Source organism: Mustela putorius, unplaced genomic scaffold, assembly GCF_011764305.1.
Source record: "Mustela putorius furo isolate JIRA1106 unplaced genomic scaffold, ASM1176430v1.1 tig00000281_pilon_pilon_pilon, whole genome shotgun sequence".
NCBI classification, from domain to species: Eukaryota; Metazoa; Chordata; class Mammalia; order Carnivora; family Mustelidae; genus Mustela; species Mustela putorius.
The window spans coordinates 4543515-4681043 of record NW_025421343.1 but is presented as its reverse complement, the minus strand read 5'-3'; the positions used below and the strand labels follow the sequence as shown (position 1 = coordinate 4681043).

At 47.4% G+C, this 137529-nt stretch overlaps 2 protein-coding genes and 1 long non-coding RNA gene across 5 annotated transcripts; all 3 read right to left on the bottom strand.

The window, feature by feature from the left end:
• Nucleotides 1–800: 800 nt before the first annotated feature.
• Nucleotides 801–11446, bottom strand: POLE4 (DNA polymerase epsilon 4, accessory subunit). Of its 2 annotated transcripts, none has more exons than XM_004742276.3 (4): nt 11171–11440; nt 10551–10635; nt 9846–9887; nt 801–1123 (listed from the first exon to the last, which is right to left on the bottom strand). In XM_004742276.3, exons 1-4 carry the CDS (start codon nt 11372–11374, stop codon nt 1110–1112), a joined length of 345 nt encoding a protein of 114 aa, XP_004742333.1. In that variant the 5' UTR covers nt 11375–11440; the 3' UTR covers nt 801–1109. The 2 variants fall into 2 exon arrangements, with proteins under 2 accessions (XP_004742333.1, XP_012906647.1); XM_013051193.2 differs by lacking the exon at nt 801–1123 and adding an exon at nt 6797–6849 and having other exon boundaries at nt 11171–11446.
• A 23033-nt stretch (nt 11447–34479) lies between these two features.
• On the bottom strand, nt 34480–39154 carry LOC123391749. Its single transcript, XR_006606448.1, has 4 exons — nt 38106–39154; nt 37328–37392; nt 37010–37133; nt 34480–35130 (listed from the first exon to the last, which is right to left on the bottom strand). It is a non-coding gene; the product is annotated as an uncharacterized LOC123391749 (long non-coding RNA).
• A 4087-nt stretch (nt 39155–43241) lies between these two features.
• Nucleotides 43242–103955, bottom strand: HK2 (hexokinase 2). 2 transcript variants are annotated; one of them, XM_004742274.3, is made up of 18 exons: nt 103402–103955; nt 85131–85293; nt 69045–69193; nt 63972–64091; nt 63043–63138; nt 62082–62181; nt 61582–61765; nt 59072–59227; nt 57510–57743; nt 56034–56338; nt 54282–54430; nt 53900–54019; nt 50319–50414; nt 49771–49870; nt 49504–49687; nt 49044–49199; nt 47614–47847; nt 43242–45487 (listed from the first exon to the last, which is right to left on the bottom strand). In XM_004742274.3, exons 1-18 carry the CDS (start codon nt 103462–103464, stop codon nt 45343–45345), a joined length of 2754 nt encoding a protein of 917 aa, XP_004742331.1. In that variant the 5' UTR covers nt 103465–103955; the 3' UTR covers nt 43242–45342. The 2 variants fall into 2 exon arrangements, with proteins under 2 accessions (XP_004742331.1, XP_012906646.1); XM_013051192.2 differs by lacking the exons at nt 59072–59227; nt 61582–61765; nt 62082–62181; ... (3 more) ...; nt 85131–85293; nt 103402–103955 and adding an exon at nt 58323–58602.
• Nucleotides 103956–137529: the final 33574 nt, after the last annotated feature.

The following is a 137529-nucleotide window of genomic DNA, read 5'->3' as shown; positions in this document are numbered from 1 at the left end:
AATCTGAAAAATGGTCAAGTGTTTCAGTCGGTTTCCTGGTGCTCTCCTTAACCACTACTTTGCAAGTACTTTGCCTCCCTCTTGCTAGATCACCCAGACCTTCCCTTAAAAACCAAAATTTAGCCAGGATCTAAGTGGGGGAGGCTGGGAGTTATTGTTTAATGGCTACAGTTGCAGTTTCAGAAGATGAAAAATGTTCTGGAGATGGATGATAGTGATGATTGCACAATAATGTGAATGTACTTGATGCCATAGAACTGTACACTTAAAAATAATTTAAAAAGCAAATGTTAGGTTATGTATGTTTTACCATAATTTAAAAGATAAAAGGAATGGGTACTTCTACATGCTATAACATAAACAACCCCTGAAAACATTACCTAAGTGAAAGACACCAGATACATAATACGACAGATCTTATGATTCCATTAATATGGAGATATTTTCAAATGAACTGTGGTAGTAGTTGCACATATCTGTGAATACACTAAAATACACTAAAAACTATTGAAATGTATACTTTAAATGGGTGAACTGTATAGTATGTGCATTATATCTCAATAAAGCTATTAAAATTTAACTGATTTTAATCTAGGATCACATTTATTTGAACTTCTGAAAACCTTAAGTGACATCCCATAAATTCTGAAATCACATTCTGGTGACATATTGGGAAAAAGCATATAAATCAAAGGACTGGGGTTTAGAACAGCTGGCAAGAAAGATCAGATGGTCTGTGGGCATGGTGGCTCTCCAGTCATCATGGCAAGGACAAAGGCAAGATTATAAAACACACTAGGTTGAAACTGATCAGAGACCTTTATTATGGTCCTCATCATTCATTAGGCAACCTACACAAATCATTTTCTTTTCCTCTGCCTCAAAAGAGGCTGCATCCAAGCCTGAAATGGAAGACATAGTAGTGGAAGACCTTGTAAAGAAAAGCTAACAGGTGAGACCTCTGTTTATCCCAGTTTAGATGATGGTAGAACAGGAAAAGCATGTAAGTACAATATTCCAAACAGTCTGTTCTTCAAGGCAGAGGCCTGCAGGAGAGGGGCTGGCCAGAGGATGCAGGTGAAAGCTCACAAAACTGCCGAGCTCAGCCATCAATCCAAAGTTCCTAAAAAAAAAAACAAAAACAAAAACAAAAACAAAGAAAACAAAGAGCAACAAATAAAGCAAGGTACCTCAAGAACTGGATAAGTTTAACAGACTGGGCAAAGTTCAAGGGGAAACTGCATTGGTACTGGCAGTTCTCTAAGACCAAAATACTCATTTTGAGGAAGAGCCATTCAAAAGATCTCAGAGGATAAACATGTCACTATGGAAATTGGGCAGCTGGGAATTAAGCATACTGGTCCAGAGTTAGAATTAGAGGTGGGGAAAGGGCAAAGAAGTTGCCATGTTAGTTAATGAGCACTTGAGAATTTCATACAAAGCATGATACAAAATAAAAATGAGATTAAGTTTTCTAAGCCAAAAGTTTATAATCTTCTGAGAAAGTTCCAGATCAAGATGGGAGACTGAGCCCACAAGTTTGTATGTCCTCCCATCCAAGATTCCATTCAAAAGAAAATAAGGTTTTAAAAAGTATAAATAATAATGGGGTCTATCAGCAATTAAGAGATTTCATCAAAAAGCTGAATAACAGAAATCTGATTGAAGTATGTTTATAAATAGAGCAGGGAAAAAACATAAGCCTAGAATGAATAGAAGGAGCAGCAGAGGTGGGAGCCCATCTGCCCAAGAGACTCATGGACAGTCTCCAGGCAGACACAGACACCAGGAACGACAGAAAGCAGCACAGGCTAGAAAGGATTAATGACTTGAGGGTCGACATGAGAAATAGTTGGCCCCACTTCCCTACATCCCTTCCAGCCTGTAGCATTACCAAAAGGACAAACATTTAAAGCTAAATGGAAAAAAAATCAGATGGCTTTCTTCCAATAAACTAAATAAATTATCTGCAGAACTGTCGAAGCCTCTGAAATGCTACTGTCCCATAGTAAGGCATTCAGGGCCCCAGCATAACATCTGGTCCCACCTCTGCCCACACTCAAGTCCCAGTGCCAAGCAAAAAAAAAAAAAAACCACCTTCCCATGTATATACAGCTTCCAAACAGCCTTCTTACTCCCTCAATCCTAAACCGTATGAAAATTACTGGGCAAACTGCAAAATGAAAGGAAAAACTAAAATTCATTAAAAAAAAAAAACCTAGAATAAAACAGATAATGCAGAGAAAAGAACATATAAGAAAACAAAGCAAAAATACCTCTAAGTTAAAAAAAAAAAAAAGAAACAGCTTCTTCTTGTGATAAAGGCCAAGTTCCCGCTAAAATCGAATGATAAAGCTGACTGAAATAAGAAAATCCTTCAAGCACTGAAAGCATCAATGAAAGTAAAATCCAAGATCTAGAGAAAGCAAGAACACAAAGTAAACCCAGCCTCCAAATCTGCTTTTACCCTGAGGTCATTTGCCAGTCCAAAAGACAGAGCTGAGAAATGTTAGCTGAGTCAAATCTAAGATTCTGCCCAAGTGGGAAGGTCAGATTTTTTAAAAAGTGCAGTCCCAAAAGGTTATACCCCCAGAGTAAAGCTAGATTAGAATTAAATCAGCCCCCTCACAGACTTACAGTCAGGGTTCACATGTATTTATTAACACAGTGAACCAAGAATCCTCAAGTCTTGGATTAGGATTAAAGAGATCCTGAATTTGGATTAAGGAGATCCTGAATTTACACACTCCCCTAGGTGCCTTGCAGCAGCAACTGAAAATCTTTGGAGAAACATTTCATCATACAGGCCTCAAACTAGCCAACAAATAATTTTTTCAATTACAATGACCAACACACCAAGATAACTAAGTATAAAGAGGAAAAAAGACCATGAAGCAATATCAAAAGGAACAAGTCAGGAAAAAAAAATAAGCAGCCTCAAGAGACTGTGGATATTAGACTGGACAGAGACTATAAAACAATTGCATTTACTTTGCTTAAAGAAAAAAAAGACAAGCTTCAAAACATCTGGAGCAAATACAGTAACAAGAGACAAAATAGATTTGAAAAAAAAGCAAATGGAATTCACAGAACTGAAGATACAAAAACAAAAGCAAACTAAGAAATCAATAGGAAAATTTAAAGGAGACAAGACCATGAGAGAAAGAATTAAGCTAGATCAGAAAAAAAAACTACACAGAATGCAGCATGGAGAGGCAAAATTATGACTGTGCTTTAATATACATTCAATGGGAATCCTAATGAGAAAGAAGAAAGAACAAAGCAGAGCCATTATCTGAAAAGATACTAGCTGACACTTCTCCAAAACAGATAAAAGATATTAACCTATAGATTTAAGAAGCCTAAGCAGACCAGAAAGGGTAATATGCACATAGCTACATCCAAGAGAAACTACAGAGAAATCAAAGACAAATACAAAATCTTCAAAGTAACCAAAAAATGGGGCGCCTGGGTGGCTCAGTTGGTTAAGCATCTGCCTTTGGCTCAGGTCATGATCCTGGAGACCCAGGATTGAGAAGTCTGCTTCTCCCTCTGACCTTCTCCCCTCTCCTCTCATGCTCTCTCTGTCTCTCTCACACACACTCTCTCTCTCAAATAAATAAATAAAATCTTTAAAAGTTACAAAAAAGGACAAATTAGCTTCAAAAGATTAACAGATTAACAGTGATTTCTCAACAGAAACAATGGAAGCCAAAAGACAGAATGAGAGCTTCAACATGATAAATAACTTTCCACCTAAAATTCTATATTCAGCAAGACACCTTTTTTAAAGACTTTATTTAATTAATTTATTTATTTGACAGAGAGATCACAAGTAGGCAGAGAGGCAGGCAGAGGGAGAGGGGGAAGCAGGCTCCCCACCTGACCAACTGAGCCACTCAGGCACCCCAGCAAGATGCCTTTAACAATGAAAAAAAAAAAAAAAGGCTTTTTTATACCAACCCCCCACAAAAACACAGACTCATACTAAAGGAGTTCTAAAGGATTTACTTCAGAAAGAAAGAAAACTATCACAAAGGGAGAAACAGAAATATAAAAGGGGCAAAGATAGTATAAATATGTGGATAAATTCATATATCCTTGCCTGTATAATACAGCAGTAACAGTGCCTTATGTGGATTGACAAAAACAAAACAAAAATGCATGACAATAATAGCAAGTATGGGGAAGAAGGCCTTGTATAGAGTTAATAGTTCTAAGATCCTGTTTTCTTGAGGACAAGTATAAAGGTACTACCTTTGGGCTCTGATAAAATAAGAATGCATACAGTAACTGATAAAGTAACAATTAAAATAAAGTATATAATTTCCTGAGGGAGGAAAAAAATGAAATAATAAACTACACTTAAAAAGGGCAAAAATTTGGAAGAAAAAATGAAACATATACGAGGACAAATAGGAAGACAAAATAATATGGTAGATTTAAACCCATATATATTAAAAAAAAACATATATATTGCTAATTACATTAAACATAAATGAACAAAGTGCTCCTGTTAAAGAAAAAAAGACTGTAAGCCTAAATTCTAAAAAATAACCCCATTATCTTCTGTTTACAAACATGGACAGGTAAAAATACAAAGATTAAAAAAAATACATACTATGCAAATACTAACAAAGAAAGCTGGTAAGTTTTAAAAGTATTAGACAAGGTGCCTCAGTGGAGTAGGTAGCGTGTCAGTCTCATAAAAGTATTAGAAAAAGTACTCTTTAAGGCAAAAAGCACCATCAGAAATAACAATGGTTAACTTACAAAAAGTCTCAAACACTTAACTACTAATAGCCTACTGTTGACCAGAAGTCTTACCAATAACATAGCCAATTACACATATCTTATACATTATATGTACTACATACTGTACTATTACAATAAAGTAACCTAGAAAAAAGAATATTAAGAAAATATGGGGAAAAATACATTTACAGTGCTATACTGTAAAAAAATCCCCACATATCCACACAGTTCAAACCTGTGCTCTTTGGGACACCTGGTTGGCTCAGTCAGTAGGGTATATGACTTTCTTCCTTCCTTTTTTTAAAGCATTTTATTTAGAGAAAGAGTGGGCAAGTGAGTGGGGGCGTGGGGGGAGTGGGATCTCAAGCCCCATGCAGGGCTCAGATCTTACAGCCCTGAGATCATGACCTAAATTGAAATCAAGAGTTGGGCACTTAATAGACTGAGCCACCCAGGTGCCCCAAACATGCGACTTAGCCCAACACTGGGCAAGGAGCCTACTTGAAAGAAAAAAAAAAAAAAAAACAGTCCACTTGGGGTGCCTGGCTAGCTCAATCAAAAGAGCATGCACTTCTGAACTTGAGCTCATGAGTCTGAGTCCCATAGTGGGTATAGAGATTACTATAAAAAATAATAAAATTTAAAAAACAAAAAACCTATGCTGTTCAAGGGTCAGCTATATTATGAAGAACTTTATGCCAACAAATTTGAAAATTTAGATAAATGTAAAATTCCTAGAAAAACCATAACTCAAGTGGGGGGAAACAGGACAGGACTGCCTCAAAAAATAAAATAAAATAAAATCAGAAAGATCCCAGTATCATCCAAAAAAATTTAATCAATCATAAATCTTCCCACAAGGAAAATTCTACCCCAGATGACTTCACTGGTGAATTCTACCATTCAAATAAGAAATAATGGGGTGCCTGAGTAGCTCAGCCAGTTAAGCATCTGCCTTCAGCTTAGGTCATGATCCCTGAGTCCTGGAAGCTAGCAGGCATCAGGCTCAGCAGGGAGTCTGATACACAGAAAACTCAACTGTAGTTTTACGAAAGACAAGAAAACTAAAAAAATTTTAGCATATAGGAGAATGACTTCATGATCTTGGGGCAGGGAAAAAAGTCTTAAACAGGAAACAAACAGCATTACCTATAAAGAAAAAATTAATACATTTGACTATGTTTAACTGAGAACTGATTTATCAACAGATACCCTAAAGGGTGAAAAGACAAGTCATAAACCTGGAAAAGATATTTGCTTCCCATATGATGAAAAAGATTCACATTCAGAAAAAATAAAAAACAAAAAGCATACACACATACACACACACATATAATCACAGATACAGTTATAAATCAGTAAGGAAAAAGACAAAATATCCAAGATAAAAATAAGACACCACCCTACCTCAGAAAAAGGACATCCATATGAAAAGATGTCACCAGTAATCAGGGCAATGGGAAATAAAAGTACTATGCAATTATCATTAACATCCCTACCAGACCGAAAAAACTAAATACCAAGTGTTGGTGAGAATGAGGAGTAATGCGAATTATCATATACTCTAGGTAGAAATGTGAATCAGGTATGCAGGAAGTTCAGCAATATCTACAAAAGAGGGAGATATACATATACTATGTCCCAGCAATTTTATCCACACACACATGCACACACCCCTAAAGAAATATGTGTAAGAATGTTCATAGTCATGAGGGAGGAGAAGGCAAGCTGAGGACAAAGCATCAATAGTGCATTGTTAGTAACAGAAAAAAAAAGTTATCCAAATATCCACATTAAAGTGGTTCAACTGTAATACTGTCACACAATAGTATGTCACACAGCACAGAAAACAAGAGATATGTGCAACCACACAGATGATCTCATAAATGCATTAACCTAAAGAAAACAGCCCCAGGACAGAAGATGATCAATGAATACATACAGTGGTCTGGTTACATTTTTAGGAAGTTCAAAAAAATATTAAACCAAATCAACTGTTTAAGGATGCATGCATATGTGGTGAAACTATAAAGAAAATCAAGTAATTACCAAAAAGTCAGGATACTGTTATGTCAGGAAAGGGGATGGAAAGATCTGCCATGAAAAAAGAATATATATGGAGTTTCTGGGGGCTGACACTATTCTATCTCTTGACCTAGCTAGCGGTTGCAATGGTGTTCGTTTTGTTATTTATTGACTTTACATTTGTCATCTGTGTTCATAAGGAAAGGCTTAGGAAAAAATATACACATAGGGGCGCCTGGGTGGCTCAGTGGGTTAGGCCGCTGCCTTCGGCTTGGGTTGTGATCTCAGGGTCCTGGGATCGAGTCCCGTGTCAGGCTCTCTGCTCAGCGGGGAGCCTGCTTCCTCCTCTCTCTCTCTGCCTGCCTCTCTGCCTACTTGTGATCTCTCTCTGTCAAATAAATAAATAAAATCTTTTTAAAAAAAAAGAAAAAAAATATACACACATAAACTCATCTGCATAAAATATCTGGAAACTTACACAAGAGACTAATAACAGTTGCCTGCAGGGAAGGCACCTCTATGAGAGATGAAAGGATAGAAGAGGTAAAGGAAGTTTCCCATGTTCGGAGAACTGTTCACAGTACTGGTTTTCAACTACCACACTCAACTGATATGTAAAGCATGGGAGATTTAGCTAGGATAACACGGTACATTTCAGTCTTCACGATGTCAAAGTATAGTATAGATGACACCAAGTAAAAGCTACAAGTTGGCTAAAAAATGTGAAAGGAAAGGATGGGTCCACTAATAGTCATACCTTCCAAAGTGGGGAGTTAACAAAAAAAAAAAAAAAAGATATTTTAGTATGTTATGTAAACTGTAAAAGTAATAAAGGAACTAAAAATAATGATATAACTTCCAAAAATCAGAAAGGAAGGATTTATGGAGCAGTATAGGTTACCTAAATCTTCATTTATCACAGCAAGAAGTTAATATATAACATCTGGAGTTGAAAAATCAAGGATGAATCGTATTATTTAGAAATTTAAGTCACCACCTGAAAGCTAAAAACAAAACAACAAGAGTGTGGAGCAGCAGCTGTCTTTCATTATAAGCCATTAGATAACTGATTTTCAAGCATGGATATATACTGCCTTGATAAAAAAAGAAAAAAATAATTTTCTACTTAGAGCATATACATCTAAGGACATGAGAACATTTACTTTACCAAGTACAAAATATAATACTGACTGAATCTGCAATGGCTAAAATGGCCAAAATTCAGATCTACTAATGTAGGCAGAGCAGATGAATGTAATTACTGAGATTATTGGATCAAAAGATGAATGAATACATCCACCACTCAATAAGTAACCATTTATTAAAAATCCAAGCTAAGTACTATGCCATGGTAGAGACCAGAGTAGAAAACTACTTGAGATCTCTCCACTTCTATGCCTGGCACCTTCCAATTCATTATCCAGAGGTCTGCAGTGTTAAGTCTTTAAAATGCAAATCTGATTGTATATCCTTTGAAAAGCTGGTAATTAAAAATGAGGAGGTACAGTAGACTCCGAACAAGTTTGGAGAACTGATGGGAAGTCAGTCACAAGAAGCTGCCTTCCTCAGGGAGGCAATTAACAAGTTCTTTTTAAGAAAAATGAGTAAGTAGGGACGCCCAGGTGGCTCAGTTGGTTAAGCAGCTGCCTTCGGCTCAGGTCAGGATCCCAGTGTCCTGGGATCGAGTCCCACATTGGGCTCCTTGCTCAGCAGGGAGCCTGCTTCTCCCTCTGCCTCTGCCTGTGCTCATTCTCTCTGACAAATAAATAAATAAAATCTTAAAAAAAAAAAGAAAGAAAGAAAAATGAGTAAGCAGAAAAGTGTTAAGAAAAATCTACAAATTGGGGCGCCTGGGTGGCTCAGTGGGTTAAGCCGCTGCCTTCCGCTCAGGTCATGATCTCAGAGTCCTGGGATCGAGTCCCGCATCGGGCTCTCTGCTCAGCAGGGAGCCTGCTTCCCTCTCTCTCTCTGCCTGCCTCTCCATCTACTTGTGATTTCTCTCTGTCAAATAAATAAATAAAATCTTAAAAAAAAAAAGAAAGATCTACAAATTAAGGGCGCCTGGGTGGCTCAGTAGGTTAAGCCTCTACCTTCAGCTCAGGTCATGATCTCAGGGTTCCGGGATCAAGTCCCGCTTCCTCCTCTCTCTCTCTGCCTACTTGTGATCTCTCTGTCAAATAAATAAAATTTGTTTAAAAAAAAAATCTACAAATTGAAAGAATACTCAATAATCTAGACTTAAAGCTAGCCATGGGAATGTATCTTCAAACACATTTAAAAGAAATGTAACAAAAGAGTGAGAGGCCCAGGCTGATATACAAAACAAACGAGGAGAAATAGTGAAATAAATATATCCAGAAAGGATTCCTGAAGGTAATGAGGCTTTAAGGAGATAATGAGAATGCCCCAGTATTGTAAAGGTGAGAACGAACTGAAAGTGCATGGCTCTCTCATATTCAATCAGAAAATGTGCCAGGAAAAATAAGCTGATCAGATTTAGGAATTATCAGAGAAACAGATATCCATCTGAGAAAAGATAGCTAAAACAAAGTATCTCAAATATTTTTTACTTCAATGACAAGACGTAGTACATGAGTTAACCCAAAGTTCTTTAGACAGAAGGCAATTACAATCTCCAGTGGCAAAATAATGACTTTATACAGATCGCTGAAGAAGAAAAAAGAGCAAGAAGCAACCCTTTAAATGTTGGCAATTGTTTCTGATCTCTAGCATTATGGTGAAGGGAAGAATATATATAGCATTATATGAGGGGAATGGTGATCAAAGTAAGAATCTTCTTAATCCACCTAACCCCACCAGGATCTTTATATACCCTCTCATTTTTTATAATTAGCAATTTTCAGGGAAAAGTTCTAGCTACCCATGAGAATCAGAATTGCTAAGTCTCACTAGATTCAACATTAGTTTTTCCCAACTTATTAGAAAATAGACAGAAAAAATTATCCCTAAGAAGAACCAGGTAGCAGTTTTATAAGGTTTTGAACTCAGATCACGGGGCATGGAAGAGACAGGTGGAAATGGTTACCAACTGACAAAGAACTCACCTTCCAGAAAAGCAAATTCATCCACAGCCTCTATTGCATTATCTGAAACACACAGTAAAAGGACACTTGACTAATTCTGGTCATTTGGACATCAACCCCTTTAAAAAGCCACAACCCACATAAAAAAAGGGCATGATGCTTTATGCAAATAAGGGCATTTATAAACTTTGTCCCTTGCTGCCATGAGGTCCATTTCTACTCCACCACCAAATCTTACATATCAGCTGTCTCTCTATAAAAGTAGGAAAACTCTAGGTAAACCCTGTTGCGTGGGGGGAACCTTTTTGCTCTGAAAGCCATCAAAGAAGAATCTAGCAAAAGAGAAGGGAAAGCAGGATTAAGGTATACGAAAGCTTACACAGGCACAGGGGTTACCAACTAAAGAGACAGAAATCAAACGCCCGGCTTCTAGGGGAAAAAGAAGTGCCCAGCCTGGTACAACATGGCAAAAGGTACAAAGCGGTCTAGTTTAGCTTTAGCAACACTTAGACTCCCTTCATTACCTACCCCACCACCTCTCCTGCCACTCAAAAGCATAGGGACTCTAAAAGCTAGGTCTTTCTCTCACTGTGGCAGTCCAACAGAAGACATCATAGGGAGAGACCTCTGACCTTACAGTGATGGCTTCTCCAGCAGTGAGAGGGAAACCTGCCCCAGCCCTCCCTTCTTTGCCCCCAGATACTGAATACTGCAGTGACACTCTACCCAAATCTCTCCTCTGGAGGGTTTTCCTTTTTCCTTGTTGAGCACAGCAGTAGGCATCTTTTGCAATGGTCTCCACAAACAGTTCCTATGAGGGGAACAAGGAGAATTGAATCAATGGGTTCTAGCACAATTCTGGTGAGCACTTCTATTTGAGTGGTGGGAAGGGAGTAAGGGCGGCTCTGGAGAGGTTTTCTGTCCCGGACTTCATGAGCGTCTATTATTCCCTTTCCCCCTAACGTGGTAGCCCAAGACACGTCCCCCCCTCGCCTATAGATCCCCACTCCTTCACTTGACACTCTTACAAGTTAAGTCAGACCCTCAAAATGCAACTTGAAGTCGTTGTGCAAACCCCTTATGACGAGGCAGGTCTGTTACGTCTTTCTCCTAGTCTTCCCTCCGACGCTTCGTCTCGGCACCTTCCTCACTTCCTCACCTCCTGACCCGGCACCTTCCTCACCTCCTCACCCCCAGTCCAGACCCTCTCCTCCTTCCTCGCTTCCCCGCCTCCCCAAGTCGCTCCAGTCGCCGCTACGCCCCGCCCCCCGAAAGCTACTCGAGGCCCCGCCCCTGGCCTCCACTCCGCTCGGCAACCCCGTGTGGCCCCGACGCTCCCGCCGCACCGCGGCTCGTGCCAGAATGAAGATGGCTTCCTGTCCCGCGAGGGTTACGTCGGGATCGGCCTTCACCAAAGCCTTCACTCGCGCTAAAGGCAGCCTCGAGAGACGAGCCCCGGGCGCGCTCGTCGGAGCTTGGGGCTGCGGAGCAGCCGCCTCCCCGCTGGGCCCCTCCTCCTCCAGGGGCGTCCCGCTCCCAGCCGCCGCCATCCGGGCCCCGAGCGTGCTGCGCGCGGCCGCCGACTGTGCGCGCGCAAGCGACGCCAGCCCCTTTCCCGCGCGCGCTGGGGGCCACGCCCCCAATGGGCGCGTGGCTCCGCCCTTTACGTGGCTGGACGCTCCCGGGACTCCCGGAGGGCGGAGACCGGCTCAAGGCGTGGTGGCTCTGAGTGTACTGTGCCTTTAGGCTCGCGTGTACACTTCTTCTCGGTCCTGGTGAGCGCGGTCAGGCCTAGTTGACCCCGGGCACCGTCCTTTAGTGATTGAATGTGATTGAGCCGAGCTAGTGCCTGGAGGAGCTCGTCGGTCTGGAGAAACCCAAGACCCGACCTTCAAGAGAGTCTCAGTCAAGTGATAAGCGAGTGACAGAGAGGACTGAGAAGGTCAGGGGCGCGTGCGAGGCCCGGGTGTCCCCGGGAGGTCCAGCGGGCGGAAAACAGGGTACCGAGAGGGGCGTGAAATCTGGACCAGTGCTGAAGAGAACAAGATGCCCTCGAAGGAGGTAGGACCTTGGCAAGCAGAGATCGAAGAATTTCAGTCCTGACAGGAAACCACAAATAAAAATCGTCAAGGTCACAAGCCGTCCACGCTTGTTCAGTCACGAGTTGCACCAGAGCGTTGGCTCTCAAACTTTGGGTTCGCAGGCTCCCTTTACGGTCTTAGAAATTACTGAGGACCCCGAAGAGCTTTGGTTTCTGTGGTTTAATTCTGAAATTAAAAGTTTCAGAATTCAATTTACGATAACTAATATACGTTAACATAAATAACGTTTTAAAACAGGCTTCCCCCCACCCCCAGAAAAAGTCTTTTATAGAAGACCACTGGTTTCTCCAGCTGCTTCTGTATGTTAACGTTAGCACTTATCCCATAGATCTGGAAATTCCTCTGCCTGTTCTTGAGAAATGAGAATGAAAAGGGCAAATAACCTCTTAGAATTGTTAGGAAAATAGGTGTGACTTCACAGACACCTGAAAAGGGCCTTTAGAATACACTCCACCCCTGATTAGTCCCCACACCAAAGTCTGAACCGGACATAGAGGAACATTCATATTTGCAGTAACAGTTTTAATCTAAGTCAGTTCTAGTAGCTCACATTTTTTAGCATTTTCTGTGTGCATGATTCATTCTTTTTCATGTGCTCCTACATTTATGTATTTATGTACTGAGTAACATTCTCTTAATACCCTTTTTGGAGTAGGTAATTTTTTTTTTTAATATTTTACTTATTTATTTGACAGAGAGAGTGACAGAGAGACAGAGCACAAGCAGGGGGAGTGGGAAAGGGAGAAGCAGGCTCCCCACTGAGCAGTGAGCCCCATGTGGGGCTTGATTCCAGAGCTCTGGGATTGTGACCCGAGCTGAAAGCAGACACTTAACTGACCTAGCCATTCAGGTGCCCCTGGAGTGGGTAATATTTTAACTTTGCAGTTGAGGAAGTTAAAAGACACACGAGGTGGTTAATTTACGCACAACAGAATGCAGTCAAGCCAAAACGAGGTTGGATTAGATCATCTCTATCTCCACTCATCAATAATGTAGTAAACTCTACATGACTAGATTAGCAGAGGCTCCCCTAGAACAGAACAAGAGGCTTGGCCAAGATTAAAATATTCAGAAATGAGGTTGTGTCACTGAAAATTGCACCACAACCTCCTTTAGGACCTCAGTCCTGAGTCCCCCTTCAGATGACATTTGTGGACACTCCTGCACAGGGAAAGCTCCACACAAAATTCCTAAAGGCACCACAGACAGATTCTTGTGTCCCCTTGCAGTGGAACACTAAATGGAGCAAAAGTCTAACAGTGTCAAAGTAGTTAAGTACTAATGGCTGTCTAAATTCCGAATTAACACAAAACACGAACACTGTGGGGACAGGAATTTGTTCAGAAGGATTGAGTCAAACTGGCTTTCTGGGAGGATTCTCTTTAACCTCTTTTTCTTCCCAGTTTTCCCTGTTATCCATTTATTCCCTACCTTTCTTCCACTGCTCCTCTTCCTCTCATTTCTCTCCCCCAGTTCCTACTTTTTTTTCCTCAGTAGTTGTGTATTTTACCACTTGGCCCAGCTCCATCTTCCTTTCCCTGGTTTTACTATGACTAATAAACAGAGGTTTATTTAGACCACACAGGAGTTTTTGACTATGAGCCGTGAAAGGGACTAAGTCATGTTAAAAGGGGGAATCATGGGGCGCCTGGGTGGCCCAGTTGGGTAAGTGTCTGCCTTGGGCTCAGATCATGATCCCAGGATCACTTCCCTTTAGGAGATGGCAGTGATCTATCAGGCATATTACTTAACTAATTGATCAGGCAATTCCTGACTGACTAGTTTAAGATTCCATTTCAGGGAGAGCCAGAAGTGTCTTGGTCTGATGATGTAGGGCTTAGCAATAGTGACTCCATTTGGGGCCTGTTGTCTTGTTTTAAAAACAAGTGTGTTAAAGACCAAGATTCAGCTGAGTAAATATAAAGGTCTTACTGGCTTTATTCAACAGTTCATGAATTGGGTAGCATCCAACCCAGCAGATAGACAGAAAGCTCTGAAGAGCTGTACAAGTCAAGAGATTTTTATAGACCAAAGTGAGCAGGAATAAGGAAGTTTTACTGGACATCTGCTAATTGGTTAAAGCGGGGTTAGTTTCCCTATATGGAGCAAAGGGAAGTTTTAGAGCCTGGTTAGATAACTTATACTGATCAGGCAAGCATTGACTGGTTGACCTAAGTCTTCCTTTTCCAGAAGAACCAAGCATGGAAACTAAGTTTTGATTTGCTGACATGGGGTTTATCATGAGGAACTCCATCTTGGGCCTAATCTGGTTGCTTTAACAAATGTACATATACATATCTATATATATTTATGTGTGTCTGTGTACGCATTACACACACACACACACACACATATTTATAGGGTCAAATGTTAAATAAGCCATAGGGAAAACATAGGGAATGCTAAGGTAAATTTAAAAACAAAAAAACCATCGGACTGTTTAAAAGGGGAAAAAAGTGTCATGAACTGGGCCGTAGACACCTCAGGATGCAGGAATTGCTTAAGTACTTAAAAGTCAGAAAGAGAAAAGCATTCATTCTCTTTCTCAGAAACAGAAAGCATATGGAGAAATAAAAGGAAAAGTTTTTTTTAGTCTTAAAAAAATACAAAGAAAATTTTACCCTTAATTTGGTATTTAAAGAAATTGTTTCGGCAGTGGTTCTCAATCTTTCCCCTCCAACTTTGACTGAAATGATAAAAACCCATGCAGTCTATAAAACACTCCATAAGTGGGCTCCTTTTAACCTCTCCAGGCCCATTTCATACCACATCCCCTCCTGTTGTGTACCCAAGCCACAGATTTTGTTTCCAGCTCTACAGCACTTCTGCCATGAAAGCTTTATCTTACCTTCCTTCAGATTGCAAAAGCCTTCCATCACTAACTCACCCTCCCAGAGAAGAGGCTAAGTTGCTCAGACCACTGAGCACCTGTCTTTCATAGTATTGATCACAGGTTGCAATCCTGCATTTACCTTTATAATTATTTGATCAGTGTTTGGCTCTTCTCTTCCCCCCACACTCCTTAGACTGTAAGCTCATTAGGGGAGTGCCTCTGTCTACTTTTGTTCATTGACTTTATGGTACAGTGCCTGGCACTTAGTAGGTACTCAACAGGTATTTCATGAATGAATGAATCATTAACTGTAGCTCATCTGGAATTGCTATCCCCTAATGAAGCATGTCAGAACCTGGAGAGAGAATTGTTATTTGAAAGTATCTACCAAGAGTTTCTAGAACAGTTGACCCTTGAACAATGTGGGGCTTAGACGCACCAACACCCCTGCACAATTGAAAATCTACGCAAACAGCACCTGTACACAACAGTGCTAAACTTGCCACCTACATCTATATGTTTGCCTCAGCTAGACTAGAGATTGTGAACCCATGTGCCTTCCTGGGCCAAGCTGATAATACAAATCAGAGCCCAGCAAGCTATAGACTGGAGGCCACTTTTTTAAGCCTGCTACTTTTTTTTTTTTTTTTTAAGTAAATAAAGGTGCTTGGAAATAGACCATAACCGTATGTATTTTCTGTATAACCTAAAGGTGACTGTAGCAGGGATTTAGCATTATGGAAAGAAAGGCACTCTGTCTCAGGATTGCCCTTACTGCCATTTATACTATTTTTATGTAATCTTGTGACCAAGAAGAATCAATCAATGAGCCAATTAATAACATGTGGCAATAAGATGAAAATTACAAATGAAGAAAGTAAGTAATTTAGCATAGTACAAAGATGGGATAAAGGGTCCCTGATAAGTTGCCCTCAAATACATATTTTGAACAAAGTAGGGTAAAACTACAAGAATAGAAGATAACGTGTGTGGCTATTGAGAAACTTGGTGGGACCTCAAGTATGTGTAAACTAAAGAAATAAAGTTATGCTCTTTGAGAGTTAAGTTCTACAGCTACATAGAACAGAACAGGTATAAAGTCATCTTAAGGAGAAAGAATAAGTCTGAAAATGTAAGCAAAGAAAAAGATAAAAAGGGCCATCAAAGCAAGGCTGGCTGGCCATGAAAGCATAGAAAAAGGAGCATCACAGTGGTGGACCTCAGCAGAGCCTTTTAAGAAATGCCCACTAGAGATGGGCCCTCAACTAATGTCTGTGAATATTCTGGTGTCATTGGTATGGCCATTCTTATAGTCAAAAGTGGCAGTGTCAAGCTTTCCCAGCTTAATGCCATTATAAATTTGAATCATCTAACCTGCTCCCCTTGTTCAGATTCCATGCTCACTCACTAAGCAGCTTTCTGATAATTTGCCTTTCTCAGAGGTCTGTCTTCAGTGAAAGAATGTGCTAGCCAGGGCGCCTGGGTGGCTCTGCCTTTGGCTCAGGTCATGATCTCAGGGTCCTGGGATCGAGGCCCGAGTTGGGCTCTCTGCTCAGTGGGGAGCCTGCTTCCCCCCTCTCTCTCTGCTGCCTTTCTGCCTACTTGTGATCTCTCTCTCTCTCTCTCTCTCTCTGTCAGATAAATAAATAAAATCTGGGAAAAAAAAAAGAATGTGCTAGCCATGTGGCAAGACAAGTAATCCAGACACACAAGTGGTTCTGATCCTCTTGTGAATTGGTAAGTAGACATTCTGGCTTCATGCATCTGCTCTCTGAGCTTATTTAAGAAGAAAGCAATGAGATGGATCCCCATTCATGGTATGCTGACAGATCCAGTTTCTAAACATACAGGATGGAGACCAGACTCTTGGCAGAGGGAATGCCACCATGTGAAGTACGGGGAGACGCCAAATCCTCATCCTTTTTTTTTTTTAAGGCACCTAGGAATGTGCATTTTTAAAAGATTTTATTCATTTATGTGACAGAGAGAGAGATCACAAGTAGCCAGAGAGGCAGGCAGAGAGAGAGAGAAGCAGGCTCCGCTGAGCAGAGAGTCCGATTCGGGGCTAGATCCCAGGACCCTGGAGATCATGACCTGAGCCAAAGGCAGAGGCTCAACCCACTGAGCCACCTAGGCGCCCCCAAATCCTCAACCTCTGATATCCCTTGACTGCCTTTCCAGTGAAATTCCACTAAGTTTTCTATCTGTCTGCTAACTCTGAGAGCATTGATTTATAGGGAAAGAACTAAATGCAGATTGGCAAATCTCTGATCCAGGTTAGAGAAAGGATGATAGGTGAATTCAAAGCATATATGACCGTTTTCAATAACCAGCTACACTAACTCCTAATACAGTTGGCACCGGAAGATGTTTTTTATCTTGGCCCATTTTTAGTTAATTTTGGTTAGTAAAATGCCATTTGTGTCTCTGGGTTGTGATTACTAAATATCTTTTCATATCTTTTAATTTTCTCCACCATATAATGACGACACTAACACTTCTCATCTCATTGGTTTACTAATCATTCATTCAACAAATATTTATTGAGTGCCCACCATGTGAGAGGCACCATGCCAGGCACTGGTAATATTGGGGAAATAGAGGTGATGTTGGGGAAATCAATTTCTAATGGGGAAGACATAATTTAAATCAGTTGGGTTGGTCTGCTTGGGCTGCTATAACCAAATATTGTAGATTGGTGGCTTTAACAACAGAAATTTACTTCTGGAGGCTGAGAAATTCAAAATCAAGGTGTCAGTTGATTTGATTCCTAGGGAAAACTCTCTGCCTGGCTTGTAGACAACCACCTTTTTCACTGTGTGTGATCTCTTCTTTGTGCATGCACACAGAGGGAGAGCTCTTTGGTATTTTGTCTTACCTATCAGATCAGGGCCCCACTCTTATGACTACAGTTTGTCCTTAATTATTTCTGTTAAAGACCCTATCTCCAAATATAGTCACCTCTCTAAAGACTCTCCTTCCAAAGAAGGTCACATTTTGAGGTACTAGGCTTTAGGGCTTCAGCATATAAGTTTGAGGAGGACACACATCATTAATGGCAACTGAATCAACCATGGCAACACCTTGAATTTTGATTTCAGATGTCTAGCCTTCAGACCCAGTTTATGGTACTTTGTTATGGCACAAAACTAATACACTAGTGTTCTAGAGTCCAACCGCAGTATCAATATCCTCTCTACCAATTTTACTCAAGTAAACAGAACTCCCAAAGGCCTGCTGATACACCAGCACTCTCAAAGTCCTCATGTGGATCAGCCTTCCTCTCCACCATGGCTGTTACTTCTTTGTTAATGCATTCCCCTTAATATCTATATGATAAACATCTCCTTGGGAACTAGGGATTAAATAAGACCCAAAGTTTTGAAAATTTAATGAAATCTTGGAGTATTTTTTTTTGTTCTTTATTTCTGAAGCTAAGATGGTACCAAGGAAAAAAGTAGAAATGAAAGCTTAATATAAAAAATTACTGATTATAATGGGCATTGACTATTAAGGAGTAAAGACAACTAAAGAAGAGAAGAATTACAAGTATAGGGAGCAGCCACTACCCCCCAGGGCTGGGGCAGAAAACCCAATGATGGAATGAACATAGGAGAGCACCCTTACCACCAGAGCTGAAAATCAAAACCTTGGTGAAGAGGGTATAGCACTCGCTGAGCAGTGAAGTCACCGAAGTGCCTGCTGGCAGGACTTACTGGCAAGTCACTGTCCGGGTGCTCTGAGAAGATGCTTTTGAAGAGGTGTTGCACACTGCCTGCCACTATGCCCTACAAAAGCCTGCTCTGGAAAAAGCACACTGGAACCAGGAAATGCCACCTTTTCCCTCCAGTGCCCTCTACTGATGAAGCACAGCATCATGTCATCTGTCCACAGAGAAATATCCCAACATCACCAGCAAGCAATGAAGTTGGATTTCATTACCAAGAGGCAATGGACTGATAACAGCATGTTAACCCCGGTGAAATCGAATCCTATGCCTGTTCTACACTGACAGCCACCCACGCAGCTATGCGTGACAAGAGAAAACCCCACCACCAACAAAAACCAAACTGACAGGTCTCACTAGTCTTGTCAGTCTCAAGTGGGTATCAGGGCAGCCAGCAATCCTACCACATTTCCCTGGCCTGCTCACCCACGCAGTGCTTCCTGTCTCCCACCTCTTCAAACACACATCACCTCACTGTCCACGTGCTCTCTCTGCTGATGATCTCACTTCCTATTTTATGGAGAAAATAGAAACACTGAGAAGAGAGCTTCTGCCCACTCACCACCACACACCTACACACCTGGCCACCCCTGCACCCACATACTTTGCCTTCCTACCCACTACTATGCTAAGATGCCCAAGTCCCTCTTCACGGCCAACCCCATGACCTCTCTCCATAGGTTGCCATCCCTTCTTGCCCACTCAAGGAAACTGCTCTTGCTCCTACAGCATCGACTTTTCCTCCTTCTGCTGAACCATGCCCATCAGCATACACCTAAAAAAAAAAGGCATATTCCTCACCCCATGCACCCCTCTAACTTCTGCCTCATTTATTTGCCTCTTATTTACAGCAAAAGTCTTCTTAAAACTTAGTCTATATTCATTGTCTCCAATTTTTCTCTTCTCAGTCCCTCTTGCACTTACTGCAATGAGATACTTAACACCACCAGTCCACTGAGACCATTTTCAAGATCACCAATGACCCAGGACACCCCTGGTGGGCAGAACCCTGGAAAGATATTTTTTTCAGGGTTCTTGTCCACCTTAACAATTTGATTTTAAAATGCATTTCCAAAAAAAATGTGTTTCAGAATTTGTGGGCCCATGTGAGATGTTGACATTTATCAATGAAGATTTAGAATCATCAGTAGCAAAGAGGGGCTTACGTGTTTATTGTTCTATCACTCCACATGAAGATTCTTTATAGAGTCCAGGCACCAAGTACTTCTATTCAGATGCAGGAAGCATCTCTTCTTGCTCTTTGGGCTAACATTCTATCTCTTGCAGCAAGACCTATTCACAAGGTCATGCTTTGAAACCTATTTGTATTGAAACAAGATGGTTTGGGGGTTGGGTTTTTTGGTTTGGGGTGGGGTTTTTTTGGTGTGTGTGTGTGTGTGTGTGTGTGTGTGTTTGGTGCCTCTGCAGTTCTCTAGTACTATTAATTTAGTGCTGATCGCATCATTAGTTATGACATTGCGCCATCCATCACAGCAACCATGCATGCTGGCCTCCAAAAACTCTATTGAAGGTTGTCTCTGTGCTTCACTGATGATGACCAAGAATGTAAGTCTTACCCAGAATGTGCAGAAAAATATGAATGATAATCCATTTTCTGATTATGTTAAATTTTCTGGTTGGAGTGTTATAGTGTTAGGAAAAAAACATGTCTTCAAACATGTATTCTCTAATTCTAGGCAATAATCATATTACATGTTCAGAATATTATTACTTCTAGTCGTTGCCTGTATCCCTGCTTTCACACACCACTACCAACAGGGAGGAAAGGCAAGAAGACATGGAACGAGCAAGAAAAACAAGTCTCACTCAAGTAAGGAATGTCCATTCCTTATTCAGCATAGCCTCAAGACAGACTTGGGAAAGCACAGCATGACCATATCAGTTGAAGACAAGAGAGGACATCATTTGGAAGAACCTATAGGTGTGGCAAAGCAACAGTCAGTATCCCTCAGAGGAGCTAATGCATAGCCACCCCTGAAGGCCTTCCTCAAAGGTGGTGTGAAGCCTGTAGGGGGTGACAACCTCAAGAGGCAAGGGAGTACACAGAGTAAAGGAAGCCTGCTGCTATCCCACACCTTTGGGTGACATAAATCAGAGATAGCACTTAAACACAGACTTGTGTAAGCTGAGGCATGGGCCCACACACACGGCTCAAGTGCACATGTTGGACTTGAATTCGCTCTGTGTCTTATGTGAGAGTCACCCTCAATCGGTGTGTCGGTGCCATTCTGGTGACCCACTCTCACACAATCCCACACCAGCGAGCAGAAGGAATCCTAGTGCCAGACTATCCTCCCAGACCAGGGTCTAGCTGAGAACCCTCTGATGACTCCACTGACACAAACCTGGAGTGCCTTGCCTAACAAGTTAACCCTGCACATAGAGTGCAGATTCAGAGAGTGCTCCAAAGGGGAGAAAACAAGGGTTGGGGTCCACACAGGTCCCTATATAAAGACAAGGGCTGCCATTTGTCTCTAGTCACCTGTGGGGTCTGCTATGACTAAATCATCTCTCCTGGAATCAGATATCAGAAAACCCCACGTTATTTTTCCACTGCCATTTATGCCCTAGCTTCCTTCCAGGCATCTCCATTTTTGTTCTGGGCTTGACTGCACCCACGATTGCTTTAAGGCCCAGATACAGAATTTCTTATTGTCAAGAATTATTTTTTTATGGTCTTTGGAGAGACATAAAAATTCACCAGGAAGTTTGTTTTTTCAAAGATGCAATACAGTCACAGAATTTCTTAGCTTTAGGGGATTTGAGACATTCATGAAATCATAGACATTCAGACCTGGAGGAGCCTTAGACCAAGTCTTTCTTTCTGAATTCACTCTTTCCAAGCCTCCTCTCATTGTTTCTGTAACATCCAGTGCTCTGATTTCCCTCTTATCTCTTTGACCACTCTTCACTCTTTTTCAGGCTACTCTTTCTAGGACTAAATCCTTATACCCTTGCTCACTCTAGATCCCCAAGTGATCTCATCCAGACCCATGGCTGTAAATACCATCTATACGCTGCTGCTGATTCCCAAATTTGTATTTCCAACCCCATACTCTCCACTGAGTTTCAAGCTCACATACCCAGCTGTCTGTTCATTGTTACTGGTATATTTCACAAACATCTCAAACTTTAGTACTTAAAATTAGACTCGAAATTTTACCCATCACCCATATCAACAAGTCCCCCTGTCACTGCCCTGCAGTCTTCCAATCAAAGTCTCCATTACACACACAGATGCTCATGCCTGAAACCTGAGAGTCCTTCTTGCCTACTCTCCTTTCCCTCACTCTCACATCCAGTCTATTAAAAACATTCTTTCCACCTTTCCCACCTTTTCTCAAGTGCATCTACTTATCTTCATCTCTAGTGCCAGTGTTCTTAGTCCAAGCCATCATCCCCTGTTGGACCTCTCTAGCAATGTCCTAACTGGTTTTCCATATTCCTGTATCACTTCAATCCATTCTCCATGTAACAACTGGAGGATCCTTCCTTTCAGGATGTGAATTTAAATATTAAATCTTTCTGTTGCTCCCACTGCACTTAGAATAAAACCTAAACTCCTACAGCTGGTTAATGTGGTTCTTTCCCTCTAACCTCATCCCATACATCATTCCCCCTTGCTCACTTGCTGGCCTTTCATTGCCTTGAACTCAACAAGCTTTTTTCTACACTAGGACCTCCTTCAATGCTCTTCTTCTAATTTCTTCTTTTAGTCATAGCTTGCCATAGTTTTAAACATATCCACAAATTCTTAGACTTTAACCTGTCAGAAGGTAGAGTCCAATTCTCCTCCCCCTTGAATATGGACTGGCCTTAGCCACGTGCTTCTATGAATAAAATGCTGTAGAATTGACTCTGTGTAAGCGCTAACACTAGGTCAAAAAAGATGATACAGCTTCCAACCTAGTTCTCCCTTGGGAGGCTCCCTCTGGGAACTTGCCACCGTACTATGAAAAAGACAAGCAACCACATGGAGAGGTCACCTGCAGGTGTCTCAGTTGACAGCCCCAGCTGAGATCCCTGCCAACAGCCAGCATCAACTACTAGACATGTAAATGAGGATGCCTTCAGATGAGTCCCGTCCCTAGCTTCCAAGCTGCCCCAGCTGATACTGGGTTGAACAGAGACACATTGTCCCGACCAACCCCTGGCTAAATTGTAGATTCATGAGAAATAATTGCAGTCATTGTTTGAGCCACTAAGTTTTGTGGCGGACACCTGAAACATACCTAAGAATGTCCCTTCCTCCGAACTGTCCTCTGACCATCCTAAGTGCCCTTTGGCTCCATCCATGACTAAAAAGTGATTATTAACCTCACTGCCTAGCCTGGGGCCAGACACACAGGAGGAGCTCAGTAAATATTTATGGTATGATTGGATGAGTGAGTAAATCCTCTTGTCACATTTGAAGTTATCTGTCATTGATAAGATAGAGGTTTGTTTAGTCTTTTGCAGGGTGGTGACAACAAATTTCAATTCAACTAGAGGAGAGGATCACCATGCATCATCATGCTGTTCCAGAACTGCTGTCCAGGACTGGGGGGCAGGTTCATGACCAGCACTCAGGGGCCTTAGATGACCACAAGTCATCTGGGTCTGGGGAGGTAGGTAGGGGTGTCCCAACGGTGCTAGTCTTGATGTCAGTGCTGCAGACAGGATGCCTTATCTTTGTTGAGGATACAAGGGACTATTCTTGTTTTCTGTCATGCCTGCCAGCACTTGTCTTTCTCAGAAGTGGGCCTATTATCAATTTGGGAGACAGAAGATGGGGGGAATGGAGGCAGAGAAGTTTCAGAGAATCATTCTTGCAGGAGAGGCTGCACTTCGGCAGAGCTGAAAATGACAACATGTCAGATGACTGAGTCTCATACTGGCTCCAGGGGAGCCCATTCATGGCTTTCTGCTCTGACGTGTGGTTTCCTTGGTGACAGGACGGCTGTCGGGCGATCGGCAGCTTCAGGGCCACCTGACTAGCTCTGATGCTAACAGGCTCTGACAGCTTTGATTGGGTTGAAAGGATTTAGGGTCCCTACTGGCTTTCTTAAATTAAACCCTCCCTCCTGGAGTGAGTTTGTTTATAAATGTTGCGTTGGATTAGGAGAATTTTCCTGCGAGCACAGAGCTCCTTTCCCATAGGGGTTGTCTTGTTGGGGCTGCTGGCAGTTCCTGAGGTCAGGCCCCTCAAAGCAGCCCAGCCAGGCAGGGATCTGCCCTGGTCAGCTTCCAGACCAGTGCCTCCAAGGGTGTGTACCAGGCACTCTTGGTTGGAGCCCAGGACCCACTCCAATCATTTTAACAGAGGGAATTTAATCTAGGCAATAGGTGAGGCTGGTATTGGAGGCTGAAAAGGCAAAAAGAGACTATCAAGGTAGAGAAGGGCTTCTCAAAGGTAAGAGATGGGGGTTCCGGTCACTTAGAGGCTTGGAACAGGAGCCTGCAGAGCTGAGACCCTCACCCCCGATGAGGGGCGACTGCCTGGTATCTCTGACACTGGTGCTGGACTTGTGGAAACAGCTAGAAATGGGGACACATTGCCGTGAGAAGAAACGGTCCCAGCAAGGTGGAGGCTCATTGCTGGAGCGTTGCTCAGAGGACCAGAAAGCAGCAGGGAAGGAGCAGGCCCACTCACAGCCCCTCATGGACAGAGCCGCTTGCCACAGAGAACTGGTTTGCAGAGTCCCAGCCCTGGTGCCACAGAGTAGGGGATGGAAGGGTGAGTCTGAGCTGAGTGACGTCAGCTTCATCACCAGCATGGAGTGGCTGAAGAAGAGTCATGGTGGGGAGCCAGATGGAACACCTGGCCAGGAACATCCACGCCTCCCCATTCACTGTGAAAACCATCTAACGTTTACCTAGCTCCTTGCACAGTACAGGCAGCTTTTTACATTATCTTTTCAAAGCTAATGGCAACTGCCGGTGTCTTCTGGCCCCGAGGAGAATTGAGACTGTCCCGTGGCCAGCATAGGTCCCTTTCCTCTCAGCCTTGACCCAGAGCTCTGACTCCCAGGCCTGGAACAGCTTGATGCCCCCTGACCTGCGCTCCCCTCATCTAGTGCACTCCCCAGATCTAGAAGTTTCCACCTTGTTCCTCTGGAGCAGGTGGACGTCCCCAGCCAGGACTGTCACCTACCCCCTAGCCCTGTTTCAGCTGGACTAGCTCCACAGCATTTGCTCCTCACATTGGCTTTCCAAGCCAGCTGACATTTGAAGAGGAGATTTGGCAGGAAACAGCTTGGGAACCCTTACCCTAGAGGAGAATCCTTCAACTCACCAGCAAGACATACTTCCCATAATCTCCTCTTCTGAGATGTTCTCTATCCCTACCAGCTTCAGGCATATGTCAGTTCCCATCTGTCCTCTATAGAGGCCAATTGTCCCCCCAAATCCCTTAAGAGTATTCTTTCAAAGGCATGTTGGTGGGTGGTCTGCTGAGTGCTCCATCTGAGCCCATGGGTTGTGCAGTTTGTGTGAAGTATAGTCTGAAGTACTGTTTTTTTGCTCATTTGTCGATTGGTGTGTTTTTCCTGAAGAAGCCTTTTAATCCACCCTAAAGGAAGAAAAGTGTAGGGAAGGGAGTTACTCAGTAAGAAGGAAGGAATAGTAATTTTCCTTTCCCTGACAGACCCCAGACCCACACCTGCCCCTAAAATTTGCAAAGCAATCTGCCTGCATTCCCATATTTTCCTCCTACCCCCAGCTCCACCCACATGCCTAAATTCTATCCAAAGCCTTGCTAAAACCAGCTGGCCTTGGTGGTCCCTGAGGCCCAGGTGAGCTCCCCACAGGCAGGACTGATGGGGAAGAGGCCCCTACAGTTCTGGAAGAGGCTGGGGCATTTGAGCAGAGAATTTTGGGTCCCAGGTACCCAAGAGATAGGACACTCAGAAAGGACTGACCCTGTTGGCATTGACTTGGCCCTTGGACTTTTCCTGTGGGGAGGGATTGGCCCCTGCCAGAGCCAAAACAGGGCTCCTGAAACAAAGGTCCAGGACTGCAGCCTGAGAAAACAAAAGAGGCTTCCCTGGACACAGTGGAGCCCAGGGGAGGGGTTGTCTGCTGTCAGCCTCCTTCCGAAGTCCCCACCCAAGCAAGCACTCCTCAGCCAGTGGGAGAAGCAATGGTCAAGGTATGGTCCAGAGCTCAGTCGCTCGGCAGAGGGGCAAGAGTAGCTGCAGCCATTTGCTGAGAAGCCTGGGGAAGCTCCCCTCGGGCCTGCACAGGCCCCCAGCATCCCAGGAACACATGTGAAGAAGGCGGGCTTACAGAGATGTTCACTGGGCCCTGCCCTGTCTTGGCTGATAATAGGGGCAGTGCGGGGCTAGAGGGTGGCAGAGAGGAAGGGAAAGAGATACCTGGTTGCATATTAATTCTAGAAAAGCCCAAATATGATATTTCTTCATTTCGGTACACTTGCCAATTTTAGGCATCTTCCCCACTCTGCCCAACATCCCCACTCACCTACACTCAAGAGTTCTTGGGTCTACTGCTCTTTATTTTAATGCCCTTTATTTTAATACATTTCTTTAAATCTTTTCCTATAGAGAAATTCAGACAAAGGCAGAAGCAGATGAAGAATACAGTGAACCCCAATGGGCCCTTCACCAAGGCTCAGCCACCAGCAGCTCGGAGTCAGTCTTGTTCGGTCCAAATTCCCACCTATGTTTCCCCTCCTGTATTATTATTTTTTAATATTCTTTTTTTTAAAGATTTTATTTGATGTGAGAGAGAGCACAAGCAGACAGAGTGGTAGGCAGTGGAAGGCAGAGGTAGGCTCCCTAGCTGAGCAGAGAGGCCGATGTGGGGCTCAATCCCAGGACCCTGGGATCATGACTTGAGCTGAAGGCAGCCGTTAAGATAACCGACTGAGCCACCCAGGTGCCCCCTCCTGTATTTTCAGGCCAGCCCAAGTATCCTTGATTTCATCAATTAATGCTTCAGTGTATGTCTCCTAAAACCAATTCTTTAAAAAAAAAAAAAAATAGAACCTCAATGCCTTTAGCACACCTAGACAAAGAAAAAACCACCTTAACATCATCCACTATGCAGTCAGTGGTCTCATTTCCGTGTTTCCTATATACCGCTCATGGAGCTATGGGAAGGGCATGGCAGAGGACAATCCGTAATAGGACAGCAGTGGCCCCAGCTGTGGCCCAGACCAAGCAGGTGGCAAAGCCTCAAGTGGGGGAGGAGACGGTGAGAGATGTCCAGGGAGCGTGGGGACTATAAGCTACTGCGGAACAGAAGTGGACAGAGTCCTGCCCCGTTCCTTCCCAGCCCGATGGAAAGGAGAGGCTGGAAGAAGAGGGACGGGTCAAGAAGCCCTTGTGAGAGGTGAATTCTCCCTGACTGCTGGGGAGCGGTCATCATCAGTAAATGGAAGTGTACACCTATCACCTCAGCAGGCTCTGGGGAGGAAATCGAATTTCCTCAGGAGGTAATCACTGCGCTGCGGTGGAGGGAGGGGCAGGAAGAAGAGCTGGATTCAGTGTGTGTGTAAGTGTCAGACCTAATGCTGCCCCTTTGTAGAGGGACACAGAAAGCGAAAAAGCATGCAGACTTTGTCCTCCTACCAACCGAGGCTTAACGCCTGCAGCTGCCAGTTACTAGCTGTGTGACATGAAGCAAGATCTCAACCTTTCTGAGCCTATTCCCTCCTCTCTAAAGTGATAAAAAGGGGAACATAAAGGGCCCCTAAAGGGATAGATCCAGGAAGACATGTGAAATGCCTCATCAACACTTAGCCAAAGAGAGCCCAGCTGCTTGGTTCTTTCTCAGCTTCTTTCTTCCCTTGACGTCTGGATTCAGTCACACGGGCAGCCGAGGAGACCAGGCTCTGAGAGGGCTCACTGTGACAGAGATTCTCAGTCTTTGTCTCCCATGCCATGCGGTCCAAATGGCTCTCACCCTGGTGGGAACTCCAGCCTTTCTCCTCCACTCAAGAAAGCCTTCCAGAATGCAAGTGAGGCGGGAGAGAGATTGTCTGGGACTGAAACATTATGGGATAGCTGAGGACGGCAGCAGTAGCCGGCCGATGGAGAGGGCAGGACAGATAGCAGCTCTGAGACACCGGGGGGGACCAGTCAGCCCTGCAAGCTCCGTGAAGGGGGAATCATGTTTATGACCTAGCATCAGGGCTCCAAGACTGTGTGACTTGTGCAGTCTCACAGAGTCCCATGCTTGGAAGGGCTGGTACTTCATTTAATGCCTTGGTGTCACCATCTTGAACTTGTTAGAATTTTTTTTTTTTAAGATTTTATTAATTTGACAGAGATCACAAGTAGGCAAAGGCAGGCAGAGAGAGAGGGGAAAGCAGGCTCCCCACTGAGCAGAGAGCCCGATGTGGGTCTCAATCCCAGGACCCCAAGACCATGACCCGAGCCGAAGGCAGAGGCTTTAACCCACTGAGCCACCCAGGCACCCCTGTTAGAATTTTTAACAAAGATTTAACAAACATTTTGCAGTGGGTCCCACAAATCATGCAGCCAGCCGTACCAGGCACCAACCTGCCAACTGTGTGGATTCCTGCAGCTCCCCAGTGAGGCAGAGAAAGCCGATCCCAGCTGAAGCAGCCTGGTGGACTTCGAGAGCAGGTGTTTACATGGAGACAGAAAAGTTGAGGGACCATCACAGGGTTCCAGTGACCACCTGTGGTGTGTCTAGGATGGGCAAGCAGCGGACTGATGCATTCAAAGAAAAGGAGAGACTAGAGTCCGCAGGTCTCACAGGCAACACTAGCTGGGGTAGAAGTAGAAGTGTGATTGAGCCACAACAAGTGATTTTATTATTTACTGATAATAAAAACTATCCAGCTCTCAAGCTGGGGCATGAGGACTTCACAGGTGGAGCTCATGGTGTGGCTGGGCTGGGGCCTTGGAAACTGAGCTCAGCGGAGGCTGGGCAAGCCGCAGCTGTAGGTGATGGAGTCAGGATGGCAATGGGAAAATGTGAGGACAATGGAGGCAGTGGAGGTCCTTTGCAAGTTTTCCAGGATGAAACTGGAGAGGGGGCTGCCTGAGCCCCAACAGGTTTCTAGTACCAAGACTGGTGGAAAAAAAAAAAAAAAAGAGGAAGACCAATATAGGAATGGGACACCAGAAAAAAAAAAGCAGTTGGGCTGCCTGGGAAGACAGTGAGAAGGCTGGCATCTCCATTCCCGCCACTGTCCTGGGCATCTAGTTGGCACACACACACCCCAACACTTTGGTCTCCCTTGACAGCCTGAGGCTCCTGAAAGGCAGATGCTTTCTCTCTTTCACCTGCTTATCCCCAAGGCAAGGGCAGGTACTTGGCATACGGGCAGGTGCTAAATGAATGTAGCCTTGTTGGCTGGGCGCTAGATGGTTGGGCAGTTGGCTACACAGCTCAGAAGCCAGAGGGAAGCCATGTTGCAGAGTGGAAAGCCTGCACACATCCTGGCACCAGACGGCCTGGGGTCTATCCCTATCTCTGCTACTGGTTAAATGAGCAATCTTGGCTGAGTTCTTTAACCTCAGCACCTGAGTTTCCTCGCTATAAAATGTCAATTTTATTTTTTCTAATCTTATAATGTGCCTTTGAATTAATATATGTAAAGCACTTAGAACAGTGCTTGACACCTAGTAAGTGTGCTGGACAAGTCATGCACTTGCTTTTATCACCATTATGACCGATAAATAACATTTTGTGTGTATGCGTGTGGCAGCTGGCAGCCAGCCGCCAGCAGAGATGGGACTCCTTCCCCTGCCAGCACCAGAGACTTAAACATCACTCAAGAGGCACCGGAAGGCGGCAGCCCTCCTCAACCCTCCCTAGTTAACAGTTTCTAAAATATTTGCCAGGTCCAACTGCGTAGGCAGACAACGCACCTCTGACTCAGAAAAAGAAGTGGTGCGTCCACGCGGCCAAGGGCACCTGGCCCTGCGCCGCCGCGATACCCCGCCCCCCAACCCCACCCCAAGCGTCACCACCTCTGAGCGGCGGGCGCCACCTGGAGGCCACCTCATGATCTGCGGGGAACCCGCGGGCACTTGAGAATGTGCGGAATCCTTTCATTCTATTTTATCCTTTATTGAGCCACTCCTGTGTGTTATTCTGTGGTGACACGGGTAGAAATAAAGCTAACGTCTGGTCTTCCATGACATTTATGGATTGATGGAGACGACAGATCCTTGATAAATAATCCAGTGTGGAAAGTTAGGGCTGGGAAAGAAATGGATACAAAGGAGGGAATAACCAGAGCGCCTGGGTGGCTCAGTCCGTGAAGCCGAACTCTTGATTTCCACTCAGGTTTGATTTCAGGGTCCTGGGATCAAGTACCAAGGTAGGGCTCCACACTGGAGGTGGAGTCTGCTTAAGATTTTCTCTCTGACCCCCCTTTCCCTGCTCACGGTCTGTCGATGTCACTCTCAAAAAAAAAAAAAAAAAAAAAAAAAAAAAAGGAGTAACCAACCACCCAAGATATTTATTGGTGCCAGGTGCCTTTAAAGGCACTAAAAATAAAGAAAGAAACAAAACAGCTCCTACTCTTGAGGAGTTCATCACAGGTAGGACAGCCAGACAAACTTAGAGGGAGGGGACAGAATTAAGAATGAGCCAGCCTGGGATCAGAGGTGTCCAGAAGGAGGTCAGGGACATCCTCTAGGAAAACCCATTACTTAAGTTGAATTTTAAAGAACGGGCAGGATTTCTCCAGGTTGGTAGGTGGGGGCGGGGTATCTTTTGTGAAATAATGGAAGAAAAAAAAAAAAAGACATAGGTTGGAGAGTGGCAAGTTCTGTGTCTGAAATACAAGGAACATGGAAGCTGGGACACCGGGCTGGAGAAGGAGTTGGAGTCAAATGGTGAAGGACTCCATTTGACGAGTGAAGAAATCTAGACCAGATCTGGAGGACAGCAGGGAGTCTCCCAGCATCCACAACAGAGACCTGTGCTTGCCCCAAGATGCAGAAGTGAGGGCAGATGAGAATACTAGCAGCTCAAACTTTTAGGTGTCGGAGACAAGCTGAGTTCTTGGCACCCTCTACATGAGCCTGTGGGCTCAGTACTAACATTCCAATTTAACCAATGGAAAAAACGGGCAGCCCTTGAGCGCCAGCTACAGTGAAGCTGGGTTTAAACTCCTGGGCCAGCTGCAGACCTGGGCAACTCCGTGGACAGCAGGGCCAGCCACACCAGTGGGGCGAGGGCCAGAGCCAAGACCTGCTTCATGGGGGCCATCAGCAGTACAAAATGATTTGCAAGATGGAAAATAGGAAAGCGCTGTGAACCAGATTGTTAGGAAAAGTTTAGTTTTGAGATGATCAATTGTCAGACCTGAAAAAAACCTTATGGCTCATCCAGAACAACCCTATTCTGCCTCCAGTTTGGGCCCAGATTCAAGCCCCACGAAGTCCATACCAGATCTCTACCTCCTACCCCCAAGTCGCGCCCCTCAGAAAGCACAAGCCCTGCAGGTTCCCAAGTGCAGGCCTCTGCCGGATCTCAGCCTTGTGTCTACTTCATCCAATGGCCCCTCTCAACTACATGAACACTTTTTTTTTTTTTTTTTTTTTGAGAGAGAGTGAGCATCTGCATGTGAGGGGGCACTCAGTGTGGAGCCAGTTGGGGGCTCAGTCCCACCACCTTGAGGTCATGCCCGGAGCCAAAATCAAGAATTGGTTGCTTAACTGACTGAGCTACCCAGGTGCCCCCCAAAATTATTTTTTTTAATCTTTCTACTGAAGGAAACATGCATGTGTTCCCAAAACATGCAGAGGTACTGTAATGTCTTCCATCTAAAATGTTCTTTTAATTTTAAAGATCCCATTGACCCCAGATCTCTCCCACGGCCACCATTCTATAACATCAATCCTCTTCAAAGGAGTTAATTATTCTCCGACTGCACTTTCTCTCAAGCCTTTCTTGAACCCACTTCAATCAGTTTCATTCCTGTAATGTCCCCAAAATTGCTCTCGCAGAGGTCACTAATCTCTCCCCGGCGCACTCTCAAGTCAGTGGAGAGTTCTCATCTTAGCGAACTGTCAGCAGCATTCAACACTGCTCTATGTCTTTACTCGGTGCCTTCAAGCTGTCTACGCTTTTCTCCACCTGCACCCACTTCCTAGGGATCTGACCTGGCCTCCTGCTTACAACCCCCAAGTGTGTATTTCCAGCCTGACTTCATGGAAATCAGACCCACGTTTCCAGCTGCTGATTTAACATCTGCACTTGGATGCCTGATGCCTGATACGATCTCAAACTGAGTGTGTCCAAAAACAAGCTCAGAATCCTTCCCCCCAAATCCATTCCTCCCGCACTCCCTCCCATCTCAAGAAATGAAAGGCCTAATATTCCAGTTGCTCAGAACAAACCCTTCCCTCCTGTGATCTGAATCAGGATAAATTAGGTTGTGCTGCAGTGGCACAGAAGCCCCAGATCTCAGAGGCATCACATACAGATCTTTATTTTGTTGTTCGTGTCCAGCCTGAGCTGGTAGGAGCTCTACCCATCATGATCACTTAGGGACCTGACCAAATAGCTCCATGTGATCTGAGGCAGGAGAAGGCATGTTGCAAGGTCTTGTTCTCACACACGCCACACACATTCCTCTGCTCATATTCTGTTGTCCAAAGCAAGTATGGCCACCCCTAACTTAAAGGAGGGTGGAAATGCAAACCTACTATGTGCCCCCCCAAAAAGAAAGAAAACAACTGAAATCTCATGCACAGCTCCCACCATCCTCGACCTCTCTGTTTCCCCACCCCATCTTTCACTTGGGTCATTGCAATAGCTTCTTTACTGGACTTTCTGCTTCTGCCCTTGGCCCCCTTGGCTGATTCTCCACATAGCATCTTAGTGATTCTTTTAACTGTGTCACCCCTCTTCTCAGACCCTCCCAATGTTTCCCATCTGAGGGAGGGTAACAGAGTCCTTACCATGAGTCATGAGGCTATATGTAAGCTGCCTGCCCTGTTCCCACTTCTCAAACCTAACCTCCCACAGCCTCCTCCTTTGATCGCTCTTTGGCCCCGTTGGGCCTGGGGGCTTCTGGGATACCGACCAAGCTCATCCTTAAGACCTTCACACCTGCTTGCTCCTTGCACGTAAAATGCGCTCACCAGGTAACCGTGTGTCTTTCTCCTTCAGATCTCTGCTCAAATGTCGCCTATTCATAGAGGCCTTCCCTGATCACCCTTAAAATCACAACCACACACACACAAACACCAGCAACACTCCCCATGCCCCACCCCAACGCTGCTTTATTTCTCTTCAAAGAACTTGTCACTGCCTGGCATGCTATGTATTTGGTTTAATCTGCTTAACATCTGTCTCCCCAAAGAGAATATATGTTTTATACAAGCAACAATTCTGTTTGATCACCGCTGCATCTCCAGTGCCTGCAACATAAAACGTGTTGAGCTTGAGGACATGAGGCCCAAAGATGACCACCGCAGAGCTTGAAATAAACTGTCCCTCTCCAGACCTTCTACCCACAGCTCTTCCCAGTATATCACGAAGTCTCTTGAAAAGCCATAGTTGGGCCCAAATTCCCTGGGAAAATGAAGAGCTGCTCGTTTACCTGAATCAGAAGCCAGACCAGGACATGGGAAATCTCACTGTGCATGGAGAGCCCCTCCCCATGGGAAGTGTGTGTGAGCAGAGGCTGGTGGAGGCCACTCTGCTCCACCACATGTGGTGAGCCTTTTGTTTAGGGAGCCACGTGCGGACACCCAGAAGGCAGACTCAACCAGCGGTGATAGAACATTCATGATTGGCCCCTAAGGGTCTACCAGACCTATTATTATTCACATAATGGAAATAAAAGGAGACTTAATACAAGAACCCATAAGGGCCAGAGTTCCTCCAGTGTCCTCATCCCCAGCACCTGCCCTGGTCCCAGCTCCAACCCCAGCCTTCCCCCTGGCCGCCTCTTTAGCCCCAGAAGCAGCATGTGGACCTCCTGCACCCGCACAGCCCCGCTCTCCTGGCTCCTTCTGTAACACGGGGCCTGGCCAGGTCTCATCCTGGTGTCCTCCACCGCAGACAACAAGGAGCCTCACTGTAGGGGCACAGCCAGATTCATCTGGCTGCTGCTGGGAAACCGTGCACACACGCTTGTGTCGGACTCAGAAGAAAGTGCTTTGCAGTGCCACCCAGTTCATGCAAGGAGAGGACTTGGCTAAGAATGCGTACACATTACCCAAGAACATATCCCCAGATGCACCCAACCTGGGCGGATGCAGCACCTCACAGAATGCTCTGTGCTGATCCGTGAGCCCTACGCTCAGTGGGGGTGTTGGGGGGGTGGGCAGGGCAGGGAGCTGCATCCTCATGTCCTCACTGTGGATTCAACTCCAGAATGGCCGGGGGAGCATCAAGGCTACATCAGCACTTTTGCGGAGCCCCTGGGAAGGCCACAGACTGATACTCAGGCTTCAGCCCGTGGAAGGTGTGTGTCCTAACACCCAATGCATCCGAGTCAGCCTGCTCAGGGGTGACCCCGAGCATCCTCCTGGTAATCGCCCTTCTCCCCCCATCATTACTGATTCCCTCTGCATGATTCTCTGCTGCATGATTCCCATCAGAACAGAAACATGCCGAAATTCCTCCTGCCTTGAAAACTCAACTGCCCACTGTTCCCTTGCAAAACTCTTCTAAAGAGTCAAGCATGTTCACTGCCTCTGGTGCCCTCTGCCTTCTGGAATCCTCCCCATCCTCCCCACCCTCCCCTCAGCTGCTCTGGTCCAGGTCAGGGATGGCCTCCTTAGGCCAAATGACATGATCAGCAGCCACACCTGCTTTTCTGCCTCAGCATCCAGACCGCTCAGTTTTGGAAATCCTCAAGATTTAGTCGGTAACATCTTTTTTTTTTTTTTTTAAGATTTTATTTATTTATTTGACAGACAGAGATCACAAGTAGGCAGAGAGGCAGGCAGAGAGAGAGGAGGAAGTAGGCTCCCTGCCAAGAAGAAAGCCCGATGAAGGGCTCCATCCCAGGACCCTGAGATTATGACCTGGGCCGAAGGCAGAGGCTTTAACCGACTGAGCCACCCAGGCGCCCCTGTAACATCTCTTTTCCCTTATTTATATTCACTTTTAAAGTGATCTTACCTAGTTTTGTGATTTTAATACACATATAAATTTAGGACTCCTTGATTTTTGTTTCCAACCTTAACACTCTGCTGAACTTCAGGCTCCCATACGCAATGCTTCCGCATGCCTTCCTACCTCCCCCCTCACACTCACCCCTCGCGCACCCCACGGGTCACACTGGCCCCTCTGTGGCTCCTCCGTAGCCCTTCCCCCACAGAGGCACGTGGCTCCCCTCTATTTGAAGCACTTTTTTCCCTTCCCTATGTAGAATAGCCACACTGCCCCCACACCATCATTCCGTCTCCCCTAACCCTACTGTATTTTTCTTCACAGCACTAACCACATGTGACATCCTAGATGTTAGGTGCTCGCTCTCTCGCTACAAGGATGGAAGGTAGGAGTCAGTTTATTTTGTCCACCGTTGTCTCCTCAGCATCAAAACAACAGTCCTCATGATCATTCAACCAGTATTGGATGAATGAGTGAATTAAGGCAAGGGAGAGGAGGAAACATCCATGGGGGCAAGGTTGAGCCTCTGAGGTAACTGGCTGGTTGCGGAGTTCCAGGGCTCTAGGAGAAGGGTTGAGAGGTGGAAGGAGTGAAAGGTTAGACCAGAGAAAGAACCCGCAAACCTGATGGAGCTGCTGGAGAGGGAAAGCCTCCAAGGAGAGAACACTAGCTACAGCCATGACAGATGAAATCTGGGACGTCCCATGATGGATACTTTCCCACTGACCCTAAGCAGAGAAGATGCTGGAGCTAATAGGTAGAAAATCTGGGCGGTCTGCAGTGGTCTCTGCCCAGCCGCAGTGAGCTTGTTCAGGGAAGGGCCTGGGGACCTCTCTTTTAAGCCTTTGGTGGCAGGGGTGTCATCCCTGATCTCACTCTGCCTGGTGAGGTGTTGCTAGTGAAAAAGAACACACAGCTCTCAACTGTCCCAGACTCTCTAATTAAAACATCCCTTCCTGGTCTTCCACAAAAATATCCCTCATTTGACCTCGAGACAAATCACGATTCAGCCCCGAGCCCTAAGCAAGAAAAGTTATCCCAGAGAACTGGAAGAAACAGTATTAGAAAGACAAAAGAAACAGTGTGAGCCAGAGAAAAATAAGCACTCCCCTGTTCCCATAAACACAAGAGAGCAAGAAAACCCAGAAAACTCTGTGTTAGCGACAGGTCAAACAGAGCTGGCTTGGCCCTTGGAAGCAACCCAGCGAGAGGCCCAGGGCCACGCGGATGCGAATTTCTCCGAGTGCGTTTCTCCACAGCCAGCCTGCTCACTGCTCCCACCACAGCCTTCAGGTGGGAAATTTAAAGTATTGACTTACAAGAAACTTAACTGACTTTTGATTTATTAAATTGATGATTTACTGTAAAGAACTGACTCTCAGACTGTCCAGGGTTGACCACTTGCCTTGGGAAGTCTGACTGTCTCTTTAAGATGACCATCTCTCTTCTGAGGCTACCTCTGCAGGGTGAGGACCTGCGGGATGGGGACCCAGAGGTACCGGGGTAATGGTGGAGCAAGGTGGAGATGGACAGAGCCCTGAATGCTCACACCAGACAAAGCCCTCTGCCAATCCTCCCTACAGCTCACTACCCTCATCCCTGCCTTCCTGACCATTCTCTGGAATGTTCAAGCCTTCTTAGCCATCTCTCCCTCCTTTTCTCTTTTCCTTCCCCTCCTCCTTTGAAATATTATCCATAAGGAAACAAAGAAAGCACGCACTATTTTAAAATAATCTGCTTATCTGGGGGGGGTGGGTGGGAACTACATGAAAAATACCCATCCAGTGTGTGAGGCTGGAGCAGCCTCCAGTCTTTAAGGTGAATTGCAGACCCAGAGCGGGGTTTGGGGACCAGGAGGACCAGGACCCAAACGCTGGGGCGGGCCCTTGGGCCCTTTGGGGGTGAAGGGTGTCGCCGTTCCCATACGTGACCACACGAGGGCGCTTCTGAGTCGGAGCTGCTGACAGCGCAGGGCTGGGCATTTGCCCAATGGGATGTAGGTGCCGCTTCCAGGGGCGCCAAAGCAGGGTCTGGACCAGCGTCTGCTGCTGAGTTTGAGATGGGTACTTGCTCAGGGGCCCCGGCAGGCTGGCAGGCACCAGTGCTTCTCCAACGGGTCACCTGGGCTTGGAAAGATGGGGGTCCCCTGGGTGCCCAGAACTGAAGGCCCTTTCTCAGGTGCTTGCGGGACTGTGTTGTCTGGGTAGGGGAAGGGCACCCCAATAATACCGGATATTGGCCATTTCATCCTCTCGGTGAGGGAGAGTTCAGAGCTAACTTCAAGTGCTGTACCATTTCTTGCATTCGAGCAATGGGAAGCAAATTCATACTTGCTTCATGAATAATGTACATAAACTGGATAATACACAGGCGCACACACATCTCCCCACCCCCACACCTCCACTCTCTGGACCATGGGAAAATGGACTGGGGGCAGCACCTGGGGCTTTGAGATGTGTAGAAACTGGCCGAAGAGAGGGTCACTTGATTTTACCAAAAGAAGGAGAAGCTGGTCGCGTGGGACCAAGATGAGGCATCCCAAGGTGAAGGCATTCCGGGCATGGCTGAGTAGAACAAGAAAATAGAAGCTCAGATGCCTACCAGTACACCCTCCCCAGTCCCCAGCGTCGGCAGACGGCCGCGGACCGTTCTGGCATGCCCCACTGTTTATTAAAAAGGAAAACATTTAATAAAACAGAGAGCACGCGTTTGTCCCTCAGCAGGCCTGAAGCCCTGGGCCTGCCAAGGGTATGGATACCTGTTTATTTCCGCATTCCAAGCAGCGTCCTTCATGTCTGCTCTCCCTGGAAATGGGCTTGCAGCCTGGAAAACAGAGAACATGACGCAGAAAGCAATATGTTTATCACTAAGTAGAAGAAGGGGAAAGGCCACATCATCCCCTGATGTTGCGGTAAGGAAGGCCTCATCCCCCATGTGTGGGTGGGAACATGCTTGCCCTGGAGGGCCCGGGTTTGTGAGGCTTCCAGCCACGCTGGCATCGGAGCCTAGCCCGTGGTGCCAGGATTGTCAGCTAACCAGGCCAACAGCAGATGGAGCTTACAAATAACAGCACATAAACGTTTGAGCTGGGCAGGAGCTTAAATCCCCTCATTTCACAGAGCAAGATGGCTGGCCAGGAAGGAGGAGTGAGTCATCCACCTGGTCTGCAGTGGCAAATGTCACCTGCTGGCCAGAGCAGTGCCCTTATCCACCAGGGAAGGGAGGGGTGCGTGTTAAACCTCTGACACCAATTTCAAGAACATTTGGAAATACAAACAAAAGCAACTGTTGTTGGGGCACCTGGGTGGCTCAGTGGGTTAAGCCTCTGCCTTCAGCTCAGGTCATGGTCTCAGGGTCCTGGGATCGAGTCCCATATTGGGCTCTCTGCTCAGCAGGGAGCCTGCTTCCCCCCTTCTCTCTCTCTGCCTCTCTGCCTACTTGTGATCTCTCTCTCTGTTAAATGAATAAATAAAATCTTAAAAAAAAAAAAAAAAAAAAAAGCAACTGTTGTCCAAGAAGAAGCAAATAAAGGTCACCTGGGCTTCCACTGTCAACAGCTCAGAAAATCTGTAGAATATGTCCACTCTGGCTCAGTGTTTATCTTCCCATCTCTCTCTGTCCAGTTCTGTGTCCAACACCAGAGAAGACGGACTTTTCAGACACACATAGAAGGGTTACAGCACTGTCCACGTAGTATGTCACAAAGGACGACTTAATAATTCTGAAGATTCATTATCAAACAGACCATATTCTCAGACCATCATCCCCCCCAAATCAGAAATGAGTAACAGAGTGACGGTGTCAAAAACATACTACTGGAAACTAATATTGAATTTTTAAAAGGGAATAAAAAGAAAACTTTTGCCAAATTGCTAATTACTTAGAATTCCAGTGCTTCAAAATATGCGGGTCTTAACATAGTAGATAGAGGGAAACGTAATTTCAAAGACAAGCCAAACAACTCACTGAAAAAGTTGGAACAGGAGCAGCAAAGCAAGATCAAGAAACAAGAAAGGAAGAAACATACAAGGGCAAACACTAATGAAGAGGAGAAGAAAAAAGAACAAAAGTTAACCGAACTCATAAGCTAATTCTTTAATGAAATAAAATTCTGACAAGACTGATCAAGAAAAGGGATGAGAAAGAGAAATGATACATTGAAATATACAAATATACAACGAAGGGGAGGACCAAGCACAGACACAACACAATATGTAAATAATGGAAGGACCCCTTTGAAGTAGTCCTGCTAAAATAGCAAATGTGCAAGGCGCCTGGGAGTCTCAGTCAGTTAAGATCCTGACTTTTGATTTTGGCTCAGGTCATGATCCCAGGGTCATGAAATAGAGCCCCTCACTGGGTTCTGCATTCAGCAAGGAATCTACTTGAGAATCTCTTTCTCTCTCTCCCTCTACCCTTTGCCCCACTCAAGCTGTCTCTCTAATTAAATAAAATCTTTTTAAAAAATATCAAATGTATATCTGATCAGAGTGGAGACTACACAGAGGTACCTGGATAGCTCAGTCGGTTAAGTGCCTGCCTTCGGCTCAGGTCATGATCCCCAGGGTCCTGGGGTCGAACTCCGTCCACATGGGGCTCCCTGCTCGGTGGGGAATCTGTTCCTCCCTCTCCCTTTGGTGGCCACTCTGCCTAATTGTGCTTTCTCTCTCAAATAAGTAAATAAAAATCTTAAAAGAAAAAAAAAAAACAAACAGAATAAAGCCTACCATAATTAATAATGTTTCTCTGCACCAATGGTTCTCAACTAGGACCGACTATACCTCCCTGGTAAGGTTGATAAATTTAACAAAATTTAAAAGGACCATCCATTAAATCTGAATTTCAGATAAGCAATAAATAGTATGTGGTCAAACATGTCCCACAGAATATTGGGGATAAAATACTAGGTCAGTATTTTATATTAGGCCAGTATTTTATGGGACAACCCCACTCCCAGAGGACATTTGGCAATGTCTGAAGCCATTTTGTCACAACTGGGGAAGGGGATGCTACTGGAGTCTGATGGGTATAGGCCAGGGATGCTGCAAACATCCCACAGGGCACAGGACAGCCCTCACAACGAAGGATCGCCAGCCCTAAATGTCAGTAGCATTGAGGCTGAAACACTCTGGGAAAACCAACCAGAAAATATAATAAAAATCAAGGACACTGCACAGCAAGTATAAACTGTCTGGGGATTAATTTAACAAAAGAATTCACAGAATCTCTATAGAGAAAACTCTTAAACTCTGAGAAAAGGCAGAAAAGATTACAGGAATACACAGAGACGTTCTATGCCCTTGTGAACATGCAGAATGTCATTCTACTCCGAAAATCGCTACAGTCATTGTAACTCTAATCAAACGAAGCTGATTTTTCTTCAGAGATTTGGTAGACTTTTTCTAAAATTTACACGGAGTAATAATGGACCATGACTCACTAGAGTCTGAAAAAGAAGAGACTTGCTTTGTTAGACACTAAGGCACCCTAGAAAGTCATGGTGTTAGAAAGTCAGTTACTGGCTCAAGAACAAACAAGGGAGATCAGGGCAGAAAAAAGCAGAGCCAGACCCTGGCAAACTTCCTATGTTTCTGAAACGCTGCTACAAAACAATGGGGAAGGACAGACTAACTCACCCGACCACATAAAAAAACCAAACCCATCCTCTCTCTCTGCCTGCCTCTCTGCCTAGTTGTGATTTCTGTCAAATAAAATATTAAAAAAAAAAAAAAAAAAAAAAAAAAAAAAAAAAAAAAAAGGAAAGAAAGAGAGAGAAGGAAAAAAAAAAAAAAAAAAAAAAAGGGGCACCTGGGTGGCTCAGTGGGTTAGGGCCTCTGCCTTTGGCTCAGGTCATGATCCCAGGATCCTGGGATCGGGCCCCGCATCCGGCTCTCTGCTCCTCGGGGAGCCTGCTTCCTCCTCTCTCTCTGCCTGCCTCTCTGCCTAGTTATGATTTCTGTCAAATAAATATTAAAAAAACAAACAAACAAAACTGGACCTTACCCATTATATGGAAGGTGCATGCGCACAGAGTTTACATTATCCCTTTTAAGTGAAAAGTTAACACTATAAAAAAAAGTAACACTATACCTAACAGTAACAAGACAATGTCAGTGGGCTAAGGATGAGAAAGGTCAAGCCATGTGAGTGGATTTGCTTACACCAAAAGAAAGGACTCCTAGTCAAGAAAGGATGCCCGTGGCCCGAATAACAGACTAGGAGAAGCTAGTCATACCTAAGGCAACAACAGATTGAGTCCTACATCCAACAAGTGACTCTGGTCAATCAGCAAGGAAAAAGAACCCTGCTTACAAAGTCAGCAAAGAATGTCCACGGGCAGTGAACTGAAGACCTTAAAAGCTAAGAAACATCCAAAGAGATGCTCAAGCGTCTTATAGAGAAATGTAAATTGGACCAACCATGCAATCTCACTTTACGCTCAGCACTTTAATAAAAATTAGGAAGCTGGATAATGCCCAGGGGTGCCAGAGATTCCCTGTTGGCGCCTGGGGGCAGCCTTTCAGGAGAGTCTGAAATGGGTCAGATGAAGGAAATGAAGGATCTGTGATCCCGCTCTCCCGTTCCGCATACATGCCATGAGAGATCATCCAAAGATGATTAAGGGGACGTGTGCAAAGACACTTGCCGCACGGATATTCGTTCAGCCAGAGCGGGCCGAGCCACAACGTCCGTGCATCGCTGGGAGTGCGGGTGGGAACACGGCGCATGCGCACATGGGAGGTTGCGCTGTAGTGGGAAGGAATGGGTTAGAGGACCGCACAGCCGCAGCTGTGGGTCTTTAAATAAAATATTTATTTAAAAAAAAAAAAAAGCGTGATGCTTAGCTTGAGGGAAAAAAAGACTTTCAGCCAGTAACATCTGTAAATTAAAAAGCATGCCCACAAAGCAATATACGCTTCAGACACACAAATAAGTTGCACATCACATCGATGCAGTAACAGGATTGCTGATCTTGAGTGGAGAAGGGGATAGAGAAAGGAGGGTGAAGGAGAATAAGATAAAAAAGCAAGAAGGATCCTTGCAAAGATTAAAAAATAAATGCGCTGAACTGAGGAGCGTGAGTAATTCAGCTCTTGCACCTGGGGCCTAAGGAAAACAAAGTAACAGAAAAAAAGGCGCAATGGGCTTGACGGAAGCTGGAAAAGCTATTTCCCAGCTCCAAGGAACTTGGGTACAGACCATCCAATTGCGTGAAGGAAATGGTCTTCCTAGTGGTGAGGGGCTCCCCCCCAACCCCCCCATCAGGAGGCGGCTTCGGGAGCTGAGCAGAGCCCAAGGAAGGGGAACCGGCGAGCGCAGGTGTGCAATGCAGAGGGTCTCCCATGGCGATGCCCGAATCCCAGAGGGGTGGGGGTCCGCTGTGGGGGTGCTGCGGCCATTACCACAGATAGAGGCCTCATTCTAGCCCGCTGTCCAGCCAGGCAGAGGGGACATTCAGGGAAACATGATAATCCTCACAGGCCATATAATCTCTTTAACAAAACCAGGATGATAATGTGTTGTATAACATACTTTCAGCATGAAACAGCATGCTGTCAACACTCCCAAATTAAATGTTCTTCTAGAACATTGTCATGGTTTTAAGGGGTCCGTGCAAGTTACTTACTGCTCGCAGCCAGGGCTCACCTCCTCTGCTCTGCTCGGTCTCCCTTTTCCAGCTGGTTCCCTGCCAGGTTTGGCCAAGAGAGACGCTGCAGAAAACTACAGGGGAGGGTTGTTTCTAACCACCCTTTTCCCCTGCTCTGTGGTTCCACCCTCTCCCCAGCTTTTGGCCTCTGGCCCAGCCACTGGGATAGAAAGACTGATTCTTTGGTGTTGTTACTCTCTGGCTTCTCAGCTCTTTCATCACCTGTATAACCAAGCCCCTGTAGCAAAATCTGAAATAACAGGCATGGATTGTCTTCCTGTCTGGACTCTAACACAGGATGGGCAGACCCACTGGATGGGGTGCTCCTTTTTTGTTATAAAGCACGTAACAGTCAATACCCTCAAAGCTGATTCTTCATCTCCATCTGTTTCCTCTGTACAAATTTCTAGAAAACTACACAAAACATGCCTTTGATGCCTGTTGCCTCTTTTCCCCCCATCTAAATGGTTGTACCAGCTTGCACCCCACCAGTGCAGGAGATACTTCCATAATCTCATTGTCCCATGGGGCCATGACCGTGGGGGTCAGTAGGGTCTCATGTGGAAGGGATTGCCCAGGTTTGTATTATGTTTATTGGAGAGAGGGGAAAGGCAAGGAGAGGACAGAGGTACGTGCTCTTCAGATGTTCTAAGCAGTGGCTTTCCATCCTGAATTTGAGTCACGTACCTACAGAGACCAGCCAGAGCCCCGGAGGCCTCTGCTAACTTAGCTCAGCCAGACTCCTTCAATGATAGTCTCCTGTGCCTGCCACACTTCTTCCTGATGCTTGAAAGCTAGGGGCTCAAAAATGGCCTAGGAAAGGTCATCTATCCTCCAGTTCCACTGGAACTGAGTTCCTGGGAAGAGAAGTATCTGGGGTCAGGACAAGTCTTTGCCACATGCCTATCAAGCAAGCTTATTACCATTATCGAGACAGTCATCCATCGTTCAGACCAGGCAGGGAGTACTAATGGGCCCACACTCTTAAAAAAAAAAAAAAAATCCTCATGAACCACACGCTGGGTATTTTGAAAAATGTTAAAATTTATTAATAGTTAACATCACATAGTTAATTCAACTAGCTCTTTACTATACATGACAACACGTTTATTAGACTGAGTGCTCAAAGATTTGAGATTCAACACATCCCAACTAAAGACTGAGACTGTGTTTACACCAGGCAAAGCAGCATCAGCAAGGAACGGTCACCTAACTGTGGGAACACAGACGTTCAAAATGCATTTTCCATTTTGGAAACCAACAACATATTTTGAATAGCCACACGCACACACACACAGCTCTACCTTTAAAAAAAAAAAAAGGTGCAATTTCACAGACAGAGCCTAATTTTCAAGTTTAAAAGTTAAAATTCATCTCTACTTCTTGGGCGTTCTTTAGTGATACTCGGATCTAAACATTCTTAGTACAAGTATGATAAATGTGCAAAGTCGGGTGCTACTCAGCCCTGTTTTTGCTTCCTTGTTGTGATCCTTGACTCCTACTCAATAGTGTTCTAGGGCTATTCCCTCTTTACCGTGTAGTTGCAGTGTGAGGGTGTGCGTATTTTAGGGAGGAAGTGGCCTTTGGGTTCAGAATTAACTGTACCCCTGAAAGGTAGAGCATGGAAGATCTCAGGCCACCCCACTCCCCTCACCCCCATCAACAGTTGGAAATAAATACTGTGTACAAAAACAGCTCAGCCTCCAGAAGTCCTTGGACAACGCTTCTTAGAAAAACATTTACAAAACACATCAGTTTTGCCGGGAGGGCACAAATCCGCCTTTAAAGGTGTTGTCCCTGAGGTTTTCTGCATTTGATTGTTTCATTGTTTGGTTTTGGTTTGCTATTAACAGGGAGACAGAATTTTTTAAGAAATGCTCTTGGTGGCTTCCTTTATCTTCTCAGAGAGCTTAAAAATACTGACTGCCCTAAGAATAAACAATTCTTAAGCGAGCCTGTCTGAAAGGATTCCTGTCTGCTTTGGTTAAGAGCCCGTGTTCTGGTGCCCCAGGAAGGTCTACAGAGAGCAGCCAGTTGCTGCAGTTTCTTCCATCCATAGACCCAGCTTCCCTCACTGTGCCCTGCCATCCATGGTTTCCGGTCTGCAGGTTAAAAAGGAGCTGGGAAGGAGCTACTTGGCCATTCACTCACCCTGAAGGGGCTTCCCTTCTCTTCTCGCAGGCGAATGAGGTATTTCTAGTAACCTGTCAGTATCTTCACCTTCCATCCTCTAGTGACGCTCGTCTACTCCAGAGGCCAAGTCTGGAAAGACTCTGTGTTTATGTACATCACACACTGACATATAAATACATTACATATAACGAATCATTACATACAGTGTCAAGGTAAAGGAACGGATGTACTTCATGAACTAAATAAATTTCAAACATAAATTAAAATGAAAGTAAGAGTTGTTTCCATTTCTGCAGGAAATATTTTTAAAAACAGACAAAAAGTCTCCCTGCCCCCAAAGGTCCATTGCTCATGGATGACTCAGGAACCCACGTGTGGCCTTGGTGTTGCTTTCTCGGATTCAGGATGCTGTAATTCCAGAGATGAGCCTCTCCTGGAACTCACCAGGCACGTAAAGGAGGTTAAAGAGGGGGTGCCACGTGGCTATCCATGGATCCCCCATTGCTGGTCTTCTCTTACCCCTGCCCCTTCTGCCTGTGGGAGAATCAGGCTCAAGTGAGTGGCGGTCCCTCCAGATCTCAGAGGAGAAACATTATCAGCCTCTGAGCGGGGACTGCTCTTCACCTAGAAATACTGTGCTCAGAGTCCATGGGGAGGCCACCGTATCTTCTCATTAGTGTCCCCATCCTGCAGGATTAAGCAGGGACGTGGAATTTGGCCAGGGGGAGGACTAAAGGTTAAAATCTGTCTTGAGTTTTCAAAGAACCAGTAGGAACAGTTGTGACAAGTATAAACAAGTCCTTATTTCAAAACATACGGATCTTGGGAGGGCCAAGACTTGGGCACTAAACTCAACAGTGAGTATCTAGAGAGACCACACCCAGTCCCCTCTCTGCCAAGGAGATGCCCAGGGGCCCATCTATGACACACGGGGTGACATTTTATAATTTAAAGCAGGGAAGACGGGGAACCAGAGTAAGTCCCTTCCGCCTCTACCGCTGGCCAGCATCGCGGATGCGGCAGGCCACAGCAGTGATGAGCGCTGCCCCCTTCCCGCTGCCGTCCTCTGACTCCAGGAAGGACACGTCACATTTCGGAGCCAGGTCCTTTACCGTCTCGTGCATCACTTGGGCAAAGCTGCAAACATGGGGAGGAAGACACAGGGGGAGAAAAGAACACCTCAGTCGTGATTGATGTATGTCCCCCAAGTTGAGATCCTAGGAAGTGATCCTGGAATTACTGAGGTGAGCAAAAGGATAGCTATCACGTATTAAACGCTATTATTGTGTGTATCAGAAAACCACGGCTTCGAGCGGCTGGCAACATGCCCCAAGTCTATGTCATAGTGGGCCAAGTGGGAGCAGAGAGCCGCTGGGAGGCAACTGTCTGAGATTCTGGGGTTGTGTTCTTAAAATTCACCAGTGGAAGACAGGGTCAAGGGTCATGGGCACCACAGGTGTGCCCTGTGGAAGTACATAGCCTATTCACGAACTCTGGAAGACCAAGCCTCATGCATGTAATACTTGATTTTCCAGGAGTATGGACTCACGCAGACCCACATCTAATCCAAAATGCCATTAAAGATGAAAGGAGCAGGCTCAGGAGCTTGCTGTTGGCACATTATGGTGATCATCGAGCTTTCAGTATGGGATCAGAGAAAGAGACAGTCACCATGTCCCCAACACAGCAGGATACCATACTGTTTGGTTTTCTTTCGATATGAACCTGTCGCAAGGAGAATTCCTGCCCTCTCTCCTTTCGGGACTGGCTTCTCCCCACAGCATATAAGTTTTGAGATGCATCCACATGCAAGTATGGGATTGCAGTTTGTGAATTTTCCAGGCTGTGGAGCGTATCTTTGAATGAGTATGCTGCAGTTTTATTGTAAAGCTAATGGGTATTGGTTACGGCGATGCCCTCGTCATCTATGGAACACACCTAGCATCAGGAGCTTGACTTCTGTCCCCCTCCCCAACTCTCATCTGGGACGAAGATTCCCACTTACGAGGCACCGATCAACAAGAGAATGGGCTTGGAAAGGCAAGCTTCTCTCTGAGGCAACATTTCCATCAAGGAGTCTCTCTGTCCTCACTCCTTTCCACCTATTGCCCAGACCAGGGTAACAGCTCTCTCTTTTTTTTTTTTTTTTTAAAGATTTTATTTATTTGACAGAGAGAGATCACAAGCAGGCAGAGAGGCAGGCAGAGAGAGAGAGGAGGAAGCAGGCTCCCTGCTGAGCAGAGAGCCCAATGCGGGACTCGATCCCAGGATCCTGAGATCACGACCTGAGCTGAAGGCAGCAGCTTAACCCACTGAGCCATCCAGGCGCCCACAGCTCTATTCTTTTAACTTTGAGCAGGGAAGCTTGGGGGGGGGGGGGATTGGGGCAATTCTTGAATTCAGGATGATTTACTCAAAACATATGCAAATGAGTGAAAAAGGGAGATGGAAAGACAGGGGTAAGTGTAGAAAGAAAAGGGAATTTGGTGCTTCCACACTGGGGCTGGGAGGTTCAAGGAACACACTTTCTATCAAGAGCCAGACAGTAGATACTTTCCGCCTTGTGGGTGACTACTCTGTCACCGTGGCGTGAAAGCAGCCAGAGACAACACGAACGTGAGTAGGCAGGGCCGAATTCCAATAAAACTTTATTTACAAAAAGTGTCATGGCTCTAGTCAGCCAGCCCCCATGCAAGACTGCAGAAAATACCCCACTCTGGAACTCCAGCATACCTTCCCAGAATGTTCTCAGGAGCACTGTTTTTAACGGACACAATCTAGAAATAACCCAATATCCATTAGCAGTAGTATACTCGTTCAAAGGTATGCTCCACAGCCTGGAAAATTCACAAACTACGATCCCACCCCTCCAGGTGGATGCATCTCAAAACTATACATTCTGTGTCGGAGAAGCCAGTCCCGAAAGGAGAGATGCCCAGGGGGATTCCCCTCACAACTGGTTCAAATTTAAGGAAAACCAAACAGTACGGTGCAAACAGACATACAGGGAAAGGCAGCTAGGGACCGAGTCACCAGAGTACCTTCCCCCAGCAGGGGTCAGGGGTGTGATACTGAGTTCTACAGGCTGGGTGGTCAAACACAGGCCTACTTCTGGTTATTCACCTTTAAACTCAAGCGTCTATGCTACGAACACTCACTTGAACATTAGACGGTTTGCTGTAAAATGGCGGGGGGGGGGTGGGTAAGGAAAGAGCTGGACAGAGCGAGAGATGGGAGAGCGTGGCGTGAGGTCAGGTACTCACTGGGGATGCAGCTTGTACAGGGTCCCATCCACGCCTACGGTCACTTTGAGGGTGTCCAGCCCCCGGTTTTCTCGTATCTTGTCTACCACAGCGGCCATGCCTGCGCCACAGAGCTGGGCTGCCCGCCGCGCCACCACGATGCACACCTCCTTGACAATGATGCTGTCGTCACAGGTGCTCTCGAGCCCCAGGTGATGCAGGATGGCACGGACCTGCAGCAGCGCCAGGCAGTCACTGCGGAGTAGGTGGGGGGGAGTACAGCGAGCGGTCAGTCACATACATGAGTGGCTGGCAGCCCACACGCCAGGGGTCTGGCCTGGCAGCGGCCCCCACCAGGTGCCTCCTGTTCTTGAAGTTGGTCCAGAAACCAACGCTCATCCCACTGGATCCCCTGGGTGTGACAGCAATGCCAAGACGCAGCTCCTATTTCCACCTGGCCCACGTGAGGCACGGCACTGCTCTCCACAGCTGGTACTCAAGAGAACAGTCTAGGGAAAGTCACCGTCTAGTGTTCCCACTTGTTCGGCAAGAATAAAGGTAGTGCGGATGCCGGCAGTTGGTATTTTCAGCTGCAAAGCTCTTTCCTACCCATCTCCTCCACGTTGTTCCCGGGTCAAGAGGACAGGCAGCCCCCTACCTCCCAGCACAGATCCTCACTCCAGCTCTACTCCCCCTCCCAGGGGGGGTCTGATGGCAACTCGCACACACTCTTCATGAAACAAGACATGAATCAAATTGTAAGAATATACTTGTTATTCTATCAAGGGAACTGTCTTGGGAATCGGCCCCCTGCACGCAAACGGACACACAGACGTGAACATATGCCTTCTCTTCACTGGTGCAGAAGCACTATGGCCCCCAACCCGGCCGCCCGCCTGCCTCCTGCTTTCCCACGCACCAGAGAGTGATGCACAGCAGTCATATGTGAAGGGCTCCGAGAGGCCCTGTTCTAATTTGCAGTGGACCTGCTGCCATTACTGGCCGCGAGGAGGGAGCCTATGTTCTAAAAAGCCACCGCACAGCCTGATTTCTGACCGCCAGGCACGCCAGCCCTCACTCGGCCCTGCTTCTCCCATCACCGAGTCCGTGGTCAGAAGCACCCTCCTGCCAGGCACGAACAGGCCACATCCTCTGTGCGTTCCCAATTTATTGCCAGTGCACAGGTTATCTTCCCACCTTTGAGAGTTGGCCTAAAACCCAACAATACTACTTTGCAAGGACTCCTGGCAACTCAGCAGGATTTCTCATGCTTAAAATGCCAACTATCCATGCGTTACTCAATAAACAGTACAGTATGGCTGTCTGCAACCAAACTGACCTGTAATAGAAGCCATATCCCTGGTCTTACTTGGGGTCTGGAAACCCTTCGGCTTGCTGTCCCAGGAAAGGGAGGACAGAGGTCCCACCCAACCCTGAGCCCTAATTCTCACCTCTCAATCTGAGACAGGAACTTGGTCTCAAAGATCCCTCTTGTCTTGAGTCGTTCTGAGATGCGGCCACGGAAGAGGAGCCCGCGCTTGGTGAAGTCGATGAGGATGTTTCGGACAATCTCACCCAGGTACATTCCGCTGATCATTTTCTCGAACCTGCAATGCCAGTAACATTCACGGAGGTTACGGAGGGGAGAGGGAGGCGCCCTGGGCATTAGCAAGGAGAAGGCATGCTGGATCCCTTGGGCGGGAAAGGACGTGCTGCTTGATTGGCTTGGGCAGGACAGCTGCTGTCTGCACACACTGACCCGTGGCCTTTGGCAACACTGGCCACAGCGCCTACCTGAGGCCCGTGGGGTTCCCTGGGATCGTTCCCATCTTCTGGGCTCACTACCTTCCAGTGCTTACTCCCAGCCCCTCACAGACATGTACCAGGACCCACACGCCCTGGGGCACCCACCTCTGTCTGCCGGGGTTGAGGGAGAGCTCATCCACGGCCACATCAAATTCCGTGCGGAAGTCGTCGAGGCATCCGTTGTCCCCGAAGGCCCCCCACTCCATGTTGACACACATGCGGCCCTCTTCCCCCTCCACCAGCTCCACGTTCCGCATCTCCTCCATGTAGCAGGCGTTGCTGCCCGTGCCTGCCGATCACAAACGCGTCAGCCCCTCAGCCGGCACCGTCCTCCTTCCATGCGAGCCTGTGGGTCCCGAGCCAGGTCCTTACCTACGATGAGGCCGACTTCGCAGTGAGGGTCCTCATAGCCACAGGTCATCATCGTCCCAACCGTGTCATTCACCACAGCAACCACGTCCAGGTCAAACTCCTGAGGGGGCAAACGAACCCCAACATTTTCCTTCAGACGCTCGCAAGGGAAATTTGTGTGTATATGAAGTGTACTTTATACAGCATGGCTCGTTCTCTCTTTTCATTCGTGCCCCCTAGGGGCTCAAGTGTCACCTCCTCAGGGAGGTTCCCCGGTTGTGCTATTAAGAGTGCCCTTCTCCAGACCACTCACCCTGTCCTCACCCGACTTCCTTTCTTGTCCCGGTGCGACAGCACCTGACATTAGCTCATGGGTTTGTTTATAGCTCAAGAGTTTGTTGTGGTCATTCCTGAGTCCCCAGTGCCAAGAGCAAGGCCTGACACACAGGGGACACTCAATCATCACTGAAGGATCACGTTCACTCTCCCCCTAACCCACACGCCTGCTCCCAGCATCTCCCCACTTTCTGAACAAGGTCATTCTGGGCCTCGTCCTGTGCCTGTCCCACCTCTCGCCGGTGGATGGCCTCCTTCAGCAGCGTGACCACGTCCTCACCCTCGCAGCCCGATGCCTTGAAGCCTTTAGTCCACTTGAGGAGGATGCTCTAAAAAAAAAAAAAAGAAAGAAAATCACACAGGACCATAGAGGAGGCTATCAGAGGACATGTGAGCCTTCCCCGCAGCCTGGCTGTGTCCCCGGTTCCCAACCTCACCACCAAGTAGTACGGTCCCCCCTTCAGTGACCAACGGTCTCCCCCACACGCAACGGCGCACCTGCCAGGCACGCATTCCATCATTTACTCCTCACAGCAAAGTGGTGAAATGTCATCATGAGGCCCCTTTTCTAGGCAACTACAGCTCTGGGGTAAGCTGCCCAAGGCCCAAAGCCAAGGGTAAGGCCCAGGTACCCCAATTCCATGAGCCCTAAGCACCACACCACTGCCCCAGCCATGGAGCCAAGCTCTATACCTGTTTCTTTCACTGGAAAAGCAGTTTGCTCTGTCATTGTCCTATACTTACATCAGAAGTCAGAGTATGTTTCTTAATTGTCAAACTCCCCGGGCATGAATGAGTGCCCTGACCCTAGCTGAGTGACAGCCAGGCTTCACACCACCCCAGGGAGGGACGTGCTCTCCTCTCCTCACAGACCACGGTAAGCCACTCATCTCTAATGTGGCCGTCCGCTGTGTCGCAGGGCCCTCTGGGGAACAGATGGATACGTGGTGGTTTTACATGTGGGAGAACTGACTTGTGTATTGTCCCCTGGTCCCTCTCTACCGCTGCAGCCCATCAGGAAAGAGGCACTCAGGGTTCCTGGGGCCCTTCCTGCAAGGCCAGAATCCATAGCATGGCTGGAGGCTCACTATCCACCCACATCTGGGTTTCTCCAAGCCTTGCCTGGCCTCACCACGACCTTGGCATTTTACAGCCCAGGCGAGTTTGGAACCACAAGTCAGCCTGGCTGTGTCACACTGTGCTCCAATCCCAGGACTTTTGGAAAACAAGCTAACGTCCATCGCAGCCATGTCCGGCTTTGCATACCTACACCCTAGTGACTGTGTGCTCATCTCCACCTGACTGTCTTGCCCACAGGTTAGCTCCGTGTCCCTAATGAAATTCTGTATTTGGCACTTTCAAGTTTACAGAATGATCAAATGACATTATGTCAGGTGGTCCTTTATAGTAACACACGCAGAGGCCTCTGCTGCGGGGAGACACGCCCCAGGCCACCAGGTGGTTAAGGCAGCTTGAGGTCTCTGGGCCGTGGCACCTGCTGATTTCCCACTCAACAGGGTATCTTAGCAAAGCAGAACCCAGCTTACAGACAGATGGAATGACAGAGAGAACCCAGCTCCCACTTTATCTGCTCTTAATTTTTATAATGTTAAAATATATACATGCTCCCTACAGAAACTTAGAACATATGGAATGAAACCTGATACAATGACCCAGAATCTTATCATTCGGGTAAAACAGTGAAGGTGTTCTTGGGTCACCTGATAAATACTTCAAAATACATACATGTTAGCATGAAAAGGAAGGCATGTTTATTTAAAAATATTTCAGTAGGAAAAGTTTTATGAATTGCAGTTTTTGTGGGTTTTTATATTGTAGAGACCAACTTATTCTTAAAAAATTTGGGTTTTACCATCAATTTTTTTCCCCCATCATTGAAATTTTTTTTTTTTTTTTTAAGATTTTATTTATTTATTTGGCAGAGAGAGATCACAAGTAGGCAGAGAGGCAGGCAGAGAGAGAGGAGGAAGCAGGCTCCCTGCTGGGCAGAGAGCCCAATGCGGGACTCGATCCCAAGACCCTGAGATCATGACCTGAGCCCAAGGCAGAGGCTTAACCCACTGAACCACCCAGGCGCCCCCATCATTGAAATTTCTTAAAACAACAACAACAACAACAAAAAACTAGTTATTGATACGAGACAGTGGATGGCTCGGAATTTGTTAACTATTTCCCAAGTGTCGAACAACTGGGTTTGTTCCTAATGTTTTCATTATAATAAGCAATGTTTCACTAAGTATCACGTAAGTATGTATCTCTATGTTCCCTTTGGTAAATTGAGGCAAACAGAAACATTCCTATACAATATATTTGAAAACTGTGAAAGAGAAGATCCTTAAAGTTCTTATAAGAAAAAAAAAAGGCCCACTTTTTAATTCTTTTTTTTTTTTTTTGTTTTGTCTCTATAGGGGATGGCAGATGCTAACTAAACTTTTTGTGGTGCCGGACTCCTTAAACCTCTATGGCTTGCATGTTACCAGCTCAATAAAACCAGTCAAGAACAAGAAAGTGAAAACCAACACTGCCTTAGGGACAGCAGACACACGATGACACAGGTGTTGGGAAATACTACATTAGGCAAGATTTTTCATTGTCGGACACCCCCAAAGCCTTCAGCAGATGGGGCACACGATGAATTCAGCTGAGGGGAAGAGGAGGAAGCACTTACAAAACTCAGCTGAGCAACATGGAGGCCCTATTCTAAAACCCTACACCAAATGCTGGCCTTTCTTCTCCACCGGACCAAGCTCCCTGTACCTGGGACCTTTCCCACCTCTGTCCTCTCCTGCACATGGCCAGGCCTACCTGCCCTTCTTCCCCATCCACTCCTTTGGACTTGGAAGACGATCCAAGTCTCCATGCTCACCGGGTATGTGCTCACGTTAACATCACAATGCGTATCCTCGGAGCTCTGGCCCCCTGTCGCTGCCCCGTTCCCACCAGCAGCTCACGCCTTCCCACCCTTGCTTACTTGCCGTCAGCACAGTTCGTGCCTCAGCCCCTAAAGCAGGGACCAGGCCTTGTGGACCCTGGCCACTCTGTGCATGTGTAAACATGTGTGCACGCTCCTGTTCTACAGGACCAATCGAGAAGGGAAACAACTGCTTAGACAACAGTCTCCTAACATCTCGTACGCCGACTGTCCGCCCAGAACAAGCCCAAGCACAGTACTCAGCTCCCCTCTGTTCTCAACACCCCGTGACCAGAACAGCAGAGCGCACAGCTCTCAGCCTGCCTGCTTCACTCACGCAAGGCTGGCGGAAAAGGCATGAAAAGCAAAGCTACGACAAGAGAAACACCGGGGCACCTGAACGCCAGGAGGTGAATGAAAATATCTTGCAGGAGCTGGTGAGCTTCCCTGAGAACACAGACTCGGGGATCAGGCACCAGAACTGAAATCCTGGCTTGGCCACTCCCAAGCCTTCTGATCTGGGGCAAGACACCTGGCATCTCTGTAGACTGTTTTCCTTCCTGCAAGATGGGCATGCAAACACCTACCTTATATGGTTGCCGTGAGCGTTAAATGAGGTGACACACATAGGGAGCCTAGCACCATGCCTGGCGTCAAATGCTGTAAAAACGTTTGTCCTCTGTATTTTGGTAAGCACCATCTTCATTTCCCCGAAGACTGTGCCCTAAGTAATCTCCAAGCCCACCATGAGGCCGGCTACCATGACTGCTGGCTCATGCCCGTCTTTGCCTCCTCTCAACTCAACCTTCTCCCCAGTTCCAAACCCAGGCTGGGCTAGAGTCAATAAAGCCCAGAGGCCGGCGCCCCGGGAGACTCGGTTACCTCATCCAGGCTGTTCTGCTGGCAGGGGAAGGAGAAGGTGAAACCCAGAGGCAAGGACACGCCCTTCATGCCCATGTATTCCAGGAAGTCGGCGATGCACTGGACAATGTGGTCGAAGAGCTGCGGGGACAAGTGAGGCAGTGAGGGAGGGGCCCCAGCCAGGGTAGGCTGGCCCCCCCCACAGCGCCTGGCCGTGAGCCCGGGGCTCCAATGGGGACAAACTCACGCTCAGGCACAAACCTAGGGGCGGGGGAGACCAGGCCAGAGCCCCAGGCCCCCTGCCCTTCCCTGGGACCATGGCTGAGAGGAAGCACCGTCCTCCCGGGCGAGAATGGGTATCCACTGGGGTCCCCTCCCCGAGGGGACACACGCCTAGTCTCACCTCGTCCCCTGTGCCGTGCATGACCTCCTGCGGGATAGAGTAGATCTTGTTGTGCATCTCCACGCCGCGCCGCTTTCCATTCCTCACACGCACCAGCAGGACCCGGAAATTGGTGCCCCCGAGGTCCAAAGCCAGGAAGTCACCTTTCTCTGAAAAATAAACAAACCCAGGAGGGTGACGGGCTGGAGCGTCAGTATGTCAACACCACAGAAAGGGATGGTCTAAGGCCCTTTTCCCTAACACAGACCTCTCCTGTCAGCCCCAACCCACTCAGGGGAGATGGACTGTGTGTTCCACCGAACAGGAAAGAAAATAAGATCCCTGGGATGAGATCCTGCTGCCTCCGTAGTGATCCTCAGATGAGGTCAGGTGGCCCCAGAAGTCACAGTGAGCTAGCTCCACAGGACACTGGAGATTGTGATCTGTGATACAGTATACTCAAAAAAATATCTAGGGGCACCTGGGTGGCTCAGTTGATTAAGTGTCTGCCTTCGGCTCGGGTCATGATCCCAGGGTCCTGAGATCAAGCCCCGCATCAAGCTCCCTGCTCAGCGGAGTCTGCTTCTCCCTCTCTCTCAGCCCCTCCTCCCTGTTTGTGTTCTCTCTCATGCACATGCTCTCTCTCTCTCTCTCTAATAACCTTGGGGAAAAAAATCTAAATGTGTCATTCATGCTAAATCAAAAGCCACCTTCTCTTAGCTTCTAGAATAGAGAAGAAACAGCAGAAGCCAACTCTTCAAAGGAAACAGAAGGGAATTCTTTTCACACAAGAAAACCCTCCTCTGTTGGGCAATCATAGGTAACGAGCTGCGTGCCTCACGCACACTCCTCCAGCAACCCTGAGGCAGCCCTGAGGAGGAGACACTGCCTTTTCCTCAAACGGAGGAGGGAGACCTGGCTGAGCTAGGCTGAGTCACTCCCTCAAGCCCACGGGGTCAAGAGAGGGTAGAGCAGGCACCGTGGCCTGGTCTCTGCCTGTCACCTGCACCAGCTGTGTGATGCTGGCCTGCCCAATGTTAGCTCTCGTTGCACTGGGAAAAGACCACCATTTCTTAATGTGCAGACCCAGACCATGGGTGAGCAGTATTTTCCTGTGAAGTGTTTGGGCTGTAAACCTTTTAGGTATTGTGAGGCACAGTCCCTGCTGTAACCACATGTTGTCACAGTAGCGCAGAGTGGTCATAACAGTATGTGAACAAACCAGCACAGCTGTATATTGGTCAAACTTTATTTAAAAACAAAACAAACAAACAAACAAACAAACAAACAAACAAAAAAAAAACTGGCAGTGGACCCAATTGAGCTCATGGGCCAACTGGCCCTGGAACCAAAATTCCTGGGTTCAAATCCCAGCTCTGCTGTTTTCCAGCCGTGGGAAACTATCAGGTTTCTTCATTTCTCTGTACCTCAGTTTTATGACAAATGTTATTAGTTTGTTAACAAAAATTAATTACGAGTCTGCTAACAGTTAAAGATGAAATAAATTACTTATGTGTGTAAAATGCTCACAGAAGCGTTTGACCCACTGTAGGCATTTAGTAAGTGTTTATCATTATTAAGTATTTTTCAGTTTGTAGCAGAGGAACGCCTGGGCTGAAATTCTTGAACACTGGAATTTTCTAGTACTGCAGCTAAAGAAACATATTCTGGTCCCAATACCCAGTGCTACGGCGAAGGGAGCCCTCCCGGGGAATCAACACCAACCAGGACGAAGGCCACCGCAATGGGCTGGGTGGCAGCCCCGTAACCTACCTGTGCCGTCAGGCGTGGCACACACGTATGTGGGCAGCATCTTGACGGGAGCAAGGGCATGCGTCTCCTTGCTCAGACCGCGCTGCATTTCCACGTTCATCCTCCTCTTGACCTCCAGCAGCTGCTCACGGCTCAGCTTCAGAGCCTCCAGCGTTTTCTGGCGGGCTCGGTGCTGGTCAGCCAGCCGGTAGGCCACCGCCGTCACCATGGCTGCCCCCTTGCCGCTACCATCCTCCGAACGCAGGAAGCGGACATCGCAGTCTGGCACCAGGCGCCGCACTGCCTTGTGAAGACGCTTGGCGAAGCTGAGGGGAAGAGATGGGGGTGGAGGGAGGTCCGCCGTGAGGGTCAAGGGTACATACAAAGGGCTCACCACCTCAGCCCCAAGGCCGGGAGGCACCCGCAGAAGCAGAGGTGGCCCTGAATATCCTCTCCCCACTTGCCCAAGTTCGCACTCAACACCGCTCAAGCTCAGATAGCCATATAGGGCCACTGTGGCTGAGGGAAGGGGAACAGCCCAGTGCACACAGTCACACAAGGACCTCCCATCCCACACACCACGGCCCCTCCACCCAACACATCAGCCTCTGAAATCAGGGGATTCTGAGACCAGCTACAATTCATGCTCTAGTGCTCCTTTCATTAGATGCTGCCTGGGAGAACCCCAGAACAGAAAAAGGAGAAAAGAAACTTTGGTCTCTTCGGGCAGTTTCTGCCGACAATCCCCAAGGTGTCTGAACAGCTCAAGACAACAAGTGTGTCCAGCAAGAAATTCTCAGGTCGTGGCTGTGCTGAGCCACGGTCTCTGGGGCTTCACATTCCCAGGGTGGTCTGTGGGCAGCAGCACCCCCTACAGGCCCAGATACAGGGTCCCAGGCTGGACACTCCTGAATCAGAATCTGCCTCTTGACAAGAGCCCCAGGTGATTCACATGCACATTCAAGTCTCTGAAGCCCTGGACTAGAAGACCATGTGAGACCTTTGGCATCAACCGATTCAGATAATGCAGGCACATGAACTGGTGCTCATATCCGGTGAAAAAGAGATAGTAAGTGGGCGCAAAAGAGAGATCAAATCAATACCCAGGTCAGCCAGAAAGGCTTAGCCAAAGTGCCCTCTAGCAAAGAACACAGCACCTGAACTGCCCACCCAGAAACTGAGGAGTCAAACAAGTAAGGAAACAAGTAAGAGAAACCTGAACTCCTCAGCAAGAGGGTGGCAGACAGAGCCCCATGGCCAGGAGAGCCCTGGTTAGAGCACCAGTCATCGGGAGCCCTCAGAAATCACCCCTGCCCAGGAAACTACCCTCGCAACCCCACACACCCAGCTGGGAGCTTATTCTGCAAAGCCCCTCAGTGCCATGGCCCATCTCCTCGGCCCCAAAAGGCCAAATGGAGCTGGCCACGGCGTCCCTGGGGTCTCTCGCAGGCCTGTTGGGGTCCCGGTGTGCTCTGGGGCCAGGGCACGCTGACTCACTGCGGGTGCTTCTTGTAGACGGAGCCATCCACCCCAATGGTGGAGCGCAGCCGCTCCTCGCCCTTGTTCTCCTTGATGCGCCGCAGCACGGCCGCCAGGGTCGCGGCACACAGGCTGGCCGAGCGCGTGGACACGATCTGGCAGATCCGGTGAGTGGCCACACAGTCCTCCTGTGTCGGGTCTAGGCCCAGCCGCACCAGCACCTCACGGGCCTTCCGGGTGCCATCCTTCTCCCTGGGAAAGAAAAGGACAGTGCATGGGCTCAAGTCCGACCCACTGGGGCCAGCGGGAGGGGGTCTGTGAGCCGACAAGAAAACTGCTCAGCTCCAGCAAACACCACCGCCCAGAGAGGACAGACATCCCGTTCGTGGCTCCGCCCACTGATGGGGAGGCAGAACAAGGGGAAAACACAACAGAACCAACAGGAGGCTCTTCTCCCAGACACACAGACACATACACACACAGTGCTCAGGAGCTTCTTTTTCCCAATGGGAAAAGCAGTATTTTTTATGTATATACTATGTAAGGACAATGTAAGGACAAGGCGCTGTTCTTATGGCTTCACACACCAAGCTGTGTGTGTGTGTGTGTGTGTGTGTGTGTGTGTGTGTGTGTGTGTTGAGAGAGAGAGAGAAAGAGAGAGGAAGAAAGAGAGAGAGAGACATGAAGAACGAGCTATATTTGTTCGTCTAGGGATAGAGCAAACACTGTCCCTGCTACCAGCCACGCCACTGGGGATCCCACCCCGTTCTCTCACTATGAAGCAGTCAGCTCACTGCCTCTCCCCACAGAGCAGGCACTGCTTTAACCTACTCTATAGACTGTGCTAGTGTCTGCTGCCGTGAACTCTGCAATCTTCTCAGGGGAGCTAAATGCCTCACAAGTATGCACTGTTCCATTCCATCGGGGTTTAATAAGCAGGCACAATTCCCTTAAGAGTTTCCACTTGAGGTCACTGGAACAGTTTCACTGCTCTCTTTAGCACCAAAGTCCCCTCCTCTCCACCATCTGGTCCCTGAAACAAGGAGGCCTCCTCAAGCGACGAGTGGAATTCTCAAGAACAGGAAACCAGGCCCAACTCTTTGGATACTGTTAACTGAGAAACAGGGTTCAAAGCTATCCTTACTCCCACCCGTGCCACTCTGTGAAATGCAGGCCTCTGCTCTACCTACTGGAACTAAATGGGTAGATCTCAGGGCCATCCGAAGACCTATTCTTCTGTTAGAGAAGGAGGGGTCAGGACAGAGCCTTTTTGGAGAATCACCAACAGAGAAAGAAATGTCAGAGCTTCAGAAGAAAGTAGATGTGTCATCAAGGGACCCGCTGGGAGCCTCTGGCATCAAGCCAAGCCCCACCCATGCAGCACCAGGAGCCACTTGGGTAGCAGAGAAGGGTAGAGACTATCTGAAAAGTTTAAGTCAAGCCAGAGGCCTGCCATGACCCATGTTGCACAAGACCCTCTTGCTACCCAAATCTGAAGGGTCAAGGGCCAGTTCTTGTTCCTCATTCCCCAACGGCCCATCCGCCCTTCCAGAGACCCAGTGAACAGAGAGGGAGCTTACCCTTCAATATCTGAAACGTCTTTGGTCTCAAACTGGCCAGTGGCAAGAAGCCCTGGGCTGAGCTTCCCCCCGAAAAGCAGCTCTTCCTTGGCCATCTTTACCAGGATAAGCCTCACCAGTTCCCCCATGTACATCCCACTGATCATCTTCTCAAATCTGCAAGGATACAGACCAAACAATAAGGAATAGTCCTTGCTGTCAGTGAACTCCCAACTTCCCCATGAAGGCAACAGGCACACAAGGGAAACTGGGGCACAGTGCAGTGCTAACTTGGGTGGCATTGCGGGGAGCCTCAACATTTATATCCAAGAGAAAAGGGCCAATATGGCCCAATTAGCAGCATGGGCCCAGCAACATCTCACACTGGCCTCCCTTTGCAAGGTCATTTGTGGATTTTTAGAAAAGCAGGTGCAAATGACCCAGGGATGGGGTGATGGGCAAGATTAGAAGGGCAGCCTGGGACAGACGAGAAGAAGTTCTGAACATCAGATGGTCCTGGGAATCTGAGAGTGGGACACGTTGGCAGTTTCTGAGCAGGCAGGTGACAAGAGAAAGGCATTAGTTCTAGAAAGGCTGTCCCCAGGCTGAGAGCTATCTGTATCAGTTAATTTATTTTTTCAACACTAGGTGATGCTGTTTTCTTTAGAAGCTAGTCTTTTTGGCTCAAAGGGTATGATCCGAGAACCGAATCTTCACCATTCTTTGTGGCCAAGAGGGCCCTTTCTTGGTACCTAAGGATATGGGGCCTAGAAAGGAGGCTCCCCCAGGGCCAGTGGACACTACCTAGGCTGGGCTTCAGCAAAGAAACCCAGGGGGATGGGGTGAAGGGATTACGATGTCGGCTGGTACACTCTACGAGAGAGGAAGCCAGGCCCTCCAGAAGAGACTCGTTCAAGACCTAAGGCCAGGTATGTCAGGACTGGAGCTCAGGGTAGAGCTGGCCAACTTGCTTGAGCAGAGGGTGCATGTAAAATGTCCAAGCACCAGCACAGGCAGGTGGTGCGGGGGGGTCACCGGGCTTTACCCAGTAAGCAACTCGTGTGTCTGCCTCTCCTCTCCACCTTCTCCCAAACAGCCAGGGGACGGGTCCCGTGGGGCTTGGAAGTGCGGGTGGTTACAAAAGCTTCTATTCCCCAGTTTCTTAACCAAAACTTCGTTTCAGTCACCATTTAGGAAAATATTTATCTAGAAATACATCCAGAGGGGGGTTAAGGTTTCTCCTGGAGCCCAACAGTGACTCCAGGGCTACCATGGCTGACATGTCACAGTCTATGTCCTCTCAGCCCTTGATCTGCCTCAGGCTGAGCCAGCGGTGTGTTGCCAAGGCTGGGCTGGCAATTCTGTCTGCAGACACTTCGAAGGGCGTACAGCTCCTCTGAATGGCTTGGGGGTGCCTCCTTCTTGGAGGCAGACATTGAGTGAATGACTTTTCAGCCCATAAATTTTCACCAGCCATGGCGGACACAGCCAGTGTGTTCTCTGAAAGTTACAAGTAAGGGGACTTGTGCTTCGGCATGTGGGAGAAGCTATTGACTTAAATAAACCATGCCTAGAAGAAGCAAGGACTCTCTCCCTGTAAAGAAAAAGACAGCCCATTGCTGAGCTGGCTTACAGAGTTGGGTTTTCCTCTCTGAGCAGAGATCAATGCCAGAAGCTTTCCTGCAATAGTCATAGCAACGAGAAGACCAGAGGGGCCTGAATTGCTCAAAACATTTTGTAATTCGGAGCTTACAGCAATCCCTGTTTCAAGATCTTTGATAGGGACATTGGGCCAACGTTGATGTGTAATAATGACAGCGAAATAATGTTTTGTAACCATCAAAAGTACCTAAAGTCAAGTCTGGCCAGGCTGGAGAGTATAACATTCAGGGTGCAAAACACTGGAGGCCCTCCTGGTCCAGTCTGTCCAGGAACCCTGGCTGGGCCACAGGTCCAGGGAAGCAGCCGAGGAGGCTCCTAAACCAGCTTTTCCAGAGGCCTTGAGTCTGCCTACAGCTGGGTCCAGCTCAGCTCACAGGCGGCTCTTCTAGAGTCAGAGCCTCAGCCCGTGTGGAGGAGGCCAAGTGTCACAGCCTAGTCCCTAGCCGGGGGAGGGGCAGCAGCTAGGGAGACAGCTTTCCGGGACCCTAAGCTGGGCCATCCCAAGATGACTTCTCTTCTGTCTCTCACAAACTATTTCTAGAGACACATTGAGGGTGGAGGAGAGAGCAGGGCCAACACTCAGGAAATGACCTTCTAAAATGATGGCTCTGAAGGACAGAACCAAATTATTACCTATAATCTGGTTTGCCCACTTGTTTACTGGATTATAGAGCCCTCTCAGCAATTTATAGTGAGGACACATGTGAGGAACGCCACTCAAGGCACCAGGGGGTGCCTTGGCAACCTTTTGGGGACATAAAACTATAAAGCAATAGTGATAGCCACACCCACCCCCGCCCTGGTCAGCCCCCTGCTCGGTTCCTGAGCCCACCCCCAGAAGCCCACCGCACACAGGGGTTGCTGCTCACAGTTGCTTCCCGGGGTTCAGGGAGCCCATGTCGATCTCCTGATCAAACTCAGTGCGGAAGTCATCAAGTGCGCCGTCGTCCCCAAAGGCCCCCCATTCCATGTTGATACACATCCGCCCCTCGTCGCCCTCCACCATGTCAATGTGGCGCATCTCTTCCATGTAGCAGGCATTGCTGCCCGTGCCTGGCCGAGACAAGGGACTGCTAAGCACCCACCTGCACTGGCCTCTCCCCAGCCCCCATCTCCCTCTTATTCCAGCACCCTGAGCCTGCCTCGAGAGGCTGGGATTCCTCAGTGCAGGCTCCTGAGGCACCCCAACATGATCCCATCCACAAGTACCCCCACCCACAGGTTCTGGCTCACCTCCACAGTGACTGTACCATCATCTTCTAACACGAAGTACAAAGAATCATGCAGTCTATGGAGCCCTCCTCCCTCTCCAGCCCACATCCCCATCCGTCAGGCAGCACCAGCCCCCACACCCAGTGTGCTCACTCACCTACAATGAGACCTATCTCGCAATTCTGGTCATCGTAACCACAGGTCATCATGGTCCCAACTGTATCGTTCACCACGGCCACGATGTCAATATCAAAGTCCTGCAGGGATGCAAGAGGGGCTCTGGTCTCTACCATCACAGAAAGGTCCCAGTTGTGAAGATGCAGAGAAAGAGCAGCAAGACACACAGCTCAGGGCTACCCCTTCCTAACCCTACTTGGCGCCAAAGAAGGTTAGAGCTGGGAATCGGGTCCAGATCCCAGTCTGACAGCAGTGACTCACTCCCTACCCTGCCTGTCCTCTCCACGGAGGCCACCGGCCCTGCGGTCAAGTCTATTGACATCACTGCGTGCACAAGAGCCCCTCTTGCCCCTGCTGTCCCCTTCTCCCTCTTTCTCTTCTTCTTCTTCTTTTCTTTCTCTCCCTCCTTCCCTGTGTCCAGGCCATGATCCTGCCTCATTCCATCCTAATGCCAACATTATGCCAACATTCTTACTTGAAAATGATAATCAGGTCTTCTTCAGGTTTAAACCTGAAGGTTTTTTGCTTGAGCCAAGGCTGAGATTATTTATCCACCATGCTAATCTGAAGACCCCAAAGGCAAAAGGCAACTGGTTATTATCCATCATGATAATCTGAAGACCCCAGAGGCATCTCCTTACATATTAAGATCAGCAGTGTGTGTGGCAATCATTTCACAGTGTATGGATGCCAAGTCATTATGAGGCATGCCTTAAATTTTGCCATATGTCAACTGTATCTCAGTAAAGCTGGGAAAAAGTTATTATTATTGGGTAAACCTAGCAGGGAAGGAAAAGAAAATCTCTCCTTAACGACTACAAAAAAGTTTTTATGTTCATTTGAGGACAGACTGGGAAAGATTTCAGAGTAGACCCAAAAGAATATAAAGAGCCTCCAGACTCCATGCTCCTGTCTCCCCATCCCTGCCCTCCCCTACTCACCCCTCTCCTCTGGATGGCCTTCCGGATCAGAGTAACCACGTCTTTGCCTTCCACACCACTGGACTTGAACCCCTTGGTCCAGGAGACCAGGAAACTCTGAAAAAAGGACCCAGGAATGAATACTGATTCCTCACCAAACTCTGACCATACAACTCAAACAACCGTTAGTAAGTGGAGACCTCAATCACGGAGCTCAGCTAACCTACAACCATGCTTAAAAATATTTATACTGCAGGACACCTGGATGGCTCAGTTGGTTAAGCTGCTGCCTTCAGCTCAGGTCATGATCCCAGGGTGCTGGGATCGAGTCCCACATTGGGCTCCTTGCTCAGCGGGGAGCCTGCTTCCCCCTCTCTCTGCTTCTGCCTGCCACCCTGCCTGCTTGTCTCTGACAAATAAATAAATAAAATCTTTAAAAAAAAAATTTTTTTTTAAATTCATATTGCCTCCTGACTAGCCTAGGAAAGAGAAATTGGGGCCCCATTGAAGCCCCAGAAAGATTAAATGAATGACTCCTTCATGATCTACTGCCTCCAAGAAGTGAGGAAAAGAACAGTCTTTAGAAACGCCACAATAAGAGACTCTCATCATGAACTCCCCAGTCATCGCTCTTCCAAGGAGCTGTATCATGATATTCTCCAACAAAGGAGTTCCTACTTTCCTATTCACTGTCCCCTACAAGGGATATGGATAGCATACATACTGTCCTTTGAGGACGGGTGATAAAGACCCTCCCCAATACTTCTTCACCACACCCCCCACACCTGCACACACTCACCCACAAGACACAACTCTCAATACTCAGACCTTGTCCATGCAACTATCAGAGTTGCCTCTAAAAACCACAGAAGCAGCTGGCACAAAGTACATCCCAGACCTCCCAGCCCAGACAATGAAGCAACAGAAGCGTCTGAAGAACTCAATCTTACCTCATCTAGTTTCGTTTGGACGCAGGGGAATGAGAAAGTAAAACCCAAGGGGAGCTTCTTGTCTTTGATTTGTAGCTTATCCATGAAGTTAGCCAGGCATTCCGCAATGTGGTCAAACAGCTAAGAGCACACGACACAGCAAGGTGAGTGAGAAGGGAGAACAGCATGGAGATTAAGAGCATACCTAGACTTTAAGCTCAGAAAGGAATTAGTTGAATGTGTATAAGATATTTACCCCTCAGAAGTCTTAATTTGCTCATCTGTAAAATGGGGGTAGATAACTGCACCTGCCCTCAGAGTTACCAAAGGATTAAATGAGTCAATGCATAGAAGGGCTTAACACTAGTTAGTGCTTATTAAATACTGTCTTCCACTCAAACCGTTTATCCAAACCACTGTCAAAGTAACTCTGAGAGAGGCAGGGGAAATCATAGGTAAAGCTGATCAGAAGTCATCACATACTCTGGAACAGAACAGAACCCCCATTGACATGAGTACACTGCTGACTGGGGGCAGCCCATCTCACTGCCAAGGATTCCAGCAGCCCTGTTAGCGTTCTATGAATGAACTTGTAAGTAACTCTTATATTTTTCCTCCATGCTGGAAAAGTAATTTCCCATGAACACTTCAAAGAAGTTATCTTTTGTTTTCTAACTTCAAAATGAAACATCAAGTGAGTCCCTGAAGAGCACTAAGAATAAACAGCATTTTGTGGATGGGCAGCCTTACAACTGTGACCATGCCAAGCAGGACCCACAGCTCCTAAGAAAAAGCTGTATTTACAATTATCCCAGCCTTTCAATCAGCCCCAAGGCCTCCAGTCCCATGGCTTCCTTCTTGCCTACTCAGCATTCTCAAAGAGAGGCAATGACCGCCCCCCCCCCCCCCCAGATGCTTACAGGGTGAGGCAAAGGGCATTCTGGTACAAAAAGTAAGCAGAGGCCAAAGAGACCAAGTAGATGCCAAGAGCCAGGTTGACCAGTTGGCAAAAATTAAAAGCCAAGGAAGGGGTGGAAGGTGGATGAGAACATACCTTTTCTTCTCCAGACAGAAGCAAGAAGATTTCACTAAACCATGGGTTCCCAGGGGACAACAAACATCACCACCATCATGTTACAAATGTAAATTCTAGGGCCAAACCCAAACCCACCGAATCAGAAGCTGTAGGGGTGGGGCCCTCCCGGTGATCCTGAAGCAGTGCTTTGAGAGCCACTGCACTATGAAAGTATTTGCATTTACAAAGGAACTGAGAGGTTGGGATGGTAGAGTAGACTGAGAGGCCCATTGGCTCCCCAAATGTCTGAGATATGCTTCCTGGGAGCAATCCAGGAAGACAAGGCCACCTCCACCTAGAAGGGGGCCAGCTCTAACAATTTCCTGCACTGATCATATCCCTGTCTGGTCACGTGCAAAATTAACCTCAGAAGATGCTGAAACTCTCCATCTCTGAACCAAAACATTCTCAAGAGCGAAGACTGGGGCAACCCAAAGGCTCTTCTCGCCATAAGGGCCAACTACCCTGAGCAGAAGCCACGTATTTTAATATGTACATAAGGTTTCGAGACAGATACTCAGGAAGTTCTGTCCTTGGAAAGCAGACCAGAGACAAAATTTACAATACAACCCAATTCCCAGCACTTCCTTCTTGGTAGTCATGTCAAAATGATCTTTAGTAAAAATAGTGTAAAATAGTAAAAATAGGAAGAAATAGTAAAAACAGGAAGTTGCAGAAGCTCTGCAAAGAGAGGAGGCCAGTCATCAGAGATGAAGGGAGGAAGAGCTTAAGAAGGGGGAAAGGCAAAATGGTTTCCCTCCTCCAGCCCCGATGCACTGCTCCCTTTCCAGCTGTGCTGCCAACAAGGAGAGGCAGTGAAGTACCACCAACTTACACAGTAGCCACCAGCCACCTGTGGGGATCTTAATCACTCAGAATCTTAAAAATGTAAGAGTCACTTCCTCAGTCACACCAGCCATATTTCAAGGGCTCAACGCCACCACTATCTAGCTAGTGGCTAACATATTTGCAAGGGGAAGATACACTGTAAGAAGTTCTCCGGGACAGTGCTCAATTAGAAGAACCTACAGCTCTTTAAAAGCAGGGAAGAGGTGACCATCTGCTCCCTTAACTGGAAGATTATCTTCTCCTGTACTAGCTGATGATCTGAGGATAAGATACCAGGACAAAGAGCTAACACCTTCCTGTCATAAAAAGGCTCAAAGGGCACCATTTCATGAGGTTAGAAAAGGTTTCCTTTTCCTTATTGGTCTGAGAATGCTCACTCCCTTTCCCACAAGATACACTTTAAACATCCAAAGTGGCTGCTATTATGATTTGAAATTCACTGCTCTCAAGCGGAAGTTCGTTTGCTAGAAGACAGATTTTATCCTGGGACCCACACTGCCCAAGTTCACAGATCTTCAGAACTCTCTGCAAGTTTAGGGCTTGGTGATTTGGTCTTGGTCTTAACTAAATGTTATGTTTAAAATCCATTTGTTTTCCACCAATTAAAAGATTGATACCTATGATCCAAAAGAAAAGGAAAATATGGGGGGGAAAGCACCAGTAACTCCACCATTAAAACCACCACCATAGGGGCGCCTGAGAGGCTGTCAGTAGATCATCTGCCTTCGGCTCAGGTCATGATCTCCGGGTCCTGGGACCGAGCCCCGCATCAGGCATCCTGCTCAACACAGAGTCTGCTTCTCCCTCTCCCTCTGCCCCTACAACCCGCTCATGATCTCTCTAATAAATAAAATCTTTAAAAAAATAAAATAAAATAAAACGGCCACTATGAATTTCTTCCAGTTTTTTGACCGTTTTCTGCTTTTAAGCAGAGTATGCTTTCAATTCTTTCGAGTGAAATAAACACCTATATTTTCTTCTAGTTTTTTTTTAATATTATTTATTTATTTGAAAAAGAGAGAGAATGAGAGCGAGCACAAGTAGGTAGAAGAGCAAAGGGAGAGGGAGAAGCAGACTCCCTGCTGAGCAGAGAGCCCAAAGTGGGGCTTGATCCCAGGAACCTGGGATCATGACCTGAGCCGAAGGCAGACGCTTAACCGATTGAGCCACCTAAGCATCCCTTTTCTTCTAGTTTCATGTTTCATTTTTATATAGCATTTTTCCATTTATTCAAAGTCTTTGAACCATCACAATAGCTTTAGTTTCCTCCAAGTGGGTCTTTTTTTTTTAATTTGTACTAAAGCATTGTTTGTGGATACTGGAGCTAAGTTACCAACCCCATAGAGCTAAAATTTGTCCAGCCCCAGCATGAAAACAAGGAAAGCAGGTTTCCCCTCAGACCTGTCCCCTGGGACAAATAAAGAGTCTAACAGCAGTTTCTCCCTCAACAAATTCTCTTCATTGTCTGAAATTCCCTTCTGTGGGCACCTGGGTGGCTCAGTGGGTTAAAGCCTCTGCCTTCAGCTCAGGTCATGATCTCAGGGTCCACGGATCGAGCCCTGCATCGGGCTCTCTGCTCAGCAGAGGGTCTGCTTCCTCCTCTCTCTCTCTCACTCTCTGCCTGCCTCTCTGCCTACATGTGATCTCTGTCTGTCAAATAAATAAATAGAATCTTAAAAAAAAAAAAGATTTATGAAATTCCCTTCTGAAGTGGGGATCTAGTAGAGTGGGAAGAACAGTAGACCGGGAATAAGAAGGCTCTGCTCCTTCTACACCCGAAGGCCTAAAAGATAACCACCCTGGGAAGGCATCTTACTGGATTTCATGTTCTCTATTCACTCTTCCATTGAGTATATGCTGGAAAGAAAATCAGCAGGGGGGGATCCAGGACTCCCATACTGCCTAATTCCAGGAAGTACCACTCTCGTGGACCACATACATCACACAGCCTACCAACAGGACGGAGCCCCGGAGAATTGGGACAACACCTCAGTGTGGCTTTGTGTTGTGACTCTGCCCTTCCCACCCCTATGATCTAAGGCCAAGTCATTCACTCAGGGTTTCAAAACCTAATTCGACATCTGTAAAGTACGTTAACAGAGGCACTCAGCTTCATAGGGCCAGGGGGGGTGGTGCAGGTAAGAAGAAGAAATGCACACATAGCTTTTGCTCAGCCTGTCACACAACAGGGCATCACGGTCAGCTCCTGACGGTCCCTCATCCACTCCAATGCGTGAATTACTTTCTGCGCAGGGTGGGCTGTGTCCCCTGTGGTCCAACTGCGCTGTAAGCCCAGGAGGGGAAAGGCCGGGGGACTCTGATTCCCAGTAAGGGTCACTGCCCCACGCACAGGAAGAGCTCAATACATGTTTGGAGATTATCACAGTCCAATTCCATCCTTTCTCCTTTTTCTCCTCGCTATTACTGAGAGGATTCTCAGTATGTGGATTTCACATTTCTTCTCTTATCCACTCCTTTCACTGTTTAGATGCTCCAGAAGCCACAGGACACGAGGATGACGAAATACGATTCAGAGCAATGTGGAAGCATGCGGTGCCCACTCCAGTACCAGCTGGGGCAGATACCCCAAAGCCAGATTTTGATGTTTTCTCAAGAGGCTTCCATCCCTGTGCGCAAAACCTCTTTTGTCGTAGACAGGCAAGAAGAGAGCGCAAATAACCATAAAGATAAAGGGCCAAGTTCTATCGCCCTGTGATGCGATGGTAACAAGTGTGAGACCAAGAGGGCTACAGAATGACCACAGGGGCAGACCTGACTCTGTGTGTTCTGCCTCGCTACTCAATGGCACCAATAACAACCACAAGTGTCCAGTAGGGTGCGTCGGGCCTCCCAACAGCAGGCTTTCATCAATTACCAGCCCGTGCAAGCAGACCTCCAAAGTCATGGCAATCAAAACACCACCCACCGCGGCCCATCCAGACTCCGGGGTCTCACACGCATGCTCTCCGCGCTTTAGTCTGTGTGCACCTCTCCTGATGCAGGTGCCTCACTCCACCTCCAGGCACAGAAAGGGATCACCAGGCAGAGAGAGGACAGGACAGAGAATCTGGGCCTCAGACAGGGTCTCCTCCTTCCAGACCAGAGAAAGAGCAGCGTCTGCGCCTGTGGGGCCCAGAGCCCAAGCAGCCACTCTGGGGGTAGGGTCCTACCTGGGTGCCACTGCCTCGCATGAGGTCCTCGGGGATGGCATAGATCTGGTTCTCCATCTCGACCTTCTGGAGCCCATTGTCTGTTACTCTTACCCGAAGCACACGGAAGTTTGTCCCTCCGAGGTCCAGAGCCAGGAACTCTCCGTGTTCTGCAGAGAGACGAGGGACCACTGTGAGTTCAGGAAAGAGAAGATCCTCACAGAGCCCAAGACTAAAAACCCACGAGCCCCTCCATAAACACTGGTCATCTCCCAGTGATAGGTAGCCAGTGGGTCTTACTTTTTATCACAGACATTTAGGTATGGTCTGATCCTTTTTCTTCATGCTGAGCACTTTTATATTACTTTTAGAATTCACACAATCATGACACAGTCTTACACCCAAGTATGGGGTACCCAGCCTCTCACAAAACTACTATTTCAGGGGCTTTCAGCCAAGTCCCCATCAAGCTCAAGAGGCCTACCAGGCCCTATCCCAGGAGGTCACACCTCAGCTTTGTTCTTCATGCTCCCAGGACACCCAGCACACTGTTATAGGCCTGTGGGCCTCTGGGCTTTCAGCCAAATCGGGGTCCCCATATAAAATATACTTTTTTTTTCTTCTGAAGATTTTATTTATTTGTTTGACAGAGAAAGACACAGCGAGACAGAGAACACAAGCAAAGAGAGTGGGAGAGGGAGAACCAGGCTTCCTGCAGAGTGGGGAGCCTGATGCGGAGCTCGATCCAGGATCCCAGGATCACGACCTGAGCCAAAGGCAGAAGTTTAACAACTAAGCCACCCAGGTACCCCCAAAATTTACTTTTAATGTCTGCATACAGTGATCGCAATGTCCTATGGCAGGATAAGAGGGTCACGTGATAAAGTGAATGAATATAAAGAGCTGTAACTTAGGAGGCCTAGCAAATCGGCCAACCAGGTGCCCCCCCAAAAGATCCCAGGCTTATTAGAATGTGAGAGAATGCTGACCCAAAAGTATGCAAGAGTCAGGCCACTCAGCTGTTCCACTCAGGCCCCAGAGCTGGGATACAGGGGGTACAGGGAGACTCCACAAACACAAGTGGGTCAGGATCTTCAGGTGTCCACCAGGAAGGCACAGTCCCTTCTCCCCAGGAAACAAGCAGCGTAGACAGAAAACGTCCAGATCCTATACAATAATATAGCTGGCTGCAGGGACGTGCTCCACTGTATGGCACAGAATAGAAATGCTGAAGAGATGCAGGGGCCGGCGACAGCTCGGGGAGGTGGGCGCACCATCTCGGCAGCCTCCCTCTGCCAGCAGGGGCTCCACCCTCTTCAACGGCCCTGATGCACACGTTCTTGAAAAATACAGTGTTACTTTCTGGGGAATTCACGTACAGGCATGTTTGCCAACCCTCAGCCCATTTCCCACCGGGTGACCAGCCACTGAAGTGAGGCAGCATGGGCTAGTGGGGCAGCGGTGCGCTCTGACCGGAATGAGCCAACAGGGGTCCCTTCTGCGCCCAGGCCCTGAGAGGAGCAGGAACTGCTCGGCCCTGAGAAAAAAATACTCCTACCCAGCTCCCTGAGGGCACTACCCACAGCCTCTACAGTCCGAAGGGGCAGCCTGGGGGAGAGGGATGTCATTCAACCAAGATTCCATGGGACTTGCCTCCACACATGTGCCCATCTGGCAGGAGCCAACACGCACAGCCTGGGTCTGGAGCCCACGTTACCTTGTCAGCTATCCGGCCACGTTCTGGCCGTGGCAAGTTCCTGAGGCTCGGCCACCTCACCTCTGAAGTGGGGGCATCATGACTCAAGTGGTTGTGGGGAGGCAAAAAGCTACAGAATGTGCCCCAACTACCCAACACAGTCCCGAGAACTTAGTTTGGGGCATACTCTGTAGGTTCAGGAAACGTTCCATCCAGGCATCCACACATGGCCCAGTGCCACACTGGAGTCCTCTGGGCTCTCTGTTAGGGCTGCCTCTCGGGCTGAAAAGCAACATCACCCTCACCAGCGGGGACTGAAGAGACCTAAGAAAAGCCATTGGCATCTGCCCCCCCACCCCCACCCCGTGAGTGCAGCATTTCCCCCTCAGGGGCACTAATTTCCTGTCCCCTCCCTGGCGTCTGGAAAGTCTCCCAACCCCACTGTGCTCGACAGCCAGGACACCCTCAACCCCTCCGGGGGTGATTCTGCCCTTCTCGTGGCCATGGGCGACTTTTCCAGGCACTCCAGTTCCGAGCCTCCCCTGGTGGTGGGAACCCAGCCAGACTGCAGGAAAAGCTATGTGGTGGTTGTCATGGGGGATGAAAAGGAAAATCAAAGACGAACTGCCTGCATCAGCACTCTGGGGCCTAGGACGCAAGCGATGCGCTGAATCGGCGGCCACGGGGGTCATGACTCAAGGCCAGCCCAGCCTCCGTTCCCAGGAAGGAATGTCATCCCTTGCTTTCTTTTCAGACTCTGCCAGAACAGACATTCCTCTTGGCGTGCCTCCTCCCCGGCACCCCCCCCCCCATTCTGCAATCACACACGATCACAATTACCACAGCCTAGGGCTGGATTCCTTCCAGGTCTAGTATCTCTGAGGCAGACCCAGCACCATGACTTCTAGAGCAAATATGAAGGTGACCTCCCCTTTTCCCCCACCCCGGACACTGGACAGATCCTTCTAGTGCCCAGCCCCACACCGTGCACGAGAGGCCCCTGCAGAGCCGGGGTGAAGAGCTGGGCCTTCAGCAACAGGCAGACAGGCTTTGATCTGAATTCCAGCTCAGCTGCTTCACTACTTATGCGGCCTTGGAGCACGTCACCTCCCCTGTAGAACAGGGCCCATAGTACGGACTTCTCCTAGGGGTCATGAAGCTGGCACAAAATACAGAACATGCTATGTGTGAATATGAAGGCTCACAGTAAGCCATCAGTAAACGGCTGCTGTCATCACTCTTCCTATGCCCCTTTGGTTGATCGTGTAGTTCTCCTCAGCCCCTCCAATCCCCACTTACACCTACTCATGGCACAAGTCCCACATCTACTATGAACTTTCCAGAACATTCCAGAAGCCCAGGGCAGACAGCATGGGTGTGTGTGATGGGACGTGAAGGAACATCACATTTATGGGCCTGGGACTACCAAACTGGACAGGTGGGAGCAAGGCTCTGGGGCAGAAAAAAGTGCTTATGGTAGGTTTCTTAAGAAAGTGCACAGGCCATGTGACATGGCCATGAGGACCCAGGAAGATCCAGAGAGATCATTCTGCTGAATGATGGCTGCTATCTGAGGCAACACATTAAGAAAACATCTATTGCATTTGCTCACTGATGGTTCATTTGTTAAGCAAAATGTCTGAGTACCAACTGATTAATAACATGAGACCATCAGGCCAGAGGCAAGGTCTCCTTCTCTGCTGAGCATGTCTGGAAAGCAATTAAACTTTCTAAAAGTAGCCTCTGGCTACAAACCACCTGCTACAAACATCTGATTTCTTAAGAAGCTCAAACAATACAAAAGTGGGGAAAATTAAAAGCAAATATCCCTTTTCTCCATACCCCAAAAGTAATCATTATTAATGCTTCTCAGGTGTGCTTAGGTACATTTATTTTATAAAGACACAGAGGCTGTTAACAGATACCCTCAGAGAAAAGGGATTGGAATTGCTGGTTCTTAGGATGTATGCTTTTAATTTGAAGACACTGCCTAAAAGTTCATGCCTAAAAGTGCTCAACGATTTCCACACAAACCAACGTCTGGGTTTTGTTCTCACCAAGGTCTCTTGTTATGTGGCAATTAATCTTGGCCAACCTCCTTGGTCAACGTGGTATCTCATTTTTTAAACTGGGTTTCCTTCTACTGTGTAAGGTTATATATTTTGAATTATCTGTTGTTGACTGGCCTTTTTGAATTCCTTGTTCTGTGAAATTTCCTATTCACATCTTTTGCCTTTTTAAAAAATACGTTCAGGGACACCTGGGTGGCTCAGTTGGTTAAGCGTCTGCCTTAGGCTTGGTGGGGAGCCTACTTCTTCGCTTGTGCTCTCTCACTCTGGCAAATAAATAAAATCCTTAAAAAATATATATATTCATTATTTTCTTAATAACCTAAAAGAACTCTTTGCATATTAAAGAAACTAGTTTTATTGGTGGTATAATTACAATTATTTTTTCCAATCCAATGTCTGTCTTTTCACTTTATTTGTGGTATTTTTGCCATGCAGAGAAACACTTAATTTTTATGTTGTCAAAATATTTATGGTTTCTGGGTTTTATGTTAAATCTGTACAAATTCTAAGGATTACATGAGCTTGCCACCTTTCCTAACTCTCCCCAGTTCCTCCTGAATGTAGCTACCACCACTGCTAAAGTGAAGGAAGCAAAGTTTGAAAGTGTACTGGAAAGACCAAATTCATCTTCTATTTTCTTTTTTGTTGTTTAAGCCCCCACTCCCGCCCTGCCTCTCCCTTGGGGAAGGTACCCCACCAGGGACACCCAGCTGCTCACTGCACAGCTGCCATTTTGGGCAAATTGACCCAGATAGGCGGCCAGCTCCTCCCTTCATAAAATTCAGCTGCAGAGGATGCAGGCATCCGTCCGGCTACCTCTCACATGCCAAGCAAGTACTCTACCAGCTCCCATTTTCTACTTTTTAATGGGACTTCTTTGGAAAACAAAGCCCAGCACCCTGTTTTCATCTCTCTCATCCCTGGGACAGAACTCAGACTTCATCACTGGCATCTGGATTACTGTGGTGATAAAACAATGGAAAGACAGAGGCAGGTGTGAGGGAGGTTTAGTTTTTGAGGGCCCGACATGTAGGGGATTTTAACGGAAGAAAAACATTTGTTAAGTGATGGTCACTTTGTTTATAAGCTTTATCTCATCAATCTTCAGGAGCCCTATGGGGCATCATAATAGCCATTTTCCAGACGAGAAAACCGAGACTCAGGTCAAGTAACTGAACCCAAGATCCAAGTTCAGGTCTGGTTCTCCAGCAAAGTCTTCTCCTTGACGAGCAAGGAGGCTCCTCATGGGAAAGTTGTAAATCCTCAAATAAGGAATTCTTCATGAATAACTCCAAGAGCATAAAGCCCAGAGGTCACCAGCAGCCCCCAAGCTGGCCTGGGTGGCAGAGGAAGTGACACTGTGGTTTAAAGTTCAGTCATTTGGTTTAAGGTCACAAAGGGGTAAGTGACTGCTGGGTTTCATGAATACACGTCCATCTGACCCCAAAGCCCGCGCCTGTCCCACCGCACCACACCCATCTCTCTTGTTCCTGGAAGCTGAGGAGGGCCTGGCACAGAATGAGGCACATAAGCAATAAAGTGGTGAAAAGGAAAGCCAAGACGCCCTAATCTTTATCAGTAACTGCAGTCCGTCCCTCCCTCCCCCAGGTCTACCGGAGGGTGAAGGGCTCTCCAACGTGAGTGGGTGGTAGCAGACACACACCCGCTGCATGGAGGTGACATTCCCCCCCGTCCCCCCGGAGCCCAGGACCCTCTAAAGCTTGTTGATACAGTCTTTACTGATGGCCACAAATCGCTGCCATCTCTCAATCACATGGGACCTCTGTTCCCACCAAGCCCTCTCTGGCAAAGGTCCTCCTCATTAAAAGCATCCCCACCAAAACCAGGTAAGAGAAGGGGTACCGACGCTCTTCCACAAGAAAGCAAGGACTCGAGCCAGCACTGCCAGCCCACGGTGATGAGAACTGGCAACGGGAGCATCTGGTCGTGCCGCCCTCCATCCAATTGCCCAACAGTCAAGATCCAAGTTGCTCATCTGGCGGAGTGTGTGCGCTGACTCATTTCCCACCCTGAACTACCATTCTGCCCACTTTCAGTGAGGCTCTTATCAAACACTTAAGGTCAGCAAGATAAAAGGGTTTCAGTTTCCCCTGGGAACTCACCTGTCTGGGTGGGGGGTGGGGGGGGAGGCTGTGGAGGACTAGTAATGCATCAGACCGGCTGCCTGAACAGGACAGTCACCATCATGTTCTTGGATGAGACCTCAGGAATGGGTCCCGAGCAGGCCATAACTTCAGCATTGTTAGTAACACAGAGGTGGCCTGCACCTGGCAAGGTCTGCACAATTTTTGAGGAAGGAGAGGCGAGGGCCAGCTGGATTTTCCAACAGGATCTATTTTACATCATTAGGTACTTGTCACTAATTAAAATAGCTCACCACCTGTTCCTCCCATCAGGCCCTTGGAGCACTGTGTCTACGAGGGCTGGACTTACAAACAGGTTGCGTCTGGTTTTGTATTTTTAAGCAGCAGTGCCCTTTGTCAAAGGCAACTATGTTCAGAAGGGGCAGCACACTGCCCGTCCAGGGTTGGAGCCAGAGCTTTTTCAGAACATATTCTAGAAGCCCCTCTTTGAACAAGAGGCTTTTAGGCAGTGTTCCCAGGGTTCTCGGGACCAGTGCAGGTGGCAAGGTCTGATCTTTGTGGGTTAAGGAAGGCCAGTTAAGGCACAACCTCACCTCCCACCTCCACACTTCGAAGTTTGTATCTTTCCCTTACTGTTATTGTCTTAGATATGGGGTTCCATATAAGATTTCATTTTGTTTACAGTTGGGAATGGGGTGAAAAAAAAAAAAGTTTTAAAAGTCACTATTTTAAGAGTCAGACCCAGAATCTATTCTAGGACCTGCCAACAAAATACTTCCCATTCTGCAATCAGCTATTTCAACAGTGAGCAGCACTGAACACGGTACTAAAAGCTTCTCCACTATCGGGTGCTATACGCAAACCCAGTCCCTGACCAGAAGGTGAGAAAGGGGGCAGTGAGATGCACTGTGGCAAGCCCGTGACAGAAGGAATGACTTGCTCTGCTGGGACAAGCAAAAGTTCTAGCCAGGTCCGAATGATGGTATGAAGTTGCCAGACAGGGAAAGGGGGACACAGGTAAGGGTGTGGAAATTCACAGAGTGTTCATCAGAGTGGCTACAGTGTAAGGCTCCTACCACATGTAGCAAATACCAATGCCGAGGACTCTGGATTTTAAGCACAGGATCAGCTTTGTTTTCTAGAGGGCTTTGATAGCCCTGCGGACCACGGGTCTAGCACTAGGGACACCAGTGAGGAGGATGCTGCAAGATAGTGGGGCCAAGCAGGGTTCTGGGGCCATGTACAAGTGGTCAGTCACCCAAGTCTGCCCAAGACTGACATGCGGCTTCCAGTGCTAAAACTGAGAGAATCCCAGGCATACCAGGATGGCTGGTCACCCCAGGACCTTGCTAGATCCAGCCATAAAGGACATCACCTCTTATCACCTCAAGCCAGAGGCATGCAGCCTTGAACTTTGAGGTAGGTCAAAGACCCAAGTCCCATACTGTCACATCCATTTCCTAAGTGGTCCTTTAATAATTCAATGCCCCCAAAGGGACTAGCTCCTGCCTGCTGTACCACAGCAGGAACATTTCCAGGGGCCCCAGATGACTCCACTGAACATTCCAATCCTCCCGCCGTAGCTCTAGGTTGGAAAGCTTGTTTATGCTCTGCTTTTCAAGTGCCTGCCAGGCTAGCACGCAGCCAAGAGAATGCTTGCTCTAAGACTTTATGGCACAGACTCCAATTAAGAGGACTCAAAAGTGGGGCGCCTGGGTGGCTCAGTGGGTTAGGCCGCTGCCTTCGGCTCAGGTCATGATCTCAGGGTCCTGGGATCGAGTCCCGTATCGGGCTCTCTGCTCAGCGGGGAGCCTGCTTCCCTCTCTCTCTCTCTCTCTCTCTGCCTGCCTCTCTGTCTACTTGTAATCTCTCTCTGTCAAATAAATAAATAAAATCTAAAAAAAAATTAAAAAAAAAAAAAAAAGAGGACTCAAAAGAGCAATTTGCAGGTCCTGGACAGGTAAGCCAGCAAAACTACCTTTGGCAGGCCCAGGTTTTGAGGTCCATATTTCCCATATACCTGGAACCACCACTGTGACTCTGGGCAAGTTGCCTCATCAAACAAATCACAGTGAATGTGGGTGTCTAGTACAGTCAAAGAACAGGGTAATCAGCTCTTCTACGATCTTCTACGACGTTGGTCTCCTAATCATCTTAAGCGATAGGATACCAAATGCCAAAATGGAAAACTAGAGAAAAACAGAGGCTGCTCCAATCGAAGGAGGGAGCTGGAACACAACCAACACATTACGTACCCCCAAAGCTCCCAACACACACACCATCGGAAAGCATCATGCTGGGGTTCTGATACTGAAGAAGTGTTTAAGCTCAAAAACGCTCCAGTCACAGAAGTGTTACATTTCCCCCACAGATGCGAAACCACTCTTCAAAGGATTAAAACATGTTTTAATCCGCTGGGTGTGTTCAGATTTTCAGGCAGGCCCACCAGGAGTTCAAGTCCTGTTTCAGGATGTATTAGCCGTACAATGTCAGGTAAATTACTAGAAATGTCAGGTTTCATCATCTGTTTAGAGGAGATAGTAATGACCTCTCTAGCCAGTACCTCCCCTCCACTGCCCACCAAATAGGGACACAAACATGCGTGTGTGTGTTTGGCCAAGAGTCAATGCAATGAATATGTAAGGTGTTTGGCACAATGCCTGCTACGTGTAAATGTTTAATAAACTACAGCTATTGCTCTATGGAAACCACTTATCGATACAATCTTTGGTTTATACTGTGGGCGCCATATAAATCCACTAACTTGTTTGTGTGCTGGTTACTGATCAGTCCTCACTGCACACCCGTTGATATAATGCTGAGCAACCAAGATAAGGGTTCCTTTCGGGTATACTCGCCTCCGTGCAACTTCCCGGCAGCCTCGTCTCTATCACATTGTGTGCTTACATTATATGACTGGGTACCATTCTGTCATCATTGGAACTGTGGAAGCCTTATCTCCCCAAGGACAATTTTCACTCTTTGAAGGTAGGGTACAAGGCAGTTTCAGCATACTGCTGCCTCAAAGGACCAGCCTTGGTGGGGACTCTACGGAACCAAACCCAAGAAACAAGCCTGAGTTACTGGCCGAAGAATGCATGCATTGTGCTAGCTGGCGGCAGGGGGCGAGGGGAGGGGGCAGGAGGCAGAGAAGAATAAATCACTTGGCTAGTGGTGGGCATTGACACTCGGTGGGCGGGCTTAAAATCAAACACTTCCATTAGCTCACCATGTGACTCTGGGCAAGTTGCCTCATCAAACAAATCTAGTTTTTCTATAAAATGGGTTTCCTAGTACCTACCACTGGGTCACGATCCAAATTAATGAGATTGCTCAAAGTCAGCGCTCAGCATGGGAGCTGGCCATTTGGTAAGCCTACAGCCTGTCATTGTCACCACCATCTCATCGCCCCCTGCTCTCTCGGCAGTTCAGTCTTGCTGGACGATATACTGACCTGGGAAAATAACTCCCAATTCAGAGAAGTGGGAAAGGATCAAATGATTGATACAGCAAAGCCTTCAACTCACTGGGCCTTACAAGGCATCTTTAGAGCTAAACAATCTTGGTGCAACAAGAGGATAACAAAGACCGCACAAAGACACTTTACTTTTGGAACTTGCATCTGGGATATGAGCAGATTCTCAGCTGGGTTGTACTTGAGCTTCTTATTTTAATGGTACCAAGCCAACCCCTATCTGGGATGCATTTGAAAAGATGATAACCCAGGGGCGCCTGGGTGGCTCAGTGGGTTAAAGCCTATGCCTTCGGCTCAGGTCATGATCTCAGGGTCCTGGGATCGAGTCCCGCATGGGACTCTCTGCTCAGCAGGGAGCCTGCTTCCTCCTCTCTCTCTCTGCCTGCCTCTCTGCCTACTTGTGATCTTTCTCCGTCGAATAAGTAAATAAAATCTTTAAAAAAAGATGATAACCCAATCTGCTCTGGAAACTTTTTCAGCAATAGGAGTGGATGTAAATTATGAATCCTATGGCCACAGAGTCAGGACGCCCCCTGCTTAAGGCCTAACCTCTTCACCTCTCCACCTCTGCCATTCACTGGCCATGTGTGACCTTGGCAGTCACCCACTGCCTTTGGCCTTGGTTGTCTTATTTTTAAATTGGAAGTCTCTCTTGGAGAGTTTGCATGGGGACTAAACAGATTATGTAAATCGCCTAGTAGACACTGTGGGTGCTCATTAAATGGTATCAATTATTCCCAAGTTTTTACTCTGCAGATAGAACAGTTCCATTCTCCGAAAGCCGGATGGGTCCCTGGGATGCATGTGGTAAGCCTGCTGACAGGACTGGGGCTAGCACCATGATCACACACCCAGCTATGACTTAGGGCAGGGCTGCCTATGGAGAGCCCAGAGATGGCGGGGTTCCTGGCAGATACAAACACATGCTTTCTTTATTCAACTCAGCACTGAAAACAAACAAACAAACAAACAAAAAAGCAAAACAAAAAAAACGAGAGAAGGTTGAGGAAGGGTACAGACAACAAATACTGGTGAGGATGAGGGGCAGGTGTCAGTCTCACACTGTTGGTAGGAGCATAAAATATAAAACAGAATGGTTTGATCACCTTGGGAAAAAAGCCTGGCAGTTTCTTGTAATAAAATACCCACCAAACTTTATGAGCCAGAAAGTCGACTCCTACTTGGTTTACCCCAGAAAACGAAGGCATGAGTCCACAAAGAGGCTTGTGCAAAAATGGCTATGGCAGCTTTAGTCCTAATGGGCAAAAACTGGAAAGAGCCCAGGTGTCCCTCAATATGCACCCCACATAGGCTTCCAAACATACCATGAAATCAGCAACCAAAGGGAATGAACTACTGATAAACACAACCTAGATAAAGTCCATGGTATCATAGGTAGATGAAGACTTGCATAAAGAGTAAATACCAGATGACTAGATTTATGGAAAGCTGTTCAACAGGCAAGACTCATGCACATGGAAAAATTTAAAAGTGATTGCTTCTGGCAGTCAGGGTCAGGATTGCCTGGGGAAGGGGCACAAGGGAACTTTCTAGGCTGGTGGTAATGTCCTCTCTCTTGATGGGGGTTGTATTAAATATATACACTGTTATTAAAACTGTACGTATCTGTCAGCTCATTGGATAATACTTACAATTTGTCATCTCACTGTATGTAAATTTTATATTAAAAAGAAAACAAATATTGACATCTAGTGAGTAAAGTGCACACTGAAATTGTGGGGCTGAAATAAACTGATTTCTGTAATTTACTCTGCAGATGCACCAAATAAAACAAGACTGATGGGTAGAAGCGTGGATGAGAAAGGTAAAGTAAATTTGGTAAAATATCAATGTAAGAGAATCTAGACAGTCTGTATATAGATGTCCGTTATACAATTCTTTCAACTTTTTAAAACTGGGGGGTGGGGGAGGCAGAGGAAGGGGGAGGATTTTTTTATATACCCTGACGGCCATCTGAGTAAGATATTCTTGGCCCATCTACATGTATTTTATTTTTCTCTGGGCCAATGACATTTCTGTACAAAGATGGTCCACACAATCTATGAAGTGTGGCTATTTTAGAATCAGCTCCTCTGGGCTTGGTGTCCACTTTCGTTCCTTTCCTTCTCCCACAGACCTCAAACCACTACATGGAGGTTCATTTCCCTTCAGTAGAATGGAGACCTGCATCATCAATGGCCAGCCTAAAGCTTCCTGAAGTCTCTCCCACACTTTCCACCAGGACTTTCATTACCATTGGCCAGCTGGGGCCCACAGAAATAAGAGTTAGAACCTGGTCCTCGCTCCCAAATGCAGGGGTTCTGGTGATAGGGATGAATCCTCCAAAAGGAAGGACCCAGAAGCCTTACCCACCCTGCCTCAGTGAACTTGGTGCTGGCCATGGCTCTTGCAAAGGTGAGTGATGGCTGCACAGGTCTTCATTTATAGAACACGTGGGAAGGTCACATATTTGCTTTTCCCTTAATTCTAGGTCCTCCAGTCCCCTAACGGTACAAATGAGGAAACTGAGGATCCAGGCATACATGAACTGCTTGAAGGCCCACAGCTTGACTTCAACCCCATTTAAAATAGAATTCAGATCCTCACCCCACTCAACACTGCCCTGGAAACACCTCCCCGCCCCTCACCCCCAGAGGAAGACAATTTTACAAACACCCACCTAGGACAAAAATGGGGGACAAGCTTTTAAGGCAGCATCGCTCACACTGCATGCTGGAAAAAAAAACCTCAGGGGCTCCTGACCAGCAGCTTTTTTAAAGGAATAGACAGCAATATCCGACTGCACCACATATAAGAATAGACATTGGTCCCTGCAACTTGTTTCAGCTCTGTATAAATATTTATACATGGGTGCTGCTTGGTGTAAGCACGCAGTCCAGAAAAGCTAGGAAGCCACTGATTTAAAGATTAGGCCCCTCTAGATCAGAGATTTAGATCAGAATTTTAATTTCGCAGTTTCAAAAAGCGAACGCTGGAAAGGAATTCGCTGAGGAAGGCCATCATGGAAAAGGCATCACTTGAACGAAGACCCCCTTCCCCCCTCCTTCAATGGGAGAGACACATCACCACCAGTAGCAGCAACAGAACCCAGGCTGTGGCCTGGGCAGGGAAGCCGGTGATGCACCACAGACTGTCTGGGAAGAGGCAGAGATCCCTATACATGACTGACCCACGGTCTCTCTTCCAGGCAATCTACTGCAGTGTCAATATCAAAGCCGAATTTTCATTTCAGATCGGCTTTATCTACTGAGGGGTGGATCCTTATCGCCACAGTCCGTAACTCAGAGCTACAACTCACAAAATATAGAACTGAAAGCCTTGACGTTGTCCATTCGAAATTACATCCCCTCATGTTCCCCTCCCCACGTTCAGTCTCCTTTCTTGATTTTCCAATGGCAATTCCTATCATTCATGTTGGATATATATTCCAGTTGAGATCCCAATAATTTTACGATGTGTGTGCAATGCCCAGCATCGTTTGAGGGATCTGAAGTTACATCCAGCTACTAGGAGGTACCAGTCCTTCCTCCCCGGTGTATCCTTATTAATACCCACACATTTATGTAACACTGCTGCATTGTATCCCTTCACAGGGATAGTCCATAAACAGTTTCCAATATGCTGTCATTATAAGCAACAATGTTATAAGGCATGGAAAAGGCATCATTTGAGCAAAGACCACCCCCACCCCAGGCCAGACTGTTCCTTCTGAACATTCTTAAACATGCCTCGTAGGTTCATAAGGAATCTGTTCAAGTTACGATACAGCTGGAGATAGCATTCCTGAGTTAACATATATGCACACCTTCCACTTTACTAGTTACTGCCAACCTCACAGACCAGGAAAACTGCAACTAATAGTTCAGTGTGTGTCCCTGAGACTTTGTATTCCTTTATGCACATATAAATACATGAGTTTATACCGTATGAATATGCATAAATCGATCTCATGCTTTATAATGGGTTGCAGAGGACCATTTTCTGCACAAACTGACCAGTGCCAAGCTGATGGACATTAAGGGTTTTGCCCTCATCACAAAACGTCAAAGAATTTTTTTGGTGCATAAGTGAACAGCATGCTGGTTCCAGTACCCACGTACAGCAGACTGAGACTGTCAGATCCACCTCTTCATTGTACAGAGGAATAAATGCTGAGTCCCAGAGAGCCAGGGTGAGGAGCTGGCCCCAGGACCCCACCCAGCAGGAGAGAAACGACAGGGCTGAGCGCTGGAGTTCCTACACTTGGGGCACTTGCTCCACTTAAGGGAATAAAGCATTCCAGTACACATTCCTTTTACACACCATCCCCATTTACCCTGTCGAATTTGACATTAGCAAGAGCTACTCTGTGCATCACCAAAGTCAGGTAAAATCTCCTTGTGAAGGTCCAGCAGAAAGTCTTGCCCAGACCCTTCTGCCCGAGAATGCTGCAAGGGAGGGTCAGCCTCTGGCTCCCACCTCAGTCCCAGTGGCTCATGGGCACACAGGCTAAATGCCACTTTCATCTGCACCTTGGGACACAAGACAGGTTCCCAAGACTCCAGTCTGAGGTCACGGAAGAAGACCCCATGACATGGCACAGTAATCAGTGCAAACTCTTATAAGGCTCAGGCCAGTAAGTGTCCAGGTCTCCAATCTCAGGAAAGCAGTGAGAAGGTTCAAAGCTGGTCCCATACCTTTGTATTTGTATTTGTATTCACAAATGTATTCACCTGCTGAAGCCGGACATCTGGCCCCACATTTCAAACACTTTCAGCTGCGCTCGGGCCGTGTGACTGGCGCTGAGGCGCACAGCCTCACGCGTGCACGCACACACATAATGGACCGGCGGCAGTCCTGATGCCCGACCTTTGGCATATATGAGTCTGAATCCTGACTCAGCTTCTCATTAGCTGTGTGACCTTAGGCAAGTATCAGACCATCCAAGCTTCAAATTCCTCCTCTTAAAAAAATACAGATAAAATGTGTCCCTCTCTTACACGGTTTTACAAAAAGGAAATGAGTGACCATACATGGGTGCTCAGCAAAGTTCTTAGACAGTCAAAATGTAGTAGACACTTGAGGTACTTGCCTAGTGGTGGTGCCTGAAATAAAACAATGTCCCTGGCCCTAAAGAGCCAGTAAATTTATCAGAATGTCAAATAAAAACAATAGAAGCGGGTGTGGCCGCCAGTCAGAGGGAGCGGCTGGTACAGACAACAGTGCCGATCTGGAGGGCATATGAGGGATACCCAGGGATCGGGGCTGGCCGCTCACCTCAGGGAATTCAGTGCTGGGCTGACACACACACACACTCGGAGGAACCCCAAACCCGGCCACCCCTGCAGCGCTGGGTTCAGGCTGAGTCCCAAGGCAAACATATAATATTTTCCAAATTGTTGGAAGAACCAAAGTCTCATTAGACAAACCAGGTCCCTGGAGGCTCTCAGGCAGGTTAGCCTCAAGGAGCCTGGGCTTGCTGGCTCTCCCCTTGGGCTCTTTCCCTACAGTCCCCATGCGGGTGGCTATCCCACACTGCTCCCCCGTCGGGCTCCAGGTACCTCAAATGTACCGATGAACAGGCACTGACACGGCCCCATTCTGTCCCTTGTTGGAGGATGCGGTCGCCTCCGGACAGCAGGACTCAGCATCCTAGCACCCACTCGAGCACATCCCTCGGGCCTCGCCCTGTCTCTACCAGCAGCCCCATCACTCCGTCGCACATGGCAGATGCTGCCGCTGATGTTACCCAGACAGTTCTGCCCACACCCCTACACTGTTACTCCCCTGTGCTGACTGAAGAAAGACCCACTGTTCTAGGTGTGCGTGCAAGGCTCTCTGGCCCACTTCCAGCTCCACCACTCCCTTTACTCTGGTTTGATTAAACTACCTGCTGGGAGGCACTCCACAAAATACAGGGTCTGCATCCAGCCAAAGAAGGGGATGAAACCAAGCGTGACAGATTCTCGTGCACACCCTCAGAGCCCTTAATACCCAGAGAGGCACTGTGGCTCTTCATATTCTCCCAAGCGTATATGGGCTTCAAGTACTTTTTTTTTTTTCCACAGAGTTCCAGAAACACATTAAGGACAATCTGTACCATACTGTTTTTCCAGCAAGGCTGTGGAATGTGCCACGTAGAATGAATGCCCTGGCCTCTGGCTGTGACCACCTCAGACATGCCTGATCTTCCTCACCATGACTGTGCAATCTCAGTGGGACTGCGAGCTCCCAAACTGAGCCGATCAGCCTGTCTCAGCATAGGGACAGGAGAAAAATGGGTGGCAGCAATGTCTTGGCAGGGCTGACAAAAACTTACTTCTACCCTGACTGCCACAGCTGCCTGCTTTCCAGTCTTCCTGATTACCTCTCCCCATCAACTTCATTAAATTTCCTGTATGCTTCAGGGGCACCTGGGTGGCTCAGTGGGTTAAGCCTCTGCCTTCAGCTCAGGTCATGATCTCAGTGTCCTGGGATTGAGCCCCGCATGGGGCTCTCTGCTTGGCGGTGAGCCTGCTTCCTCCTCTCTCTGCCTGCCTCTCTGCCTACTTGTGATCTCTCTCTCTGTCAAATAAATAAATAAAATCTTAAAAAAAAAAAAAAAAATTTCCTGTATGCTTCAACCAGCCAGGGCTGGTTTCTGAGGTATGAAACCAAAGAACCTTTGCTGATACATTTTTCTTTCAGTCCCAAAAGAAAAGCCACCCAAATCTCCCCTAGGCGATGGAGTGCCCAAAGCCATCCCCCCAGGGGCAGCACCTGTCCCATCTGGAGTAGACCTCACAAAGGTGGGCAGCATTTTCACCGAAGCCGTGGGGTGGGTGGTGGCTCCAAGCCCTTTCTCCATCTCCTTGCGGAACCGCTTAGAGATCTCCAGAAGGTTCTCATCGGAAAGACGCATGTGGTAGAGATACTGGTCGACCTGCAAAGAGCGGGAGGGAGGAGGGGAACAAGAGTTAGAGATTGGGAGGTTCACTCAGTGTGGTGTGCATCTACGTCATGGAACATCCCTCAGCCCTTCAAAAGAATAAAACCTGTTATGCACAGAAGGTTATTATTCAAGACCACTTAATTGGAATCTATTTGACAAGGTATCTTTAAAAATAAGAAAGAACTAAACTGAAAGATAAAAATGAGAAAAATAGGTTTAACTTTACTTCTGAAGAGTGGTAAAGATGAGGGGAAAGGCACATGAGGGAAGAGGGAGAGTTCTTTCCAGAAAAGCTGAGTTTAAGGGTCTCTGACAATGTTCTAGGAACTGGCATTTATCTGACCCTCCTTGTTCTGCACACACCTCGAGGCCAGTCATGGCAATCCTATTATCCCCACCTTGGGCCCAACAGCCAGCTCCTCTTGCCTCACTTACACAATCCTCAAGTCTGCCGTTCCCTCTCCCAACCATTTTCCACCCCCAGCCAGACTCCAACCATTCCCCTGCTTTAAAAAAACCTTTCAGAGGCTTCCCATTAGAACCAAACCTGAAACCCTTCCAAGGCCCCACATGATCTCCGCAGCACCCCCACCCTCCTGGGGCTCACTGTATGTATTTCTTAGTGTCTAAATCATAAGCACAGAGGGTTAGAAGAACTGTGCGTTATCTGTTCACCCCTGCATCCCCAGAAGGTGAGGACCCAGACTAGAACTTCTACATAAATAACAACTCAAGCTCTCCTCTCCTCAGAGGCAGAGCCAACTCCCATAAATTTACATGAACTTTCCCCAGATTTACTACCACCAATCAAAGAAGCGCTAGAAGTCCCTCTCACACCATTTCCTTCTTGGAAGCTCCCATCTGCCTTGGCTGTGGACATTCCCAGTCTTTTCCTATCAGGAAGAAGTCTGACAGAATCCCTACCATGAGGCACGTAAGTTTCCACAACACCCGTTCTCGGCAGCGCTGTCAGGGACAGGTGATGCTGCTGGCCACAGCAGGGTAGGGGTCGACAATCAGGAACCTCGGCCCAGGCCCCAACTATCCCCTCAAGGCTAAGGGTCACAGTCCTCCCAGCTTCATCAGCAAACTGTGTGACTCCAAGCAACCCTGCTCTCCCCAGCCCTGAAACGGGGGTCCCCAGTGGCCAAGCTGGCTGAGGATCACTGCCTGGTATTGCTGTAGGAAACAAGGAAATTTCCTGCCTGCTCCCTGCCCCTGCTCAATTTTGACAAAAATGCACACATTTTTTATAATTAAGAGTTCCCAGACAAATGTGGTTGTTAGCAGTACAGCCTATTCTATTTTCTAGCCTTTTTGGTCAGAACTTCTTAAATTTCTTTCTTTTTTTTAAAACCAAACCTGCAGCCTAACATTTCCAGAGGAAGGGCACAAGGTGCTTAATCCTTTACGAAAAGAACCAACCCAGGGTGCCTGGGTGGCTCAGTGGGCTAAGCCTCTGCCTTCGGCTCAGGTCATGATCCCAGGGTCCTGGGATTGAGCCCCACATGGGCTTTCTGCTCAGCGGGGAGCCTACTTCCTCCTCTCTCTCTGCCTCTCTGACTACTTGTGATCTCTGTCTGTCAAATAAATAAAGAAAATCTTTAAAAAAAAAAAAAAAAGAAAAAAGAAAGGAAAGAAAAAGAACCAACCAGTTTGGTCAACAGAGACAGTCCCCTTACACCTTCCTCTGTTCCAGGCTGTATCCTAACTCCCTAGGCAATTGAGGGTACATCCTTCTCTTGGGGCCTCTTTCTTCCCATGTGGAATAAGGAGATCAGCCCCTCTTGGGTCATTTCAAATATCCCGCTCAGGACTCATCTTTGATCACTCTTCTAAAATCCAAAAGCTCAAAGATCAGAGTCTGGAGTAAAATGCTGAAAAGAGTAAAATGCAAGCGAGTCGAACGACAGTCCCTGGTGTGTCAGCCCAGCCTGCTCTACAATTACCACGTGGTTAAAATACCACACTGAGACGCGACCCTCGCATGCACACGGTGAAACAGAACAGGGCAGGCGTGGAGAATGGTATAGGTCTTCAGCCACTTCTCCTGTCCACCCCTCATCCCAGCCAACAGAAGGACCAGGTTTGTCATGCGGGGTTTCAAGTTTGCAGAAATGAGGAATTCCCAGAGCTCGTCTGTGGCCAGCATTTACTGCAAACCAGAGTGCCTAAGTCCATCAGTCTAAATCAGGAAGAACCCAATCATCCTTTCTGTTTCCTGACCTCACACCTCGCGCAGCTCATTTGCCTTGAGTGCACCACCGTCTGCTGCAACCTCTCAGGGCTGTGTTGACACCAGCCATGGTGGGCAACAGTAGTAACAGTAAACCCTTATGTGGCACGGACACTGCTCTCAAGGCCTCACAGCCATTAATTCATCACATCCTCACAACAACCCTGGGAGAGGCAAGTAGTGTTATCTCCATTCTACTGAGAGTGGGGAGGCGACATGCCCAGTCAGAGCTGCAAAGGGGCAAGCTGGGAGTGGACTGGGCAGCCCGGCTTGTCCACTCTGCTAGTTGAATGCCCCCTTCCACTGGCCAACAGCGGGGTCTCCATAGGCCAAAGGGCACCGTGGTGCATTCAGGCTGGCCATCCCCAGGGAAAAGCCAGGTTCTATTCCAGTCATCCCCCGGGGTCAAAAGGAAGGGCCAACGGCAGAGCACAGTGTTCAGTGACAGAGGAAAGGAATAATGATGATTGTTACAGTAGCTAAACATGTACCGAGTATTTCTTACCTGCCAGACACCATCCTGTGACTTTACTCCATTGTCCTTTTGTAAAACTTCTATATCCCTGCTTACAAGCTACTCGATGTGAAGGGACAGAGCTAGGATGCAGACTGGGTGCTTGGGACCATCATCTTCCCTTCACCTGTCTCATGGGCCCTCCTGGTGTGGGTGTGTGGTGCCTTGTGATTTCTTAAGGGACCCCAGGGCCTTGATTTCCTCTCTAACACAGGAGACTAAGAGAAATAATATGGGACAGCTTTGAAAAATGCAACCAGAGCACCTTGGCCCAAATTTCCCTTCTTTCACAGCATGATGATGTGGCCACCCTGAGTTTATTAGGGAAGGGCTGCTTAATCGTGGAATGTCACAGCTTCCTTAAACACACCGTGGGGCCCACCCAGCCTTGGCAGGCACTGCGGTGTTGCACGAAGGATGGCCAAAGGAAGCAGAAGCCGGAAACAAGCAGTAGTCTCCATACAAAGACAATTTTCCTAGACTGACTGGGAAGGAAATGAATATACTTTGCAGAACCCTGCCAACTTTCACCCACGGTGTAGCCAGAGGGAGGGAGCACCAGGCCCAAAGTCATGGGACAAAGTCATTCAAGAGATATCAAATACAGGCAAGGGTAGTACAACCACCACTAATAAATACTCACCTTTAAAAATGCCCTCGTCATGTTCAAAGAGTCCCACCGCAGAGAGCATTCGAGTATGTGTAGTTTGCCTCTCTCACCCCAAGGGACCATCAGGCCTTGGTCTAAACACTTCTAAGCATGACACACTCAGTATTCATGAGTTGGTTAGCTACTACTATTGGTCAGCTCTAGTTGTTAGAAAATTTGTCCTCTAAGATGAGTCTGCTTTCTGGTAACTTCTGTCTAGTCTCCATTCTGCCATTTGGGTAAGAGTTCCTAAACCTGCCTGCACGCCAGCATTACTGACATGAGGACCTTTTTAGAAATATAAAGAAGCCCAAAGATCCCTTCTAGACTGACTAACTGAGCAACCTTTGGCCCTGCACACTCAAACACCTTCGCCTCTCCTGCAGCCCGTAGCCCCCAGGCCAGCCTCTCCTGCAGCTCGTAGCCCCCAGGCCAATCACGTGATAACGGTGGGCTGGGCTCTGGACAAGCATGGCCTAAGGTCATTTTTACCACTTTTCTACCCAGAGTCTTTGAAAGTCAGCAGTGAAGACAGGAGGCTAAGTGTGAAATAAACCTGTGTTGATCCTGGGGGGCTGGGAATTGGAAAGAGTAAACCCTGTTCTTGTTGGAAACACTTAGGTCACTGGAAACTATCAAAGCAGAATCAGTCAGGTCAGCCCTCATTTCACAGCTAGCATTCGTCAAGTGCAGGCTGGGCCATCAGGAAAACCAGTGTCCGAGTCCTGGCTGTGGCATCTGGACAGCTGTGTTAACACTGCACCAGTCACTCTGATGGAGATCCAGTCTCCTCCCTATAAAAGGGGATGACCGGCCCCACACAGCTGTCACTGGCATAAATGGGGAACACAGAGATCTATCTACTCCTTCTCTTTTTCTCCTACAGTCCCCCGCCTGGCAAGTGGCACCCTTAAACGGCCAATGACATTTCTTAACCCCATTCTAGTCACATCCAGGGTTAACAAAACCCTGTTTCCCCAAATTGTTCCTTCTCTTTCTGTGTTGAGTGTGCAGCCGACCACACTGAGCTGTTTCTCTTTAAATTCCCAACAGGGTGGGGCGCCTGGGTGGCTCAGTGGGTTAAGCCGCTGCCTTTGGCTCAGGTCATGATCTCAGGGTCCTGGGATGGAGTCCCGCATCGGGCTCTCTGCTCAGCAGGGAGCCTGCTTCCTCCTCTCTATCTCTGCCTGCCTCTCTGCCTACTTGTAATCTCTCTCTGTCAAATAAATAAATAAAATCTTTAAAAAAAAAAAAACACTCTATTAAATTCCTAACAGGGAAAGACAAAAAAACAAAAAAAACAATCCTATCAGGGAGAGGGAGGGAATGGGAGGGGCTTTCCAAGCTGGGGAAACAGAGGCATTCTGGAAGCAACGCCCAGTTGAGGTATAGAAGGCCACATGCCTGCCTAAAGGAAAGCATGTGTGTGAAAGAGAAAGAGATAGTAGTTTTAAATGACAGCTCTTTAGCAATCTTGAGATTAGAACTTCCTCATTGGGCAATTTTGGTCTTTCTTCCCATATAACACGCCAGCCCAACACGCCCGTTTCCTCTAGAGAACTTGAGTAGAGATGGGGGAAGTTCGAAAGAGGAAATTAACCCCATCCTCTTTATGAAATAAAACAGCACCCGAAATGAGAAGTCTGTGTCCACACTTAAGTGTCCACAATTTCCCCCAGACTAGCACTAGAAGGAGGGGAACTTACGCAAAGAATGGAGAGAACAGGTCACCCTCACACAGATCGACTTAAAAGTGTGCAGTGGCTTGGGTGGGCAAGACACAGCCTGACCACATATGGATGGGGAGACCCTGAAAAGAAGGACCTGGAAGTAACCAGAAAGGGACCTCAGAAAAACAAGAGGCCTGGAGGCAGCCACCCAGTTGAGGTTACAATCTGGATCCCCCAGACACCTTCCTGTATTGTCAAGAACAAGAAAGGACAGTCTTCCTGCTGGTCTACAAGGACCCATGTAATCTTACAGGCCAATCCCAACTGAATGCCTGTGGCCACCACTGAGATCCTAAGGCCACCCTGTCTGGTCCCAGAGGGAAACTGGTCCTGACTGAGCTATTCTGAACCAGAAGAGAACAATATTCCAGTTTGGGGTTTTTTTTTAAATATTTTATTTATTTATTTGACACAGAGAGACCACCAGTGGGCAGAGAGGCAGGCAGAGAGAAAGGAAGGGAAGCAGGCTCCCCGCTGAGTAGAGAGCCAGATGCAGGGCTCGATCCCAGGATCCTGAGATTATGACCCAAGCCGAAGGCAGAGGCTTAACCCGCTGAGCCACCTAGGCGCCCTGAACAATATTCCAGTTTTGACGGTTATATAAAGTACTGCAAATCCCACCTTGAATACCTTAAGAGGTTTCAAAGAAAAGGGTAGAAGAAACCTCAAATTTCAATACCTATAAGATCTGCAGCATTCAACCCCAGAATCTTTGGCCATTGCTGCAACCCCAGCTTCTCCCATTGAAAGCCAATTATATGCAAAGCACTACAGTGTACAGAGCAGGATTTTAAAAGAAATCAATTCTGGGGGCTCAGTCGGTTAAGCACTTAACTCCTGATTTGGGCTCAGGTCATGATCTCAAGAGTCCTGAGATCAAGCACCCCCCGTCCGGTTCCATGCTGAGCATGGACTCTGCTTAAGAGTCTCTCTCTCCCTCTACCCCTCCCTCGCCTCCATTTGTGCTTTGCCTTTGCTCTTGCTCTCTCTTGCTCTCAAATAAATCAATCACTTCTGGAAATGGATGGATAATAATGATGTTGTATACAGTGTATATGTACTTAATGTCATTGAACTGTACATTTCTCTCTCTCACACACACACACACACACACACAGAAATAATCTTTTTAAGAACTCTAGATTCCTGTTCTCTAGGACTTTACCAGGCAGTACAGAAATCAACTCATATTGTAGACCCCATGAATGTCTCTGAATTGAACGGAGGGATGGATCTCAGTAGATTACAAAAGCAAACACCCTGCGCAGGGGTCCATGGAAGTGTTAGGTGTACATGGCCCATGAGACCAGCAGGCAGGGGAGACCATATGTTCTGGGCTAAGAACATACATATCCAATGTACATGTCAGCTAGAGTGTAGAGGTATCATGTGAAAGGGCTCAGAAGATGTGGGCCAAGATCATGAAAGGGTATTGTGAATTCCAGGACCAGAATTCAGAAGACTGCAATGTCCTCGGATGAGTCTTATTTCAACCGACCGTTTATCATCACTGGGTCTTGGGAAGGAAGGAGCATGAAGAACACCTCACTATGTAAAGTCGCTGTGCTGTTTACCCACCAGTTAATTCCCTGTAGGGTTTGGTACCAGGAGAGAGTCTGACCACCCAGAGTCACCGCTTCCTGCAAAATTCAAACCCCTGACTCTAGGAGAGCTGTTCTTTTGCCTGGACTGTCAGGGAGCTCTGAGCTCGGTTCTCAGCTCCAGTGACCTATACCTAGTCTAAGTGCATTGGTTGTCCCTCCTGCCAGTCCCTTTTACAGAAAGCTGAGCTCCATCACCTAATCCTTTTAGAAAGGTGAGGAAAGAACTAATACGGGATCAAGCAACTGCCCATCAGTCATCCCCTACAGGACACATCCTCTTGAACAGAAGATGGAATTCCAGCGAACAAACAGCTAAGAAAGCAACGCCACAAGCACGTAAGCATCAGGGCCAAGGTCACAAGGACACCCTGAAGTGCTACTGGACTCTCCCCATGCTTTGTGTATTTCTCACAGAAGACCTAGAACCTTCTCTCCAGAAGGTGCTGGATGCAGCAGATAATTTCTACCTTTTAGCTTCTTCCTGACCCCGCACAGACTGTCTGAATTTCAGCTTCCCTAGCACATGGGTCCTGCCCCAAAGATATAATCAGGTCATGTATACAGACAGGAGACAAAGGCTCCAGGGCTCCAACCCAACTTCCTCCTAAGAAATGTAGGAAAGACCACACCCTCTTGTAGGGCTTTCACTGGTCTGTGTATGCTTTACTAGGACCAGTCAAAACAGGGGAGTGGGGGGGGGCAGGGATACTCTACCACAGCAATTAGGAAGACACCACCTAGGGGCGCCTGGGTGACTCAGTCAGTTGAGCCTCCACCTTCTGCTCAGGTCATGATCCCGGGGGTTCTGGGATCACGTCCTGCATTGGGCTCCCAGCTCAGCAGGAATCCTGCTTCTCCCTCTGTTTGCTGCTCCCCCAGCTTGTTCTCTCTCTCACACACACACAAATAAATAAAATCTTAAAAAAAAAAAAAAAAAAAAGGCACCACCTACCATCACATACAGCCACATACAACAGATGACTCTCACAATATATAGCTGGGCAAAAGCAGTCGGACACAAGAGGAGACGCATCTTACGAGTCCGTTCATACGAAGCAGAAACAGACCCCTGCTGACAGAAGGTAGGATAGTGGTTCCACTTTGCGCCGCTAATGTTCTGTTACTGGATCTGGGTGGTGGTTACCTGGTGTTTTCAGTTTCCTGTGTAGATTGTAGTTCCATTTTAAAACATAAGAAGGAAAAAGGGCAAAGCCCTAACTAGGCCCTGGTCTACCCACTCCACATGGTCAGAGTGGCCAAGGAGCTCAAAGAAGTGTATAAGAGGTCAAACCAGAGGGAAGACCCATGATCTAAATAAGCACATCCATACACAACCTTCCAGTGACTCTATCCGATGACACGGGCTGACAACTTCGTTTTCAGAAAAATTTCTTATTTTTGCATTATTCCTTTGCCAGCGTCACCTCAAAATCTTTGACGAGGACACCAAGCCTTGGAGAAGCTTCCCCAAACCACAGGCTAAGTCCCCGGCATGACCCCCTACATCCGGGGGTGAGCTGAGCGCCCGAACCTGGGGCACAGGTGTGCCCGAACTGGGAAAGCCAGGTAACTACCATCGGTGACCTCATTAATAATACCGCCTTCACAGACTTCTGGGAGGACCAAGGCTGAGCAAAGAGCAGCAAGTTTATCCTGTCATGGTGCCAAGCCAAGGCCAGATGTTTCTGATTTAAAAAAAAAAAAAAAAAAGGAAAAGAAAGTGAAAGAAAAGAAAAAGATAAACTGAGGAGGGCAAGACACAGCAGATCCTCGATTCTGTAAGGCTCTTTCCTCTGAAAGGCAGCTGCCCAAAAGTAACAGATCTGCCACAACACTCTCCTCAGATGGGACCAGGAAGGAAGGAGCCCGCTGGGGCCACCAGGCTACCTCAAGGAGATTCAAGCTGCAAGCTGACGCACCCTGCGCTCACCAGCCCCAGTGAGCCTGGGGCGCCTGGGAAGTGTGAAGCTGACCTAGGAGGCAAACAGGCCACTCCCCCAGGATCCTGTTGCACCTTGGTGAGTCATAGGCTTTCCAGTTCTTCCAGTTCTTGCCTCAGCTGCCTGGAGTTGCAGCCAGACCGACCTCAGGCAGCAGCACCCGCCAGGGGTCCAGAAGATGGGCATGTGGGACATGGGTCTTGGGAGCCTCTTATACTCAGACATTCTGGGCCGGCTAGGGGGCAGCTGTGCAATCCTATGCCTCAGACGTATATGACCCCGGCACAGTTCACTGACCCAAAATGGACTTGAGTGCTAAACGGAGTGGGCCCAGGCCAGGGGCTGAGGGCACCAGGGGAAAGGAGAGCCCAGTCTTTGTCTGCAAGGGGCACAGTCTACTGGTAGGAGGCAAATACGTCAGCAAGTAATTACAAACTTGAGGGGAAGGGCAGAGAGGCAGTTTCTTTCACAGTAATAAAATACAGATTTATAATGACTGAAATCACGCAGGCATCAATACAATTCTCAGGAGCGTCTCAGAAAGGTTGCATGTGCGTGTATGCTAACCCCACACCTACAGTGTTATCCTCTGGCCTAACAAACTCCCACTTTGCCCTTCAGGGGCCAGCACAAATGGCCTCTCCCAAATTCCCAGCTGCCAACATACTTTTGACACCTTCTGTCTCCTGCCCTCGCTGGTCCCAGAGGACTAAAGACACCAACTACGTACATGCTCCCAAATTTACGTCTGTGGTATCAGCAGTTATCTCAGTAATGAGAGTAGGTGCTCAAGACCTAGGTCATGGTCACTTATAAGGGGCTACGGGTGTGCCGAAGGGGTGGGAGAGTAACCGGGGTGAAGGGGAGAGCTGGCCATTCCAGAATGCCCAGGAGCTCAGAGCCTGACCCTGTTCTTCAGGCCTGAGCCCTCACTGCACATGACCTTGGCGGCAGCAGGGTTTTCTCTCCAGCTGTATGACTGTCCTATTTGGTCACCCAGGTCCCCTAAGGGTGTGACTCTGCCTCCCCGAACAGCCCCATGCCAGGGGACCAGAGTCTACCCCCTGAGCCTCCTGAGCCTCCAGCACAGGGATAGCTGATTTCCCCACTCCCGCCTGCTGCCAAGCATCCACCCGCCATACCAAACCCCCGCACATCTGGCACTCGGCCCCACATCAGCCCCAGACCTTCCCAGTCGGCCCCCCCACCCCACCACCACCCCACCAGAAGCAGGACAGCCCATACATCCCAATTTGCCCAGGACAATCTCAGTTTACGCTGAGGTAGCAGCCCAAGTATTAAGAGTGTCCCCTTTTATTCTCAAAAAAGTGGCCCAGTTTGGACAAATTACAGGGTTACTCTAGGTTCAGACCACAAAGCAAATCCTGCCTTTCTTCTTAGGGAGCCCACACCTGACTGATGAGAAGAGCTCATGCCGCACAGTTGGTGCCAAAAGGGAAATAGGGACCAAGAAACTGGGTTCCTGCTCTGGGGCTTGCCCTATATAAACCTGGGCTGGTCACTTAGTACACAGCACCTGGTTTCCTCATCTATAAAATGGAAGGACTGGAATTAGATAATCCAAAGGTCCCTTCCCAACTGACACCTGACTCACAGCCCCATGAAAATGAAATACAAGTGGCCTGTCTCTAGTTGTTGCAGGCAGCCCCATGCTGGGATTAAGGACCTGGGTTCTGGGGTCAGACTGAATTCAGGCTTGCCTTTGACCAAGGTACTGTCCCTTTCTATGCCTTAGTGTCTTCATCTGAATAATAGCTAATAATGTCTACCAGGGAGGGCTGCTGAAGGATGGCCTGAGTTAGAGAGTATACACGGAGCCCAGCACTTAGTAGTGCTGGTTATTTTAAGAGCTTGAGAAATTGCAGAATGGGGGATGGAACTGATGAGACATGGCTAGAAGGCTTCATGGCAAGGGGTTGAGAAAAATGTGGAAGGAAGCAGGAAGCAGGAGAAGGTAGTCTCTCAAATGGGAAAAAGGAAAAGTGGCAGATTCGTGTGCCCTCATTTAACTCTGATGGCCTATCTGGCTCCGTTCCTTTATCAGACAGTATGGAGATGCCAGAAGGAAGAGTCTAGGAGTAAGGTCTTTCAAGAACAACAGGGACCGACCACACCTCTCAGGTAGAACCACTGAGCTAAGGGGAGGAGAGTCAGGAAGGCCGGCTGGGAGGCACCAAGGGCCAGATTCTCGGCCCTGACTCACTCTTAAGTTAACTCCAAGGTTTTAACAAGGTCCTTCCAAGTAAGGAACGTCAGGCTATTGCTTAGAGACCCACAGACAAAGAGCAAAAAGTACAGCCACCCTAACAGAGGGCTGCATCTCAGGGAAACAAGGCTTCCCAACTGGGTTTGGACGAGGCAAAGCCTATACAGGGATGGGGGAAGGGAAGTGTCGGAGGGGCCACACTGGACAGCCTGGAGTCTGTATGAGGGGCAAAGAGCTCTCTGCTGATACCCAAGACAGCCAGGGCCCCTTCTTCTGATCTGCCGAAAACTGTGGGAATTATGGTTTCCTTCAAACTCCAGGGGTCAGTGAGACCAAAACCTACCATGACCTGGTCCTGGGACTCAACAGCCCAGGATATCCCCCACCCCCAGTTGCCCCAGTGGAAAGGCAGAATCTGGGGCAGATGTGAGGAAGGCTAAGCAGGCATCTCACTGGCCAAATGCAGCATAAGTGGCCTCAGCAATGCCCTGGGCGCCTTTGGTCTGTTGGAGAGGGACTGAAGAGGAGGGAGGACTAGGTTTCTACAGTGAAAAGGGCAGAACTACTGCTGTGATCAGTCACGCCTTCCACGGAGGATGCTTCAGCCTCTGGTACAATGATCGTGGCATCCCAGAGACACCCACCCCTCCCACCTCCAGTGGGGAGGCTACTTCCCACGGGACCCAAAGGAAAGCAAGTCAGAGAAAGAACTCAAGGATGGCCCTCCCAAGCCTAGGAAAAGAAACAGTTTCAGAAGACAGGGAGGGCAGTGAGGATGCTTCCTTACTCCTCAGCTTCAGGAACTTTCCATCCTTCTGCCCTCCCTGTCTTCTCCTCTAATGCGACATCAGACAGATGGAGACAATGTTCCAGAACCCATTATGTCCTACAAGCCCTTGGGGAAAAAGCAGGGCCCCTTTCATCTAAGAGTATGGTTACTATACGGATGTAGTTCTCCATGTACTAATATTTAATACATAAAGAGTTGACGACTACGTGTCAGGCAATGCTGTAAGAGCTTCACATATATTTACTCTTTAATCCCTACAGTAACCCTATTAAGGTGTTATCCAAAAACTCTCCAAGGCCTAGAAAGGTTAAATTAACTGACCCAAGTTCACAAAGCCGGTTTTATAAACCAGGATTCAAGGCCGGGAGACTGGCTCTCACCCTACAACCTCTCCCAATGTGACCGCTGGACTGGCCCTCAGTGAGGATCACAGGCCCCTGTCCTCTGTCCCCAGCGCCAGTGGCTCCTGGACCCACATTCTGCCAGCTCCCCCGCCTGCGGTGTTCAGAAATCTGACGGAGGCCTGGCCTCCATGGCAATCCCAGCAACAACCAGGGGAAGATTCTCCTGGGGACAGCTGAGCCAACTTCCCTCCCACTCACTACCTGCCCTGGTAACCCAGGTACCCCACCCTTCGGCCAGGGGGCACAGACATCTGCTGACTGCAGTGGTCTGCGACTTCATCTCAAATGCATCTTTTGTTCAAGAACACGTGCTACCGTGACTGTCCCAGGACCTGGCACGCTGTGAGCTGAGAGCCAAGGTCCTAGTTACAGCTACTATTAACTAGCTGGGTGAGCAGGAACAATGCGCCATAAAACTGAAGGGCGGGATGAACTGTGTTCTTTCTTCTGATGCAGTTTCTCAACCTACAGATACTTGGGGCCAAAAAAGTCTTTGCTGCACGGTGGCTGTCCTGGGCACTGTAAGACGGCGTATCTCCTTTGCCTCTACCTACTTGAGGCAGCAACCTAACATCCACACCCACCCAAATGGTGACAGACAGAAAGTTCTCCAGACATTACCAAATCCACTGGAGGGCAAAATTGCTAGCAGTTGAAAACTACAGCTCAAAAGTAGTAGCAACCAAAACAAACAAAACAAAACAGAATACAGGTTTTGCCCCTACAGACTGAGATAGGGTGGGAATTCTGGCTCTTTATTATAGGGTTGGGCTACAGACAGCCCCTCATAAAGGATCACAGGGCCCAAGATGCCAAGAGTGGTGAGGCTGGAAGACCTGCTTCAGGAGTGAGCAGCAACAGCCCCTCCAGCGCAAAGAAGCAAGGCCTATGACCCCTGACCTGCGATATTAAGACGCAGGCAAAGAACTCTGGGATCTAATCTGCTCTCCACCCCCACCCCTCCCCACCCCCGCCCCCCCACTGCTTTGGAAAGGGAAAGCCAGACAACACAGTGCTGGAAAACAAACCAAACTTGCTGACTTCACAACTCAACAATGATAATGAGGAACCGTTATCAGGAGTCGTCTTTGAAAGAAATATCTGAACAAAGGAAGTCAGTTTTCTGGGGTTCCTGAGATCTTTTAGTGTATCAGATCTCCTTAGTCTGACTGCCAGGTTTTGAGAAAACGGTTGTGGTTTGTGTTGTTTTGATTTCCCCTGGAAAAGGGCCCCTAACTGCCCTCCAACTCCTCAGGGTGCTGGAAATGGTCATCTTTGAAAAGTGATGTTTAAAAAAAAAAGAAAGAAAGAAAGAAAGAGAAAAAAGTTGGCTCTGAGGAGCCTCAGAGGGAATTTTAATTAATTTGATGGTAAAGAAAAGTACTTCCCTAGCACTCTCTGAAATCGAAATTTGGTGATTCAAAAAAAAAAAAAAAAGATGGTTAACAAAAGCTACAAAATATTCCTACTACCATCAGCTGCTTCTGGGCAGGGAAGGGAGAGTATTAGGATGCTAAGTATTATGTACACATTGAACAAATGAGAAACTGTACATGTCCATGTCCACTGAGTGGGTCAAAAATAATCTTAGTAAGGTTGTGATCAGTAGCTAACTCTTGGTACTTTAACCCTTACCAGAAGATTCATGGCACATCACAGGTACTCAAGGCATACCAAGCACGGCTCCCTTAAGGTCTGCCACTCCTCACTGTCTCTTGACTACTTACTGCCTTATCTCACCAGACAACTGGAAGGTGTCTTGGTTTCAGTTTCCCACATCATAGCCAGAGGACCTGGTACCCACACTAAGCTCTCAAAAAACATTAAAACTCTTATCTTTCTTGACTCTCGGGGGCTTTGCTGAATTTTTGGCTTCCAAGATACTCCCTGCCCCCTCCCAAGTCCAGAGTTGAAATCCACCCCTCACTGAACAGGGACAGGAGCCCAAGCAAGCTATCTCTGTTCCATAACCGGAGTGAGAATATGTCACCAGTCCATGCATGTTAAAAAAAACATTGGCCAATGGCTAAAGGAAGGCATGCATACCTCATTTGACTTTTATGGTTAGAACAGATTAAAAAACAAAAAACAAAAAAAAAACCACTATCTCTCCACCCAGAGGAGAGCCTTGATTGCTGGAAGAGAGGAAACTCCCTCACCCTCCCTATGTCGCCCGAAACCCTCCCTCCCTTGCTCCTCAGAATCAGCCTCAGGATCAGGATCAGCTTCCAGCCTTTATGAAAGTAGAGGCTAAGGCCTTTCTTTATGCCTCTCTATCCACCCATCCCCTTCAGCCCTGTCCTAGCAATCCCCCAATGTGCCTTTCACTCCCCTCCCCTTCCTGCGGCCCTTGCTCAGCTTCTGCCTCGAGGAAGGATTCCTCCCTCATCCTCACACTCACTGAGCACCTCATCAGTGGCCAGAAACTGTGGCTACAAAGGTGAGCAGCCAGAACTCTCCCTGCCCCGAGGAAGGAACCGGAACTGAAAACTACCAAGTCTGATGTATGGTGGGACTACAAAAATGCCATGATAGGGCACCTGGGTGGCTCAGTCGGTTAAGCACCTGCCTTTGGCTCAGGTCATGGTCTCAGGGTCCTGGGATCAAGCCCTGCGTGGGGTTAGTTCCCTGCTCAGTGGAGAGTCTGCTTCTCCCTCTGCCTCTTCCCCTCCCCCTACTCATGCTGTTGTTTCTCTCAAATCTTGAAAAAGAAAAACAAGAAAAAAAAATTGATCATGAGAACTCCCATTTAAAAAAAAAAAAAAAGCCATGATAGGGCAAAGGTGCTTTGTGTGAAGAGCATGGCATTTAACGAATGGTGATGCAAGTCCTCAGGGAATGAGGTAGAGAACATGGAGGGGTCAACAGGCCTTCAGCATGCAGTGTTAAAAAAGGGTTCTGAAATGTTCTAGTCTCGTTCCAGAAAGAGACTGGAAACAGAGAAATCCTAGGAGGCCTCTGAATTAAGCCAGACAGGTTGACAAATGTGTAGCGATCAGAAAGGAAAGTCAATGAAATGAGTCCAGAGCTCCCAGCCAGAAGAGCCAGAGAGTACTGGTGCCATTAATGTAAGCAAGAGAAGAGCTAGTTGCATTTCTGGGCATGCTGGGTGACGGTGCTGCCAGCATCCAGAGTGAATGCAGACAGGGGCCAGGATGGAGTCCACTTTTGTTCCCAGAAGCAGGTGAGCGTGGTCAAGAGCATGGGGCTCTCGAGCCTGACAGCAAGACTTCAATTCCCAGCTCTTACAACAAGAGCCAGTGACCTTGGACAAGTTACTGTGCCTTTGTTCCTACCAGTAAGACAGCAATGCTGATAATAACTGCTTCTGCTTTGTCAAACTGTTGCGAACATAAGCTAACAAACATAAAGAACTTAAACCAGGGCCTGGCACACAGTAAATGCCGATGTGTTTGCTCTCAAGTTTCAAAGTGTCAATCAGCAAATGTGAGCAAATAACTCTTACTCTCCTGCTAATGGTACAAAACACTGGACTTGTGCATCAGAAGACAAGTTGGGGGGAGTGAGGGGGCTAGTTGTGGCTAAGTGCATCTAAGTTTTCCATGCCTCAGACTACAACCCAGAATAGGCAAGATAATGGGGATTTCAGAAGAGTCCAAATCCAGACCTTTTCAAAAGACTCTCTAAAATTAAACTCAAACTTCACCCTTCTCTAATTCATCCTTGTAGCAGAACTGGAAAAGAGGCTTCCAGGGATACTGGGATGTCTCACTCAGCTGAGAGTCTTCATCTCAGGGTCATGAGTTCAAACCCCACATTGGGTTTCACACTGGGTATGCAGTGGAGTCTACTTAAAAAGAAGAAAAGATACTTCCAAAATATTCTCTGATTCTCTTCCTACTTGCTACAGAATGGTAGGAGGAATCAAACCCCTTTGCTCACCTAAGCCTGGAGGCCAAGTCCCAGGTTCTGACACCAGGTAAATTAAAGGCCTGACTCTATTCTGCCCCCATCGGTGATTTAGAGGAAATACACCCAGAGTCCACCCAGACCTTCACAGGCTAAAATGAAGCTGTAAGTGTATGTAAGGGCCGCCTACAAAAAAGACAAGGCTACATTACCCGGCTTTATCCTCAGAACTCCCTAAAGTGGACAAGGCTGCTGCTGTCACTCCTGTTTTACAAAAAGAAACCAACAGTCCAAAGAGGCAAAGTGACTTGTTCAGGGTCCTGTGGTTAATAAATCACAAAACAGATTAGAACTCATTTCCAGATACCCTGGCTTATGCTCTCTCCACCCTGGGACCAAAGTGATGACTCCCAACCATACCTAGACAGTCCGAGTCTTAGCCTCCTTCCTCTGGATTAGGGGAGAGTAAATTAGTAAAGGAATTAAAATGTCCTGGAGTGATACACAACCAAGACCTCCCCTGGATTCATAATCCTACAATTTCCTACTTTAGGATTTGCCAAGGGATGACTCTTCCCCAAGGGTTAACTCACTTCTTGGGCAGAGAAGCCTAAAGAAGTTGCCAAGATCCTGCCGGCTCACAGACACATTCTTAAACTGAATTCAAGCGCAGAGCCGAGCCACATCCCAGGAATGAGAGAGCAACAGTCCTTTATACGCAGAGTAAATGAACTCAAAACCAGCGGCCCTCTCCTCCCTCCTCCAGTCTGAGGCTAAGTACTGCCACGTTTTATTGGGGGGTTCATCTGCTACGGCTCTGAAAAACACCACGAAGGTAACCCACCACCCTCTCCTTTGCGCTCAGAATCCCCAGAAGGGGAGGGGAGTACGAGCAGGTCGCATCACCCAACAATTATGTCAAGACACTACCCCAAATGTGTTCCCTCTAAGACACAGAAATTTCAAGTATGTAATTAAGCAACGCTGCCACTGCCTCACAGCTCTGGACACCCCCACTCTCCCTCAACCCCTCCCTTCTTCTCAAGTCCTAGCTGAGGTCCAGGGTCAGGTGCCAACCCTGAAATCCCGTCTATTTCAGAAACCAGTGCTCGGCAGAGTGATAGCGCCTCAGGCCCAGCCCCACCCCCACCCCATACCCGGAGGCACCTAGAGCTTGGCTCCCGGCGGGGCCCGAAGCTCTTTCTTATGTAAATGACCTAGCCCGAGAGCACTGACGGGGGCGTGGGGCTGCCCACAGCGAGGTGAGCAGACCTGTCGGAGTCTCGGACAGGAAAAAGCTCCTTTGCCTACCGAAAACTTTTCAAAGAAGACAGCAAAGCGGGAAGCGGGGGTAGACTGGGGGATCCTTCGTGTAACTTTTAGGAGCACCAGAAGTATTAACCAAAGTTCGCCCCCTACTTGGAGGCTGGCGCGGGGTACTCAGGGCCCGGCCGCCCCGGGGCACGTCTGTGGGTAAATGTACGCCCCTCGCGGGGCCTCAGTTCCGGGCGCCTCAGTTCCGGGGAGGGGGCACGGCGGGCGGAGTTTCTCGGCTGCTGTCCCGGATCCTTCCCCGATCGGCCTCTCCCCAAGCGCACCTCCGCGAGGCCCTGAGGAACGCCGAGGGGAACCGCACGTCCCCAGAACGCCATCCTTTGGCACAGGAGACCCCGCGCAGTCCCACGTGGCAGCAGAGCCTCCCCCCACCAGCCACGATTCTCCCCCCACGTGCTCTAGCCGGAACTCCCGCAGCGAGAGAGGGGTTCCTCCCACGTGGGACCCGCAGTCTCAGACTACGTGCCGGGAGACCCGCCCCTCCAGTGGTAGGAAAAAAAAAAAAAAAAAGCGCGAGCGCGCGCAGGGTGGCTGGAAGGCAGAGAGCCGCGCGGTGCGCGAGCCCAGGCGCCTCGCACGCGCGCACACGCCTGCCCGTGCCTAGCGGACGTGGCTCCTCGCGCCCAGGAGTTTCCCGGCAGCCCTGACTTTTTCCGCGTCCTCGACCCCGAATGGAGAGGAAGTGGTTCCCCGCAGGGTCAAGGAGGAGAGTCCCGGCCGGCCGGGACCCCAGAGTGAGGGCCGGGGACCACACAACTTTGTCAAAGGCGAGCCAGCCGCCCCTGCAAGCGCTTACTTACCTTCTGCACCTGGTCATGGTTGAGCTCCGTGAAGAAGTAGGCGAGCAGATGCGAGGCGATCATCCTGCTGCGGCCCGACGGCGCCGAGTTGGGAAACCGAGGTTGGAGCGCGTGCGGGGGAGGAGGACAGCGCGGTCCGACCGCTTTGTATCTGGGCTTGGGGGCCCGGCCGGGAGCAGTGAATCCGGACGGCACAAAAAGAAGACGATGGCACGCCCAGCTAGAAAGTCTAGGGTCTCTGTAAACAGGTTTGGGGAGTCCTGATTGCTAGAAGGCGCCCAAAAATCACTGCTGGCGACGTGTCGGGTTGCCCCACCGCCAAGGCGCTAACTTCGCCAGAGGATCAGTAAAGGCTCAACTTGGGAAGAATCTCGGTCCGGTCTCACTTGGGCGAGCGGATCTCTACGGCTCACACGCGCGCTGCTCTGGCCCACGGAGCTTCTCCGCTTGATGACACCGCGGCGGTAGCGGCGGCCGGGGACTCCTGCTCTGGAGTTTCGTGCAACAATGTGGCTTATTGAGGGGCTGCCGGCTCGCGGGCCTCCCGGTCAGTGACGCGCGCACGCCCATTGGCCGCACGGGGAGGGTGTGTGTGCCCACGGGCCGCCCGCCGCCGCGGCGCAGCCAATCCGTGAGCACGGCCCGCGGGCGCGGCCCCTCCGACACCCGAGCCGGGAAACTGGAGGGGCGCGCCCGGGGCAGGGGGCGGGGCCGGGCGGCTGGGATGGGACGTGTGGTCCGTGGCTAGAGGCTGGGGCGGAAAGGCGCATGAGCCACCGCCGCGTCAGGCTTAGCTATGGGTGGGGGGCGCGTGATCACAGACCCGGCGTGTGGGACGACTGGAAAGACGGGTCACCCGACCGGCACGTGCCTTGTGCGGGGGACAGGGACACCGTCTGGTATCTCGGGGTCATGTGAGGGGCCCCCAATGCTGGGTCACATTTCTGAAACATCTTAGTCCTCACCTGTCGTGGCTCAGCGGGGTGCAGCGCTGAAGCAAAATTGAGGCGCCACGGCAGCTACTGTTTGCCCTATACCAGGCATCACAAAACGGATAGGGTGTGGGTTTTACTAACCTCGTTTTACAGATGAGGAACTCGAGGCACGGGCCGTTAAGAGACTTCCCCAGAGTCCCATAGCTATATGGCAGATGGGGGAAGGAATCCGCACACCCGTCTGACTTGAAGCCCAATTCTTTTTCCCTATTTTCCTATTGTACCGGACGCGTGGGTGAGACGGGCTGGGTGATAAGTGTGTACTGGAATGATCCTGGACCTATGTGGGGTGAGGTGGTTTACAGATGCTGAGAGGAGGGGGAGGTCCCGCCACAGCTAATGTCTGGCACCAGACTGAGTTGGTATATGGGTGGCAGCTGGCAAGAATGAAATACAGACTGATGCAGGCAGGGGACTGGTGCTTATGGAAAGGAGCAAGCCTGGGGTTGGAGAGGTCACCGGGGAGGGAAGATGAAAGGCTTTGTGTTCTACTGAGGAGCTTCTCCTCTCATAAGCAGTCGGGTGCTATCTGCACTGTATACATTATTATAGTATTATGTAAGTAATATATGTTCATGTCTGGAATATACAGACAAAATAAAAAACATCCATGATCCAGCCTCTCAGCAAAACTTCTTGAAAGCTACGTACCCTTCCCAACTATACATTCACGCCTCTCTTTCCCTGTACTCCAGTCAGGCCTGCGTCCCAAACTGCATTTGCCACACTCACCATAATGTCTTAACCTGTGGCCAAATCCTGTGTTCTTATCCCCTTTCCACCCTTGTCTTACTCCACTTCTGGTGATGCCCACACACAGTTGACCACATCCTGCGTCTGGAAATACCTTCCTCAGTGGGAACTGGGGAAGCTCCACCCTTCTGGTATCCCTAGGCTCCTCAGACCCTGTTTTCTTGACCTGCAAATGCGGGAGTACACCCGGGCTGTCCTCCACCCTCGGATCTGGTTATGCTCTCTCCCAAAGTGATCCCTCCCAGCCTCATGACTCCTTGCAGGTAATGCACAGATGGAAATCTACAGCAAGGACCTCTCTAGGAGCTCCAGACTCAATTCTCCAGCAACCATTTGTCATCGCCACTGAATGACTAGCGTCTCACACTCAACATGTCCAAAGCCAAACGCAACTTTTCTTCCCTAATCTATCCCTTCCCAGTTGTCTCAGCAAATGACATCACCACCCACCCTAAGTCATCCTTAATTCCTTCGGGCCACTCACCCTCATTACCAGTCAGTCCATCAGCAAGCCATCTATCTGACCCATAAAATAAATCCTGTAAGTGACCACTTCTCTCCATGTCCTTGGTCGGCTTGGACGCAAGCTGCCAGCAACTCGGCCAGAGCCAATACCACATCAGCCTACCTTGCCTCTGCTTCCATTCATGCCTTCTCTCCCTCCCTCACTCCAAGCCATCTATCTAATGGTTTCTAATCCTACCATAAAATTCAAAATCCTGACAATGATATGCTATAGCCTTTGCTGGCATTCATCCCGTCCCATACTACTTTCCCCAGTACCCTGCTTGGCATTCACACGGGCATGCTGTCCTCAAAAATGCCAAACTTGTTTCCCATCCAAGGGCCTTTACTCTTTGTTTTTCTTCTGTCTAGAATATCCTTCTCCAGATCTGTGTCCCGCTGACTCAGCTTAAATATCAACTCTTCTTCAGAGGACTTTCTTCTGATCAGTTTAATCTCAAGTGGTTCCTCTAGTCACTCTCCTGTGACCCTGATTGACTTCCTACTGACTTTCCTATTGTTCTTTCTCTCCATGCTAGAATGTGAGCTCTGAGAAGGTAAGATCTGTATCTGTTTTGTTCCCTCATACATGCAGTGCTTAGAATGGTGTCCAGCAAACAGTGGGCACACAATAAATATTTGTTGAATATCTAAATGAGTAGGAGAAATTTTAGAAATACCCATGGTTTGGGATGCTTGGGTGACTCGATTGGTTAAGCCTCTGCCTTTGGCTCAGGTTATTGATCCCAGGGGTCTGGGACTAAGTCCCGCATCGGGCTCCTCATTCAGTGGGGAGTCTGCTTCTCCCTCTGCCTGCTTGCTCCTGCTGCTTGTGCTCTCTCTCTCCCTCTAACAAGTAAAAATCTTTAAAAAAAAAAAAAAAAGAAATAATTATTGTTCGTGTTTTGTATAATCACACACACACACACACAGAAAGAGTTCATAGTTTCATGTAATATTTGTCTAATCTTATCCACCTCTAGATCTTTCCTAGTTCACACCCAACATCTCTCATCTGATTGAAAACAGCTGGGCTTCCCTCTTTAGATAAACACCATAGATATATAGGTTTAGATATCCAACAGAGCTTCTTAGAGAAGGGATGTGATCAGATTTGTTTTTTTAGGTCAATAGCTGTGCTCCAGGGTGGGGGTGGGGGGATTAGAGACCAGAGACAGAAAGAGGCCTAAGCTGTCAGGTAGGACCAAGGCCTGAACCAAGGTGGGGGTGAGACAAGGTGTCAGGCTACAGGTTTAGAGGTTTTAAAGTCAGGTAGAATTGACCCCCTGGGCTAGGAGGGAGCTGTCAAGAGGAGGTTGCCTGCTACCTGGAAATACTTGGAAGTCCAGCACTATAAAACCTGTTGGCCCCAAGGCTTAGTAGGTTAAGCATCTTTTAGCTCAAGTCATGATATCGGGGTCATGGGATCAAGTCCCACACTGGGCTCCCCACTCAGCAGGAAGCCTGCTTCTCCCTCTGCCTGCTCTCCCCGCTTATATGCATTCTCTCCTTCTCTCTCTCTTTCTCTCTTTCTCTGACAAATAAATAAATAAAATCTTTAAAAAAAAAAAAATTCCTGTTGGCCCTAGGAGGGTGGGACCAAACCCCATGGGTCATGTCGGCTATGATCCCTTTTCTGTACACTGACTTTAGAGCCTCTTCCCCACTCCCCTCTCTGGTCCCATTTCATATAAACCCCATAACAATCACAAAGTGACTTAAGTACACATAATGTCTTCTGTAGGCCCCAGTTCCAGGAAGTAGGGTAGATATTGTTATAAGCCCCAATTTATACATGACAAACTAAGGCTAAGTTACACACAAGGCTGAGACTTGTGTCTTGGGTCTTCTACTTTTCTAGCTCTAAATGCCATGCCTGGAGTGTATGACTTCTTGACTCTCAGATCTCTCTCTATTTCTTACACACACACACACACACACACAGACACATATTTAAGAATAACGAGACACCAGGCGCCTGGGTGGCTCAGTGGGTTAAGCCTCTGCTTTCGGCTCAGGTCATTGTCTCAGGGTCCTGGGAGCCAGCCCTGCATCAGGCTCTCTGCTCAGCAGGGAGCCTGCTTCCTCCTCTCTCTCTGCCTGCCACTCTCCCTACTTGTGATCTCTCTCTCTCTGTGTCAAATAAGTAAATAAAATCTTTAAAAAAAAGAAGAATGAGACACCCGTGTCATTTACCCTCAAAGCCCCAAGAGAGAAATTAATCAGCGAATATTTATTAAGCAAACCCTTACAATGTTCAGGACAATCTGTTCAGTGCTGTAAAAATTATAAAAGAAACACAAGATGTGGTTCTTGTCCCCCTGAGGGATTAATTGTTTAATCAGAGGTACAAAGCCAACACATAAAACAATTATGGGAGAATGGAAAAGTCTATCACTGAGAGTCAAACGTGTGTGTGTGTGTGTTTCTGTGTGATGGAGTTTCAGAGGAAGAGACAGAGCCGCAGGCCAGAGTGGGCCAAGGGTGGTCTGATGGATATAAATGTCAGCTTTTTCACAGGCTGGTTCTGGCCTTACATAGGACAGACCTGAACCTGGCCATCAGCTTTTAGGCAGCTGTCCTGGGAAGAGGCAGGGCAAAAGACCTCTGTCTCCCAAATATTCCTTTCTCTAATTAGGATTTCTTTTTTTTTTTTTTTTAAGATTTTATTTATTTATCAGAGAGAGAGAGGGAGAGAGCGAGCACAGGCAGACAGAATGGCAGACAGAGGCAGAGGGAGAAGCAGGCTCCCTGCTGAGCAAGGAGTGGGACTCGATCCCAGGACGCCGGGATCATGACCCGAGCCCAAGGCAGCTGCTTAACCAACTGAGCCACCCAGGCGTCCCTCTAATTAGGATTTCTTAAGTTTGAAGCAAGTTATTAGTGATGGGATTACATAGATTTTAAGAGGGAGGGTGGGCCTTCCCTGAATGTAAATACTTAAGACTCCTGACACTATGTTATCTTTAACACTGGGTCCTAAAGACCTCCATGATCTCTCATCTTTCAATCACAATGTGTGAATTTGGGAGAGTGGGGGTAGGTGGTATTGAAAGTAGTTAAAATAGAAAAATGGAAGCCACAAGATACACAACCTCATTTTATCTGTCAGGTTTGCAAAAAGAACCTATTCAAGATAGTTTAAGCAGAAAAAGAGTTAATGGAGAACTATTTAGTCTCTTTCAAAATCTTTAGGATGGCAGGAGAATCAGGCTGACAGGCTTGCCACTCAAGAGCGATGGCCAAGTGACACCGTCAAACTCTGCCAGTGGAAATGCCGTTGCTCTGGCCGTTGGGCTCAGGTGTCTCGCCCACATTGCTGATGCTGGACGCAAGATTAGCCAGGACAAGCCACAGCCACCTTTGACAATTGGGTATCTGTCTCTCAGTGTCCTTGCTAGAAGGAATTCCGCACAGCACCTCCTTTATGGTGTTCGCATCCAAACTGATATCTCGCAGCTGGTTGCTGGAGCTTGGGCATGTGCCCATGCCCTAGCCGCAAGGGAAGCTGGGAAAGCAACCCCAGGAGTCAGGAGTCGTAACTGGGAAAACTGGGCTACAGGAGCCCGAAGCTTGGCAAACATCCACCACACCCAGCAGTCACTAAATAGGCTACATCGTAAAGTTTAAAGGGCCCTTAGACAAATTGGCTTCCTAAAAATCCAAAATATATCAAAAGCATTAAAAAGCACGGTGGCATGCTGAGACTCACATGGGAACACCATGTGGTCTTCCGCCTCTGTGAGCTCCAGTTTCCTTATCTGCAAAGATGGAATCTAGTTCAGGACCCAGTAATAGTAGATCCCAAATACCAGTTTCCTAAACTCATCACTCATAACATCAAGCTTTCTATGCAGTAAGAACTCGATGATTTTAAAAAATTCCAGGGCGCCTGGGTGGCTCAGTGGGTTAAGCCTCTGCCTTCCGCTCGGGTCATGATCCCAGGGTCTTGGGATCGAGTCCCGCATGGGGCTCTCTGCTCAGCAGGGAGTCTGCTTCCTCCTCTCTCTCTGCCTACTTGTGATCTCTGTCTGTCAAATAAATAAATAAAATCTTTAAAGTAAATAAATAAATAAATAAATAATAAAAAAATTCCAGATGTCAGAAATAGTGAATGCAGAGTCTCAGGGACATGGGAGACTGCCATGTTCCAGATGACATGCAGTGCTCTGGTCTAGAGAGCCACTGGTCAGTGGGGAATGGCAAGAGGAAGGTTGGGCAGGTAGGCAAGAGGGTTCAGCAAAAAGGCAAGTATTAGCACCGCGTCTGCACCTGGGGTAGAAGCAACGTGGAGGACAGATTGGTGGGGTGTAAGACCAGAGTCCTGGGGCAAGATGCGGGGGAAAGATTCTACAAGGTTTCTGGCAAAAGGTCACAGAAGTGAAAGAAGTGAGAAAGGTAAGAGGTAGCTCAAGCAGAACATGAGAGATGATGAAATGAAATGGGAGGGGTGAGGACAGGAAAGACTAAGCCGGTGATTCTCACCCTTGGCAGCTTTTGGGAAGAGTGGTGTGCTGAGGCGTGGAGGCCGTTGGCCCTGGGTACAGACAGCAAGGGGTACCTTGCCATAGCGAATGTATAAATAATAGTAAAACCTTTCATCAGTTTGGGTTTTTATTATCATCATGGACTGGCAATTCAAAACAATGGCCTTGACAAAGAATGCTTTCCTGGGTTACAGCTCAGGGCCCTCTCTGCATGCCCACTTCCCACCCTGCTGTAGCCACTCTATTAGAATCATCTAGAAAAAGCACCTGGGTGGCTCAGTTGGTTAAGGGTCTGCCTTCAGCTCAGGTCATGATCCCGGGGTCCTGGGATCCAGCCCAACATCGGGCTCCCTGCTTCCTGGGGATTCTGCCTCTCCCTCCTCCCCTGCTGCTCCCCATTTGTGCTGTCTCTCTGGGACAGATAAATAAATAAAATCTTAAAAAAAAAAAAAAGAGGAATCATTTAGAGAACTTTTACAAATCCTGATGCCATATAAACAATCAACAGATGTTAATGGCATCTTTTCTTCCCTTGTAATAGTGAACAAAAAGACAAAATGTCTAGGAATTTAAATAAACGGACAAGAAACTTGGGAGGCTGACTAGTACAAGGAGGGAGGTGCACCATGGCTTCACGGAACTTCATTTTGTCTTATGTAAACTTGTAGACTTTAAATACGGCCCAACTGAAATAATGGATTTTTTAAAATAAACAGGCTGATTATAACATTCATATGGAAACGCAAACAAGACTTTCCTCCCAAATTCTGGAAACCACAGGAAGAAGCTTGTTCATTAGCTTTTTCTAATGTCAGAGTGGTGGAGTCTTTTCTGAGAGAGAAAAAAATCTAAACGTCCTAAGAGAAGAGACCCGTGTCCCTGCTCAGCAGGGGTCTGCTTCTCCCTCTGTCCCTCCTCCCCTCATGGTTGCACTCTCTCTCTCTAAAGAATAAAAAAAATCTTTTAAAAAGAGAGAGAAGACCCTTAAAAGAGTATCCATTATGTAAAATCAAAAGTCAACCTAGACAAAAATACAGATCAGACAGAAAAGGCTCATTTTTCTATTATATAAAGAGCTTCTTCAAATTAATAAGAAAAGGAAATAAAAACCCGTTGGGTAAAGAACACAGAGAGTTCACAGGAAGGGAGCAAATGGCTATTTGATATATGAAAAAATTATTAACGTTACTTAGAATGGGGAAAATGCGCCTATAAAATATACTGATAGGCCATTTCTCACACATCAGGTTGGCACAAATCAAACAATGATAATACACCTTACCGTGAAGAACGAGGGTGCTCTTTCTCCCAGCGTATTGTGTTTTTTTTTTTTAACATTTTATTTATTTCCCTGAGAGGGATCAAGCATAGAAGGAGAGGAGTGGGGAGCCCCATGTGGGCTTGATCCCAATGGCAGACGCTTAACCAGCAGAGCCACCCAGGCGCCCCCTCCTAGCATATTATGGATGAAGAAACACAGCCTCCAGAAGGTCTGCATGACACTCTCCATAAATCCCAAGTACACTGGCCCATTGACTCAGAGAGCCCATTTTTCTACAGGTAAGCCTACACATGCCGTGTGAGGTGATTCCCTGGGACATCCATTGTCAAAGCAAGGCTGGGGCCAACTTAAATCCTATCGCTTGGGGACTGGTTAGGTAGAGTAAGGCATATCCATACCATGGAACATCTTGGCTGCGTATAAAAAAGGAGAAGATGCTCTCAAAGTATAAGCATAGAACAATCTGTAAGGTACAGTGAAGTCAAAAGTGTTAGATGTAGAAAGTATGCATACAAAGTCCTGTCAAATAAAAAGGAACTGAAAATAAAATAAACATATACCTACACAGAGTTATAAACTATCCTCTAGGTGGAAACTGAGTGACAGGAAGACAGGTACCTGTACCAAGTACGAGTACAATCTATTCACAAAAAAACAGGATGAAGTTAAGAGAAGAATCTACTGGTGTAAAGGTAAGGGAGGAAAGGAGACTAAAGGGAGCCCGTGAAAAACTGCTTTTCTGCTCCTTTTCCTGGTTCTGTTCTTGCTAGGACCTACACCCCTCCCCTCCCCCGCCATACACACGCCTCATGAAACAGGTAATGTGGGTCCTCCTTGTACAGGTTAAGGAGTTAATGATTTCTTTGGAGTTTTCCAGCACAAGACAGCACATCTTAAGGGGTGACCAGGTGGGGCCATCAGGAACATTTTCTAAGACCTCTAACTCACCAAGACCCGTGGTTCCGGGGCAGAAGTGACATGGAGGACACTTCAATGCTCGTCTATGTTCCTGGACACCTGAGAACGCATCTGCATCAAACTACAATCCTCCATAAAAACCCCAGACCCAGGGCGCCTGGGTGGCTCAGTGGGTTAAAGCCTTTGCCTTGGCTCAGGTCATGATCTTGGTGTCCTGGGATTGAGCCCCGCATCAGGCTCTCTGCTCAGCGGGGAGCCTGTTTCCTTCTCTCTCTGCCTACCTCTCTGCCTCCTTGTGACCTCTCTCTCTTTTTATGTCAAATAAATAAACAAAATCTTAAAAAAAAAAAAAAAAACCACACACACACACACACACAACCCAGACCCCACGCAAACACCAGACACGCTTTTCTTTCTTTTCTGAGTATCCCGGATGCTCTGTCTGTATCTGCTTTCTCTGTGTCTCAGTAAACTCTGCTCTCACTTCCTCTTGGCTCAAGTTTGATTTCTATCCTGCCTGAAGCCAAAACCCGACCCTCTTGGCTGGGGCTGCGGGCACACCGTCCTCCCCGCCCCCACCCAGTTGCTCCAACCCAGCCAGCCTGCTGCAAAGGCAACACAATAAAAGTAAAAAGGACACGGGGACACCTGAATCCACCAAAAAAAATTTTAAATCTTAAGTTAAAAGAAAAAAAAAAAGGATGCCCAGGTCACACCCCAGTCCAATTATACCAGGATGTGCGTGGGTAGGGCCCAGGCTTCGGTATTTTTAAAGCTCCTGAGGTGATTCCACTGTGCAGCCAACAGTAGAGACCATGGCTGTAGCAAGACTCTGGGCTCTTGGTCGGGGTAAATTTGCATCTTGGCCAGGGTAAATCTGTATCCAAGTCTGACTCCTCCACTCACTAAGCCCTATCCCTTTGCACTTACTTCTCTGATCTTTGTAACCATTCCTGGTCAGGGCTATCTAGTCCTTCTCTTCTTAGCTGCCTCATTCTTCCCCTCTAGACAGTAGGTGCTCAGTTTTCTTATCAACTTGCCAAGAACCCAAGTAAACTCCTGACCTCCTGTCACTTCGATGATGAGAAATGTATTACTTTTAATTAAGAGGGCACCTGTCCTGGTCCGAATGGGCAAGGACGCTGCCTCTCTCTCTGCCAGTTTGATGGTTTAAGGTGCAAGGAACAGAACACTCAGGCTCCAACAAAAAAGTATTTGTTGTTTCAAATAAAAAGCCACCCAAGGGTGGGCTGAGCTTCTTCTCTGAGGAGCTCCGGGCTTCCTGAGTTGGCTTCATCTTCATGCTGGTAGTGAGACGAATACAACATTGCCTGCATTTCAGCTGCAAAATCCAGAGAAAGGGAAAGGAACTGCTTCCTCCCAGGTCTCTCTCTCTCTCTTTTTAAAGGATTATTTTATTTATTTGAGAGAGAAGAGAGCACGCACATGAGCTGGGGGAGGGGCAGAGAAAGTGGGAGAAGCAGACTCCCCGCTGAGCAGGGAGCCCAATGGGAATGGGGGTTCCACATGGGACTCTATCCCAGGACCCTGGTCTGATGACCTGAGCAGAAGACAGCCACTTAACCCACTGAGCCATCCAGGTGCCCCCTAGGTCTCTTTTTTATAAGGAAGAAAACATTTCCTCAAACCCTACTGCAGTTTTTCTCCCCCCCCGCCCAATCTCATTAGCCAAATGGTCACATATCCATTCTTCTGCCAGCTATCTAGAAAGAAGAATGGATTATCATGGTTGGCTTACACCCATGGCTTGGAGCCGTGCACTTTTCCTCCCAGGATACATTTGACAATATCTGGAGACACTTTGAGTTGTTTCCATGGTAGCTGGGGTTCTACTGGCAGAAATGCTGCTCAACATCCTGTCCTACACACAACAGCCCCGACAACATAGAATTCCCTGGGCTCAATGTCAATAGTGTCAAGACTGAGACACCCTGCCTGAGACTAATCAGGGTCCACCCTACAGCTAAAGACAGGGTCACCTTCTCTTAGTCACGTGATGGCTAAAAGAGCAGAGTTTTTACACAGAGAAGAACTGACCAAACTTCCCTACATCATAGGTGTTGGGCTCCTGTACCAATTTCCTGCAGAGTAATCCAAATGGAGAATTTCAAAATCAGTGGTCTAATCATAATAAATTATATGGATCTACAGTTCTAGAACCCAATGAGGTTAATATTCTTTTTAAAATTTTTCTATTGAGATATAACTGACATAAAACATTATATTAGTTTCAGGCGTACAACATAATGATCCAATATTTGTGTACATCAAAAAAAAAATGATCACCCCAATAAGTTAACATCTATCACCACACAATTTTTCCTTTGTGATGAGAACTTTTTAATATCTACCTCCAAATATACAATATTATTAACTATACTCACCATGCTGTATATTACATCCCATGATATTTATTTTATAATTGGAAGTTTGTACCTTTTGACTTCCTTCACCTATTTCATCCACTTCCGTACCCCCTAACATTCTTGATTTAATATGCATATTTCTGCAGAACTAGAAGGCGAGGCACTCAAGATGGCCACAGGACATTTGCTCACTGGTCAATCGAAGAGCATTACAAATGTGCTCACTAAATCTTTTCAAAGAGGGAGGTATGACTTTATTATTGGTAGATTTTAGCAATCAGGGAAAATGTGAGGTTGGCTGCTTCTACTTGCAACATTGGCTGGTATCTCAAGGAGACATGGGAATTCAGGGAGTCAAGATTAAAGTATCAGCTGAAACACCCAGAAGAACAATATATCCCTGTTCTTTGTTTTTTGCTGAGACAGTTATTTACCCAATATCTCTCTGGCCTGAAAACAAAACCATTCATTACAAAGACCAACTTTTCAGAGCAAAGAGCAGGGTTAACATGCCATCCCAACAACTGCATATGTCTGTGTAGATTTCTGATTCCTACACTTCTGGAAATCTCAAGAACTAACTCATGCCCATGGAACAGGCACAGATTCCTGGTGTATCAGGACTCAGCCACCCTCCAGTGGATGGCAGCAGGCTTGCATGCCAACAGAACTGTCCCAGAGTTCTTTTCTGAAACTTAAAGGCAGATTCATTTACTCACACCCCTATAAGTTAGTCACTACATGTGGTAATCATGAGTTCTAGTCACCAAATATTTCTCGTTTTCCCTCAGGTTCATGGTAGGACTGCACATCCTGTCCCTTTAAATTCAGAGGTGGTTATGTGAATTGCTTTGTTTAATGAATACTCCAGCAAGTGCACACACAAAAATTGAGCTTTAGGGACTCCTGGGTGACTCAGTTGGTTAAGTGTCTGCCTTGGCTTGGGTCATGATCCCAGAGTCCTGGGATGGAGTCCCGCATCGATTCGGGCTCCCTGCCCAGTGGGGAGCCTGCTTCTCCCTCTCCCTCTACCCCCCCCCCCGACTTGTGCACACTCTTTCTCCCTCTCTTAAATAAATAAATAATTTTTTTAAAAAAATTGAGCTCTGACTATCATGGAAGCATAGACAGACAGTCTCCATCATCCTAGATCCCTAGGTAAGGAGGACATGGAGCAGGGTCCACACCAACCCGTAATGAACAAGTAGTATAAGCAAGAAACCACCATTTAAGCCACTTAGATTTGGGGTCATCTGTTGCAGTAGTAGAGACTGTTATATCCTGACTGACACAGTTCCCAAAATGATAACTCACCTCCCATCTTTTGTGCCCTCCATCTCCTCCCTGTATTTCTCCAGTCTGATCTTCTACTTCTCTTTTCACATCCCAACACAGTGTGTCTTCTGGAGCCCCAATTTTGCACCAAACAAACTCCCTTGCATCCTTGGCTTCTCCATAGAATGTGTCCTCCACCTTTGGGCCTTACCTGACCCTGGCTCTCCTCTAGAGGCTTCTCCTCTCTCACATCTCAGACCCGAGGGTTGGGAGGTGATATTGGTAGTCCCAATGCCAACGTTGCTTTTACCCTTGAGTAAAAGTTCCACTCCTTTTAGGACTCCTGGTCTCTAGCTGGGTCACCCCAGGCCTTTCACGTTTGACGGACATCCTGGTCACTCCTCTTCCACTGCCCTCTTAGGCACTTGGATCATAGTTCTCTTCTCTTCTCCAAGTCCTGCAGAATCCTGGGAGGCTTCAGTTAACCTATAGACAACTACCAAACACCCTAACCTCGTAGCTTCCTGACTTTTCCAAGTGCGGCAGTCTCCACCTTGTTTGTGCTCTGGGCACATTCTCTGAGGTTACATTGTAAATTCTGTCTCCACTCAGAACGGCTTCCCTTTAGCTGTTGAAGCTGTGATGACCCACCATGGGGGGACAATGAGTTGGCTCAGTAGGTTGAGCTGCACTGGACACTAAGCAACCTTCCACTTGCCAAACCATGTCCTAGAGCAGAGGTTCTCAAATTTTAATGATTTATTCTAATCACCTGGGGATCTGGTTAAAAGTCAGACTCTGCTGAAGCAGATCTGGTGTGAGACCCGAGTGTCTGCATTTCTAACCAGTTTCCAGGTAATGGCCATGCCTTGAGAGCTCACTTTTAGTCACAGGGAGTGAAATATCCCTGAGATGGGGCTGTCCTGTACTTCCCAGTCTTCCTTGGAAAGAGCCGGCCACCACCTCTTTGAGCTGTCATCACTTCCCATGGAACCCACCCAACAATGGGAGACCTGTCTCAAGAAGTCCACACCAAATGGCAAGCTCTGCCTGTAGTCTTCCATTTTGACTTTTAATTTTTTAAAGGATCCCAGATGCAAAGGGTTCACTGATGCTCACTGCATAGCACACTCTCATCAGCCCATGAAATGTCCCTCCATTTGTGGTTTATTTCTTTTTTGCAACCCTTCAACCCTGATACCCATACCTCTTTCCTCCCCTTGTCATAGGTCAGCACACTAATATGTTTGGTATAGGTCCTTAAATATGCCTGCATTCAACCTTGTAAAATGAGTTTTATATGTTTACGCTTTTAAATTAGGTAAATGACAAGCAATTTAAAAAGAAAAAAAAAAAAACTTAAGAGACCTTCCGTATGTGGTCTTGTTGTATAGCTCTTCCTGATGAGGTGGCTGATATTTATGTCCCCCTTACTTATACAGGAAAACAATGCACCCCTTATTATTTGAACCAGCCCTGGCAAGTCTGTCTCTTGCAACCAAAATGACCTAAGGAACACTTTGCTTCGTGGAGGTGGTTGTGAGGCTTAACTGAGAACAGGATGTGGTGTCAGACTTCCCAGACCCATGGATCCTTAATGTCAGATCCTCTTTTGTTGTAGTTGGCAAAGGGCTGAATGAAGAGTGATTTAGGCCAGGATTAAGGATTCAGTCTCCATATGGCCCAGTTAGCTCTGCCAGATACCAAGAGCACCCCTAACACTAGCCTAAAATATCATTGCAACCCCTTTGACATAAAGATAGAAGTAAAAAGGTTTAAAACATGCGGCCAGACTTGATTAAACAGACAAGCCAGTGAGCAAAGTAAAAAGTCCAGAAACAGACCCAGAGACATACAAGGGTTTAGTTTATGCTAAAGGTGGTTTTCCAAATCAGCAAGGAAAAGATGGATTAACTCGTAAACGTTGGAACATCAGGGTGGCCATCTGGAAAGACAAATTAACTTGGATTCCTAAATTACTGCTTATAATAAAATAAATTCCAGATGAAGCAGAGAATAATATGTTAAAAAATTAAATTATTAGAAAAAATTATTAAAAATTAAATTACTAGAGAAGTTTTAAACTAATTTCCAATTAAAGCTTTTCTAAGCACCACACCAAAACCCAGATACCTCAAAAGAAAGATGAATTTAGGTACATTAAAATTTTGTAATTCCTCAAGACAAATCCACCATAAACAAATGTCCTTAAAACATAAGTAGCCTATATAGGTCAATAAGAGAAAGATCATTGTCCCATTTGAAGAAAAAGGGGGGGGTGTGGGAATATGAAGAGTTCATAGGAAAAAAATACATAAATGCTCTAAGTATATGAAAAAATACTTGAGATCGGGGCACCTGGGTGACTCAGTTGGTTAAGCAACTGCCTTCGGCTCAGGTCATGATCCCAGCATCCTGGCATCGAGCCCCGTGTCAGGTTCCTTCCTCAGGAGGGAGCCTGCTTCTCCCTCTCCCTCTGCCTGCTACTCTGCCTGCTTGCGCTCTCTCTCCGTCATAAACAACAACAACAACAACAACAAAACTAACCTAAAAAATTCTTCAGATCACTTATAAAATGAAAAAGGCTAATAAAAATTACAATAAAAATGTATTTTTCAGCTCACAGTTTGACAACATTGAAAGATTTAGAAACCACACTGACAAAGATGTGTGAAAATAGGCACTCTCATACATTTCTCCAGAGGATAATTTGACAATATCTACCAAAGTAAAAATAAGGGCATCTGGGTGACCGAGTTGGTTAAGCCCCCCACTCTTGGTTTCAGCTCAGGTCACGATCTCAGGGTTGTGAGATTGAACCCCACTCCAGCTCCTCATTCAGCAGGGAGTCTGCTTGGGATTCTCTCTCCCCCTTCTTTGCCCCGCCCTCCCTCTCCCACCTCAGGTGTGTTCTCTCTCTCTCTCTCTCTCTCTTTCTCTCTGTGTCAAATAAATAATTATTTAAAAATATTAAAAACGAACATAGCCTTTGACTTTTAGGAATGTATTCACAAACATACTTGAATATGTGTGAATTACATGTGTCATTTTATTACCATAAATTATGATTTGTCCAAGTAATGGAACACCATACAGCTATAAAAAGTTGTGAAGCTTTTGGATTACTAACGCGGAACACGTCATTTAGAGAAAAGAGCAAGATACAGAACATCGTCGAGTAGGGGGAGGAGGAGAGTGAAAACACAGGCCTGCTTGCAAGTGCAAGGAAGATCTTCGGAAGGTCATGAAAGCGACTTTGAGGGGAAGAGGGAGCAGCTGGCAAGGGAGCGAAACTTCATGTTTCATGTTTGCCTTTTGTACGAATTGAGTTTTATAGCATGGACCCCATTATGAAATGTAATATAAAATCTAAGTAATAGTAAATATCTCAAATGCTACCGGTTTTTCCAGCAGAAATCTTGGTGCCCACTGAGTTTTGGTTCTCATTTCTGTGGACTGTATAAACAAATTAAAAAAAAGGAAGCTTAAAAAAGGAAGTAGAAAGAAAGTCTCTGGAGAGGGTCTGTTTTGATTCTGCCGTCTGGGTGCTCTAGGTATTTGGTGATGAAGTAATGCCTGCTTTCTCAAACCAGGAGCAGGAGAAGCGGCTCTCCCTCCCTCCTTCCTTCCCTCCCTCCCTCCCAGGAGGAGGGTGCACACGGACACAGAGAGTGGACGCCAGGTTGTGAACCTGACAGACGGACCGAGGAGAGCCGGTGCTGACTGGTGGGGACAGGCAGGCAGCAGGGACTCTCTAGACCAAAGGGAGAGACAGGAGCCCACACGCTGCTGATTGAGCAACAAATCAAGGGCCAGAATGCCTGGGACCCCTCTGGAACACAGTTGACCAAAAAGAAAGGGAAACCTTCTGGGCCTGGAGAAGGGAGCACAAAAGAAATAGATAGATAGAAGAATAGCAGAGGCAGAAGCCAGGGGCTTGGAAAGGCAAAGAATATCAGGGTTTGGAGTGGGGACGTAAGGACTAGGGGAGAGGCAGGGGTTCAGTGCAACTGAGGCAGGGACTCTTGATCTCTCTTCATTTTCTGTGTGTGGGTGATCAAGTCGGGAGATAAGACCTTCCACTAGCACTGCAGGGCTTGATCTCACATTCAGGATAATAACAGTGGGTTAATATTTAGCCCCACTTGGAAACCGATCAGCACAGTTCTTAGAGCTTTCACAGATGGGCTTCTAAGAGCAAAACCAAGTGTACATGCCCTCAAGCTTCAAAATTCTCTGGGTACTGGTACCGTGTTGCTGCTCGGGTCGTCTTTACCCAGCCCTCTATCACCCTGCTTCCCTTGCCCGATAGATTTGCATTCATTCATTCAACTGGACCTACAACACCAAGCACTGTACCAAGCCCAGAAACACAGTGGTTTACGTGACACACCTCCATGGAGCTTACAGTTTAGGGAGGAAACAGACAGTTGAAAAGCTAAACCCAAATAAGTGTGTAATACAAATTACGACACGTGCTATGAGCAAAAAAGAAAATGTATTCTGAGAGTGAGAAGCTGGCAGCCCAGTTTAGACCGTGTGGTCAGGAAAGAGGGCTGCCTCGATGCATAGCTCTAGGGGACATTGCCCATGGAAAACACTGTGCACGGCATGCCGGAGGTCAGCCAGGCAGAGTGGGGCCAAGGACCCTTCCAGGAGAGGGAAAGGCATGCTCACAGACATGAGAACAGGAAATATTTGGGCAAGGACAGGCCACTGCAAGAAGTACAAAGGAGGGGCAGCATAGAGGAAGGGAGGCATGAGATGAAGCCCAGATTCATGGGGAATATAGGAGACCATGAGAGGAAAGTGGGATTTTCATTCTAAGCTGAGTGGGAAGACTCTAGAGAGCACTAAGCAGGTGAGTGACGTGGTCCAAGGTATAAATGCTTACAAGCCACTCAGGCTTCCCTCTGGGACATGGGCTGGAAAAGAGCAGGAGAAGAACTGGGTAACCAGTTTGGAGACCACTGAGTCCACCGGGCCAGAAATGAAGGTGGTTTGGCAAGAGATGACAACTGCAGAAAGAGAGAGACCAGGGGATGGAGTGGAAAAAAGTTCTAGAGATGGAAGACAGAACACTTGCTGGTAGGGTCAATGACTCCAGGTTTCTGGCTTCAGCAAATGGGTAGTTCCATTTATTGAGACAGGGGAACATGGGGAAGAATGGGTTAGTGAATAGATCCAGAGTTCCATAAGCTGAAATGCTTACAGTAACTAAGGACACAGACTTTATGAGCTTGTGTTCATATCAGAGATCTGGTTGGAGACACAATATGGGCAGCGTAAGATTGTATTCAAAGCCTTGTTGAAAGTCTGGATCCTCTAGTGAGGGAGTATGCACAAGGAAGCCTTATTTTCTAACATGTTTGAAAGTTCTTCAGGGTCTCCCATACATTGCAGATCACACCCTATGAAGTTTTTCGGGAGCAGCTGAGAACAGTTCTTCACCTCGGCCTTCAGCAGTGCAGACAGCTAGAGCACAGTGCCTCACTTCCCAGCATCTCTGCTCATTCACATGTGGGAATCCTTCATTTATTCTCTACCTCTGATTCTGGGTCTAGTCACACATTAATTAAAAGGCCTCTTAATTGTCTTAGGACACAATGATGTCACAGTGCAAAGTTTCAAGCATGGATTGGAAACAGCAATGAGGGTACAAGGGAGTGTAAGGGCGTGCGGGATCTGTTCATCCTTAACTATTTCTCCCAGGCTCCAATGGATCCTGGACTGGGACACCCAGTCTGCTTCTGGGAGAACTGAAACACCCAGAGCTTTGCTTACTAAGGGTACGCCAGCATCTCTCTTTGGCTCTGACGTTTGTACTCTTCAATAGAGAGGATTTGTTTGGGCTTATTGTCCCAGCCAACGTGGGTCCCCTGCACTGACTTAAGTTTTTCTCCCTGCCACCTCCCATGGGTTGAGCTCCATCATGTCCAACCTATACCAGTTTCCTTTAGTATGGGTGATGATCCCCATTTCAGGCAGTCACTGTGATGGAAATGAGGGCCGTCACACTCCTGGTGCAGGCTTGGACCTCTACAACAAATACAGCCTCTATTTGAGCCCACTGGCCTCTGAAGGGGTTGGGGATACAGACCCTTTTAGAGCATTGGCTTAAAGTAACTACAGTTCCTGGTCCCCAAGTCACAGCTATTGCTACAATTCTTCCTCATCTGAAGGTACTGATGTGTGAACCTTCAGTCTGGTAAGGTTATAAAGTGACATGAGGAAGGATCATTGGAAGTCAGGCAGGCAGGGACAAGACCCACCCCGCTCCCCAACAGGAAAACCATCCTTAAAAGGATTTTACCCTGCCCTGAAAGAAGCCCTTCCCCCCTTTCCCATATGATAGACAGGCAACAAAAATCTGATAGAATGATGGGCACAGGGAGGGTTAATCAGATTAAAAGTTGATTAAAAACCCCTAGCCAGGGGCACCTGTGTGGCTCAGTGGGTTAAGTCTCTGCCTTTGGCTCAGGTCATGATTTCAGGGTCCTGAGATCAAGCCCCACATCGGGCTTTCCGCTCAGCGGGGAGCCTGTTCCCCCCTCTCTCTCTGCCTGCCTCTCTGCCTACTTGTGATCTCTCTCTGTCAAATAAATGAATAAAATCTTAAAAAAAAAAAAAAAACCCTAGCCATAGATACTACAGGGGCAACTCCTTCAAGTCCCCATCCTCCCCGGGAGCTTTGTACTATCACTTTGCTACCATTAATAAACCTTGTGTTGCTGCCCACCACCCTGTGTGGTCTATCTCTTCATTCTTCAAGCAGCATGACCAAGAATCACAGGCAATGACAGAGAAAAATATCCTGCAATGCCAAGACTGGTGGTTTACAAGAACCGTCAATGGCCTCATAAACTCTTTCCCTGGGGTATGAGCTTGCTCTATTTTACAACTCCTATCTGCCAAGTTCTACATGCATTTTATTTCTTTCAAACTTGAGAAAACTCTGTAGGAAAGTTTCTAAACATTCCTCAAACACTTCTTAATTATGGGCTCAGCCTTTGGGTCCAAGTAAATTAAGACTGATCCAGTTTCACAAAATCTCAATCTAGTCAGGAACTGGGGAGCTCTGAAGCAAAGCAATCAAGGTAGCTTGAAGACCCAAGTGGTGAAGGGTCATTAAACTACCAATGTACAGACAAGCTGAACTTCCCTTTAGGGTTGAACTTCAGTTGCAGATGGTCAGATCTTTAAGACATTTTAAAGAGTACCCAGGTAATAGAAGTTCCCACCTTTGAGGTCAACCAGAAAAGTCACCTATATGTTATGGATCCAATGGAGGAAAGGGATAGGGACTGAAGGGGTTTTGTCAACCCTCCAGGACATCATCTTCAAAGACTTGTCATTTTAGGACACAGCTCTCACAGTTTCCTGATATTTCTGAATATCCTGGGGTCACAGGACTATCTGATGGTGAGATAGTCTTCTCAAGAATATTGGTTTATCAAACAGCCTTGGAAGACAGAAATAAGGTCTCTTTCCAGAGCACTGGCAAGTTTATTTACTATTTGGTATAATAAAGATAGTGTCTCCCTTTAGGGCAAAGTTCAGGTAGGCTTACTGCCCATTATAAAAGATTCAAGTTCCCCAAACTTGGGGTCCCTCTCTTCTGATGTAGCCCTCTCCTTCTGCAAGCATTACCTGGTCCTTTCATGTATTACCCTGTGGAAATTGAGGTCTAAGGAACAAACACCAAAGTGATGTTACCTGAGTTACTGCTATTGCTGTAAGTAATAGCCTGTGCTTTATCTCTGACCCAGGAATCTTATGTCTTCTGCTCACACACGTGAGCAGGCTTACTAGCTTGCAGGTAAGGTAAAATCTCAAACCCCTCATAATTATTGACAGTCAGGCACCTGTCTATGTAATCGTGGCCTGGAACTCAAGACCAGTGTTTATTTTATTTTTTTTTAAGACTTTTATTTATTTATTTGACAGAGAGAGATCACAAGTAGGCAAAGAGGCAGGCAGAGTGAGAGGAGGAAGCAGGCTCCCCGCCAAGCAGAGAGCCCGATGCAGGACTCGATCCCGGGACCCCGAGATCATGACCTGAGCCAAAGGCAGAGGCCCAACCCACTGAGCCACCCAGGCGTCCTCAAGTCCAGTGTTTAATCTTCCAAACAAAATTCCCTTGACAGCCCAAGTGGAGGGATTCTTTCCCTTCTGCAGATTGGCAGACTGCATGAATGAGTGCACAGTATTACAATTTCCTTGAGACTCTAAATCTGAAAGCTTCTTCCAGAAGTTCTTCAAAAAGGTCCCAGCACTGATCAAAGGCAGGCAGGCAGGAATGACCATCTGTGACAGTGACCGCACATCTAGACCAGGTGTTTTCTAAGTTTTCCTCCCTGGTGGCAGCCAAGAGCCTCACCCACGATCACACCAGAAGCTCTCCTTCCTCCCTCCTGCCTGAGGTTGGGTTCTTCCCTCTCCTGCCTGTTGCTTCTCCCTGCTAAGTTCTTCAAGGTCACCTTGTTCCCTTCATCTCTGTTGCTTCCTCCATAAATCTCAACATGTCTTTCTCACCCTGACCCCAGCTTCTACCTTCTCCCACTCCAGTCTGGATCCCATGCAACCCTCATAGTTTCGGCTTCCTTAGCTCCATCACCTTCCTCAGGGACTTTCAAGCCAGGCAAACCTGGTGGTTGCTTGTGTCTGCTTGATTTATTGGACTGCTTTACAACATTTTGAAAAAAAAAAAAATGCTAGCCTAAAACATAACACTTTATTTTTTATTTTATTTTTTTTAAGATTTTATTTATTTATTTGACAGACAGAGATCACAATCAGGCAGAGAAGCAGGTAGAGAGAGAGGAGGAAGCAAGCTCCCCGCTGAGCAGAGATTCCGATGCAGGGCTCGAAACCAGGACCCTGAGATCATGACCTGAGCCGAAGGCAGAGGCTTTAACCCACTGAGCCACCCAAGCGCCCCAAACATAACACTTTAAACCTTTAGCGTATCACTCAAAGTCCTTCCTGCTAGTGTCCCACCCCATCCTCTCCCCATCCTCAGAAGTCCTCATTTGAACCACTTTTCCAATACCCGTATCACCTATATTTTTGTTTCTTGTTTTGTTTTGACCATACTGCTGTTTTGATCAAGTCTCACTGCCCACAAGATCAGATCCAAACTACTTAAGTTGGTATTCATCGCTCTCCCTGTTCTGCTATGTGTCCTTCCTAATACAAACTCTCTTCACCAGCAAGTTTGATCTCTTCCTAATACAGTGGAAACTGGGTTCCTAGGAGCCTTCTTTGAACGTCTGTTTACATTATGACGGCACTTTTTCTTTCTGCTATCTGTCCGCTCCGCCCCTGGGTTCCCCATCCTCTAGCACGGCAAACACAAGACACATAGAGCCACAATGGACAAAGCCATCTCTGATCACTCCAGCCCATGGAGTACCCCAGTGTGTGTGTGAGGGAGTGTATGTGTGTGTGTCCCCAACCTATTAACTCTGACATCTGGAACGCCTCACTCCACCCCAGTATCCTCCTTCCCCCAACACTCATATACATGCTTAGTACCTGGCAAAAGCCGACTCCCAGTCAATACACATTGCTTCATTGAACTCAAGAATCTTTCCTTCTGGTTTCCCCATCTTTCCACTCGAGTAACACAAATTCCTGATTTACAACATTGCCTCTGATTCCTGATTTGTGCTGTATGTCATGCTATCACCCCACAATCCAACCTGAAATGCCCTGTTCTTTTCTTCCTTCCTTACCTACTCAGTTCCTATGTATTCTCTTTTTTTAAAGATTTTATTTATTTATTTGACAGACAGAGATCACAAGTAGGAGGGAGGCAGGCAGAAAGAGAGGAGGAAGCAGGCTCCCTGCTGAGCAGAGAGTCCTATGCGGGGCTCAATCTCAGGACCTTGGGATCATGACCTGAGCCAAAGGAAGAGGCTTTAACCCACTGACCTTCCCAGGTGCCCCAATTCCTACATTTTCTTGAAGATACAGTTCCGTTGTCACCTCTTTGTCCAGCCAAGCCCTGGGTCAACCTGTACAACTTCAACCATGAGGCTGATTTATTCTGTGGATTCAAAGTTCCTTGATCTTATGATTTATTTAATAGAACCATGTCAAACTTTGTACCCTACAAGCAGATAACCCATTGCTTACCTCTAGTCCCCTTCCATCCTGGTACTCATCACTGTATATTATAAATATCTGCTTCTATGTCCACCTCACTCCAAGAGATGATGAGCTCCTTGAGGGTAAAAAGATTGGGTCTTATCCATCTTTATGTTCTCAACCATAGAACACTCTATGTGCTCAATAAACGTATGCTAAATGAAAGTGTGAGTTCTTCCAGCTCCTCACTGTGATAGTTCATTTTATGCATCAACTGAATTAGGCTAGGATCTCCAGATGTTCAGTCAAATTCTTTTTTAGACATAATTACATTGAAATCAGTAGACTTTTAGTAAACCAAATTACTCTTCATAATGCAGCGTAAACTTCAAGTAAAGCAGATTATGTTCCATAACCATCCAGTTAATTTAGGTCCTTAAGAGAACAAATCACATCCCCCAGACGAAGAAGAAATTCTGCCTCTCGGAAGAACGCTTACTAATGTATCAGTCGTGTGGATATAGAAGTGAAGGCAGCAGCTGGCAAGCCTGACCCAGAGTTGGAAACTGGAAGGACAGCTGGAGCAGAAGGACCAAGAGAAGGGAGTAGAAGTTTGGGGGAGGACAGTGATCGAGATAATGGGATGTGGAAGCTGAAGCTGGGTCAGGACAAAGGAGTCATGCAGAAGAGGGCTGGTGGATGGTGAAGAAACAGGAGGATGACAGGACCAAATGAGACCACAGAAACAGATTTAGACACAGGTGTAAGAGTCAGAGAGTGGAATCTGACGTTCCTTGTGAGGGTACGATTTCCGAGCTGGTGCAGGCTCTGATCACAGCACAGTCCAGATATGGTTAAAGAAATGAACAGGGAAGAAAAATAAAGGAAGGACCTTGTATTAGACTCCAGAGAAGTAGAACCAATAGGACATGTATGTATTGAGAGAGGAGTTTATATTTTAAGAAATTGGCTCACACACTTGTGGGGGATGCCAAGTCCACAATCTGAAGGGCAAACCAGCAGACTGGAGGCCTGGGGAGGAGTTGATATTGCATTCCATTATATTCCACATGTATTGTTTCCAATTTTACTGTTGTAAGAAGTATTGGAATAAACACCCTTGTCTAAAGTAGTATCAGTTTTTGTAAGTATTTCATGTATATACAACTTTGTATCTTAAGACCACACACTGCCTTTTCCAAAATGTATATTTCTGGACAGCAGATCAACCAAGTGATTGTGAAAATTGCAGAGCATGACGCAAGCTTTTAGGGTGGAGAGGAAGCGTGTGGCCGTGAACATGAACTGGTAAGACATTTTTTCTTTCTTCCACCTTATTTCTCTTGTCATCGTGTTTTTCACTTGCTGTTTAATGTTCTCAATAGAGAAAAATTAAAATCTTAAGTTATTAGCATTAATTTTACTGTTCCTCTTTATACATCATGCAATGCCAATTTCAAATGCAAACACAAGAACACCTTGACTCATATGCAGAATAACTGCAATTACAGCATTTGTATTTTATAGCTAGCACGTGCACGTGTGTGTCATTCTTACCAGAATAAAATTCACTTACCTGTTTTTCTTTTACTTCTTGATGTACATACCAGTCTACAAACACTCTCAACCTTAGGCTTACCAATGAGTAAGGAAGGAACTGTGGGTCTCCCAGTCTCTCCCTTTCCTTCTGCGTCATCATTTGCAAAGTAAGCGGCTGGCTTATGATACAATTAGAAGGATATGATAGGGTTCCTTGATTTTTTGTTTCTTAAAGTGCCTTCTTCCTGCATTTGAAGCAAGTTCTGGTTGAAACAGGAAGCGTGGCCTCTGGGGCTATAAAAATCCCACTTATTCAGTCATAGAAATAACACACTTACCTACTATTCATTTCAGGTCTCCCTGAACTCCCACACATCATATGTCCACCAGGATTCCTTTCTTGTGGGGCATCATGAATGCAGTACACATGGGACAGCAAGGAATGGCAGGCCCACATGCTGCACGTATCCCCACTGTTCACAAGCCTGCTCCATTGTCCTACTGGATTTCACTTGTTAACACAAGTTCAAAGACAAAATTATTAAGAACTCCAAGATCGGGCACCTTGTTAGCTTAGTCAGGGAATTCAAGTGCCACATTGGGTGTAGAGCCTACTTAACAACAACAAACAACAACAAAACCCTTCAAGATGGCAACAGGGGAGCATTAAACCAAGTGTGGGACCTGGGACCACCCATGTCGATGATGAGATGAAGGGGCAGAGTCAGATGGCATGGTCCTCAAATGACATGGTTTCTGGGGCAAATGTCTGGCTCAGTCAGCAGAGAATGTGACTCTTGATCTTGGGGTCATGAGTTCAAGCCCCACTTTAGGTGTAGAGATTCGTTAAAAACATTCTTTTAAATAAAAATAAGTAAATAGGTAAGTAGTTGGCTTCTGAAAAGTAAATAGGTAAGTAGTTGGCTTCTGAGACTGGAGGAGTGGTATGTTAGGAAAGAGTTTGGAGAACAGCGGTAACTTGGCTTCTTGGTAAATATTCCAGGAATGCCAGAAAATACAGTATATTTTCTGTAAGAATGAAAATTTAACGTAGATCAGTTAAATCAATAATAAGATCAGGGAACTTAGAGTGCAGATATAGGGGGGGATCAATCGCATGGTTAAGGTTTTCCAGGATGACACAGAACTTGGGTAAAAACACTGGGACCTGGGTCCCTAGGACCTCAAGGACTAGGAAGAAGATCCACAAAGCACACTGACAATATAGGCTGGTACTGCCTCAAAGGGCGGAGAGTTTTAGAAAAGTGGAGGAAAATGTTTGGGGAGGAAAAACAAAATGCTAGGAGAATTCTGATAACCTGCCTCCACCCCCTCCATGGAAGTTAATCAATGAACATCCCAGGCTCTCCAGAAAGAATCAGATATCAGGCAAAAGGAAATCTTGCTGTTGGACTTGCCTTGACCCGTGCAAGTGGAGACTTGGTGATGCTCTCTTGACTGTCATGGTTGTCCCCTGTCCTCTCGTAGGTGCCTCCTAACCAATCTCCCTGCCACCAGTCCCATGCACACTCATCCACCAACAATTTTGCTACCAGTTATTGTCTTCCTAACAATCCCCAGTAATTTGCACAGCTCACAAGGCCCATCCCAGCCCAGCCATCCATTGTCCATCTAGCCTCAGTGCCTACCACTGCCCAGTCAACTCCTTCTGGGACAGTCAGCCCCTTCTGGCTGGCGTTCCCAAACACGCCAGTGCCTCTATACCTACCTGCCTGCTCTCTTATAATTTCTGCCTAGAATGTTCTTCTCTCTCCTCTGCCAGGTAAGAATCCACTGGTGTTCTAGTAAATTGGCTCTCCTAAAAATAAATAAAGAAATCCAGATTCATAGATTCACTAATGTACTGTGGTATAAGTACTCCCACCATGGCTGACTGCAAGCTACTGACAGGAGGTTACTGAACAGGAAACTGAGATGAGACGGGCATAGTCTTTTCCTGGGAGCCAGGACGATCCATTCCAACACACCACTGTCCCTCAGCAGATCACCTTTCTTGCTTGAAAATTCCTTTCAGCAAACCCTACATACTGGAACATAGGAGAGACACATCAGTCTATTTCTTCCTCAGAGACTCCAGAAAAAGCTAAACCTGCCAACACCTTGATTTGGGATTTCTGGCTTCCCGAACTACAGAGAATAACTTTCTATTGCTTTAGGCTACCCAGTTTGTGGCCATTTGTAACAGCAACCCTGGGAAAATTATATAGTCCTATGCTTCAAATTTTTCTGTATCAATTCTATATTACTATATATTTTAACTTGAAAATGAAAGTTTTATGGTTCTCCTTTTGCCTACCTATTAAATATTATGTTCGTATCAGCCTTTCTATCCTTACCTCCCACTCCTCCTCAGCTCAGTATGAACTCTCACTCTTTTCTTAGAGATAGGGAAGCAAACCATAAGAGACTCTTAAGGATAGAGAGCAAACTGAGGGCTGGTGGAGGGAGGTGGGGGGTGGGCTAAATGGGTGACGGGCATTAAGGAGGACACTTGTGGTGATGAGCACTGAGAGTTGTATATATAAATTCTACTCCTGAAACCAGTATTACACTATATGTTAACTAACTAGAATTTAAATAAATTTTTCAAAAAGTAACTTCTTTTCTCTTACAATGTGTCACTTTGCAGTTCCCCTAACATTCCACTTCTTTACATACTCTACCCCACCGTACTGTCTTCATGAGCACACGGCCAGCGCAGTCACACAAGTCTCCACATTCACAGGGCTCCGTGCTTGGAGTACAATGCTCTGTAAAGGCTCTCTTGAAATTCTTAATTGTCTCTTTGAATTTCTAAGTGAAGTCCAGTGGGGCAATGAAAGGTATGCCAGGCGCTTAGAGCCTCTGCCCATATGTGGTCCCACCTCTTGGCCACCTGCTCCCTGCCCCTACAGCCCAATATCTCCCTTCCCACTCTGTGACATCTGCTACCCTCTGCCTGGGTGACAACTGAGTCAGTCCTCCATTGCCCTCCAGCCCGAGCTGCAGCCCAGGGGTATGAGTGGGGAGGGTCAGATTTGGGCATAAGCCCTGTCAGCCATGGTCACAGCCATCCCTGCCCCTTGGCTACCTGTGCCCTGGTGATGTGTTTTGGCAGGTAACTCAGTGGGAGCCTCTCCCCTACCTTTCTTTGATCCAGGATCCAAACATGTCCCTGTGTAGGGACTGCAATCTCCTGGAGGTCACCATCACATATGGCTTGGGGCAGTGGACCGACAGGAAGGGGAACTGATTTCCCAGCTCCCTAGCCACACCTCATATTCTCACTTTGCTCCAGGACCCCAAAATTATGTCACCGACCCCACTGTTCTCTCTACCTGGGGTGCCCTTCCCCTCTTCTCCTGTTTAATACAAAATAACAACAACAGCAGCAATAATAGTAACTATTATGAACTGAGTTCTTTGCTATTTGCTAAGCACATTAGACTCTAAGGAAGACAAGACATACAGAGATGTTATTAATACCAGGTAGGTGGGGAGCAGAGTAGGTAGAGATGAAGCAGAGATGGCTTCTACATCGGAAGTTTTGGGCTGCCCTGAGGGATTCACAGCAATTCAGTGTCTCCCTGACCTCCTTGTTTTGTGGGAGGCCAGGTGGGAGGCTCTGTCCTCAGATAATGGGAACAAGCAGGGAGCAGCCACATGGTCTAGAGAACCTTCAGGGAACACATTGTAACACTTCAGGACTAGAGGACCCAGCGTCTTCTGAGGACCTCTTCTGGGTTACTTCTGGGTCTTTTTAACTCAAAGAGAGAAGCAACTCATTTGAGAAAGCACTGGGAAGCCTGTCCCTCCCAGACACTTCTCTGCCAGTAAGTAAAACCCCAACTAGTCACTCAGAGGCACGTCCTCGCCTCACTGCTGTTAGGGAAAGGAAAAGGACATCTCTATAGCTGGGAGAGCCAAACCAGGGGACCCGCACAAAAGGCTAATAGATAATGGAGGCAACTGGCTCTTTTTTGCTAGCTCACTGGGGGCAGAGACCCTTGTCCCAACTTGGGAATACTTTACACCAGGGGTTTTCAGGCTTCAACATGCACCATGTTCAAAATCGCCTGGTGCTTTATTAAAACAGAGCTGGGCTCTATCCCCAGATTTTGATGCAATATGTCTGAGATGGAGCCTGAGAATTCACATTTCTTTTTTTTTTTTTTTTAAGACTTTATTTAATTGTCAGAGAGAGAGAGAGAGGCCCCACACACAGCAGCGGGGAAGGGCAGAGAAAGAGGGAGAAGCAGACTCCCTACTGAGAAGGGAGCCCGATGAGGGGTTTGATCCCAGGACCCTGAGATCATGATCTGAGCCCAACACAAATGCTTAACTAACTGAGCCAACCAGGGGCGCCAGAATTCACATTTCTAGAAAGTTTCCAGTGAGGCCAGTGCTGCTGGTCTGGGAGCACACTTTGAGACAGACTGCTTCAAGCTGGGACAGAGCATTATAGAGCCTTTGAAAAAATGACTCCACAAACAGAATCTCCCCTGCCCCATCTGCGACCTCCCCACACACCCCACCTTCCAACCACACCTGGCCTCTTGTGGTTACCCAAATCCTCCTCACTCAAATGTCTGTGCTTTTTTTTTTTTTAAATGCAGAACCACATAAAAATAAAGTAAGAATTAACTCTAACTCTGCTCTCCAGAGATAGCTGCCATGGATGTCTGGGTATGCCTGGTAGGAAAAACTGAGTTGCCAGCAAGTTACTCTGGAGCAAACTTTGCAAATAAATCTCTCAAATACCCACTTGTAAGCGCTCAAGGATAAAGCAGCCGCACCATTGCCTCAGGAAAAGTGGCACGCAACATTCTCTCACGTCACAACTGACCTTCTAATGAAGGTTGGCCAACTTTTGCAATAATATCTTGTTCTTGTGTGACATTTTTTTTAATTAATTAATTAATTTGTCAGAGATGGGGAGGACAAGCAGAGGGTCAGAGGCAGAGGGAGAAGCAGACTCCCTGCGGAGCAAAGAGCCCAAGGCAGGGCTTGAGCCCAGGACTCTGGAAACATCACCTGAGCTGAAGGTAGCTTTTTAACCAACTGAACCACCCAGGCATCCCCTGCTCAAGGTTTAAAAAACACAAGTTAAGACTGAAATTCTGCTTTTCTGGTTTCAGAATCTATTGTTCCCACAGGGTGAATGGCCTCACAGTTGTGACCACAACATGGTTGACCATTTCCTGAATGGTCACTTGACAATAACAGTCAACTGTCTGCCATTTCTAACAGCTTTTTCTCTGGTAGACGTGTACCCTCCCCAACTCTGTCCCAACTGCCCCTGCCAAATACCTTGGGACAGAAAATGCAGGGAGCTCAAAATCCTCACCTTCAAGGCATTCTCTCCTCGTCACCTCTGTGCCCTGTTGCCAGTCCTCCTCTCCTTTCCACCATTTTCCTCCTCACCCTGACAGGTGGTCACAGAAGACCAGATGGTGAGGGATAGTGGGGAAGTGTGGCCTCCATCCAGCCCGGGGGGGCGGGGGGGGGGTGGTGCGGACCCTGGAGCTGGAGACCTGGAAGCCGTCTCCACCACTCACTGTGTGATCTGGGATAAGAAACCTGTTTCTTTATCTGTAAGATGTGGATGATAGTAAGGGTGTGGCACGGAGGGAGTGTGCAATAGGTTTAAATAACTCTCATTAATATTTTCACAGCCCAAGGAGAAGAGAGGAGCTTGGGACAGGAGAGACGCTTTGGAGTCACGGGAAAAAATGGTGGCAAAGGTAGGTAGAGCCAAAGATAAATGATTATCAGCAAATCCTGAGCACTCCCAAGGCCATTTGGGCCCGGGTGATCTGACGGTGATCACAACCTCATCAGCTCTTCTCCTTGCTCTACTTGTAAGATGTCCCTGCCCGCTTCCCGCAGCCTCCTCCCTGCCGACGGTCACCCGGCCGGTAGCTCTTGTGCGCACGTGCGGTACCTGCTGCCGGAAATGACTTTCCGCCAGGGGTGCACAGGGTTCCTTGCTCACTTGCTGCATGACTTTATTCCACTGCTCCCTTGTGCTACGGCCTTCTCTGGCCACTTGGTCTGAACCAGCAAATGCTCTCGCTGCCTCCCCCCTCCCACCCTTACATTGCCCGTTTCCCACCCCTGCTCTCCATTTCTCCTTAGCACGTTTCACCTTTTAAATACTACATAGTTTATATCTCATCTTAATTACTAAGATTGCCCTCCCCCCGCACCCCCCGCAAGAATGGTAGCTCTATCAGGGCAAGAATTCTTGTCTCTTTTGTTCACAGTTATTTCCACCGCGCTAAAACAATGCCCGACCCAAAAACCATCTGTTAAATAAAGGAATAAATAATACAGTAATTTTGGTTCGGCAGGTCATTCACTTCCCGGACTGAGCTTTCTGTATTTTGCTATCAGCAAGCATCAGTTAAGAATCAGGAGGTCAAAGGATGGTTCCTCATCTCTCTACAGCTCATTGCAGTTTAAGAAGCACTCAGACATGGGCAGCATCAGAATCACTGGACAGTGTGTTCCAACAGGCTCCTGGGCCCCACCCCAGAGTTTCTGATTCCACAGGTCTGAGCAGGGCCTGAGCTCCAGCTCTGCTGACAGCCTCCCAGGTGCCAATCCCAGGACCACACTGTGGTACAAGGGTCCAGATCAGGAGCAAGCCAGGACCAAGTCCCTCCTTGCAGCAGTGACTAAGTGTCTGGTATATTCCCAGCTCAGCGCACCTTTCATCATTGTCTCTCCAGAATGGGTTTCCCCCATCCCACCTTAGACTCCCACCTGAGCTTTCCTTGACATGCCCATGAAGGCCCCAGAGGCCATCGGGTGGCAAAGACCTGCTATAGCTCTGGCCAGGCTGGCTCTCAGACCCTCTTCCACTGTCACCAGCCTCTTCCACAGCCTCAGCAACACTCCTAATTCATCCCTTCTGCTTTCCTTCCTTCCCTCCCCTCCCCATGGCTTTTCAGTCATTCAAGTCCTGCTTTCATCACTGCCATAGGTTTGCCCATCAGGCTCTCCAGGTCCATGACTAGCTCAAGCCCAGAAGCAAGTGCGAGGTCCACTGGTCTCAGAGCAGCAGCGGGTTCCACCCCATCTGCACTAAAGCAGTGAAAGGCTGAAAGGAGCCTGATGGGACAGAGTCTTCCCAGTACCCAGTGTGAGCAAAGGCTGAAGGTTCTGGGGTAGGAGAAGCAGGGGGAGAGATGGAAGCAACCCACAAAGAGAACTGGAAGAGAGTTTGTGACAGGAACCAGTGGCACCAGGAGGTCATGGAAGGAACGAGGGTGTCCAATGGGGCAAAGGATTTTAATCCAAAAGACACACATTAAGAGTTGACTGTGTGTCAGGCACAGTTCTAAGATCCTCGTATTTATTAACTCTCTTTAATCCGTGCAACAACCCTATCAGGTGTTTTGACAACAGGAAAGTCTACCTTAAGTAAACTTACCACTCCCCGCCATGAGGCTCCACTCCTCCCTCGAAGAGTCTGGTTCTGAGCTGGTGCCTTGAGTTCACAGTTAGGAGCTGGATGAACTGAGCCCAAACTGCATTTTTCACTTTGCCTGCTAGGCTCTGCCTTTCCTGGACTTGTCCCTTCTGTCCCCTCCTCACTCTGGCAAGTCCCGTCTTAGCCCGTGTTACTACTAAATGCCAGACTCCCTTGTCTGTGGACATGAAGTCCTGACTTCAAAGAACATCTGCTTTTTACCTCTTTTGGCAACTGCCAGAATTTGGAGCCAGGTGAGGTGTGAGCCAAGCACAACTCATGGTAACGAACCGCAAATCTGTTGTCCCTGTCAGAACCAGTTGGTGGTGGGGGGACCTAAAAAAGTACCTGTTCCTGGACCCACCTCGGACCTCCTGAAGCCAAATCAACAGAGATGAGGGAACATTTAAAAGCCCAGGGGGTGGAGTTCCATGAGCCAGGGCAAGAGCAGGACAAGATGAGGGAAATATTCTACACGTCCAACTTGCATAGCTTTAAGCAAGCCACTCTGCAATTGCCCATTGTTATCACAATAATGACAGTAATAATAATGACAAAGATAACCAGCCATTTTTGTTTGTTCCTTTCAGTTGTGAGGCTGAGTGCATTCTCCATTCTTCTGTAGAGCATGCACTCGGAAATGGATTCAGCTTTCTACCTTTAGTCATCATATCTTGGCGTTTGAGGTTGCAGCCAGAGAACAGTAAAGGTCGAGAGCTCTGGGACCTTCATATATTTGGAACCTCTGACTTCAAGCTACCTCCAGGCTCAGAGTTGGTAGGAACAGATTGACTGATTGGAGAATGGTTTCAAGCAGGTTAATTCTGGCATATTTTAGCCCCAATCCCATACCTTATATTTTATTTGCTTTAAATTATTGACCTGAAACCACTTTGGAATGTGTAGCTGAATGCCCCCCTGCTCCTGGGAACTGAAGGGAACGTATTGAAGGCAGCTATTCTTTCTATGCTGCTGAGCAAGTATCATCTTTTACCGAGAGGTCTTAACAGATCAGCCCAACTGTTGTCACAAAGCATGACCCAAAACCTACCTTTCTAGGATCAACATTGTCCTTTATGTTTGTTCCTACATTTAGCTGGCTCATTGTCGATAGTCGTACTCAGTTCTTTCATTCAGTTACTCAGTGATTCTCATCCCAGGGCAGTTTTGCCCAGAAGACACTTGGCAATGTCCAGAGATATTTTTCATTGTCACAACTGCAGAGGGGGGCAGAGGATGCCACCGGCATCTAATAGGGAGAGACCAGGAAAGCTACTAACAACCAGAGTGCCAAGGACAGCCCCCACAACATAATTATCTGGCCCAAAGTGTAAAGAGTGCCAGAGTTGAAAATCCTTGAATCACCTGGAAATACATTTTTTTTAAGATTTTATTTATTTACTTGACAGAAAGAGATCACAAGTAGGCAGAGGCAGACAGAGAGAGAGAGAGAGGAGAAAGCAGGCTCCCCACTGAGCAGAGAGCCCAATGAAGGGCTCAATCCCAGGACCCTGGGATCATGACCTGAGCTGAAGGGAGAGGCTTTAACCCACTGAGCCACCCAGGCACCCCTGGAAATACATTTTAAGATGATTATATTTTAGAAGGTTCCACAGGAGGTTACATTACTTAATATTATAGTTCATGGTTTTTTAATGGTATATCAGGCGGGCAATTGGTCGAAATTCTTTGAAGCTCTTCCAAATAAAATATTTTACAGTCCTGCCTTTGTGTGAAGAACATTGAGGCCTTCACGACCTACACATGAAGCTTCCCCTTGGTATCCACAGGGTACTTTTCTGAGGGAAATCTTGGCCCTCCCTGTGTGCCGAGCATATTGCCTGATTATTAGCTTTAAATTTCATAGAAGAATGTCCTTTCCGTCCTCAGTTGGGTTCACAGAGTCACCCTTAATCAACGTTCCTATCCATACCCAAGTTCTTGCCCACCCATGTGGCAGGGACTGTCGAGAACCCAACACCCTTGGACTCTCTTCCACAACAGAGCACCTACGGTCTTGATCAGTGCCCCCCACACCCTCCTTGATGTCTAAATGTGGTCCCACTGTGTGTGCCCCCTCTGACTGATGCAGTTGAGAAGTAAGCACACCATCCTCTCGTCTTCCCCATCCACTGAAGGGTAATGGAGCCACCAGGAGGCTGGAGCTCGGGTTCCTGAGTCACCCTCTGGAGGAGAGCCACCGACTCCCTAGGAACACCTGCTTGGATTGCGTGGTAGCAGAACTACCCTTACAGTAAGCCACTGAAATGTCGAAGTTAGTGTGTTATAGTAATAGTAGTAGTAATACAGCAGTTACTGCCAATGTCTCCAAACATACCTCAAACACTTCACTTCCTGCTTTCTTAATCAGTGATAAAAATTACTCTTTATAGAGGAGGATCCTCAGAAGCAGGAGGTA

Bases quoted from the DNA above. Each gene is read 5' to 3' on its own strand.
- POLE4 (XM_013051193.2), bottom strand. From the start codon at position 11,374: ATGGCGGCGGCTGGGAGCGGGACGCCCCTGGAGGAGGAGGGGCCCAGC. The intron at 10,636-11,170 runs GTGCGGCGGGAG...TTCCCCTCATAG, and splicing joins TCATTCTGGCACGAGCCGCG to GAACTGTTTGTGGAGACCAT. The intron at 6,850-9,845 runs GTGAGTTCTTTG...TTTTCATGGCAG, and splicing joins TGAATTTGCTTTTCTGGAAG to ATCTTTCCATCCCCTTTCCT.
- HK2 (XM_004742274.3), bottom strand. From the start codon at position 103,464: ATGATCGCCTCGCATCTGCTCGCCTACTTCTTCACGGAGCTCAACCAT. The intron at 49,200-49,503 runs GTGGGTGCCCCA...CTGGCATTGCAG, and splicing joins CTCAACCCCGGCAGACAGAG to GTTCGAGAAAATGATCAGCG. The intron at 47,848-49,043 runs GTGAGAATTAGG...CCTACTCCGCAG, and splicing joins TTCCTGTCTCAGATTGAGAG to TGACTGCCTGGCGCTGCTGC.